The 121,896-nt window shown below is 50.6% G+C and overlaps 4 protein-coding genes across 12 annotated transcripts in view; 3 read left to right on the forward strand and 1 right to left on the reverse strand.

Moving 5' to 3' along the window:
- The window catches only part of Dnajc27 (DnaJ heat shock protein family (Hsp40) member C27), a 21,984-nt gene extending 16,886 nt beyond the window's left edge, over positions 1 to 5,098 (forward strand). The window contains exons 6-7 of the mRNA XM_036170806.1: positions 1,452 to 1,612; positions 4,438 to 5,098. Coding sequence (XP_036026699.1) covers positions 1,452 to 1,612; positions 4,438 to 4,570 — 294 coding nt within the window. The 3' untranslated portion in view covers positions 4,571 to 5,098. The remainder of the gene's footprint in view (positions 1 to 1,451; positions 1,613 to 4,437) is intronic.
- Positions 5,099 to 32,679: 27,581 nt separating this feature from the next.
- Adcy3 (adenylate cyclase 3) lies at positions 32,680 to 105,705 on the forward strand. Of its 7 annotated transcripts, none has more exons than XM_036170354.1 (22): positions 32,680 to 33,418; positions 33,853 to 34,702; positions 64,300 to 64,449; positions 85,272 to 85,402; positions 85,938 to 86,049; positions 86,207 to 86,334; positions 87,951 to 88,109; positions 89,576 to 89,750; positions 91,146 to 91,274; positions 93,029 to 93,171; positions 93,304 to 93,465; positions 96,049 to 96,136; positions 96,851 to 96,967; positions 98,661 to 98,920; positions 99,167 to 99,232; positions 100,365 to 100,446; positions 101,100 to 101,258; positions 102,274 to 102,420; positions 102,896 to 103,015; positions 103,635 to 103,758; positions 104,198 to 104,322; positions 104,756 to 104,938. In XM_036170354.1, the coding sequence occupies exons 2-22, from the start codon at positions 34,028 to 34,030 to the stop codon at positions 104,936 to 104,938; spliced, it is 3,435 nt and encodes a 1,144-aa protein (XP_036026247.1). In that variant the 5' UTR covers positions 32,680 to 33,418; positions 33,853 to 34,027. The 7 variants fall into 7 exon arrangements, with proteins under 7 accessions (XP_036026247.1, XP_036026245.1, XP_036026246.1 ...); XM_036170352.1 differs by having other exon boundaries at positions 32,681 to 33,418; positions 100,362 to 100,446; XM_036170353.1 differs by having other exon boundaries at positions 32,683 to 33,418; positions 99,164 to 99,232; positions 104,756 to 105,705.
- Cenpo (centromere protein O) lies at positions 105,663 to 119,043 on the reverse strand. 3 transcript variants are annotated; one of them, XM_036170358.1, is made up of 7 exons: positions 118,738 to 119,043; positions 118,249 to 118,375; positions 115,803 to 115,969; positions 110,297 to 110,414; positions 109,032 to 109,291; positions 107,476 to 107,647; positions 105,663 to 106,809 (listed from the first exon to the last, which is right to left on the reverse strand). In XM_036170358.1, the coding sequence occupies exons 2-7, from the start codon at positions 118,292 to 118,294 to the stop codon at positions 106,673 to 106,675; spliced, it is 900 nt and encodes a 299-aa protein (XP_036026251.1). In that variant the 5' UTR covers positions 118,295 to 118,375; positions 118,738 to 119,043; the 3' UTR covers positions 105,663 to 106,672. The 3 variants fall into 3 exon arrangements, with proteins under 3 accessions (XP_036026251.1, XP_036026249.1, XP_036026250.1); XM_036170356.1 differs by having other exon boundaries at positions 118,504 to 119,043; XM_036170357.1 differs by having other exon boundaries at positions 118,481 to 119,043.
- Positions 118,729 to 121,658, forward strand: Ptrhd1 (peptidyl-tRNA hydrolase domain containing 1). Its single transcript, XM_036170359.1, has 2 exons — positions 118,729 to 118,997; positions 121,045 to 121,658. Exons 1-2 carry the CDS (start codon positions 118,746 to 118,748, stop codon positions 121,213 to 121,215), a joined length of 423 nt encoding a protein of 140 aa, XP_036026252.1. The 5' UTR covers positions 118,729 to 118,745; the 3' UTR covers positions 121,216 to 121,658.
- Positions 121,659 to 121,896: the final 238 nt, after the last annotated feature.

Consider the following 121,896-nt stretch of genomic DNA (forward strand, 5'->3'; position numbering starts at 1 on the left):
GAGGGGGAGGAGGGAGGAGAGGAGAAAGAAGGGAGGGGGAGGAGGGAGGAAGGAGAGGGAGGAGAGAGACTCACTCTACTTACAATTACAGAAAGGAGGCTCAGAGGTTAAGAGCACATGTTGTTCTTGCAGAAAACTCAGGTTGAGTTCACCCAGGAACACACTGCAGAGCTGCACTGGTAATGCACACCTGCCATCCCAGCACTAAGAGGCAGAGACAGGAGATCATGAGTTCACACCCTCTGCTGTGTAGCTAGATCAGGGCTTGCCTGGGCAGTGTGAGAGAGACCCTGTCTCCAAAACCAAAACCAAAACCAAAAAAACCAAAACGATTCAATACTGTCTGCAGTGACCGAAAGGCTTAAAATAACAGGCCAGTCCAGGAATAGGGAATTAAATAAATTAAATAAACAGCCACGTAATAGGATACTGGAGTCACTCAGACTTAAAATAACAGGCTAGTCCAGGAATAGGGAATTAAATAAATTAAATAAATAGCCACATAATAGGATACTGGAGTCACTAGAGAGCAAAGAGGGTCTGTAAATGTAGGACGTTTCCAAGGCAGATCTAGGGATTGAACCCAGGTCCTTGCTCAGGCTAAGCAGTCACACTGCCACTGAGCTGATCCCAAGTCTCCTTTTCACTTTTTGTTTTGAGACTGGGTCTCATGAAGTCACTGAGGCTGGCCTTGAGCCCACTCTGTAGGTCGGGTAGACCTTGACCTCCTGCTTCTCCTACCTTAGCTTCCCAAGTAGCCAGGATGACAGGCGTGCATCACCAGGCCCGCACAGGGTGTATCATGTGGGGAACTGCAAGCTGCTAAGCATCGTTCCGTGTGAATGTTTGTGTATTTGTGTACCACATCTGCTGGTAGGAGACCTTTCTGTAGGGATACTAAAGTATGCTAATGTGCCTGCATCAGGGAGAAAGTTTTGAGATTACTGTTGGATTTTTAACAGTGGTCATCTATTACCAACTTCAAATGTGCTTCTCTGAGGGTAGAATTATGAATCATTCTAATTTTTTAAATTAAACTAATAAATTTTAAGTTAGCTTTTCCATTGTAAAAATATGTAGTTGGGGGTTGGGTAGTGTACTAAGGCCCTGGGGTCTATCCCTCAGCGCCAAGGGAATGGATATAAATATAGTTCAGTCATGTGAGAAAAATCTTCCAAGTGAAGTGTATTACTCCTGACTTTGAAGAGTTAATGAAGTGGGTCAGGCGGTGGTGGCGCACGCCTGTAATCCCAGCACTCGGGAGGCAGAGGCAGGCGGATCTCTGTGAGTTCAAGGCCAGCCTGGGCTACAGAGTGAGTTCCGGGACTGCCAGGGCTTTTTCACAGAGAAACCCTGTCTTGAACAAACAAACAAACGAAAGAAAAGTTACTGGCTGTGTGAGAGGGGCTCTTAGTTCTCAGAACCACTTCTCTGGGATGTCTCCCCTGCAGACCTTTTATGTGGCCATAGTTGACCTGTGTGAGAATGGCGGGAAACGCCCTGCTGCCAATAACAACGCTAGTTTCACCAAAGAACAAGCAGATGCCATTCGCAGAATTCGAAATAGCAAGGACAGCTGGGACATGCTGGGAGTCAGACCCGGGGCCTCCAGGTAAGCAGGGCTTTAGGGTGCTTAGGGCGGCGTTCTGGAAGAGCCGAGGCTCTGTTGCCTAAAGTGCTACGCCATCTTTCTTCTTCTGACTGACTGGAAACTCGAGCTTGTGTGGAAATGAGTCTCATGGGGACTCTGCCCCACTAACAACACAGAAACCAAACAGAAGGCACTTCGCCTGCTGAGTGAGCTGTGCCGTGTTTGCGTAAACACTTGACGAAGTGGCTTGCTCCACCTTCGACTGTTGAGCAAGAATCTTCTTCAACCTTAGAAAACTTCACAAGAGCTGGGAATTTAGCTCAGTGGTAGAGCACTTGCCTAACAAGCGCAAGGCCCTGGGTTCGGTCCTCAGCTCTGGAAAAAAAAATTCGCACACGAAAACTTCACAAGAAACAATTCATAAATCACAGACTTTTAGAAGAAGAACAATTTTTTCAACGTGCTCTCATTTGCCTGGGGAAACTGGTGTTCAGTGAGGGATCACTGAGGCCCCGGCAGACAGTGGTGCCTCTCAGCCCCGGAACACTGTCGGCCCAACTGCCTTTCTCATGAACACTGCTCGGTCCCAGCTGTGATTGGGTAATGTGTAGTTACTGTTTTATTCGGAAGATTTATTTAGGAAGAGCTGGGCATGGCGGTGGAAGAAGAAGATGGTTGGCTCTTTATTGATTTTGGTTATCTAGACTACCACAGCTCTGGTATATTCCAGAGCCGCTGTGATTTCTGTTTCCTTAACCCATATAAACACAGTTTATCTCTACAACTGTGTCTATCAAATGGCATTGGCGCATTTGGGACAAATCCTTGAACATTAGAGTGTTCAGTTCTAGAGAATTCTGGTACTTGCTTGGGGCCAAGTGCGCTTACAGTTCTTGAACTTACCATCTGTAGGTGACACACTGTTGACACACAACCTGCACCAATCTTGTTTCTCTGGAACTTTCCCTTGAGAGTCTTTTCTGTGCCTGTAAATCTGGAAAGGCTCTCAGTGCAGGGGCCAGGCGTAACACTGAGCCCATGTAGACATGCTCCCCAAATCAGTGGCTCCCTTGGCTCTGCCCCAGACTCCATCTTGGAGAAGGAGGGGATGTGTACTCACCTCAAGGACACAGGGTCTTTGGATAAATACAAACTCTGGCCATTCTAATTCCTTCCACGAAGGAGAATGCCTTTGATAAGCAGTACCAAGATTGCATATGTAGGGGCTGGGAAGATGGCTCAGTGGATGAAGTGCTTGCTACGTAAGAGTGAGGACCCGAGTTGGCACTCCAGCACCCATACAAAAGCCAGGCATGTCAGCGTATGTGAATCCTAGTTTGGGGAGGGTGGAAATGGGTGAATCCTGGAGCTTCCCAGCCACCCAGTGTAGCCAAAGCAGCCATGTTGAGACTTAACAGACCTGACTTAAAGAATAAGGTGGGGAGGGATGGAAGACAGCTGGCATTGACCTCTGGCCTCTAGGTATTCAGACACCACACAAACACATGGCATAGAAAAGACTACACATTGCATGTGTAGAATATAAGATGCAGCCAGGTGGTGGTGGGAGGCAGAGTCAGGCGGATCTCTGTGAGTTCGAGGCCAGCCTGGTCTACAGAGCGAGTTCCAGGATAGGCTCCAAAGCTACACAGAGAAACCCTGTCTCGAAAAACCAAAAAAGAAAAGAAAAAAAAAGAATGTAACATGCAAAACTAGAACCAGACAATTCGGAAGGACTCATCCAGCAACAGGTGGAGCTCTGGCATGTATGCCTAAGACACGGGACTTATTGCTATGACCCCAGACCTTAGTCTCTCCGGATGGACACCAGACTTTCTGCCATCTCCACGCCAGCAAGGGGCATCTCGGTAACGGGGAGAGTGCCGTGAGAAGTCCTTCCAACAGAAACAGGAGGGTGAAGCACCATGCCATGCTGACGGGATCGCAGGACTCTGATGACAGAAGCTTGGGAAGTGAAGCCATGTGGTGGGTGGGGACAGAGGCTGACGTGACAGGACCCTGCAGGAGCCTGACACCTGAGGGTGGCTAGGAGTGGGGATGGCGAAGGATCTCCAGCCGTCTCCAGCCCGCCCATCCCTCAGCTCCTCCTCTATCTTCTCTGTGGGTGTTGGGCACATCAGCTGCTCCCACCGACTGCTTCCCGTTGTATGTGCTCCCTCCCCTTGGCTGTTCTCACAGACGCCTCCATCTGAACTTGCTCTGTGGTAATCTGCCTGCCTCTCAACTTTGAGAAACAGCTTTCTCGCGCCTGTTGCCACAGAATGCCTACGATTGTACTGTCAATCAAACCCAGTGTTTTCCATGTTTTGCTTTGGAGGCCACACATCTGCTCTCTGCTCCAATCTCTCCGCCAGTTCCTCCCGGCATTCCGAATCCCCCACCCTGTGCTCATTACAAGCCCCTCTTCTTCCAGAAGCTTCTCCCGAGGGATTTTCCCTGGTGCCCAGGCTCTCATCCCTTCAGTTAGAGAAGGCTTGCTCTTGCCCCTTCAGTATCTAGAGCTGCCTGGCAGTGGCTGGCACTTCCTGGACTGACTTCTAGACTAACTCACAACTGTGTTTTTGTTTTTTGTTGTTGTTTTGTTTTGTTTTGTTTTCTGGAGCTGAGGATCGAACCCAGGGCCTTGGGCTTGCTAGGCAAGCGCTCTACCACTGAGCCAAAACCCCAACCCCCAACTATGTTTTTCTACTTGTAGAGGGCCTATGTTTGTTTGTTGTTTTCTAGTCTTTTATCCTACCTTTGAGAAAAGGAAATGGCTACATGGGAGCTGGGATGCAGGATTGGGGCCAGCCTGGTTACTGACAGAGCTCGGCTGCTTTTTGCAGGGAGGAAGTCAATAAGGCCTACCGGAAGCTGGCTGTGCTGCTTCACCCAGACAAATGTGTAGCGCCTGGCAGTGAAGACGCCTTCAAAGCGGTTGTGAATGCCCGGACAGCCCTCCTGAAAAACATCAAGTAGAAGGCAGAGGAAGCGACAGGCGGCCTCAAGTGCAGACTCCCCTGAGGTGAAATAACCAACGTGGATTTTTCCTTCCCAGATGCTCACCGTTCGGTTCCCTCATGTGCTGTCATTTGTAAGTTAATAGTGTGGGTGCCTGTACCATGTTGTGGGCCTTTCGCAGCGAGATGACCTGCTTTTGTGTGAGGGAGAGCCCCACGTCTCCTATGCACTGCATTTCATTCCTTATTGCCAGGTAACTCGGTGTTCGTAATTGTAGCATCACTTAGGCATTGGCTTCTGAAAGTCCATGAGGTTTTCTCTAGAGACGGGGAGGGCAGCAGGACGCTTTGGCTCACCTGCCTCTCCTCCCACCCCGGCCCATCCATCCATGTACCATCATAGAGAAGGGAATAAAATCAGAAAGGAGAAGGACAGCAGAGAGTGGACAGCACCCCGCCCCGGGGGCTTAGCATCCCCGTTTCTCGGCTATAGTTAAGAGTCAGGCATGGTGGCACGTGCCTATCATCCCAGCAGCACTCAGGAGGCCGAGGCAGGATGATTGAGAGTCTGAGGCCAGTCTGGATTATGTGCGAGACTCTCTCTCAGAGAAGAAAAGGGGAAAGCAAAGCACCCTTGAAGAAGACTGTAAAGTGAGTTGACACTGTTCTGTCGGCCTGCCCTTCTAGGACATTCGTTCACTCTGTTCCTTCTTCAGCCAGCAGGGGGAGAAACAAGCCAGCGCTGAGAGAGAAAGGTAGTGAGTGCCCTTAGAAGCTGGGGACCCTGAAGCCTGCTCTGGATCTTAGGTCTTTGCTCTGCCCTAGTAGCAAGCAGCAAGGAGTGCTGTGCCCCTGGGAACGAGGGACCAGAGGCCAAGACAGAACCACTGAGAAGGCGTGCTGTAGATGACTCGGGAGTATGCACTCAGCCACACCACACAGGGAAAGGCCAGCTGAGCTGTGTTGGGCACCAGGAGGGTCCCTCAATAATCCTTCTGGATTATTCCCTCCACCTTGTCCCTCTCCTTGTTCCTCACCACAGGTGGTGGGAGAGGCAGGCAGATACTCTTGCATACGCAGGTCTCTTTCTTGGGCACCAGTGTTAATCCGTTTCTCTTCTCGCCCAACTCTATTGTTATACCCCACATCTGCCATTACCTCTCTCCTTGAATCCCTGGCGCTGCCCTAGGCTCAGCTGACTTGAAATAAGTATGACCTTTTTGGGGCACAGTGGGACATCTTGGGCCTGGGTAGGGCAGAATCTCTACAGTTTCTGCTTGGGCTCCAAATTTCTGAAGAGACTGTTAAACTATGAGCATGAGAACTCGTTTTGCGTAGAGATGCATTCCTCATGCCATTGCCTGGTCCACAGGATGGGGCTGGATGGAGCCCTGCATTCCTCACAGCGTGGGGGAGCTGGCTCGCTGCTTGCCCTCACTCCTGTGTCTCTCAGAGTTTTAGCTGCAGCCACCTGTGCTAACTGGAGTTCTGAAGGACATAAAACCATTACTAGACTGTGATCTTTAAACACCTGTCCCATAATGGTTGCCAGATAATCTCTTTCTTACCCAAGAAGACAAGCCACGGCAGTCTTCTGAATTATTCCCCTCCACCATAGCAGCCTCACTTTGTATGGCTGTGCTCAGCTATACTGAGCTTAAAAGTGTTGTCCTTCATGGATTCAGATATGTGGCTTTATGATTTCTTCTGGTCCGAGAACTCCACTCAAGGTTCTATGGGCCTCAGTTCTGCTTGAGGCTTCCCGCATGCCTCATGCACCCCACTACCCAACCGCTCTTGGACAAGGTGGGGTCACGTGGATAAGGGATCATGCTTGGGGCTGTCAGCCCGAGCGTGGGCCCCAGTCTTTGATACGGTTGTTAAAGACACCTATTCAACAACACGGGCAGATGAACAGTCACAGCAGAGCACTTCAGTGTTCCCTTTCCTGTCCCTCAGAGTGATGTGTTGAAATGTAGCCTGGGCTTGACTCTTAGCTCTTGAGGCTCTGTTTCTAAGACCTTATTAACATTTAGGGTGGCTGTATTCTACTTTATATATGTCGATAAAATGAGAAGGTTGAGCCTCAGGGTCCCAGGGTTTCTGGTTTCTACAATCCAGCAGCAGGGCTTTAGAACCATCAAAGCATGCCTCAAAACGAACCTTAGCTTCTTGAAACCCGCACAGACCCCTGCGTTCATTTAAATTCTTGGTGCAGGTGTGTGCTTTTTCCTTCATGCTCTTTAAAAACTCCTTACCCAGTTAAGATCTCAGAATATCAGCAGGAGTCGCAACTCAGCCACTTCAGCGGCTGAGAACTTTTGTAAAGGACCTCGTGTCCCCCAAAAGGCATAAAACATTTGACCAGCTGTTATTAGAGAAAAGCCATGTCTTGTGCATCTGAGTCATCAGCAAGGCTCACTCCTCACCTTGCTGGAAGTCCTGGGTGCATCTCCGAGTCCCTCCTCCAACCATCTCCAGCCTTTAGAACATACTCTTGCCGTGTGTCCGAGACGCCTCTCCTTGGTGCCTCCCTCAGAAGGGCCGTTCCCCACTCTTCTCTTACGTAAGCACTGCCACTTTATTCCCATTTCAGTGTGTCCGTGGTCTTACCAGCCTGTCAACTTAAGAGTCCAGATGTTGAGGATAAAATCGCTGGCATCCTATAAACTATACACCATTCTGTAAGGCTTGTATTTACCTCAGGAAACTTATTCTAGTACATTCTCACTGATTGAAATCTCAAGTGATAAATACTTCTTTATAACTGCAAACTAGTACCCAGTTCTTAGTTCAGTGAGCCATAGGTTGGGCAGCTAGATGGTCAGTGAGCCATAGGTTGGGCAGCTGGGTGGCTGGGCAGCTGAAAGCTCATCAGAGTAAAGCAAGGAATGCCTGGCAGCTCTGGATCAGGGACAAGTGGCTATTCCACCTAGAGTGGCAGCTGCCCGGGAGGATGAGGGGATTGCCTTTGGCAGGGACAGTGCCCTCCTCTAGGCCCGGAATGACACTTCCCTCACACTGCAGGCCATAGAGCGAAGTCCCCCAGCATTTCTGGAAAACTTTTGAAAGTTAATTTAGTTGTAAAATCAAGCTAAGCAATTTCCACTGCAGGCCGCACAAGCAAGAAGCTGTTCCTCCTCCTCCTCCTCCTCCTGGTGCTGAGCACAGTTTTAGACATGGGTAGTGCCCCTGGACGTTGGTTGTGCTGTTAACTGCCTCTGGGGAGGATGACTGTGTTCACTTGTGGTGTGGGCGGACAGTGGCTGTGTCTGTCACACAGTGCAGTGCTGAACTGTCTGGTAAAGAAAGGCTCTTGGTGGAAGGTCTGTGACTGGGAAGTTGGGCAGCTTGGGTTAGTTCCCTGCACCGATTGCTCTCTGCACATTCTTTCCCTTGACTGTGAATGCTCCTAAAAAGTAATTTACATATTTGCTTTCTTTTGAAATAACTGAAAGTGTTCAATCTACCAGTTGTTTATGTCTTGTATACAGAGTGTCATATGGATTTAAGTTATGTATTTTTATAAAGTAAAAGTCAAATAGCAAACCCTGGTCTGCTGGCTGCCTTGATTTGTCGAGACCCTGATCTTTGGTGTAAACTAGACTAAACAGGAGTCCAGTTCCTCATCAGCGAGACATGCTGCTCACCATAATCCCAGCACTCAGGAGGCTGAGGCAGGAAGATCATGAGTTTGAAGCCAACCTTGGTCACAAAGAGGACCCTCTCTCAGAAACATGAGCCATGTATAGTGATATGTGCCTATAGTCTACCCCAGCACTCAGGACAAGGGGACCATGGAGATCCTAGTCTGTGTCGCCTGTTCCAGGACAACCAGCCTCTACAGTGAGACCCCACCTCAAAAAACAAAGCAAAGAAAAGCAGAGAAAGACCTCTCAGTTAGGACTCCAATGAGAAAAATGCAGAGAATTGTATTTGTTGGACCCTTAGGCCAGTCTGACTCAATTAGTGTGGCTTTGTAGCTCACATGAGACTATTAACTCATTTTGAAATAGTACAGACCAAGCTAAAGGTGCAGTTCAGTGGGAAAGTCTGTGCTTAGACTAAATGATGCCCTGGGTTCAATGCCCAGCATCACTCCCATCCCCCCACCTCCCAAAAGTAGTGCTGAATAACTTACTAGTGTAGTGAATAAATGAACCAAACCCTTAAGCTGAAGGATGGCATCACTGCAGTTGGAGAGTCTTGGAGGACCAATCTGGAAGAAGCGGCCTGTTTCTGAAGGCTGCAAAGCAGAACTTTGCTTTTCGTTCTCATGTAGACTCTGGTCTGCCTAGCATTCCAAGACCCCAGAAAAGGGCCCTCCTCACTCTCAGAACTGCACATCTTGCACACATGTTCCAAGTGCCTCACTTCTTACAGGGCCCGTCTGTCCTCCCTGGCCACAGAGATAAATCCAGGGGACAGGAATGTAACTCTCAGCTCAGCTAGTCAGCACACTATGTTGTTATCTACATTGTGTGTGTGTGTGTGTGTGTGTGTGTGTGTGTGTGTGTGTGTGTGTATGGGCCTATGGTGTACATGTGGGCACAAGTATGCTGAGGCTGAAGGTCATTGCCAGGTGTCTCTCTTTATCACTTTATCTTTTGAGACAGGCTCTGTCACTGAACCTGGAGCTCACAGATTGGGCTGCACTGGCTAGCCAGCAAGCTACACGGAGTCTCCCATCTCCCAGTACTAGGATTACAGGCATGTACTACTACACCATGCTCCCCTGCTCCCCAAGCCCCCCAGTATGGGTCCTGGGAATTGAACTCAGCTTTTATGAGCAAACACTTTACTCCCTGGGGCATCCCCTCAGCCCTACTACCTGCACTTGACAGATGAGAAACTGACTCAGAGGTTGAGTTCCCAAGGCCATGTAGAAAGCCATTCAAACCCAAGGCGACTGGGTTCCAGAATCCACACTCTAAATCTGTACCTACAGACTCCTCAAATTACAAGAGTATATTCTGATTTTTAAGAATACCTTAAACTGGCTGGGGAGATGGCTCACGGGTAAAATGTTTGGTATATAAACATAAAGACCCAAATTCAAATTGCCAGAACCCACGTGTGTTCTTGAATAAGAATAGCCTCCATTGTCAGGTGGTGGTGGCGCATGCCTTTAGTACCAGCACTTGGGAGGCAGAGGCAGGTGGATCTCTGTGAGTTCGAGGCCAGTCTGGTCTACAGAGGGCTACACAGAGAAACCCTGTCTCAAAAAACAGCAACAGAAGAAGAGTCCCTAGAGGCTCATATACTTGCTTGGTCATCAGGGAGTGGCACTACTTGAAAGGGATTAGGAGATGTGGCCTTGTTGGAGGAGGTGTGGCCTTGTTGGAGGAGGTGTGTCACTGGGGTGGGCTTCCAGGTTTCAGAAATTCAAGCTTGGTCCAATATCCCTCTCTTCCCACTGCCTTTGGATCAGGATGTAGCTCTCAGTTTTTTTTTCCAGCACCATGTCTGCCTGCATGCCACCATGCTCCCCGCAGTGATGACAATGAACTAAACCTCTGACCTGTAAGCCAGCCCCAGTTAAATGCTTTCCTTTATAAGAGTTGCTGTGGTCATGGTGTAGAACACTGACTAAGACACCAAGTTAAAGCTGGATATACAGAAGTGCAAATGTTCTGTTACTGTGAAGAGACACCATGACCATGTCAACTCTCATAAAGGAAAACATTTAATTGGGGCTGGCTTACAGTTCAGAGGTTTAGTCCATTATCATCATGGTGGGGAGCATGGCAGCGTACAGGCAGATGTGGTGCTGGAGAAAGATCTGAGAGTCTACATCTGGATCTGCAGGCAGCAGGAAGTAAACTGCCACACTGGGCGTAACTTGGGCATATATGAGACCTCAGAGCCCACCTCCATGGTAACACACTTCCTCCAACAAGGCCACACTTCATAATAGTGCCACTCCCTATGGGCCAAGCATTCAAACACATGAGTCTTTGGGGGCCATTCCTGTTCAAACAACCACAGTAAGTGTCCAATCCATGGTCTCCTACAGTGAGATGGGAGGTGGAGATAGGAGAGTCTCCAGAAGTTTGTGGGTGTGTGGCCTGACAGATAGCAGCAGACAGACCCTGCCTCAGGACTAGATGAGGCCTGTCATCTGGGCCTGTCCTCTGACCTGCACACGTGCATCATGGGTGTACCCATCCTCCCACTCCATGAACAGGCATGTTCATACACACAAAATATCCTGAATCAAACACACCTAACTTGTGGACCACATCCCACAGTCAGGATTGGTCTGCCTGTGATCACAGGTTGGTAATGGGCTGCATTCCCAGCTGCCTCCTAGCACACGAGAGGATGGGGCAGCGTGGCTCCAGCCTAGGGCAGGTTCAAAATGGAAAATTTGATGAAGTCCTCCACTTCTATTGAATGTGTCTAATTTTTGCACCATCAGGATGCGTGGAATCACAAACCAATCTTCAGCAGAGGACTGTGTGTGTTCTGAATCAGTAAGTAACATTCTGTTTGTCTAGGTAACAAACTACTGTAGAAGGATGCCTGTACTTTTCTTTTTTAATTCAGCACTGAGACCAATAGTTTTTTCTTTTCAGTAATGGTCTAAATTCAGATCCTTCATGGACACAGAACAATGACATCATCTTGTACTGAATAAGGCTCTTCAGCTTCCACATCACATGCCGTGCCCATCACCAAAACCAGTTATGGAAGATCGGCGGCTTTATTCATGAGCCTCCAGGCTTGTGGAGACAGGAGAGCTGTCTCAGCCCCCTGCTCTAGTGCTGTGTTCAGGGGTAGTTATAGACTGAGGTGTGGGGGAAGATAATTGGAGCAACCGCTGTTACCATGGGAACCCTTGGGCGGAGGGGTTACCTATAGCTAACCCAGAGCAGGTGACTTAAGAGTAGGTGGCACGTGTTAAGTATGGAGAAGCAGGTGACGCAGCAGAGGAAATCCTGGGAGGTTTGTCAGGCTCCTGAACTAAGTGGAGTCCTTATAAACGTTTTCCTTCAGCTCAAAAAAGAAAAAAAAAAAAAAAAAAACGTGTGTGATATACCCGAGACAAAATGGAGTCCATGTGATGGCCTTCAGTGAACTGTGTTAACATGCAGACCATGAGGGCTGGAGAGGTGGCTCAGCCATTAAAGGCTAGGCTACCAACCAAAACTACAGACCACAAAACATTGTCCCTCTTCTCTCTCTCTCTCTCTCTCTCTCTCTCTGTGTGTGTGTGTGTGTGTGTGTGTGTGTGTGTGTATGTGTGTGTGTGTGTATGAAATCTTGAAGAAGGCTACAGGGCCTCCGAAGCTTCCCAGATGACTCAGTCACATCTTCCAGGTTGTCTAAGTCGGACATGATTCTCATGTCCCCAGTGTGTCCTTTTGTCACAGTTAGAACCTAAGACTCTGTAAAAGGGTGGTTCCCCTCCCCACCTCCTCCCCCAGAGCCAGGCCTGGCACTCTGTGTTAGAAACAACTAGCACTTCATACATGAGGAAGGTGTGGCCGATGATCGATGATCGCTAACCTGAACCTTCAGGAGCGTGGTTTAGGCGGATGGGGGGTAGGGTAGGGGTGTTGTTTTCTTTGCCCTCTGCTTGACTATTCTGTTTGAATTTTCTCCATGAAGGTGGATTCCTTAATCCTCTAAAAAGCCACGAGAAACCAAAAACTAAACAGAATACCACTTTTGGTTTTTTTTTTTTAAAGGCTGTCTGTGGGACCTGAGGCATTCAGTGGCTCCAGGCTGTAATTAAATCTTGCATCTTTGCACAGGAGGAAACTTCAGACTAGAGAGGAAGAGGCTTTTAGCCACTTAGATTTTTTTTTTTTTTAAACCCTAACAGCTATCAATGCTCTGTGGCTGGAATTTCAAGTCCGCTTAATGCAATTAGAATCCACAAACTCTCGGGTAATGCAGAAGTAGGAAGACTGAAATGGAAGGTCTGGTGTCTTCTCTCCTGCTAATAATAGTGGTCCTGGGCAGGCTGGAGGGAGCTCCCTCTGTCTGACAGGCTGTCTGGTTTGATAACACTGGAGGTCCTTTGTAATGCTGGACCTGGTGCTGCAGGCCAGACCTCTGTGCCCTACTCCAAAGGCTAAATCAAGAGGATCTCAAGATCAAGGCCTTACTTGGACCGTTTAGTGAGACCCTATCTTGAAAAAAAAAAAAAATGTGGTGCACGCCTTTAATCTCAGCACTCAGGAGGCAGAAGCAGACAGATCTCTGTGAGTTTGAGGCCAGCCTGGTCCACCTAGTGAGTTCCAGGACAGCCAGGGCTACATAGTGAGACCCTGTATCAAAAAACCCTAAAAATTATAATAGAAAAGATAAATTTATTTGTTTGTTTGTTTGTTTGTTTATTTTTGAGATAAGGTTTCTCTGTGTAGCCCTGGCTGTCTGGAACTGGTTCTTTAGACCAGGCTGGCCTCGAACTCACAGAGATCTGCCTGCCTCACTTTCTCCCACCACTCCCAGTGCTGGGATTAAAGGTGTACCACCACCACCTGGCAAGAAAGCTTTATTTTAATAAAATAGTGAACTAGGCTTCTCTGGCAGTTAGGAATAGCAGGCATTGCCGATGCCCTGTTCCTTGTCTTCATTACATAAAACCCTTAAGCTCCCTACATGTAACTAATTCCAACATCTGGTTTTACAGAGGCCTGTGATGACTAGGCTGAACTTCCTGGTAGCCAGTGCAGCAGACTGAGGTGTCGGAACAGGGTTTCTGTAATTCAGGAGTTATCACGACTCCTGTGCTCATGATTTCCCCAGGACAGCAAAGTGAAAATCTGTCGCTCCAGCTTTAACCGTGGTAGATGGAAGATTAAGATGCAGTCAGGACAAGATCCCCGCCCATCTTCCCGTCTTTGCCCTTCCCCAGGCATGCAGGAATTGGGACTGGTGCTGACCTCCTGACTTGGAGAAGAATCTGTGTCTTGTTCCCTGCCCTAGACTCTCCAACTGTCTTTGAGGTCCATGGCCCCTGGCCCTCCTCAGTTGTTAGTGCTCTCAGGCCACATCAGATCAGGTCTATGCCAGGATTTCTTTGGAGTGGCACCTCCCATGTTCTCTGGAGAAGCCCAGAATACGTCATCTGCCAGGCCCTGGGAGTCACTGTGTACCAACAATCCTGAGAGAATGAGGAGTCAGCGTTTGAGACAGGGTCTCTCACTGAGCCTGGAACTCACTGATTTGGCTGTCTGGTCGGCAAACCCCAGGGTTCCTTCTGTTTCTGCCTTCTCAGCATTGGGGTTTTAGGTGTATTGAGTATTGATAATGATGCTCATAACGTTTCCCATTTCACAGCATTTCAACGTAGCCCTTCTGATTATGTTCAGCCTATAGTTTGTCACAGTGATCCAGCAAAGAAGCATAGCCCTGGAGCTTTTGGAAGGATGGGGCCTGGCCTGCAGCTGGCTTCCAGGGTCTGGGGGTCACCTTGCTGTCAGAGGCTGGAGGAGCCCTGCGTTCTCTGTCCTTGCTCTGAACATTTTCATCTTCCCTATAGTCTGAACACTGTGAACTTAGTGTTCCCTGCCCACACGTGCTGCTCGTGGCCTTGATCCTCCATAGCTACCTCCTTCTCTCTCTTACTTGGCAAATTACTGGATTCCCCCCACCCCTTTTTTTTTTAGCTTTTCTGATCCAGGGTTTCTCTATGTAGCTCTGACTGTCCTAGATCTCGCTCTGTAGCCCAGGCTGGCCTCGATCTCACAGAGATCCGCCTGCCTCTGCCTCCCGAGTGCTGGGATTAAAGGCGTGTGCCACCACTGCCCAGCTAGTTTAGTGTATTTTTTATGCTAGCTTGACAACTCCTCCCGATGAAACTTCTTAGACTTGGCTTTGCTGCCTGGGCACCTACAGCTGACTTCCTTCTTAGCAGGGCCAGAGCTTTCCTTCCAGAACCTTCTTGGCAGAGCATCATCTCATCTTTTCCTCTTTGTAACCAAAGTGTGTGGTGAGGGCATAGTGAGGACTTGATGATTGATTGAACAACCCTGTTGCTGAGCTGTGAGATGCACTGTGGGTCGCTCAACAGCGTAGTTCCCCATCCAAGATGAAAGAAGTTAGAGAATACAACCGCGCATGTTCCTAAAAGGAGCCTGAGACAGATAAAATACATGGTTACCCTTAGCACTTAAATACCATGCTCACTAGCCAGACAAACTGCAGTGTCCTGTTCTCAATGAAGTTTGCCTGGTGTTTTCTGAGTTTATAAAGTCTCCTAAGGGAGCTGGCTTCATCCTGGAGTCCTGCCCAGCCGCTGAGGAGTGCCAGAGCCACACTGTCAACAGCTTGTTCAAGAGCCCTTCCTCTGGCTTCCTTGCACAGCCCAGGAGCCGATCGACCATGAATGATGGAAGCCATCCATGCTTATTCCTGTTCTGTCGTCAGGGTTTGGTTTGGGAATGGGCATCTGGCCCCGCCCCTGCAGAAAAGGTATGAATGGAGTCTCCCAGGCAGTTCCCAGAAAAGAACTCTGTACTCCTGGACAGGAGACAGAGAAAGTGTTTCTCCTCTCCTGCCAAATAATGTCCTATCTTTGTATAACACTCTTACAGCCATGAAGAGTGAGGGCCCACGTTGCTGAAGCCAGGTGTCTGAAGGTGTCAGGGTAGAGAATGCGAAGCACTTGGATTTTATTTGTTTAGTTATTTCTCACTTTTAAATTGTATTATTTTGTCTGCACGTGTGATAGTGTGTGTGTGTGTGTGTGTGTGTGTGCAGGTATGTGCATGCAGGTGTGTGGGTGCACAGGTGTGTGGATGTGCAGGTGTGTGTGCAGGTGGGTATGTGTGCAGATGTGCACATGGAGGTCAGATCAGTGGACAGCTTTCAGGAATTAGTTCTCTTCTTTCACCGTGGAGTTGAGGAATCAAGCTCAGGGCATCAGGTTTTCATGTTGAGCACCTTTACCTGCTGAGCCATCTTGCAAGCCTGTGATGTTTTTTGGGGACAGTGGTGTGCCTCAGCAGTAGAGCACATGCAAGGGCTGATCGCCATTACTTTTTTTTTTTTTTTTTTGCCGGAGCTGAGGACCGAACCCAGGGCCTTGCGCTTGCTAGGCAAGCGCTCTACCACTGAGCTAAATCCCCAACCCCTACTTTTTTTTTTTTTTTTAAGGCAGCTGTTTTAAAGCCTTGGGAACAGCCAGCCTGAGCCTCCCGGCTTCTTTTACGGGTTACATTTTCTTCTCCACTATATAAATCGCCAAAGTAACACTTGAGAGTGTATTTGTGGCTTCCTCCCTCCTTGAACTTACTCAGTCCTTTTTCTGTGCCAGTCACTCTGCTGAACTCCCAGGAAGGAAGGGAAAAAATAAAGGGAAGTGTGAGTATGAATTTATATAGCTAGCATTGAATTTCTCCTTCATACCACTCTCGGAAGTTATTTAAATGTGATTATTTTCGGTTTCAAGACATGTTTGAATTTAGACACAGCTTGTAAAAAATGTAACATCTCCCTCTCAAACTTCCTCAATGGAAAACTGTGAAGAAGCTTTCTGTCGGGGAGGGAGGCTTTTCCATAAAGAAAAACATGCACTTGGGGACTCCTGGAAACCGGTCCCAGGCCTGTGTAAGGATAAAGAGGGGGATACAGACCCTGGCCTGGTCAGGGATGGGGTAGGGTTGGAGCCAGTTGTTTCTACTGGAAAAAAACACAGGTGAGAAGAAGCAGGCAGAGGGTGTCTAGCCAGTGGAAAGACAGACTGAACCTAACAGCTGCTAAAATTAACAGAGCTTCCCTCTGCAAACGGACCTAACGCTGTGGGAAGTGTGGGGTCCGGGGCGGAGGCTGCAGATGAATGGAAGCATGGACCGGGGAGCCCTGCACTGTGTGCTGGATCGCAGCCCGTCTGTGAGTCAGGGCACCCCACTCCCCGTGGGCAGGAGTTGGCTGCCTGCGGAGCTTATAGCTCCGAGAGGAACCGGCGAGACACAAGATTCCTGCAGTTCACTCCGAGTCCTCTGCACTGGATGAAATTGGAATAGGAAAAAAAGAAAAAATCTCTCTCTCTCTCTCTCTCTCTCTCTCTCTCTCTCTCTCTCTCTCTCACACACACACACACACACACACACACACACACCCCTTTCTGAGGTCTGGCTTTGCAAATGCTAAGCACATACTTCATTGAGTCTTAACACTTTCCGAAATGGGCCGCCATGCTGCAGCATCCCTGCGCGACACAGCTGGATGGGGACAGAGGTGGCTGAGAGGGAGAACGTTCATCTTCCCCTTCACCCTGTGCAGCACACACTGTCTTTTTCTTTGTCAGAGCGAGTGATTTCACAGTTGCTGAAGTTGCTCTCTGCAGAATCAGGGATCTGCTCAACCAAACCCTGAACGTGCCTCACGTGAAAGTCCACCTGTCGTCTGCTATGGGAAGCCTGAGGACTCTGGGGTGGGAAAATCCTAGGGCACATTACCTCTGGACTCCTGTCTTCCGGTGGATGGTACCTTGCTTCCCCTCCTGAGTCTCTCCCTGGCCAAACCGTCCTGTATCCCTAGTGGATCCTCTGAGAAGATGTAGTGAGCAGGACAGGTCATTTGCTCAAAAGAATCTTTGATAGCTGCTGTAAAATCCATGAGACATTTAAGCTCAGCATTCAAGACCTTCTGTGATGTGGCTCTTTGCTCTCATTCTTCTGTGTGTGAGTGTGTGCAGGTGTGCATACACGTGTGTACATGTGGAGGCCGCAGGGCAGCCTTGGGTGTTACTCCTCAGATACCATCTTCCGCCTTGTTTTGAGATAAGGACTCTCACTGGACTCCCAGGGAGCCCCGGAGACCTGCCTGTCTCTGCCTCCCCTTTACAGACTCCCACTCCCACTTTTTCCGTTCTACCGTTCTACATTCCCAGGCAGGCGCTGCACTCCCAGACATGTGTCTGGCCACCCCACGTGCTGGTGGCTGGGGACAGAACTGATGTCCAGAGCGAGTGTTAGTTATCAAAGCCTATGCACGTTTGCGCCCCCCCCCCCCCCCCCCCCCCCGCCAGTTCCACTTTCTGTCTGTGTAGAGCTAATGGGTTGTGCCTACCTCTCCAGTTCCTGGACACACTTCTTCAGTGGTTTAGAGACAGCAGTAGAGACTGAATTGTGACCAGATCTCAGTAGTAACATGCAGGCACGCTCACACACACACACACACACACACACACACACACACACACACACACACACCACTGAGTCGGCAATATGTAAATCAGGCTGGTTTGAGCCCTCCAGGCCAGGCTTGGGTGTTGCACTGCTGTGGCTCAGCTTTCCAAGTCTCCACCTTCCAACTGGGCCACTTTCCCTGCACCACGGTAGGAAGGATGAGTGGATTTATGCAGACAGGCAGCTAACTAAGGTAAGGGCCCTGCCAACTAGCCGTTCCTGCCAAGTCCTCTGCTTGGATTTTCCCATGACCCCCAGGTTCAGAGCCATCTTGGTCCCTGCCCAAGCATCTGGGATGGCATGGGTCCCTCATTCTTCCAGCAATGGTTGATGATGCTGAGCAGGTCAGAGGTCTGAGTGCCAGACCCTGGAGTAGATGCATGGGTGGAACTTGGGCGTTGTCCTTTACTGGCTGCAAGACTTTGGGTGAATGCAAAATCCAGCCTTAGTTTTTTCCATCTGGAAAGTGGCCATGGTCATGGCACTTACCACCTAGAATTGCTGTGAAGATTATGTGAGGTAAGAAGAAAGGGAGCTAACCAAGGAACCATCTGGATACCGAAGCCTTTAGAGCATAACCTGTAGGCAATATGAAAACTGTCAACATTTTGGAGAAAAGGAATCATCCTGAACGATGCTTCAGGGAAACAATTCATAGCAGCTAAAAGAACTTTGGAGGAATGTAACAGTCAGGGCTCTGTAGGGTAGAAAGAGTGTGTGCGCCCTCACACACACACACACACACACACACACACACACACACAAAATAAGATTTATTAGATCAGATCACATAATACATTTTAAGTAGCTCTCACCCGGGAGGGCTGAGAACCTGGTGGCTGCCCAGTCCATGACGCTGGGCATCTCACCCGTCCTAATCTGGTACTGGAGACCTGGAGGATCCCTGGAGAGCCACTAGTGTGTAGTCAACATCAGAAGCCAGAAGAGGCTGGGTTCTGATGCCAGCAAAGGAACGCAGCCACAGAATAGATAGATGGACGTGCCACCAAGAGTGAAGGAAAGGGCCTGGAGAAATGGCTGCAAGGGACCTGCTTTGGCCCTACCACCCACATGGTGGGTTACAACCATTTGCAACTCCAGGTTCAGGGTATCCGACACGGTCTGATTTCCCTGGCCACCAGGCATGCACACAGGTGGTGCATATACATACATGCGGGCAAAACACTCGCACATAAAACAAATCTTAATTAAAAAAGAAAGAAAACCAAGGCAAGCAAGCAAAAAGCAAGGCTTGCTTCTGTCTCCGGTTGTCTGGGCTGCCACCAGAAGGAGCCGTCCACACTAGGGCGATGGAGAAAATTCTTCCTCACAGGAGTGCCCCACTGCTTGCCTTCTAGTTGCTTCCGGATCCAGTCACGTTGACAACCAAGGTTTGCCATCACAGAGGAGTCTCACAGTCTCGGGCATCCATTCCGCTGTTGGCTTTCTGCGGCCTCTTGCTCCCAAGCAGCCTTTGCGGAATAAAGTATACATCATCGGGATGCAGATTAAGGACACCAGAAGAGGGCGTGGGAAAGAGCTCTCAGGTGTGTTCCTTCCGGTGTTCTCCTGTCCTGGACGCTTTACAGGGCCTTCTCTCTCACGAGATGCCTCTCTCTGCACAGATAGGAGTGTTGTGGGCTGCTCACCAGAGAAGACTGTGAGGATGCGGGTCTAAGCCAATAGAAAGTCTTTATTAGCCAGCCCCCAAGCGCACTGGGTGCTCAGGATCCCAGTGTAGCCCCGAGCCTTTCTCAGGGTGAGTGTTTAAGCATAAAAACCATGTTCTGGGTTGACACACTTCACTTAACAAGCACAGTTAGCCAGAATTGGTATGACGGAAGCTGAAAGGCAAGGTTAGTACCTTTAGAGACTTTCCCAGAACTATGGACTTGGATGGATTGGGCTTTTGTTTTAGTTTTGGCAGGTGGTACTGTCCACGTACTGAGTTTTACAGCCTGAATGGAACTTCCATCATGGAGTCAGTTGTGCTAAGGTCTAGGGGCCCACTACAGTGAGCACCCATATTTTACAGCATAGAATTGAGACACGGGGAAGCTTTATATCACTGTATGTATGAGCTTGATGTGTGTGGACACACGTGTCATGGCATGCGTGTGGAGGTTGGAGGGCAATCAGGGAGTCTGTTCTTTCCTTCCACCTTTATGTGGGTTCTGGGAATTGAACTTAGGCCACCAGGTTCATGTGGCAAGCATCTTTACCTTCTGAGTCATTTCCTGGCCCCAGGGAAGATTTTAACGGGAAGAACTAAGATGGGTCTTATCTCTCGTAAGTACTAATCAGATGTCCTATGATGAGCTGACTGTACTAGGCAGAATAACGCCACCGCCCCAGTGTCCTCACCCTGGTCTCCAGACACTGCGATGCCGCTGCCTTACATGGCAAAGGGACTCTGTCAGTGTGACTGGGCTAAGGACCCTGAGGTACCTAGGAAAATGTCAGGGTCCAGTGTAATCACCGGGAACCTTCAGCTTGCCTGTTTTATTTGAGCCAAGGTCATATATATATATATAGCCAAGGTTGGCCTTGAACTCCTGATTCTCCTGCCTCTACCCAGGAAGAGCTGCAATTACAGGCATGTGATAACAAACTCAGTTTTCCATGAGTCCTTAGAGCGGGAGACCTTCCCTTGCTGTGTCTAAGGGAGACCGGACTACTGAAGGAACTTGAGGACCCCCAGAAGCCAAGGGAAGGCAAGGGCAGCCCCCTGAGCCACCTGAAAAGAAGGCAGCCCTGACTACCTTAATGCTGGCTGCTGGCTCGGGGTGTCCCGTTCAGGCTCCACCCTCCAGGAATGGTAAGAAAAGTCATGTGTTGAGGCAGCTGTGGAAAAATGGATGCACTTCCCAGGTGCCAGTTTCCACCTTGGAGAACTCACCCCGCAAGGGAGACAGAGGAGAGGACTCTTCCTCACATAGGGGAGCCTAAGGGGCCACATTGGCTGGGGGTTAATGCTGCCTGGGGATCAGGGAGGCACAGAGCTGGTGAGCTAGGGTGCGTCTTTAGGATAATGGAAGGTTTTTTTGTTTGTTTGTTTCAGGTGGGGAAAGGGGGTAGGAAATCTAGGCTGAGGGGACAGTATGCGAACACACAGGGATAAGAGGGGTGCAGTGTGTTCCCAGCTACAGCTGTGAGACAGTGGAGCCAGGGAATGTGGAGAGGCAGTGTGTGTGTGTGTGTGTGTGTGTGTGTGTGTGTGTGTCCTTGGAGTGAGTAGAAGGTGGGTATCTCCAGGCTTTCTGAAGAGAAGGTTCCTGGGGGGGGGTGAGTTCTGGTCACCAGAAGCTCCCTCCTGTCTCTCTTCTTGGAGTCTTGTTTTGTGCCTTAGACATGGACACGAAGGGTCTGGGGAATCGATTCAGTCAGTAGAATACTTGCCACAGGAGTTGGGACCCGAACTCAGGTCCCCAGAACTCACACAGAAAGTGAGGCACAGCAACGCGCCCCTGCAACTCCTGTGCTCTCTGTGTGCGATAGGTGTATGCCTAGCTAGATGGAGGTGCTTCTGGGTTCAGTCAGAGGTCCTGTCTCAGAAACTAAAGGTAGAGAGGGATGGAGGACACTGACGTTGACCTCTGACCTCTACATACATGTAGTTAAGATTACAATTGCTATGATGAAACACCTTGACCACGGCTTACAGAAGAAAGTGTTTTAGTTGGGGGCTTGTTATAGCTTCAGAAGGTTTTAGTCTGTGACCATCACAGTGGGGAGCATGGTGGTCAGGCAGGCAGGCATGGCACTGGAGCAGTAGCTGAGAGCTTATATCCTGATCCGCAGGCAGAGAGAGAAAGACTGAGTCTGATAGGAGTTTTTGAAGCCTCAAAGCCTACCTCTTCCAACAAGGCCACACCTCCTAATCCTCCCTAAACAGTTCCACCAACTGGGAACCAAAGATTCAAATACATGAGCCTATAAGGGCCACTCTTATATAAACACAGACACACACACAAATACACCACACATACACAGAATTTTTAAAAAGTGGATATATATTTGTGCCTTCTAGTCTGCAATTAATCCTTGATGGTTTCAGAATAAAAATAGTAATCTGAGGCTGGAGAGATGGCTTGGCCATTAAGAGCACTGGCTGCTCTTGCAGAGGACCCAGGTTTGGTTCCTAGCAGCCACAAGGCAGGTCACAACCACATGCCCCAGGATACCCTATGGGTATTTAAGTCTGAATTGGAAAAGAGAGCTGACAAAGTTTAACCCTTTTTCCTGTGTGTGTGTGTGTGTGTGTGTGTGTGTGTGGTGTCTTTCTCCATTGCTCTCCACTTTATTTTTTGAGACAGGTTGTCTCATTGAACATGGAGCTCCTTGATTGGCTGGACTGTCTGGCCAACAAACCCCGGACCCACCTGTCTTCACCCTCCTTTCAGTGTTGGAGTCATGGACACACGTTACCATGACTGGTTTTTCACATGGTGTCCGGGGAGCCAAGCTCAGGTCCCCATGCTTGCACACACAACTATCTTCCCAACCCTTAATTTAAAAAATACTTTTGTGTGTATGGATGTGTTCATATGAGTGTGCGTGCGTGCGTGCGTGCGTGTGCGCGTGCATGTGTGTGCGTGTGCGTGCGTGCGTGTGCGTGTGTATGTGCGCGCGCGCGTGTGTGTGCGCGTGCGTGCGTGCGTGCGTGCGTGTGTGCATGTGTGTGTGTGAACTTTGCGGAGCAGGCTTGGCTATACTAGCTGTCAAGCTCTAGGGCTGCCCCATCCCACCCTCTCTGGGATTGCAAGTTCTCACCTCCCTGCCTGGCTTTTTATTTGGGTTCTGGAGCTCTGAACTCAGGTCCCCAATGCCTCTGAGGCAGGGTTTTTTGTTTGTTTGTTTGTTTGTTTGTTTTTTACCAGCCTGGCCCCTTAAAGATTAAAAAAAAAAATTAACAAAGCATTGTTGAGTGTTTATCATGGTCGTCACTCCATGTAAAAAAAGAAAATCAAAATCTTGTTCCTGGGCTTCGTCTTGGAGTGGGGTGAAAACCATTACAGTTATAACAGACTCCAGCATGTGTGAATACAGGTGTGAACAATGTGCAAGGACCCTGCCTGGGTCTCCCGTGGCTGTCATAACAAGTTAGTGCAAACAGGGTGGAGTCAGATTAGAATGTTTCTTGCCTTCACGTCTCCAGCGGCTAGCAGTCTGAACTCTGAGTACCAGCAGAACTGTTACTATCTAAGGGTCTTAATCGAGTTTGTTTTCTCTGCCAGTTAAAGAATTAAGAGGCTGGAGAAATCTTGACAGCAACAGGTAGCGGCGGAGAAATCTCAGACACCATAAACAGGTGCAGACAGAACCAGCGATTGAAGAAAGACTTTTTATTGGGGTGAGGAAACACATACACGCAGCAGATTCACAGGGAAGAGACCCCTGTAAAGCAGAGGGGTGACCCGGGAAGCCGGAAAAGCCAGTGTCTTCTCGAGGGCTGGGATTTTTAAGAGTTTTCCTCTCCTAATTCAGGGTTGGTCAGTTTGAAGAAAGATGGATGGTTGATTGGTCCACAACTGTTGTGTAACATGTCCTGATCCCATGGCCTCAAACTTGCTGAGCCAGTCCATCACTGATGGGAGAGGAAGCCTGCAAGGCCTTTGTTTTAAGGTCTTTTATCTTGGGTCAGGAGGGTGAGGAAGAAGCTGGCCATCCCGGAAGTTCACCCCCTTTATCACTTATCCATGGCCCCTCCCTCTCCCTGTCCGTCTGCCTCACCGGAAGTCTCCTAATTCTTAGCCACTCCAAACCTCATTTCCGTGGGAGGGCTTGAGGGGAAAAAGCCTTCTTGCCCCCCACTCCCGAGTCTGGTGGCTCCCAGAATTCCTGGCTTGGAGCTCATCCCTCCAGTCTTGTCCTCTGTCACAGGCACAGGCCCCCCTCCTTTGTAAGGACTTGGGGCCTTCTCCAGTCATCCAGGGTGATCTGATTTCCACATCCTTTACTCAGTTACACCTGCAAAGACCCTTTCCTCAAAGTGGTTCATCCACAGGTTCCTGGGGTTTGGATGTTTATCTATTTGGGTGCGGGTACCATTCAAACTACTACATATACCTGTGTGCACACTGCACCCTGACACACGAACATGTACATGCATTCACATACAAGATTAAAAATATAAGAAAGTAAAGTGACTAAGGTACTTGAGGCCAGCGGCAAAGTGAAGGTGACATATGACTGTTCTATATAACCCTTAGAACATGAACCGGGGAGAAGGCTCCATCACAGAGCTTGCAAGCATGGAGCCCTAAATTCAGCCCCTAGAACGCACACACAAAAAGCCTGACAGGGTGACATGCATTTGTAATCCCTGGGGCTTCTGGCCAGTCAGCTCGCCCAACTGGTGAACCTCAGGCCAGTGAGAAATCCTATCGCAAAAAACAAGGATAGCCTGCCATGGAGGCATGTGACATTGGTCCCAGCCCACAGAAGACAGAAGCAGGCAGATCTCAGGAGTTCAAGGCCAGCATGTTCTACATAGTGAGTTCCAGCCCAGCCAGGGCTACATAGACAGGCCCTGCCTAAAACAAACAAACAAACAAACAAACAAACAAACAAACAGAGGATGGTTTCTCAGGAACAACACATGAACTTGACCTCTAGTCTCCATATACCTGTGTGCATGCTGCACCCACACACATGAACATATGTGTATGTCCACATAGAAAACTTAAAAAATGAATTACAAATCTAAAAAGATTCTTATAGTACCTAGCAAGGCGGGTGGGCTAACAAATATTTAAATGAGGTAGTGTCACGATCAGGCATAAACTTGGAAGGATCATCTTTGCTGGGATGTAGAGAATGGGCAGAGAAAGGAGATGAAGTTCTGGGTGAAGGATGGTTCTTGATTCCTCAGATGAGACAGGATGGCTCTGTTTGTGTGTGTAACTGCTAGGATGGTAGATTTTTTTTTTTTAAATATTATGTATGTGTGTATGCTCTATTAGTGTGCCTGGTACCCACAGAGGTCAGAAGAGGTTGTAGAATCTCCTGGAACTACAGATGGTTGTGGGTAGCCATGTTGGTGCTGGGAATCGAACTTGGGTCCTTTGGAAGAGCAGCCAGTTTTTTTGTTTGTTTGGTTCTTTTGAAGACCCAGAGGTCTTCAGCTTCCTCCCTCAGCCCCACCTTGTGGGCATGACCAAAGCCTCAATGGGGGTTGGAATTTCCAGGCCAAGGCTGGGATGGCTACCCACTATACAACTCGCAGATGACCCCTAGGGTGACCCTTCATCTGCTCCCAGCTAAGGCATTTCCAGCCGCTTCTTGCTGTTCTAGACTCTTCACCTGCTCTCCCCTATCCCCAGAAGGCCTGCAAAGGCTTGTTAGTATGAAGTCCTATGGAGCCTCTTCCCAAGGGCCCTGGCTTGAGCTCTTTGGGAACCCATGACATTCCCACGGAGGCCTTGGGATGACTCAGCATTCACAGTGGTTGTGCTCCTGGGCCGAATTTCACCTCTCTGGTCCCCGTCCGGGTCACAGCAGAACGGTGTCTGGAGTCTCCTTTGGCTCCTGCATCCAGGAGTCTCCAGCTTCCGCTGTCAGGGAGAAGAGGGGTCTGAGGCCTCAGTTACACAGGGGCAGGTAACCAGGGAGGCTTCGCTAGCACTCCTGCTCTGCTGTGGGGTCTGGAGCAAGTTATTGCCAGTCTCTGAGTGGGGTTTCTTTACCTGTAAAACAGGGGCCTTAGCAGTACTATCCCATGTGGTGAGAGAACACATCAGACAGATGCCTGGGAGGCTGGAGCCACATGGGGGACGGCACCAGTGTGAGAGCTGATTGTTTCAAGAGCAGCCGTGGAATAGCCGCTCTGTTCAGAGCCTTAGCTTGACAGCAGAGGACCTTGGCCCCCACTGCTGACGCGGCGAGCTAAGACAAGCTGACTGTGAATCACCAGTACATGTATGTCTTGGCTGTACACCAACTACATTTGCTTTGCCCAGTGAGTGGCCTGGAGGCTGTGGCTGTGGTTAAGGATCAGACAAGCCAGAGCAGGATGAGGAACAGGAGAGACTTCCAGGAAAATGCCAGTCGGCACACACACACATGGCCGCTCACACACATGCTCACTCATGCTTCACACACGTGCTCAGCCACACTCATACAGTCTGACTCGCACATACTTAAAGTGTTCACAGATATGCCCTCCCACACATGCAGGTACCATGCTCCACCATATGCTTTCTCTCTCTGTCACACACACACACACACACACACACACGCACACACACACGCACACACGCATGTACATGCATGCACACACTGAATCATACATGCTTTCTCATACCTAAGCTCTTACATATGCTGACTCACGCATGCATGCTCATCATGTTTACTCACATATGCTCTCTCATACTCACATGCTTACACGTTCTCACATAATTCACACTTAGTCATTCATGCCTCTTATATGGTCTCACACACACACATGCTTTCATGTGTGCTCACTCACATATAACTCACCCTCAGTGACTCATAGTCTCGCCTGCTGGCACACATACTCACATGCTCACACACACACACACACACACACACACACACACACACACACACAGCCTCTCATTCTCACACATAATTTGTTTACCCTTATTCTCTCACATAATGCTCTCTCTCACACACACATGCTCTCACTTAAGCTCACACGTGCCGCATACATGCTTACTCATGCCCTCTAACACATATCGGACATATACTTATTCACATACACTGACCCATATACGTGCTCACACATGCGCACTCACCTAGACATTCACACAAACGCTCATAGACACCTATTCATAGATGAACACACACACACACACACACACACACACACACACACACACACACACTCCCTCTTCTCTTATTCTCCCACGTTCTTGCACCCACCTGTATCCATAGTGGCTCCAGAATCAATACAGAAGCAGAAGTACGGAGACACAGAGGCAGACAGAGAGACAAAGAACCGAGGACATACGGACAGCAGGCCAGTGCGGCCAGAGAGAAATTGTAATAGAACCAAGAGATACAGCTGAAGGACCGAGGAAGAGGCCTTGCACACGCCATGGGTGCCAGAGCTGCTCACTATCTAGGAGGTGGACAGGCTCCGCCAACATGTTCTGTATAGGTTTGCTAACCATTTTGTGCACTACCCCCACCCAACATTCTGTTATGGTCTTGCTCTGAGCCCATGGCCCCGATCTCCTGGGCTCAAGCTCTCCTGCCTTGCCTTCCATGAGCAGAGGGCATGAGTTACCAAGCATGCCAGCGATCTGGTTTCACATTTTCCCTTCTACCATGATCATGTCTGGGGATCAGTGCTCTGGTGGTGCTGGCTGGTTTTATGTCAGCTTGACACAAACCAGAGTCATTTTGGAAGAGGGAACCTCAGTGATGCCCTCACAAACTGGCCTGTGATTCATTTTCTTGATTGATTAGTGATGCAAGTGGGCCTGGCTCTCTGTGGGTGGCGCGATCCCTGGGCAAGTGGTCCTGGATGGTATAAGAAGGCATGCTGAGCAAGTCAGTAAGCAGCACTCCTCCATGGCCTCTGCATCAGCTCCTGCCTCCAGGTTCCTGCCCTGTGTGAGTTCCTGTCCTGACTTCCTTCAGCAATAGAGCATGACAACCTGAGAGTTGTAAGCTAAAACGCTCTCCCCATCCATTGCTCCATCTCCTGGTGTATTATCACAGCAATAAAAACCCTAAGATGCCCACCTTGTGCCACAGGAACACTGAGGCACAGGAGGCCGAGGAGTCCCAAGTCCCCAGATAGCCTGGAAGCTAGTGTAAAGGCCAGTGCTTCTGTCCTCCAGGTAACAGGACCCAGACCTCTGAGCTGCTGGCAGCTAGGCAGGGGTCTGAGCCTTACAGGGGGAGCTCTGGGGTCTGCCCCAGCTTTTCCGCCCACTGCCCTGCTCTGGTCATCCCAGCACATGCACCTGCTGGATACCTGCATTGGACTCTTTTGGTTCCTGCCTGGGCACCACTGCTCAGTCTCTCGCACAAGCCTGGAAGAACTAGGAAGGACACCTCCCCATCCCCCACTGCCTCACCCCCCCCCCACAAGCACCCTGTAACTCCTAGCATAGGGCAGTGGATGGAGGACTACCCTCTAGTGATGTCTCCAGCAGGATGGAGCCCCCCTCCCCACTTTCCCCTGCTCTACAAACCCTAGAAATCACTATTTTCCTAGTGCCCTCTCACTCTTTCCCCCTAGAATGGCGTCTCTAATTAAACCACCTGGCAGTCTCCGGCTCGCTCTGCTTTCAGGGCCCTCCTGGTACCCGGTCCCAGGGGGATTCATGATCTTCTCTCCTCTCTCCACCCCCTACCCATGGGACAACAGAGCTCTGCTCTGGCCTATTGTTTGCAGCATTCAGGAGCCACCATATCCCCTGGGGGGGCGGGGCAAATCACTCTTGTTTATCCAATAACAATTACTTCTCAGCAATCATCCCAGTTCTGAACCAGGCCAACAAAATAGGAGACCTTCAACAAAGTCTACTCCATAGACCTTCAGCAAAGTCTGCCCCATAGATGTTCAACAAAGACTACCCCATAGACCTTCAACAAAGACTACCCATAGACCTTCAACAAAGACTACTCCATAGACCTTCAGCAAAGACTACCTCATAGACCTTCAGCAAAGACTACCTCATAGACCTTCAGCAAAGACTACCCCATAGACCTTCAGCAAAGACTACCCCATAGACCTTCAGCAAAGACTACTCCATAGACCTTCAGCAAAGACTATCCCATAGACCTTCAGCAAAGACTATCCCATAGACCTTCAGCAAAGACTACCTCATAGACCTTCAGCAAAGTCTACTCCATAGACCTTCAATAAAGTCTACCCATAGACCTTCAACAAAGACTACCCCATAGGGCCTAGGTTAGGATGGTGTAGGTGTCAGGACTCCCTCCTGGCTTCAGCCCACACCCACAGTTCTGGTTTTCCTCAAGGATATGTGTGAAGGACAAGTCACACAGGCATTTTAAAGTCAAATTTACAGCTTTTGGTGATGGAATTGAAACATGTTGTTCAGGTCCTGACCAGGCACAATGGACTGCCGAGAAACATCACCCCACAAGCCCATACTTCTCTTGACCTGTTGGTAGTGGGGATAGAACTTGGGGCCTCACTCATGCTGCATGTTAGGTGAGTGCTGTAGCACAGGCTACCCCCAGCCCTCAAGGGCAGTTATGTTATAGAGATAGCATCTCATGTTGTCCATGCTGGCCTCCAACTTGATTTGTAGCTGAGGACAACATTGAGCTTCTGCTCCTCTGTCTCCGGAGTGCTGGGATTACAGGTGTGTGCCACCCTCTCTGGTTTATGCAATGTTGGGATTCGAACCTAGAGCCTCATACATTCTGAGCAAGCACTCTGCCCACTTAGTTCAATGAATTATATTCCCAGACCTGAGAGCAGTTAGTTTTAAATGTCCTTCGACCTGAATGTTTGCAGTACCAGGGGAGAAGGCCAGATGATTGCCTCAGGGGCAGCCAGCATCCTTAGACAGTACCATCTCAGCTGGGTAGTGGTGGCCTATTAAAGGCCTATGCCTTTAATCCCAGCACTTGGGAGGCAGAGGCAGGCAGATCTCTGTGAGTTCAAGGCCAGCCAGAGCTGTTACACAGATAAACCCTGTCTCGAAAAACAAACAGCAAACAAAAATGTACCATCTCTTTTAGGGAGTCATCCATTCATTCTGCTTAAGTATTGATTATGCTAGTGCCAGGGACTCTGGGAGGCATTGCGAATCACACTGGTGAGTTCCTGCACGGGTGAGCTGGGGTGGTGAGTAGCTCCTCTGAGTTTAAATGTTCACTCCATGTGTCTAGCTGCCAGGGAGGCCTCAGCTGATCTACAACTGTCTTCCAGCATCCACAGGAAAGAGCACACCCCTGACTGGGAATGCAGAGCAGGCTGGGGGCTATGCTGCGGACTTTCCTGTTGCCAGGCATTGGCAGGGTGGCTCTAGACACCTCCAATGTGTCGCTTTCAGGCCCAATCACATCCTCTCTTCCCAACCTGACAGGCTCCTGTCCAATTGTAAAGTAATCAGCAACAGTGAACTGTGTCTACCTGAGCGGCTGCCTTGTTGGTAGATGTGGTACCCAGCAGTAGGCAGAGGATGAGGTCGGGTCTTCTGCTCTTCATGTCCCCCTGGCTCTTAGAAGATGCCAGTAAACAGGTTCCTATAGCAGGGAGTAAGATTAGGGAAGGACACTGAGTGAGCAGCAAAGCTGAGGTCAGGAGTGTCTCCGAGGGGAGCCTTCTCATGTCTCACTTCAACATTCAGGTCGAAGGACATTTAAAACTAACCACTCTCGGGTCTGGGGATATAGTTCACTGAACTAAGCGGGCAGAGTGCTTGCTCAGCATGTATGAGGCTCTAGGTTCGAATCCCAACAGGCAGGAGAGATGGCTCAATGGTTAAGAGCACCGGCTGCTCTTGCAGAAGACCCAGGTTTGGGTCCCAGCACCCACATAATGACTCACATCAATTCCAGTCCAAGGGGATCTGATGCCCTCTTCTGGTTTCTTTGAGCATTGGGCATGCACACAGTGGACATACATACACAGGGGCAGAATACTCATACAAAGAAAATAAAAGAAACAGGATTGTAAAGGGGATGGGAGTCTGGAACACAAGTAGTGGTAGAATCCCTGTTGAGGAACCTCAGGGCAGGACCCAGGCATATGGCATGGCCTTGCCACAAGAGGGAGCATGAGGACCCCAAGAATTGGGGGGAACTTGTAATTGAGTGAGTGTCCCTGTGACAAAATAAACCCTGCCAGGTGCTGGGGTGCATTCCTTTAACCCCAGCACGTGGGAGGCAGAGCCAGGAGGATGTCCAAGTTCAAGGTCAGCCCGATCTACAAATAGAGTTCCAGGACAGCCAGGGCTACACGGAGAAACTCTAACAAAATAAACAACAAGGGGTTGGGGATTTAGCTTAGTGGTAGAGTGCTTTCCTAGCAAGCACAAGGCCCTGGGTTCGATCCTCAGCTCCAGAAAATAAATAGATAGATAGATAGATAGATAGATAGATAGATAGATAGATAATGAACAAATGAACAAACAACAAAACAAAAACCAATGTATTCATGGGCATTTAAAGTTATTTTTATTTTTTAAAAGATTTATTTATTTATTATGTATACAGCATGTATGACCAACCAGAAGAGGGCACCAGACCTTTATTACAGATGTTTGTGAGCCACCATGTGGTTGCTGGGAATTGAACTCAGGACCTCTGGAAGAGCAGTCAGTGCTCTTAACCTCTGAGCCATCTCTCCAGCCCCCTATTTTTTATTTTATCTTTTTTTTTTTTTTTGAGCTGAGGATCGAACACAGGGCCTTGTGCTTGCTAGGCAAACGCTCTACCACTGAGCTAAATCACCGTCCCTATTTTTTATTTTATGTGTGAATTGTTGCCTGCATGTATGTATGTGCTCTGTATATGTGCCTGGTGTCCATGGTGGCCACAAGAGGGCGCCAAATTCCATTGAACTGGAGTCACTGAAGGTTTTTTTAGACACCAGGTAGATGCTGGGGACTGAACCCCAGTCCTCTGCAAGAATAGTAAGTGCACTTAACCACCAAGCCACCTCTCCAGCCCCTAGACTTTGTTTTGTTTTGTTTTTTGAGACAGGGTTTCTCTGTGTAGCTTTGTGCCTTTCCTGGAACTCGCTGTGGAGACCAGGCTGTCCTCAAACTCAGAGATCCGCCTGGCTCTGCCTCCCGAGTGCTGGGATTAAAGGCATGCGCCACCACTGCCAGGCCCCTAGACTTTTTTTTTTTTAAATTATTTTATTTATTATGAGTCTTTTTCCGTTTGCTTGTGTGTTTGTATACGTCTTGAGTGCCTGGTTGCCATCAGAGGCCTGGAGAGGGCGCCAGATCCCCCGGAATTGAAGTTACAGATTGTTGTGAACCTCTCAAGGCAGGTGCTGGAAACCAAACCTGGATCCTCTGCAGGAACAGCAAGTGCTCTTAACTACTGTCCTTACGAGGCCTGAACCAAGGACCTTGTTCAAGGACATACTAGGCATGTCCTCTACCACAGAGCGGTATCCCCAGCAGTTCAGGCACACCTCATCTTTATGTTTTCATGAGACCAGGAAGGTCTCACATAGCGTAGGCTGACTTCAGGCTTGATATGCAGCTAAGGGTGACCTTGAACTTCTGATCGTGCTGGGATTCCAGGCATTTATCACTTTTGCGGACTGAATCTCAGGCCTTGTTCATGCTAGCCAGGCACTCTATCAACCGACTCTGCCCGCAGCATATTTTTTCCTTTCTCCCTTCCTTCCTCTCCCCCCCCCCCCCCCTTCCTCAACACATTCCTTTGTTGAAGGTAAAAAGCCATGTCCGTTACCATCAAGAAACAAGTTAAAACACATTTCTGGACCCCAAACAACTTAAAACAAGGGGGGTGACGCTTCATTCAGACCACCCTCCTTCTATATTCAAAGTTATCACACCCTGCCTTTCTAATCAAAGCTCTGGGGAGTGTGGGCTGAGGCAGGGTGGGGTCTCCAGACAAGATGGGGGCCACTCATACATACAGCAGCAACGGCAGATCATGGACCTATGCCCTGGGTGCTGGGAATGTATGCCTTAAGTTCTAAACAGGCACCCACCCAAACATGACAAGGCATCCCTAGCCAGCACCTACCCCCTCCCCCCCACCTGATCCACCTGATCCCTTAATGCTGAGGGCTGCCCTCTGTCCCTCAGCACATTTTCTTCCAACAAGGCGTTCTGGCAAATTCAAGGAAAATAAAATTGATACTTCGGTTTAGGAGACCGATAGATTCAAAAGGAGCATTTGCGTCGTAGGAGGTGCACCGGAGACCTTCGTGAAGCAAGGCCACTTCCAGCTCCACGTGCCAGGCACCAACCGAAGCTACTCCAGTCCGCTTTTATCACCAGGTTAGGCTGCCTTATCTCCTCTCTGAGAGATCAAGCCCCACGCTTGAGGCCTGGGCTGCCAGGGTGGGCGGGGACACTGAGACGGGGCGCGCCCACTCGGGGAGCGGCCCCCAAACCTCAGCCCAGGCCTCTCCTGGCCCCGGAAGGAAGCCAGGGTTGAAGAAGGGGGTGCCCCCGAGCACGCCTCACCTGCAGGGAGTGCACATCCCGGGCTTTGATCCTCCGTAACACAGGCCTGCCCGAGGCAAGGTGTGGATTCGCCTCGTTCCTTCCTTTCTGCCACCCACCCGGTGTTTCCACGCAGCTCTCGCCGGGCGCTGGGACGTGGGGGTGAGGGGGGACACTGGGGACAGCGAGGGGCCCCTCCACCCCGCGCCTTGGAGGCGGCGACAAGGCGGGGAGGGGCCGCCCGCCTCCCGGGGCCTGCGGCGCGCGTGGATCAGTGTGCAGAGCGCGGCGCACGGACTCGGCTGGCTCGCCCTGCGTGCGGGAAGAGGATGCTGGCAGGCTGCCCCGGCCTGGGCCCGCCATCCGCAGCGTGCGCCGCCGCCGTCCCCCGCGCCCGCGGATGCTGAGCCGCAGCCCCGCGCCTCTCCCGGCCCGACCCGGGGCCTGACGGCCAGGGGAGCCGCGCTCCAGCTCCGGGAGGACGAACTGGCGCGGCGGCGCGGCGGGGAGCAGCCTGCGGCTCGCTGAAGCCCGCCTGGCCCGGCCCCGCAACCCCGACCAGCCCCGGCCGGCCCCGGAGCGCGCGGCTCCCGAGTTCTCGTACAGGTCAGCGCCAAGCCAGGATCCAGGGCTGGGCTTCCGCGAAGCTGCAGAGCCCGAGGTTGGGAAGGGGCTGCTGGATGGAGTCTCCCAGGGTTGGGTGGGGGAAAGGAAGTAAACAGAAGGAAGATGCGGGAATCCCCAGGACCGCCCCTGCGCCTTCCAGGCACGTTTTATTTTCAGCTTTGCAGGGATTGGGCCTGGAGGGACTTTTAGGTGTGGAAGTCAGGGACAGAGCCGGGCAGGCGAGGGATGGAGAGGTGGCTAGGCCCCTCCAGAAGCCAGAGGCAGGAAACCGGGTGTCTGGTGTGGACAGGACTGAGTGTGTGTGGGCGTGCTTGGGAGACTGGGGTTGGAGGCTTATGTAGCCAGGGATCTGTGTGAGGGGTGGGGTGGGTGGCGAGGGAAGAGGCGCTTCTACTTAGCCATGTCCTCTTAAGTTGCAGATGATTGGTGCCACCTGTGTCCTGAGAACCTACTTAGCACTCCTGTCCCAGGTGATCTCCCTTCATCCACAGCCAAGAGGGGCCTCCCCACCTTCCCCGGTTAGGAAGCCCTGGTGAACAGCCTGACCCGGACTCCTCCCTCGTTCCTTCGAAGCCGCCACCAGCCAAGATGCCGAGGAACCAGGGCTTCTCCGATCCCGAGTACTCGGCAGAGTACTCAGCTGAGTACTCGGTCAGCCTGCCCTCTGACCCCGACCGCGGGGTCGGCCGGACCCATGAAATTTCTGTGCGGAACTCGGGGTCCTGCCTGTGCCTGCCTCGCTTTATGCGGCTGACCTTCGTGCCTGAGTCCTTGGAGAACCTCTACCAGACCTACTTCAAAAGGCAGCGCCATGAGACACTGCTGGTGCTGGTGGTCTTCGCCGCTCTCTTCGACTGCTACGTGGTGGTGATGTGCGCGGTGGTCTTCTCCAGCGACAAGCTGGCGCCCCTCATGGTGGCTGGCATTGGTCTGGTGTTGGACATCATCCTCTTTGTGCTCTGCAAAAAGGGCCTGCTCCCGGACCGAGTGAGCCGCAAAGTGGTACCCTACCTGCTGTGGTTGCTCATCACGGCCCAGATCTTCTCCTACCTGGGCCTGAACTTTGCACGTGCCCACGCAGCCAGCGACACGGTGGGTTGGCAGGCCTTCTTCGTCTTCTCCTTCTTCATTACGCTGCCCCTCAGCCTCAGCCCCATCGTCATCATCTCCGTGGTCTCCTGTGTTGTGCACACGCTCGTCTTGGGGGTCACTGTGGCCCAGCAGCAGCAGGAGGAGCTGCAGGGGTTACAGCTTCTGAGGGAGGTGAGTGCCACGCGCCACGCTCCTCCCGTCCATCCTGTGCCTTCCCCTTCCACCCAGGTCTCACCCAGGTGGGATTGCTTTCAACACCCCCCCTGATGGACCCCCCCCCCCCTCCCCGTGCCATCTGATGCAGAACATTGGGCCTCAGGGCTACTCAGCCACCTGTGCTGGGTAGAGCAAGTGACAGCCCCTTGGGGTCTTGGTGTGGAGAAAGTCTTGGCCTGCCATTCCCGTCAGTGACCCCAGTCACTTCTTGTGGCAAATCCTGATCTCTAGCTGTCTTTGCTTAACTCGAGATGGGACTTGACTTGGGCGAGCTCAGTGCTCTCCGTCGAGTGGGGATACTGCCTGCCCCGCACACAGAAATGGCTGTTACTGAGATCCAAGGGAACGTGGGTGCCAGCCTGTTGTTGGGTTATGTGAAGAGCTGTAAGGAGCGGAGACGTGATTATCGGAGATCCCGCTCCAGCCCGAGTGTCCCCAGCAGATAGGTGGTAGAAGGAAGGGTGGTCTCCCCGTAAAAGTCAGGGTGTGGGGACACAGCTGGGGACAGTTGCCTTAGCCACTGTGGTGTGGGGCATGCTGGTCCTAGTGGGCTATTTCTGCTCGAAGGGATAGGACATTTGGCTACAGCTTTAACTAGTTTGTGTCCCCACCAAGTGCTGAGAGAGACAGACATCCCAAGCCTGCAAGAAGATGGGCTGTGACTCTGGCCTGAGTTTGTCTGGTTACCCCTGAAGGGCTCCCCAGAGGTGTGAGTCACTGAATTCCGCCTTACAGCGTGTCTTCCACATTTTGACCTGAGAGCTGGGAAGTGACCAGGTATCGTCTATGCACTTCCAGAGTTCTTTTCCCACCATCTCACCGTTTAGTCTTACCAAAGCCTTGGCATTGTCTGCTTGGGGTTGGGGGCATCGACTACAGTGACCCCAGTGGTACATCTGGTGGCTGATGAGAGAACTTTTGGGGGGCTGTTCCATTGCCTCCCATCTGTTTAGAGGAAAACATGGCTTCTGCTGGGCTTTTTTTTTTTTTTTTTTTTTTTTTTTTTTTTTTTTACGTCTTGGTCCAATGTTCTTTCTGTTTTCCTGTTCTAGGTCAGGTAGGAACCTATTTCAGAGATACTTATTTATTTAGAGGTGGAGTCTCATGTAGCCCCAAATGGTCTTGTTGCAGCTGAGGATGACTTTGAACACCTGACCCTTCTTGCCTCTAACTGCCAAGTGTTAGGATTACAGATGTGGGCAACCATGCTCAGCTAATTTCACAGAAGTTTTCTCCACGGCTCAGCACTGGGCCTGTAGGGATTTGTGGGCACACCACCATGTTTTTGTTTGTTTGCTTGCTTCCTGGTATTGGGTGTTTTCTTATAAACACCTGTCCTTACTGGTGTGGCTTTCTGAGTTGGTCGCTTCAGCTTGTGTCCCTGCCTGTGGACAGTTCTGTTGGGGGAGGATACTCAGAGTTATTGCTCCTGGGGATTGGTCAGGACAGGTCCGTCTGGCAGCATCGGGGGCTTGGGGACATATTCTGAACCATCACCTTCCAATAAATAAGCGTTTCTTCCTTCTTCCTCTTGCCAGGGGCCCTGGGCCTTGGGTATATCTCCCCAGTGTGTTGTTCATTGAGGGAACATGTCAGAAGAGCGCAGAGCAACCCCACTTCTGACCACACCTAAATTGGCTTGTTGGCCGGAGACATTTGGGGTCCAGAAGTGTCTTCTGGTGAAATTGAGCAGTCCAACCCTAAGCCTGGGGATGGGCACACAGGGGCCCTGCCATGACAGAGATTCTAGGTTTAGCAGGGAGCAGACTTGAGTGATTGTAGATACTGTGTCCCCAGGGGGCCAGCAAACCACTGACCGGATTATAAGGGGGAGCTGTTTCCCAGGGTGTGGTCTAGGAAGACTGTCCTGTGGGCTCTTTGGTTGGTGGAGCGGACCTGATTGCTGCATCAGCTCTGTGTGGTAGAGGATGGGGCTGGTGGCCAGCCTCAGGAGATGACCAGCGGGGGGGCCAGGAGAGAAATTCAGACAGAAGCTACTGCTGGCCTATGGAAACGAGCCAGCACTGAACCATGCCTAGATACTCAGCTCTTCTGCCAAAGTCTCTCCTTGGGCCTTCTGATTTGTTCTAGAAATGGTCGGATGGTGTTAGCCCAGGTGAGAGCCTGGGAGAGCATCTAGTCCAGAGCCCCCAGGTCATAGGGAAGGAATCACAGATAAGCAGCTACTACTCACTGGCAGCAGAAATGAAGGACGAGCCCAGGGGTGCTGACTCCTGGGCCAGGGCTCCCACGTGGCGATGGGAATGTGTCCCTTTAGCCCGAGAGCAAGATCCTAGCTTCTCTTGTCTACTGGCGACAAGTACTCTGCCTGTTTGTTTTCACCCAAATCTCTGTAGAAGGCACAGCTTGTAGAGACCCTGGGTCTCAGTTCATCAAGTAGATGGAAACACCGACCTCTCAGTTTTGAACCCGGACTTAGCTAGTCTGAGGCCCCTTGCCTCGGAGCTTTGTGTCAGGCCGTGTCACTCTGGGCCTGGCCTTCTCCAGTCAGCAAGAAACTTAACTCGGAGGCTCCCGGAGGAGAAGGACCTGGATCCAGACAAAGTATAGCCACAGGGCGGGAGGGTCCTGGGTCACACAGCTGTAGCCTAGGTCCCTGCAGATGAGTTTTGAACTCAGGATTACTGGTCTTAAAAGAGACCAGGACTTTGAAGAAGAGCGAGCCCTGCTTAGGATGGGGAAAAGGTAAAATTAGTAACTCAAGAGTAAAGATATTCGAGGCTGGGAGCACAGCTCAGTGGTGGAGTGCTTGCCTAGCACGCACCAGGCTCTCCAAATTGGGAACTCCAGCGCCCCACCGCAATAATATAAAAATACGTATTTATAAAATAAAAAAATGTATAATAAGATTTTTGCATCCCAGGGGAACATGATCTTGACATGAAACCGTGCCTGGAACTTGGCTTTGGGAATGGGAGAAAAGGGACCCTCCCTAGGTTAAATTAGGAGCCTGAGATAAGAAGCTGGAGGCCCAGCTTACAGTATATGTTCCAGAAGTTTCTGAGCCACTTCTTTGGGACCAATGTGACTTTCTTTTTTGATTTTTAATGACTTGTTTATTTTTATTTTATGGGCATTGGTGTTTTTCCTGCATGTATGTCTGTGTGAGGGTGTCGGATCCCCTGGAACTGGAGTTACAGACAATTGTTAGCTGCCATGTGGGTGCTGGGAATTGAACCCGGGTCCTCTGGAAGAGCAGTCAGTGCTCTTAACCACTGAGCCATCTCTCCAGTCCCACGATGTGACTTTTCATATGGTGCCTCGTTTCCCAGGCCCACTCAGCAAAGCCTTCCTTCACTTAGCGCTTTCTTGCATCCCATCTCTGAGTACTGTGGAAACCGAGGTCCGTGCAGCGTTGCTGTGGGAACAGATGCCTAGGACCCGTGTCCCCTGGGCGTGGAGAAAAGCGTCATTTCTTTTACCCGAGTTTACTCCTCCAGCCTGTGGGATGGGAACTCCCTCGAGAATGAGCAGGGGAGGGGGTAGAGGGCCAAGGATTCAGGTCCTCCATCAGGCAAACTCCCCAAAGTTTCCTCCGCCCACCTGGGCTCACTTCCTCCCTCCCTCCATTCCTGCCCATGTGTTCCTCCTTCTCTTCTCCTTGCTTGTTGACTCTGGCTAGGTTCTCCTGGGTCATGGAGGTGGGCGTCATTTCATAGAGGACACCTGTGGTTCTGGGTGGGTCTCGTGGTTTTGGTTACAGCGACTGTGAGTAGCACCAAGGAAGTGGTTCCTGTGCTAGACTGGTCCCAGAATCTTCTGCAGCACCCCCCCCCCCATGTCTGTACTTTGGCTCTGTCGGGGAAGGACTAGAGGGCGACTTGGGATTTGTGGCAACCTGACATCTTGTCCTGGATTCTTCTCAAGGGACCAGCAGGTGGGGTTCCAGTGAGGAGACCGTGTGCAGGTGGACGGATGGGATTAGGGTGGTGTTGGGGCCTTGTGGATGAGGGAATGACAGGATATCACAGAGTGCGGCCTTTGGGTCTGGGGCAGAGAGGGGCAGCCATGGGATTATTAGCCGTGGGGTTGTCAGGCTAGGCCTAAGGCTGACTGGCAAGGAAGGGTGAGTCAGGAGGAGCTACAGGCTCCCTCCTCTGGGTTCTGACAGCTATGCCTCTTACAGCACACCCTGCCCCCGGCTGCCTTAAGTGCCCCTGAGATGAGGTGAGGAAGCCACACAGGCAGGACCTGGAGCAGCTGATGGTTGGGGGGCAGGGTGGAGGGTGGAAGACATGGCCAAGATGGCGGCAAGCATGTCTCTGGTCAGTCACTGCCTCGGAGACCCCTGCACACACTCACGAGCGGCTGTTAGCTTCTGCTGCTCAGAAATGAGGGCCTAGGAATCCCTGACAAATCTGTAGACTGACTCCACAGCAGGAAGGCTATTGGGGAGCAAAGGTCTCTAGTGGAATGAGCAGCCTGCTGAGGTCTTTATTTGCAGAGTGAACCGGGATGAGGCTGTGGATGGGACCTTCTCATGCTTGCGAATGAGACACTTCAGGAAGGGATGGAGGGAGGGCCCTGGAGAGTTTCAGCAAAGAGGATGGGTGAGGGAATAAGGCCTTGCCCACAGCGGGAGCCAAATGTGTATACATACACACTGTCCCCGTGCATTCTAGAGGTCAGCTCCATTTCACAGATGAGGACACTGAGGCTTGTTAAGGCCAAAGGAGGCAGGGAGGGGAGGGCCGGATTGGTGGAGAGTCACCTGTAAGTGGTGCGGAGGGGCTTTGGAATGAAGCATCTGGGCTGCCCCAATGCCCTTGTCAAAGAACACCGTCAAAGAACAGTGCCCAAGAGATGAGAGGCCCTGGAAGCACTCCCCTCTACTCCTGGGAAGTGGGTGCAGCGAGGGTGGAAGCCTGTAACAAAGTTCTTTGTGAAGCCATAGTCAGGTGGATGTGAGATGATGTGGAGAGGATGAGGGGGAGCCAGGGCCGGGGGGCGGGCGGGGGAAGGAGGGCAGCGGGGCTGGGCTCAGGCCCGGGCACCTTAGCAAAGAGGAAGCTGCGTGTGGGAGAGGTGCTGGAGACAGACCCAGGAGGAGTCCTACTCAGCCTCAGTTTTGCCCCTGGGCCCTGGGCTCTGCCATTGTCCCAGAGAGGGAGACTGGCAGCTCTCTGATGCTCTTTGAACAGCGTACAGCCGGGCGTCTAAGGAGGGACCTGGGTCCTGAGGAGATGAAAGGGAGGAGAGGTGGGGCCATGGAATCCCCGACTTTGTGATTGAAGGAGCATGATTGACTGAACACAGAAATGGTTTGCAGAAACCCCTCTCTCAGGCCCCTCCGCCTGGTCACATTTCTCTGTGGGCTTTTCTGATCTGTATCTCTGTGTAAACAGAGCCTTCCTAGTGTGTCCTGATGGTTCACAAGCAATTTAGGGCCTACCTCTCACCCAGATTATTTCATTGACATTTTGTGGTTAGCTTTGGTCTCCTCATGTTTGTGATGGTTTTGGTCAGCATTTCATAGACAGCCAGGATTTTTTTTTTTTTTAAGGAAAACTGAAGCTCAAGGCTGAGCCAGCTGTGGGGACTGAGGCTGTTGTGTATGAACACATGTGTGCACACACCAGCACACATGAGCCCATGCTCGCTCCCCAGGGCTTGGTAAATTCTCCACTGAGAATCACTAGGATTCCAAGTTTCTTGTTCTTCAATCTCCCATCCAAGGACTGAACCAGGCCAGACCCTGCTCAGCTTCCGAGACGAAATGAGATTGGGTGTTCAAAGTGGTATGGCCGTAGCCTTCCAGTGTGTGTATAACCACAGATCTCGCCCAGGTGGTCCAGCCTAGAATAATCATTCTGTCATTTCCCACCTGTCCCCTCACCAGGTGACGCACCCTTAGCCACAGTTTAGACGTGCATGCCTTAACAGCACTCAGGATGAGACCCTGCCTGTGTGTGTGCAAGGTGACCGGGTGGCCACAATGACCGATGCTGGTCTCAGTGCCAAGCTGTCAGGGTACCAACAACACTCAGCCCTTGGCCACTGATGTCCGTAACAGTGATGTCTGTAATCGGACTGTATCATGCCCTTCACTGTAATCTAAAGACATTCTGGAAACGTGTGATACCTCAGAGATAAACATGTTTGGACAGATAATTCACTTGAGACTGTGGAAGAACGTCACTAATGTGGGATGGCCCGTTCAGTAGTTTGTTGTTTCTCGAAGTCCTCTGGGTTGGCTCTGTTCTGATGGTAGTTTTAAGATTTATGTGGCACTCACTGTGTGGGGTCATTGTCTCTGGCTGCTGGGCCTGTTTCATTCAGAAATCCATGTTTGGCTGATCGCTCTCTTGGCGGGCTCTCAGAACGCCTTGCCCTGCTTCAGGAGCCTTGATATCCCTGCAGCGTCTCCATGTAGCTCCTCTTCCGGCTCCTCACAGCACACAACCTCTGGGAGAAAATGGCAGTGCCCAGTTTTTAAAGACCGTTGTCTCGGTAGTATTGGTCAAAGCAATATGAGGTTGACTCAGGTGCAAGAGGAAATTGATTGTACTCCTTAATGTGTGGGTGACATGGTACGAGGCAGGGATGGAGTCGTGACAGCCATCATCCGGGAGGTGTATAAAATAACCCTGGGGAGAAGGGGGCTTAATTTTATTTTGTTTTAAGTTGAATTCTTACTTTGTTAATGTCATTGTGTATATGCATGTGCATTGTGTGTTTTATGAGTGAGGGTGGTCCCAGGTGTACATGCTATGGTCAGAGGACAACCTTTAGAAGTGGGTTCTCGCTGCTGTGCATTCTGGGGCTGGAACTCAGGTCACCTGGCTTGTGTGGCAATCACTTTTGCTTGCTGAGCTGGGCCGTTTTACTGGCCTGGGACTCAGTTTTGAATCTGCCGGTCGGCATGGGATACAGGATGTCCCATGGCTGTGGGATGCTTAAGAAGTTGGACGTGCAGTCCAGAACAGGGCCTTGTTTGCCTTCGTTAGGCTTTTGGTTCTCAGCTGGGGCTGGTGGTGCACACACCTGTGATCCTGGACCTTGGAGGCCTTGGAGGTCAGTCGGAGCTACATACTGAAGACTCTGTCCCAACACTCCCACCCCCCAAGATCTCCACCAGATCCTCTGTGCAGTTGCTCAGTTTTTCAAAAAGTTTCTGATACTGCTTTATGCTTAGCATGAAGATGGCTGGCCAGCTCTTCTGCCTGGGCTGTTTTCCCTTCCATACATGGGAAGAATTTGTTTTCCTGACCCCTCCACCCCAAAAAATGTTTTTGAGACAGAGTTCACATTGCCCAACCTGGCTTCAAGGGTGAGGCTGGCCTTGAACTTTTGATTCTCCTGCTTCCCCCTCCTGACACTGGGATTACAGGTGCATGCTCCCATGCCCACCTTCCCTGCCTTTTCAAACATGAGGTAGATCTTATGCCCAGGACATTGTGCCAGGTCACAGGAAGCCATCCCTACCTCAAGAGATGCCACCTAGCTACACCCTGGTGCCAGTCTGGCCTTGCTCTGCACACAGCAGATCCGACATCCGTGTTTCTTCCCAGGAGGCAGGGTTTGCTTATGTGCCACGTACTCCAAGGGGGAGAAAGACATGTTGTGGAGTCCCTGAACGTCCCTGGCATGGCCTTGGTTGCATCTGTTGGTCAATGCCTGACGAATGTTCTTTTCCTTCTTCATCTCTTACTGAGGCTGAGGAAATGTTTCTGGTGTTGATCTTGGTGGCTTGAGAGTGATTTTTTTGTTTTTAAAGCAAGATTTCACTAGCTCTTTTAAAGGTTTATTTATTTTTATTTTATGTGTCTGAGTGTTTTGTTGCCTACATGCATGTATGTGCACTGTATACATGCCTGGTTACCCTGGAGTCCAGAAAAGGGTGTTGGGTCCTTGTGGGGGACCCACCCCCGCCTTTACCTGGGTACTCTTGAGGAGTGAGGGATAAGAGATTTAGATAGAAATATAGAGGGGAGAGAAACAGAAACACAAGATAGCCTTGGGAGGGGCTGGATCCTTATCTACCGGCCCAGAACTTTAATCAAAAGGGCTTTTATAACAATGCCAAGGGGCGAGACAAAAGACCTCCCCCTTGCTACATACAACCAAGTGTAGACCCTTCCAAACACCTGGTACCCAGGCCCGTGGTCCAGTCGTCCCTCTTATGCAATCCTGCTGGGTAAAGCAAGCTCAGATCTCACCAGGAAACCTCTGTGGGCTCCCACAGGTCCCCTAGAACAGGAGTTATGTGTGGTTGTGAGCCGCCATGTGGGTGCTGAAAACCAAACCCAGGTCCTCTGCAAGAGTGACAATGCTCCTAACCACCGAGTCACCCCTCCAGCCCCCACGGTTTCTTTAACCCTTAGAGTGCTGGCATTCCTCCTTCGTCACTTGGCGACAAATCTCTTTCCTGGCCCAAGCAAAAACCAGCAACAAAGGCGGTGATTTTTAGGAGTCTGGAAAATGAGTCATTGACATTCTCCTGGCCTAGTTTTAATCTAGTCCTCGGGCACAAGTGACTTGCATAAGATCGCTCAGAAGATCCCCTGGGCAGAGTTGGAACAGTGGCTATCTCAGTCCCTTGTTCTTCCTGTCCTGGGGGAAAAATTTCCATTCCTTTTGCCGATTACCAGACATTTTGTCAGAGCGGCAAATGTTCAGGGAGGGGAGTATACAATGGGTGATCCCATCGCCTGTGCTCACAGAGCCCAGAGGCTGTGGAACGGGTCCCGTCTGCAGAAGGGGACCTGTCTAGGGAGACCCAGGAAGAAGCTTCTGAGCCACTTTTGAGTCGGGTCCTGAGGGATCAAGAGGAATTTTCCAGGTGGAGCATTGGAAACAGAGCCATAAGAGGTTCACAATTGCTTGGGGCTGATGAGGATCAATCACCATGTTCCCAAGAACATGACTGGGTGGTGGGAACTGGAGAGGGAGGAACATAGCCCGGTAGTGGAAGGACTTTAGTCTCTGTCTGTCTCTGTTTCTGTCTCTCTAGCTCTGGGATAGGAATCCAGGGCCTTGCCCATTCTTGGGAGGTCCTCTACCACTGAGCTGCAGCCTGCACCCTGTTTTTCCTTTGAAAATTTTTGTTTGGAGACAAGTGCTCACGTAACCCAGGCTAGCTAGCCTCGACTTCTCTGTGTAACTGAGAATAACCAAACTTCGCTTCCTGTCTCTACCTCCCAAGTGCTGGGATTCCCAGCATGCACCATGTTGCCTGGTTTACATGGTGCTGGGGCTTCATCCATGGGAGCGACATCCCCACTAAGCAAGGGCTTTCTTCTTACGATGATGGAATGGTACCGAAGGAGTTCAGGCAGAGGTTGGACAGGATCTGGTTTGCACGCACATGGATCATGCTGGTGGGCTCAAGGAAATTCAAGGGCGCCTAGGAGCCCGTTGCAGTAAGCCGAGGAGGATGCCAGGGGGGCCTGCCAGCGTGATGTACTTAGTGCCTCTGTGGATTAGCTAACCAGATTAGTCCGTGGGTAGTTAACTGAATACCTTCTGTACACCATGTCATGAGACCTTCACACATCAAGTTGTAATCACCCAACATTTAAGGGGACCCAAGACAGTGGGATGAGAAGGGAGAGAGGGGGTAGGATCAGGAGAGAAGATGGCTTGAGACCCGGTTCTGGGAAGCAGCCATTGTGTAGAGTCCTCAGTGACAAGGGTCCCAACCCACCTCTGTGCCCGCTGGGGGCCTGCATGGCATAGTGGCCTGTGACAACCGTTAATGTCTGATAACATTCTGTACCTTGACAAACAAGGACAGGTGGTACTCTGTTCCTGGTGGAGGCAGGGGATGATGACGTGGTATACCTTATAAACTGCAGAGCATCATATAGATGCCTGCTCCCTCCCCTTCCCACCACCATCCCGCCTCTCTCTCCCTCTCCCCCCATCCCTCCCTCCCTCCTTCTCTCTCTCCCCCTCCCTCCCTCCCTCCTTCTCTCTCTCCCCTTTCCTCCCTCTCCCTCTCTCCCTCCCTCTTTCTCTCCCTCCCTCCCTCCATCCCTTGACCTTAGCCCAAGCTGGCCTCCAGCTCATCAATCTCCTGCCTCAAACACTTGAGGGCTGAGGTTACAGGCTTGTGCCACCATGCCTGGCTAAATGATTTCTCTATTCCATTTCGTCTTGGTAGCCATGTCTCACATTTGATCTATAAATGAATCAGGCCAAGTTTATTCCTCCTTTTTCTAACCACTTCTCCTCCAGAAGAATTATTAAAAAAATGTTTCAGGGTTGGGGCTTTAGCTCAGTGGTAGAGTGCTTGCCTAGCAAGCGCAAGACCCTGGGTTCGATCCTCAGCTCCAAAAAAAAAAAAAGTTTTGCTCTATAAACTTCTGAGTTGATACAGCAGAATATGACCATGGGGCCCGTGTTTGCTCATTAATTTCATTAATCATTCCTGTCTTTTTTCTCGTGATTGTGGTTTATATATTCCAGCCGCTGTCTGTTGCTTCTCTCCCCCCCCCCCAATTTTCTGTCTTGATACCTTTTTCTCCTTGGGATCACGTTTTCAGCTTTTTCTTTTCTCCTCATGGTTCCTAAGGAAGGCATTTTAATGAGAAGTGAAACATTTCTGTCCTTCCCCTTCCGAAGAACGCTTTCCTGTAAAATAGAGACGTAAAGGGCACGTGTGAGAAGGGCCCCCCCCCACCCCCCCCCCCCTTACCTCTGTTTAAAACCCCGGGTGAAGTAGATTGGACTTGAACGTCAAGATCTCTGTGTCTGTGGTTTGCTGTCGACATGTCACTGCAAGATTGGTTCTCGAGATACTCAGTGCAGTGCCAGCTGAGTCAGACTGTGGCAGCCACCACTGGCAGCTTTGTGATTGGATCTAGGTGGGCCCCTGGCTTGTCCTTGAGGCCTGACTTTAACCCAGGAGAGCCAGGCCAAGTTCCTAAACGACTGGCAGGTTGGCTTGGTAGCTGTTTGAATCTGTTTTCCATTCCTACAACAAAACATCTAAGCTCTGGTCATTTATAAAAAAACAAACCAGAGGTATTAATAGCTCGGGAGTCTAGAGACTGGGAAGTTTAAGAACATGGTGTCTGATCAGCTTCTAGTGAGGCCCTTGTGTGGCTTCAACTCTTGCCAGAAAGCCAGACACTAACCCAAGTTGATCATAATCTGCTCTTGAGAGAACCAACCGAATCCCACAAGAAAGCGTTGACTTCTTAAGGAGCTGGTTACGTTTTAAAGGCCATACTGTCCTGGTTAGGTTTCTACTGCTGTGGTAAACACCAAGGTTAAAAGCAATCTCCGGAGGAAAGATTTTATTGGGGCAGGAACCTGGAGACAGGAAAAGGCTCTGAGGGAAGGCTGCTCACTGGTTTGGGCCTCAGGGCTTGCTCAGCTCAGATGGTTTTCTTATACAACCCAGGACCACCTGCCCAGGGGTGGTACCACTCACTGGTATGCTGGGCCCTCCCGCACCATTAATCAAGAAAATGCCCCCCAGACTGGACTGCAGGCCAATCTGATAGAAGCATTTTCTCCACTGTTGTCCTTTCTTACCAAATGACCCTGGCTTATGTCAAGTGGATAAAAACAAACAAACAAAAAAACCACAAAAACAGAACCAACCAACCAGCCCGCTCACCCAGCACCTGTCTCCACCATAATATTTGGAATCAGAAGTTCAAGTTTCAATATGAATTTGAAGGAATGAAACTATATTGAAACTATAGCAGCTGCCAACCTGGTCATGGTGGGGGGGAGGGACCCTCTTGGAAGGCAGTGGGGTGGAGGCATACCTCCCTGGGCGCGGGGGGGGGGGGGGGGGGGACTTGCTTGTTCCCCACCAGTCTGTCTCAGTCCCCAGCTGTTGGATTGGATCCTCATTCCCTGTTGAGTAAATATCCACATTTACCTTTTCTAGCTATCTTGTCTATTTTGTGTTGAGACCAGGTCTCCTGTAGCCCAGGCTGGCCTTGAAGTGGCTTTAAGGATGTAGCCAAGGATGACCTTGAATTTATGGTCTTCCTTCTTCCACTTCCTGAGTGCTGAGATTACAGATGTACAGCACTATACCTGATTCTGAATGGTCTTTAAAAACAAACAAACGGGGCTGGAGAGATGGCTCAGTGGTTAGGAGCGCTGGCTGCTCTTCAAGAGGTCCCAGGTTCAATTCCCAGCACCCACATGGCAGCTTACAACTGTCTAACTCCAATTCCAGGGGATCCAACACCCTCACACAGACATACGTGCAGGCAAAACACCAATGCACATAAAATACAAATAAATAAATTAAAAACAAACAATAACAAAACACCAAAGAACAACAGGGCTGGAGAGGTTGCCCAGCAGGCAAGAATATCTGCTGTGCAAGCGTGAGGACCTGAGTTCAGGTTAGGCATGGTCTTGACCAGGACCGTAAGGCCAGCTCTGTGGGGATGGGGATGGGGACAGAGAGAGGGATGCTGGGGCTTGCTGGCCTCCAGCCTAGCTATAGGTTCAGTTAGAGACGCCGCCTCGAGGGAATAAGGTCGCTTGTGATAAGTAGGACGCCTGGCATCCTCCTCTGGCCTCTGTGTGCACGGGTGTGCACACCCCTCCCCAATACGCATTCACCCCACTCATACAAAAGTATAAATAAAACAAAGTAATAGAAACAATAACAGAGCACCCTCAGAATAGGCAGCTTCACAATTATTGAACATTCCCCATTAGTACTTCAGAAAAACCAAACTCTAGCTGGAGTGACCGCGGCTTTGTTTGCTAGGCGTGGCTTCTGAGGATTGCCTCTAACCATCGAGGGGAAACCCTCAGCAAACAGGAGGGGGACCAGGAGGCAAAGGAGAGACACTTTGGAGGCAGCTGCCATATTGTTGTGGTTGCCAGAGGAGGGAGGAGGCTCTTTCTGGCAAAGCTGTCCTCGGGGACGGAGGATAACATATTTCTGATGCAGCCCCTCCCCCCCATCCTCCACATTTTGTTATGGCAGTGGTCTTTCACTCTTTTTACCTTGCTTTGGGGCAGGGGAATAGGAGGAGGCCTAGTAAAGGTCTCAGGTTGATGTGAAGTAAAAGTGGTCTGGCTGCAAACAGAGAGCATCCTTGGGCATGCAGGCTGGGGAACATTCCCACGGGCTCCCTCTGGTTCTTGACTATCATCCCGCCTCCCTGGGAATTTGTAATGCGCCGCTCAGGAAGCTTATCATTGGTCTTTGCTTCTTGTGTGTCTAGGGACTCACTGGCCTTCCTCACAGCCTGCATCTCTGAAAAAAAAAAAAAATCTCTAAACTACTCCGGAATCACGGTTACCATGTAAACCAGGCTAGCTGGCCTCAAAGGCAGATCCCACCTGCCTCTCAGCCTCTCAAGCGCAGAGATTAAATGTGTGTGCCACTGTGCCCAGCTCACACTTACATAAGCCTTTAAAGTATGGTCTTCCTAGAGTGTGTCCATTCATCCTCCTACCTCTGTGAGGTGCTTGTCCTTGTCCATGGCATTTTATGGCCAAGGAGGTGGAGGTGGACAGTGCCAGGGAGCGCTGTGCCCACGCTCACAGAGAATCAAGGTGTGTCTGGCCTCAAGGCCAAGTTTTGTAGATTAAAATGCATCCCAAAAGGCTAATTCCCCGAGGATGCGTAACTTGATGACTGTGAAATTTTGAATTATTGAGGCAGTAGTTACTTATAGAGCTGTGTGTCAGAGCATATTGCCACCATATTTTTAAAAAAAGCAATAACAAGGTAAACGTAGGTGACAATGGATGATGATGTCAGTGTGGTATGGAGAGAGCCACAGTACCTTTGTGGAACTTGGGGAAGTTGGCTGCGTGGGGACACAGTGGAACTCTCGTGGCCACAGCAGAGTTTGGTGTATGTTTTTATTGGGAACATAGTCACATAGCATCCCACAGCTATCAACATCTGTCAGAGTGTACACTTAAAATGGCTGTAGTCCAAGGCTCAGTACATTTGATGAAAAGGCGGTAAAATCCAGGAGACACAAAAAAAAGTATTTGTGTACACACACACACACACACACACACACACACACACACACACACACACACGAGTGTGTGTGTGGAGGCCAGAGGTGTTGGCATCAAGATGTCTTCTTCAATCACTGTGTGTGTTAGTTTTTGGATAGGGTCTCTCACTGAACCCAGAACTCACCGATTTGGCCGGAGTGGCCGGCCATGAGCCACTTTTGTCTCCAAAACAAACCCTGTCTCTGCAGTGCTCAGCTGCAGACTTGTTCCACCCTAGCTGGCTTCTCCGACTCTTTTTTCCAACCCTGAGTATGCTGTATCTGTACACTCTGATGGGTGTTGGCACTGTGAGATGCTACGTGACTATCTTCCAATAAAAAACCATACAGAGAACTCATCTATCACCACACGTGTCCTACTGTGCCCCACACACCCCGAGTTCTGGCCATGTGTGCTCGGAATCTGAATTTAGGTCCTCAATTATAACACTTCAGTCACTGAGTGAGCTATAGCACGAAGGTACTTTAATTTTGTCCAATATTTTAACTAATTTTTGCATGGAAAAATGTCACACTGTGTGACATTTTTCTCTTTGTGGTATCGTGGGTGACTCAAAGGTTTCAGGCTTGGGGCATTTTGGATGTTTCGACTAGAGAAGCTCAGTCCTATACTGTAGCTGGTTGTGTGGCTGTCTTTTGCATCTAGGATGTGTTAGCTGTAATTCCTAATTTCCATCAAATTAAGTCACTTAGGGCTGGAGAGTTGGCTCAGTTGTTTAAGAACATGCGTTCTTACAGAGGACCAGAGTTCAAATCCCAGAACCCCAATGACAGCACTCAACAGTCTGCGACTGCAGTCCCAGGAGATCTGATGCCCTCTTCTGGCCTCTCAGGGCACTAGGCATGCATGTGATGCCCAGACATACATGCGGGCAAAACACGCATAGGCATAAAATGATAAATCTAAAAAAAATTACTTTTTTCAGAACCGGGTCTCTCTCTGTATCCTTGGCTGTCCTGGAACTTGATATGGAGAACAGGCTGGTCTCAGACTCACAGAGATCCACCTGCCTCTGCCTCCCAAGTGCTGGGTTTAAAGGTGTGTGCCACTACCACCTGGTTTAAAAATGTTTTTTAAAGAATTAAATCATTTGCAAATAATCAGGGTAGGAAAACCTCCTTAGATGTTTGTGATATTCCTTTCTTATTTTTGATAAATTTCTTCTGTTATTGTTCACCTCCAACTCACTAGCATTTTCTTTCAGCTATTCATAGTTATTGGACATTTCTAAAATCCTTAGAAATAACAACCATCTTTTGTATTTTGTCTGTTTAGCTTCTATTTTATTATAAAAACATAATGCCCTCAACAACTTGCATATGTATAGATTTGCTAGTGAACAGAACCGCCTCTTAGGAAACACTTGAAGAGTCGGGGCAAAAGCCAACACGTGCATTCTAGAGAGGCGCCTGTGGACTCATGACCAGGTCGTGTGGAGGTGACCCATCTTGACCTGTCTGGTGTACTGCTCCTTCAGCAGTGGCCTGGGTCCCTGCCTTTTTACCGAACCCCCTTCTCTTCCCTCTAGCTCCGATTCCTGGCCTAGATGAGCCACGGGACGTAGCACGTTCGCCTGCCTCCTGTTTTCTACCCAGTGCTGAGTTCAGCCATCTTTACCTGCTTTAAAGGCCTCTTCCTGCCTGTGTCAATCTTGGAGTGATAGATTGAAGGTGAAGGGGTGCTTCCCACTCCTGGAAGGCAGGCTCAGACAAAGGAATGATTGTCTGCAGAGAAGGTTCTGTGAGCCGCTTGTCTCTGTGGAGGCTGTTGCTTCTCTGTCCCCATCTTCCTGTGAGGACAACAAGGGTTGGATGATTTGGTGCTTCACACGTCCCTTTTCCAGCTCCCTCTTCTGTTAGAGAGACGCTGTGGCTGATGTTAAATTTAGAACATGTAATTTCATCTGTATGCCTTGGGATGGACATTGACTTTTCTATTTGCTTATGGGTCTTTTTCTTCTGTCGAACTCGTGTGCCTCTGGATACAGGTGCCTCTTCTGGCTGTAGGCACCACGGAGAGCTGAGTCCCTGCCCGCCAGGGAAGCCCTGCATCCTGATATGACTTTAAAGTTTCTTGTGGCTGGGGGTGCCACAAACTTCTCAGTTTGAAGAGTGCTTGCCTAGCATGAGGCCACCGGTTCAATCCTCAGCACCATATAAACTGGACGACGTGGTAGTGCATGCCTGTAATCCGGAGTTGCAGGCAGAAGTTCAAGGCCATCCTCAGCTATATAGTGAGTTGGAATCCAGCCTGGACTCAATGAGACCTTGCCTCTAAAAGAAAAGTTTGTGGTTGTCTGAAGACTGGCTTTGGTACAGTAAAATCACCCTCTAAATAATTGGTTAAATATCAAATTATTAGATTGGCTTACAATGAAACTTATCAATATCCGATCACTTTCAATCTGTCAAAGCTGCAGACTTACTTTGTGTGATTCGGTCTGGTATAGAGAAAATATGGAAAGCCTGGAAAATCCTATACAAGATGGAAAAATATTACCCATAATATTATCCTTCAAGGGTAGCTGTTAGTATTGGACTCTCTGGTAGTAATAGGAATGCTTATTTTCTTCTCTATTATGCACGTGCTTATAGTAAGAAAGTAATTCAACCTAGGCAAAGGTATAAAGAATAAAAACAAAATTTCTCCTGCTCTCTCCCAACTCTCTGGAGAAAGGACCCTGGCCTGCTCCGACCTGAGCCTCCCCAGGGAAGTGACGTAATTTATAGTACTAAGTGTACAGGAGCAAAGTTCAACCAAGAGCAGCAACCAGCAAGGACTTGCAGGCTAACACCCCTCCCTTCCTGTCTCCGCCATGGCTCCCCCAGGAGAGAGCTACAGGGCTCTCGTGAACAGGCCCTGACAACACGCACAGCATCCTGAATCCTGAACCTGTCCTGGGCCCCTGCCCCACCCAACAGGCTGGCACCCTGCAATAGTCTTTAGCTCCCTGACTGATCGAAGGGATTAGATTGGGAATATTTGGGCTTCTGACGCTATCTGACCTACCTCAGGGAAGTCACTTCTCTGGTTCTGCTCTCTAGAGAGCTCAGCGGGGGTTGCAGAGACCCCCGATCTCACTTCTCAGGCCAGTTCTCCAGGATGTAACAGCAATAGACACACAATCCCTTCTGGCAGCTGGAGAACCCCAGCCCCTCCTGAGAGCAAATCCACTCGGATAAAATGCAATGTAGTTCATTCCAGTAGAAATACATTTGTGGCCAGGGTCAGGGGTGCACACCTTTAATCCCAGCACTTGGGAGGCAGAGCCAGGCAGATCTCTGTGAGTTCGAGGCCAGCCTGGTCTACAAAGTGAGATCCAGGACCGGCACCAAAGCTACACAGAGAAATCCTGTCTCGAAAAACAAACAAAAAAGTTGGAGAAGTCACAAGTTATAAATAAACATAAAATGATCATGAGGATAATGCTGGCATTTGAGTGAGGGTGTCTGGCTTACAAGAAACCTTTATTCCTTGGCATTACACAGTCTTTACCACAATCCTTGGAGATCTGACACTGTCGTCATCGTCACATCGGACTTAGGGCCGGCACTGTCACTGTTTGACCTCAGAGCTTAGAGATGAATCTGAGGACAGAGACTTACGCAGCTTAGCCAAGATCACAACACTGGTAATGGCAGGTCTAGCTTTGGAGGCAGATGGTTCAGCCGGTTACTCAGATGCTCCATGTTCCTCTCCCCTTCATTGTGAAGATGGGGTTGCAAGCTCAGCAAGGTCAAATGGTTTATCCAGGACTCTGGCGCCCACAGAGGGGCAGAGTGTAAATTCAGCTCCCTTTCCCTGACAAAAACAGCTAAGAAACAGTTTAAAAAAAATCTGGTCAGGTAGTGGTGGCGCACGCCATTATTCCCAGTACTTAGGAAGCAGAGGCAGGTGGATCTCTGAGTTCGAGGCCAGCCTGATCTAGAGAGCTAGTTCTAGGACAGCCAGGACTGCTACACAGAGAAACCTGGTCTTGAAAAAAAACAAAAAAACAAAAAAACAAAAAAACAAAAACCAAACAAATAAAATCAAATGTTGCTGAAGGAAAGGGGATGTAATAATGGTGAGATGACATAGGAGAATAATTCATATTGGCAACACATCAATTTTCCAAGTTGCAGATTGAATTCAATCCAAGTCCATTAAACATTCTCATAGAAATCAGTTAGATGATTATAATGTATATGGATACATGAATTAGAAAGGTCAAAACATTTTTTAAAGGACTTACAATTCTTCCTTTCAAGATTAATATAAAGTTAATGAAGACAGTGCTTCCTGAATATAGACACTCATATCAAGGACTTTGGAGAAGGTCCAGAAATCACCCCACACTTATATGCTCAGCTCATTTGCAATGGTAGTACATGGTAAGTCAGTGGGGGAAGAGTAGTTTCTTCAAAAACCATGTTAGAACAATCCGTATCCACATACAAAATAAAACATCTACCCACTCCCAAATAAAGTAACTTGAAGTGATGCCTAGTGTCAGAGTTAAGATGTTGGCATCTAGACATCTGTGGCTCTGGCTTCCTCACTCCCCAATCTTCATGTGAGGAGGTTTAAAGGAGCTGGAGGGCACTTTAGGGAGGGGGGCGAGTTTGGCTCAGAAACCACCTCTCATTCCTCGGCATCACACTGCCTCCTGTTGTAGGCCAGAGAAAGACTTGTGTAGGAATGGTCTGTTGGTTAATCCGTGTCTGTACCCATCAGGCAGCCAACATGGGCTGTGACATGGGCATGTGGCTCCAGTAGCTGACAGCCCTGTCATGAGGGGCTTCCTGGTGTAAGATGGGCTCAGGGACAGGACAGGAACAGAGGCAGGCTCCCGGGTCTGGGGTTGAGAAGTGTTGGAGTCTTGACATCCAGCCAGTGCATAGTGGATACCTGTAGAGTTATAATTGCACCTGCAAGGCTATGGATAAGGGGGGGCGGATGGGGCCAGGGAACAGCTGAGAGTCCTTGGGAGAAGACCCTGAGGCATTAGTCAGGTCAGCCTTACCAGTCAAGGCTAAGGCCACAGAACCTCATTTAAGTGAATCAAGACAAGCCGTGGAGGTGTGTACCTATAATCCCAGCTCTTGAGAGGTGGAGGGGGACGATCAGAAGGTGAAGACCAGCCTGGGCTACAAGAGACCCTCTCTCAAAAAACAAAACAATGGTCAGGTGGTGGTGGCGCACGCCTTTACTCTCAGCACTTGAGAAGCAGAGGCAGGTGGATCTCTGTGAGTTCGAGGCCAGCTTGGTCAACAGAGCGAGATCCAGGACAGGCACCAAAGCTACACAGAGAAACCCTGTCTTGAAAAACCAAAACCAAACAAACAAAATAAAAAAACCCAAAACAACAACAAAACCCCAAAGAACAACAACAAAAAAATCAGACACACATAAATATAAGGTCAATGAGATGGCTCGGTGGTGATCCCTGGGACCCACATAGTGGAAGAAGAGACTCCTGTAGGTTAATTTCTGCACACATGCGTGTGTGCACACACACTAAATAGATGTATGTAAAATTATAAATGCACACCGGGCGGTGGTGGCACACGCCTTTAATCCCAGCACTTGGGAGGCAGAGCCAGGCAGATCTCTGTGAGTTCAAAGCTAGCCTGGACTACCAAGTGAGTTCCAGGACAGGCACCAAAACTACACAGAGAAACCCTGTCTCAAAAAACATATATATATATATATATATGCACAAATAAGTAAACAAATAGTAAGTAGGTAGCAGTGTCAGCAAGGCCACACTCGAGTACAGTGGTTCCCTGCAGGACTGACTGTAGCACAGCTGTCCAAGGATTGCTTAGATCCTGTGTGCTGAGCTAGACCATAGCACCTTTGGTTTGGAAACCATTACCAGGAACCGCTTTAGGTGAGGGGATGATACCAGGAACCGCTTTAGGTGAGGGGATGATGCTGATGCACTCAAGGAGATAGAAACACTGGGAAATGCTAGGTGGGCCCAGGAATCATCTTGGGAATTGGTGTATAATATACTGGTGGCCAGTGGCCGCTGGGCTTTGTGTCCAGCACAGTCCTATGCTGTGCGCTGTTAGCACAGCCTGGTGATGAGCTCTGACTGCCTTGCTCCGAAGTGGGTTCTGTGGTTATTCATGTTTCACACAGGAGGGAGCAAGCTTAAAGGGTGGTGACTGGCGGCCACAGCCAGTGGGTGGTGGGGCTGGGATTCTTCTCCAGCCTAAGTTTGGAGCCAAGCCTCTCACTGTAGGGTTACGCAGTCCCAACTGGGGTTCAGAAGGGACGGATGCTAGGCCATGTGGTACCTCCAGGAGTTCTGGCTGTGGGATGCTGTTGATGTGGCTAAATCCTTCTCTTGCCTACGGACAGGAACCAACATTTCTAGAGCATGATGATTGCACGTTCTATGTGGTGACATCAATAAGTACACACGTTAGACTTATCTCCAAAAGAATGTATTTTTAGAATATTGGGAACCCTGGGAGATCCAAAGCCTGGTTTTGGAAATCTTCAGAAGGTCCCTGTGTGAATTCCCAAGCTGAGAAAATCCTGCAGTGTGGTCGCCGATATGGGCAGGGCAGGAACAATGGAGGCTCATGGGTAGGTGGGAAAAAATGAGAGAGGAAAAAAGTGGTTAAAGAAGCAGCCACACAGCGCCGTTGGTGAGGGACCATTGCGGTACTGATGGTGACAGAGCCCTCGACGCTCTAGGCCATGTATAGCAACCCCAGGGAACCAGGAGGCATCAATGGCGGCTGCTTTGCCAGCTGGCCACACACTTATTTCTCCCTAGAGGAGGGCTCATCAGAATGGTGACAATGATGATTCTTTGGGGATATACCTAAATCTGCTCCTCTTAAAAAAAGAAAAAGAAAGAAAGAAATGTATTATTTTGAATGTTTCTGAGTGTGTGTATGTTGTATGTACATGTGAGTGCAGGTACCCTTGGAAGCCAGGGGCATTGGGTATCCCCCTGGAGCTGGAGTTGTATGTGGTTGTGAGCCGCCCAACGTGGGATGTTGGGAACCAAACTTGGATCCTCTACAAGAGCCGTACATTTAACTACAAATTGTCCCTTAATTTTTGTTTAAACACATGTGTGGGCCTGTGTGTCGTAGTGTATGCGCAGAGGACTGGCAAGGGTCACTTCTTTCCTCCCATGGTGTGTGTTCTAGGGGTCAGGGGTCAGGCTTGGTAGCAAGTGCATTTACCCACTGGGCCACCTCACCAGCAACCTCTTTATAAGAAAAACTAATAACTTTTATTCCTACAATAATAATCTTGTACATGTATGTTGACCCGTCTTCACACACGAACCTTTAGAACTTCCTTAGTTTTCCCCTCGATTCTAGGGTCTCCAACTACACGTCAATGAAGCATGTCCCACACTGGGTGAGACGTGTGTCTTCTGAGCGGAAAATGAGGACATGGCTGATTCTAGGTCTAGTTGAAGAAAGCTGCTTGGTGATAGGGAGGAGGAAACAGCCGGAGGGAGGCATCTGGAAGGGTCCCAACTGAACCAGGCCATGAGGAGAAGAGAGAAAATAGCAGAGGTGGGGGTGCGGGGGGGGGGGGGTTTAGGGTAGGAGGAGGGGCATGTCAGCCAGCGTGACGCCATCACAGGTACTTGTGAGTAAGGACTGAGGTAGCCTGGAAGCTAGCCACGCAGATCGGCACCACAGGCATAGGCTAATGGAAGACATGTGGAGGAGCCGCGGTATGTCCCTTTTGCCAGAGATAAGGAGGATGACTCCTTTTAGCAAGTAGGAACTATCTTAGGTCCCACGAGGGGACGGTGACTTTTATTTCAATGCCAGACTTTGGGAAAAGGGATTTCTTGAGACCTATGGTTTGCTGGATATTTTATAACCACGGGGCTAGCATACCCTTCCCTCTTTTTTTTTTTTTTTTTTTTAAGATTTATTTATTATGTATACAGTATTCTGCCTGCATGTGCCCCTGCAGACCAGAAGAGGGCACCAGATCTCATTACAGATGGTTGTGAGCCACCATGTGGTTGCTGGGAATTGAACTCAGGACCTCTGGAAGAGCAGTCGGTGCTCTTAACCACTGAAACATCTCTCCAGCCCCACTTCCCTCTTTAACTCCTGTGCCCATTAATCATCCTTCTACCCACTGGCTGTGTCGGATGTTTGCCCAGCACTGGGAAGACAGGACTGGGCAGATATCCCCTGCCTTAGTGAGCTAACTGTGAAAGACAGAGTCTTCAACTAGAGATCTACTCAAAGGACAGAAAGACAGACAGACAGTTCAGCTAGAGGGCAAACACGGCAAAACATTTGAAAACAGTAATGCGAACATCATGGGTTTTATGGAACAGAACGCAGCCTCTACGCGTATCACGAAGTGAGATGAGAGGTGCCCTCCCCAGATAGCTTGTTGGAAAAGTTTGAGAAATCTTGGAGTATGGCTGTTAACATGTAGAGACTAAGGGTTCTGGCAGGGAGTAGGGCACGTGAAGCTTAGCCCAGGCAGACAGTATACATGGGGGAATTAAGATATTTAGGGAGAATCATAGAGCCCAAAGTCTGTAGGACCTTGCATGTCAGAACAAAGACTTAGAACTTTTGGTTAGTGGGCAACTATTGGGATGCTCTGGGCTGGGGGTGGTGTCTTGGTCAGGGTTCTATTACTATGGAGAGACACCACGGCCGCAGCAACTCTTATAAAGAAAAGCATTTCGCTGGGGCCTGCTTACAGTTTTAGAGGTGTCGTTCACTGTCACCATGGTGGGGTACATAGCGGCATGCAGGCGGACTTGATGAAGTAGCTGAGGGTTCTACATCGGGATCCACAGGCAGCAGGAAGAGCGTCGCGCTAAAGCCCACCCCCAGAGAAACACTTCCTCCAAGGCCACGCCCACTCCCCAAAGGCCGGCCCTCCTAATCCTTCTCAAGTAGGATGACTAACCACTCAAATATCTGAGTCTATTGGGGGCCATTCTACCCCACAGGTGAGACTTGGGAGAGGGTAATTTTGGGGGATTAATATGTGTGAAATCAGATGTGGATCAGCAGGACTGGAGAGGAGCCAGAGAGACCAGTGTTTTCCAAGCCTTGTGGCAGGAAAAAGTTTGGCGTACATGTTGACTGGAGGGGAAGCAGAGACCTGGAGACCCTGACCTAGCAAGACCAGGTGGTATGAACGGGCACACTCAGCACTAGGGCATTAAGCAGCCTTGGTGAGAGGCAGGGGAGCAAGCCACACCAGCTCAGGTGCTCAGGCAGAGTTTACTGAGGCTTGGTTGTGTTGGGTGCTGTGTCTAGTGAGGTGGGGTGGTCACTTAGAGCTGTATTACCATTCTTCAGTTGACAGAAATGGCATCTCAGATTGGCACTGCTCGAGGACGCTCTGGCTTCGAACACTTGGGTATTTACATTGGTTTCAAGTAGTGTTTTCTACCCCGAAGTGCACCCTGCAGGCTGCTGCGGTGTTGGCTGCAGGCTGCAGGCTGCGGCAGTGATGGCTGCAGGCTGTTGCAGTGTTGGATGCAGAATGCTACAGTGATGGCTGCAGGTTGCTGCAGTGATGGATGCGGGTTGCTGCAGTGGTGGTTGCGGGCTGCTGCAGTGGTAGATGCGGGCTGCTACAGTGTTGGATGCAGGCTGCTGCGGTGTTGGATGCAGGTTGCTGCAGTGGTAGATGCAGGTTGCTACAGTGTTGGATGCAGGCTGCTACAGTGATGGATGCAGGATTTAGGCTGCTCTAGAGAGAGGTGAGCAAATTCTGAGAAGGAAGTGCCCAGACTCCCAGCTCTCAAGGCCTCATTTTGAGAAAGCCGTTTGTCACAGTGACTCAATCCAATTCGGATCCCCACTGGGGCTCAATTTTTTCCTGAAGGCTGTGCGTACACAAGTGTGTGTGCACACACGCGCGTGCACACACACACACACACACACACACACACACACGCGCGCGCGCGCGCGCGCGCACACGCACGCCTCTAGTTCTCAAATTATAATTAGAGGCAGAGCTGACAGAGGTGTCTCAGGGCCTACATACTCACCATCATGTCCTTGCGCAGGGCCACACCTGCCTGGCCTTCTCCTACCTGACAGTGGTCCTGGGAGACAGGGACTCATAATGGTCACCTGACCATTTGCTGACTCACTGTCAGAGTGAACGTTACTTTTTCCCCAAGTGTGTTTTGGGGGACATACCCATTGTCCCTAAGCAAGACACTCCTCCATTGTAGATATGAAAGAGGCAACCTTTGAGTTTCACACCTTAGGAGACAGCGATGGGGTTGGGGATTTAGCTCAGTGGTAGAGCGCAGCAAGCACAAGGCCCTAGGTTCTGTCCTCAGCTCCAAAAAAAAAAGGAGACATTGACTCCTGCTGTGATTGGAACTGTGGGACATCTTCAGATGTATGTCTTTGGACTTAAATGTATGCAGCCCGTAAGTGAGGGCGCAGTACAGACACCACCGAAATGGCTGCTCCACAATTTGATGGGGGGAAGGTTGTAATTGTAGATAAGGGAGAGGACATCCAGAGACATCCGGAAGAGTCCAGAGCAGAGAGAAAAAGAAGTGGTGGGCGTGGCCAGGAGTATCTGCAAGAGAAGCGAGAATAGCAGAGGATAGCAAGAGAATAGTAGAATAGAGGCAGGTGTGTGTGTGTGTGTGTGTGTGTGTGTGTGTGTGTGTGTGTGTGTGTGTGTGACCGAGAGCCTTGCAGCCACAGGGGGAACAAAAGGGTATTTTGATTGGCAGAAACTTGTGAGCTACAACAGCCTGGGAGCTAGGGTAGTGGAGGAAGGTCGGGGAGGTCAGAAGGGCCGGGAGGGTAGACGACTTTGGAATCTATAACAGGTACTTGTGAATAGGGACTGAATGAGCCTGGAGGCCGGCATGGGCTTTGATATGCAGCTCCAGGTGTGTGCCAAGGGAAGTGGCCCTTTCCAGCAGGCAGAAACTCCTTTCACGGGTTTCTGAAAAATGCTGGCTGGAGGCTTTTAACAATCTTTCTTTCTTTCTTTCTTTTTGAGCTGGGGATCGAACCCAGGGCCTTGCGCTTGCTTGCTAGGCAAGCGCTCTACCACTGAGCTAAATCCCCAACCCAGCAATCTTTCTATAGTTCAGCTTGAGCTGAGCCAAGACTGTCATTTCCGGACATACGCCCTCCGTTTTGGATTTTGGGGGTTGGGGTTCCCTTTGGACTTGACACACCCTTAGGGCTGATACCTTTGTGACAGTTTTAAAGAGATGTCTAGTGTCCTTCCCGGGGAAAGATGGGGTTCTACAGGTAAGCAAGCTGAGTGCTTCAGGGCGGCGTCTCAAAGCCAGAGTAAGCCTCGCGTGTGAGGGGAGTCAGTGTGTTTTGGTTTGGGGACATTGCCTTGTTGTGTTTCTTCCTGTATGCAAGAGAGGGCGGTCAAGAAACATCCGACAGAACCCCTCTAGGATATGGTTAAGGTTTTTATTGTAGGTATGAGAGAAAGCAGAGAGAGAAAGAAACAGAAGGAACATGGCCAGGGCTAGGAAAGTGGGGGGAGCCGCTCGAGAGAATAGTGGAGAAAGCAAGAGATAGAGAATAGAACACATGACACGTGGGCGCATGTGCACACACATGTGCATGCACACGAGAGAGAGAGAGAGAGAGAGAGAGAGAGAGAGAGAGACAGACAGAGACAGAGACAGAGAGACAGAGAGAGAGAGACAGACAGACAGACATAGTAAGAGAATGAGTGGACAGCAAGAGGTAGAACAGAATAGTAAGCGCAGAGAACAGTGAGAATAGCTGGGTTATAGGGAGCAGCTGGGAGGAGGGAAGCCCCTGAGCTAGAGAGTTTAGGGTGGGGAGGAGGTGAGAAGCACTGGGATGTCAGCATGGACTCTGAAATGTATAACAGGGACTTGTGATGCTGAGGGCACCTGGAGGCTGGCATGGGCTCTGACAGGCTGATAGGTGCCAGAGGAGGAAGGGAGATGACTCCTTCTGGCAGGCGGGAAGCAGTTTGACACGTTCCTGAGGAATGCTGGCTTCTATCCACCTGCCAGAAATCCTATAGTTCAGCGTGAGCTCATTTCTGGAGATATGGACTGCCTTTTGGAGTTTGGGGAATTGGCGTTTCCTTTGGACAAACACTTTCTCCTAAAAATTAGAACAATGTCCGGGTCACCTCAGCAGTGACTGGAAATGAAAAGAGGCCCAGAAAGTGTGTCCCTGTGTCTCGGAGTAGATGTACTATTGACATGATGAGGAAAACTGAGGCCCTGCTGCCCTGGCCTGCTCACTCAGCACACCTCCTGGGTCCTCTGAGGAACCATGTAGTGGTGTCCCGGGGAAACCTTCTTCACCTGTGCACGCTTGAACCTTCCTCCCCCAGGGCCAGCTTCTGCTTCCCTGGATTATCGAGGTTTCCTTGGCTTGGCCGTGTTGGCCTGCTGGATTCGTGCCCTGGATATGTGTGTATGTGTGTCTGTGTGTGTGTGTGTGTGTGTGTGTGTGTGTGTGTGTGTGTGTGGTGGGGGTGCTGAGTTGGCCTCTGTGTGAGACCTTGGCTGAGCCTCCAAGCACTCATCACTTGGGGCAGAGGCTGCCAAGCTCCTGTCAGGCCCTGTAGCCATAACAAGGGAGGGAACGAGGGTGGGTTAGAACAGGTGGGTTTAGGCAAGTGAAGAGGGCTGGAGTTTTAAGGAACTCAAAGCCTGGCCTCTAGAATTGTTAGAAGTAGGTGGATTCACGGGGCGTAGGGAGTGGCATTTCCTGGCATCCCCAGGCCCTGCAAACCCATTTCCCTACAGAGAGCCTTTTTGGAGCTCATGAGCTTCAAATACTGATTGAGAAAAGGATGAGGCAGCTGAGGATGGAGCGCTTGGGGGTCAGAGACTGACAGCCTGAGAACCACCCACCTCTCCTTACTGGACGTCATAGGCCAAACCTTCCCCGGTCCTAACTTCTGCCTTTGGAAGTGAGACTCATGAAGACCAGGCAGTGTCAATCAAGGCTGGGCTCAGGACAGATCGAACAGCCTCAGAGGCCACCTGGCTGGTGAGGGTGGGACATAAGCCTAGGGTGGTCCTGAGGTTGTGTGCCTACTGTGTATGCCTTCATTTTAGAATATATGCAGATCATTGAGATGCACTGTCCTGAAAAAGTGCCACCAGGCCTAAGCCTGCATCTATATTCCTTGAGTTGTTAGTGGTAATAGTTTTGTTTTCTTGGGCCACCACCCCTGGGGGTAACTGTGTCTTTCTCATCTGTCCCTATGAGATGGCCAGGCAGGGAAGCAGGGCCTACCCATGTGCAGGGAACAGGATAATGTTGAGTCTTAGCTCCAGTCCAGGCTAGTTAGCCAGGGACAGATGTATACATGCCTTCTCTGGTGTCAAGCCTGTGGCTGTAGGGTATCCTTCCCTGGTTGAGCCCTCTCTTTGGGGGTACTGAGGCTCACAGTGTCGACCTAGTTGTATGAGTCCCAGTTGGATGCGACTGCCACGTGCAGCGTCTTTTCTTGCAAGCCTGGCACACAGATGAAGCATAGGGTGCCAGCCTGGCTCTGTCATCCAGTCTTGTCAATTTGTGGCTCTGTGAGCTTGGAGGTGTGGGCACATGCCAAGGGCATTTGGTCCTGCAGGAGGATGGCCTTTGGGCGGGTCGAGTTTCTTGGGCATCATGCTAGACTGACTCTGAGACCCAATGGTGTCCATATGATTGACTTCATTCACTGGACCCAACTCCAGAGATTTTCAGATGATCAGGCTGTTGTCCCACCAAGTCTGGCCACTTAGGTGGAGGGTCTATCAAGAAAGCAGACAGTGTAGGGATGTCACTAAAGACATTGACCCCAGCTGTGGCTGCCTAGGCCCAAGATTAACACAGATCTTAGATGGTAGAGCCAGCCACCCAGGAGCTTAGGGATTTATCTACAGTGACTTCTGACTAGCCCGGACACACAGTCCGCCTCCTAAATCATGATTCAGCAGCCCTATGGTGGCGCTTCCCATGGACCCAGCATTGCCAACCAACCACCTGTAACCCTCCACAGGAACACTCTGTAGGGTGTGGCCGTAGTGAGTCCCTAGGGTGTTGGTGATCAGTCCTGATTAAATGAAAAACAGCTCAGAGGGGGTGTGGCATAACCAGAAGAACCCAGAAAATGAATCGGAATCTTCCCCTTATCTGTTCACTGAAGCATCCATGTAAAATCCTAGCTGACTTCACCATAGCTTTACCTGACCCCAGACTCGACCATGCACACCATTGGGCCAATCTTCTCCTCTTGTAGGGTCAGAAGTTCAGTTCCTAATAATTTTCTGTGCATCCTGCTTTTCAACTCCAATCTTGTGTGAGGGATATCTGCACTACCTCTGTGGGTGGTGACTGTTGTTCTGTCCTGTCTCCCTCCCCCGTCCCCCCACCCTTCTTCCCTGCAGGACCTCAGGAACTAGGGCAGGGAAGGAAGGACAGTTTCAAGAAGGCGTGTGGGGGTGGGGTGGGGAGGGGCCAGAGAGAGCTCACTGGGTAAGAATACTGACTCCTCTTGAAGAGGACCTAAGTTCAATCCGCAGCATCCACAAGGCAGCTCACAACTGTCTGGAACTCCAGTTCCAGGGGATCAGATGCCCTCTTCTGGCATCCTTGGGCACCAAGCATGCACATGATGCACAGACATATATGTAGGCAAAACACTCATACACATAGTATAAAAAATTAATAATAATAAAACTTAAAGTGTGGCACGGGCCCCAGAGAAACAGGTTGAGCTGGGCCAGGAGCAGCGTTGCCTGAGAAGCCTCATTCAGGCCCGTGGAATTAATACCTGGCCTAGTACCTGGCCCCACAATTTCTGACCAAAGCACAGAGCCAGCAGCTGCTAACACCAGGAGCCATGTATGATGGGAATGTCCAGGTCCATACCCCAGCAGGCTCCCTCCAGCAGGAAACCACTGGCTCTGCAAATCCAGCAGCCTTTTAGGCATGACAAGGGACCAGGTCACCTGGGAGAGTCTGCAGGGTGCAAGACAGAGCAGACTCTTGCCAGCTAAGGTCTTGCATTGACGCTGGGCATGCGGGCAGTGGGCTGGCACTGATAGGACCTAGTAAGCTGAGCTCCATACATGATGATTTAACAACTGAGTAGCCAGCTGGGCGGTGGTGGCACACGCCTTTAATCCCAGCACTCGGGAGGCAGAGCCAGGTGGATCTCTGTGAGTTCGAGGCCAGCCTGGGCTACCAAGTGAGTTCCAGGAAAGGCGCAAAACTACACAGAGAAACCCTGTCTCGAAAAACCAAACCAACCAACCAACCAAACAACAACAACAACAACAACAAACTGAGTAGCCAAGGATTTCTCCACCTCTCTGGGAGGGGCTTGATTGTGGTGTGATGTAGGAGAGGAACAGCCATCGTTCACCAGGCCTTGTAAACTTGCATCCAAGTCTCGTGGCCTGTACACGTTCCTGGCCTGGAGCCATATCTTGCTGATTGTGATGTGTAGGGTAGGGTCCACTCAGGGGCCTCTCACATTGATCCCTGCCAGCCCCACCTCCCTGCCCCTGTTTTCCTGAAGATATATATTCACCGGCCCTGTTCTTTCTCCTCCTTGGCATGTAGATCCTGGCCAATGTCTTCCTCTACCTGTGCGCCATCATCGTGGGCATCATGTCCTACTACATGGCCGACCGCAAGCACCGGAAGGCTTTCCTGGAGGCCCGCCAGTCACTGGAGGTGAAGATGAACCTGGAGGAGCAGAGTCAGCAGCAGGTGTGACTCAGGGCCTGTGGGAGGACCCTGCGGGAACTGGGAGGGTCTTGGGCCTGGCGCTTGTGCTAAGAGATGGACTGCCTATGGAGAGGGGCCTGCTGGGGCTGTGGGCTTGTACAGGGCAGGAGTTCATGCTGCCCATGCCACCTCCCCGCTTCTCCCCCTAGCTCCTTCTAAGTCACTTAGGCAGAAGCAGCAGCAGCATCGGCCTGGTCCCTGGGGCCCCTCCTGTTTATCTCTCTCCATCTGGAGGAGGGCCTGCTTGTCCCTGCTCTCTGTTTACTGGCCGAGCTCCAGCCTAATCCACACAGAACGGTCCTCCTGCTTCCCATGTGACTCAGCCTTCTAAATGGGTTTCGGTCTGGATTCATCACAAACATCATCAAGGTCTCTAGAAATGACACCCGCCAATTTCCTGTAGGTTTATCTCCCTTCCTCGAAGCTGAGGCCGACTCTCCACCCTGGACAGCATGTCATTTTGTGCAGGTGGGGTGGGGTGGGTTTGGGGCGGGGTGTCACAGCTTTACAGAAGCTTCTAGACTCTGCCATTGAGGCTGATGGCCCTTTGGTTTTAGGGCTTGCTAGACGAATGTCTGCCCTCAGCCTCATCACATTCTCTAGACCAGCGGGTCGGGACCCCTTTGGGCTCGCATGTCAGATATTTACATTGCCATTCATAACAGTAGCAAAATGACAGTTATGAAGTAGCAATGAAAATAATTTCATGGTTGGGAGTCACCGCAACATGAGGAAGTATATTAAAAAGTTGCAGTATTAGAATAGTTGAGAACCACTGCTCTAGAGAGTGGTATGAAGGCACAGGTAGTCACTTAGCCGATGAGTCCTAGTTTTCTCTCTCCTGTTTACCAGTGAGATCTACAAGCTTCCAAGTTAGGCCTCTTTTCCAGAAAGCAGGGCTGATGGGGCAATTCCCCTTGCCTCTGGTGTCAAAGGTCCATGAATCGTGGCCCGTGGTGTTCTTGGGGACCTGCTGCGGCCTGTGTGTATTTATAGTTTCCTCTTCTGGCTTTATAAAGATGCTCTGTGTCTGGTCTCTTATGCCATGGTGGCCTTCCAGAGTTACCACTGAGCTCGCCCGGGAGTTCTTTCATCTCTCAGAGACCCACTGTCCTCATACTCAGAGCACAGATGCAGTGTTTGCCTTGCAGGATGTCCAGAGGGTCGGTGGAGAAGCACTCTGTGAAGAAGTGCTTTGTAACCTGTGAACTCAGGGCCGGCCACGGCACCTTTAGGTTCTTATCTCCAGATCCACATGTCACCTCTGGGCAGGGTCAGCTCAGAGAGCCTGGGAACTAGCAGCAAGGGCCTTCTTGGTGGCCCAGAAATCGGGGACATTGTAGAGCAGCCTGCTGTGTGTGAGCTGGCACTCCCCTCTGTTCCCTGCCTACTTATGCCAGCACGGGGGACCTCGGCCCTTACAGGTGAGGTAGACAGGAGGTGCAGGGGGCCGCGGCATTCACTGAGCACACGGCATGTATCTGTGAGTGTCCGTTAAGTGGGATAAGTTTAGCCTGGCTGTATGCTGAATGGACATTAGCCTCTTTTTATTCATCTTTAATTTTACATTCTTGGGTGTTTTGTCTACACGTATGTCTGTGTGCCATGTGCATGCAGCACCCACAGAGGCCAGAAGGGGGTGTTGGGTTCCCTTGAACTGGAGTTACCGATGGTCGTGAGCCTCCATGTGGGTGCTGGGAGTAACTTGGGTCCTCTGCAGGAGCAGCTGGTGCTCTTAACGGCAGAGCCACCTCTGTGGCTCCATTCCTTAGCTTCCTGAGGCCTCAGTTTCTCTCTATGCAGAGCCCTCCTTGAGAGATTTGTTTTAGAGGTAACGGATGGTCTGGTGAACGCTGCAAAAGGGCTCAATGCACTTTGAACAGGAAGGCGGGGGTTCTGCCGCCCATGGGAGTTTCAGTGAGATCTGCTGCTCTGCTGACAATGGGGTAGGTCCGCCATCTTACTTCATATCTGTGTCCCCTCTCCCTGCCGCCTGGCACAGTCAGTGTGCGGTCTGCACAGTGCCTAGATGTCCAGAGTTCACCCGGGGAGCTCTGGGCACTAGGAGGTGAGAAGAATCAGCTTTGTCCCAAGAGAACTGGTGTTCAGGGTTTATATTGGACTGTGGTTGGTTTTTGTTTTTGATAACTTTTGAAGAGCCCCCTCTGGAAACTTGTTCATTTTGTCTTAAATTTTCCAGTTGTTGACACATGCTCATTTCTTTTGACTGCCTATTGTCTGTGAGATTTATACTGATTTTTTTTTTATTGTTGATAATTTGTGCCTTCATCTTTTTCTTCTTCCCCTTCGTTTGTCTTGCTAAGGTAATAGTCTCAGGTTTAGTCTGAGCAGTGAGCCACCTTATAATTTTTTGATGCACTTTGTACCTTTCTTGTCTATAATTAATTTATGCTTTTTAAAAACTTTATCTGCTGGGCAGTGGTGGCGCATGCCTTTAATCGCAGCACTTGGAAGGCAGAGGCAGGTGGATCTCTGTGAGTTCGAGGCCAGCCTGGTCTACACAGTGAGTTCCAGGACAGCCAGGGCTACACAGAGAAACCCTGTCTTGAAAAACCAAAACAAAACAAAACACAAAAACTACCAACAAACTCCTTTATAATTTTCTTCTTTTCCTTTTGATGCCCTTGTTATCTTCTAGGTATATAGCCTAGAAGAATGAGCTTTGACATGTTTTGCTAAAATGTACTTTTAATATGTTTGTTTTTTTGAGACACGGTCTCTACATAGACCTGGATATTTTGGGATTCACTATGTGGACCAGGCTGGTCTCGAACTCACAGAGATCTGCCTGCCTCTGCCTCCTGAGTACTGGAATTAAAGGTATCATATCAGGCTGTCAAATATGTATTTAATGTGATAGGTTTTCCTGCTTTCGCTTATGTTTTTTGTTTGTTTTTTTGAGACAGGATTTCTCTGTGTAACAGCCTCCTGAGTGCTGGGATTAAAGGCATATGCCCCCAACCCACCTCAAACCCAGCCTTTATCCTATGTTTTAAAAAAGATATATGTGTATATGTATGTGAGTGCCTGGTGCCTGAGGAGCCAGAAGAGGGTGCCAGCTCTCCTGGAACTAGAGTTCCAGGCAGTTGTGAGCTGCTGGATGAAATGCTGGGAGCCGAACTTGCGCCTTGTGTGGCTTCCAAACTGGTGCCAGGGATCCAAACACAGGTCCTCACATTTGCACAGCCAGGACATCACTCAGAAGTCTCTGTTTTCTGTTTTTTTTTTTTTTTTTTTAATTAATGTATGTGTATGGGTGTTTTGTCTGCATGTATGCCGTGTGCCTGCCTGGTGTCCAGGGAGGCCACCAGAGGGTGTCCTATCCCCTGAAACTAGAGTTACAGATGGTTGGTGAGTTGCTACGTGGATGCTGGGAACTGAACCTGGATTGTCTTACTTAGCCATTGAGCCATCTTTCTAGCCCTTTTCTTTTTGGAAGGTGGGGTGGGGTCGAGACAGGGTTTCTCAGTGTAGCCCTGGCTGTCCTGGAACTCTCTCTGTAGACCAGGCTGGCTTTGAACTCACAGAGATCCACCTGCTTCTGCCTCCCGAGTGCTGGGAATAAAGGTGTGTGCCCCCCACCCCCACTCCTACCCCCCATCTTTCCTTTCTTTAATTACAGAGCCTCACTGTGTAGCTCAGGCTGGCCTAGAACTAGTCACAATCCTGCCTCTGCTCCCCCAACACTGGGATTACAGGGATGTGCTACCTGTCACTCCTGACTTCCCCCCTGCCCTGACTCTTCCTCATCTCCGCCCCCCCCCCATGTTTCACACAGAGTATTTGTGCTGACCTCATGCCCAGTTTTTGGATCTTTTCTTCTCTGCCTTGCCAGAGAATCTGCAAACCCTTGCACTCACGTAGAAGACGTGATTTGGTAGCATGTCACCAAAAATACCAGAAGCAATAATAGTATTTATAACTCCTCTAAGGAATGTTACTTCATGAGACATTAAGGCACAAATTCTTGGTTTTATAGCTCTTAAAAGAGTCATAGAAGACGTGATGCAGGCTCTTCAGTGTGAGCATACGGGGAAGTAGAAGTAGACAGTGGGGCCTTAGATGGCGGTGACCCAGTTCCGCAGCCTAGCTTAGGTCCCCGAAGCCACATAATTTATACAGTCAAACTTAAACATTTACAGATAAAAGCAGCCTTGCTCCTGCCCCTGAGACAAACATCTCTTAATACATACAGCTTTCAGGACTCAATTTTGATGGTTTGAAGTATTACGTGTTTGGTTTTTGAGATCGAGTCTCTCATAGCCCAGGCTAGCCTTGAACTTCTGATCCTCCTGCCTTTGCCTCCCAAGTGCTGGGATTATAGGCGTGTGCTATCATACTCTTTTGGTACTGGCCTTTCTTGAAGACATTTTTCACTGTATCGCTCTCTCTTAACACTAGCTAAGTCCCTGGCAGTCCACAGAAACCTCACCCGTTGTTGACTTCATCTGGGATCTGGCTGGGAATTTGTTAAGTGCTCATGTCTTTTTGCTCAGGTCTTGGTATCTTTGCTTTCCCCCGACCTCTGCATTTTTCATAAAGTTATTTTGTGTAAGAGCTGGACTTTTAGTGAATGTGTGTGTGTGTGTGTGTGTGTGTGTGTGTGTGTGTGTGTGTGTGTGTGTGTGTGTGTTGTATGGATGGATGGATGGGTGCCTGTACATGTGTACATAGCTCTTAGGAGGCGGGTCCTCCTCTTAGGGGGTGGAACTTGAGCTTCCTAGCTGGAGAAACTGCTGCTGCAGACATGGTCTTCTGTCTGGGTCCTCTTTTCTAGCAGCTTCTGTTTGGATGTTGTGGTTCCTCCCCCAAACCCCACTTCCGGAACACAATACCGGAAGTCAGGCATGTGCTCTGCTCTCCAGCATCTCAGCCCCATGGCTCTGTCTAGAGTCTTTGTTATCTCCAGCCCTTGGGATGTTCTCACCACTGCTCTCTGTTCCTGGCCTCAAGGGAAAGATGGCAGAGGGTACTAGCTTCCCCTAAACGTGTTTCTCTTCCCTCTGAGGCTTTGGCTTCTCACATCTTAGCAACTTTGGTGTTTCTTATTGCTTCTAGAGAGCTAGAATTTATGTGTGTGCAGTGTGTGTGTGTGTGTGTGTGTGTGTGTGTGTGTGTGTGTGTTGGAGAAAAAACCCTCAAGTGTTGTCTGTCATCATGCCCATCCTCACCTCCATGCTTTTTAAAAACAGCATTTCTTACTGCCCAGAGCTTGAAATTTGGCCAGGCTGGGCTAGACTGGGCTAGGTCGGGCTATGTAGGTTGCTCAGGAAGCCTCAGGGATCTGTCTGTCTCAGCCTCCTCAGTGTTGGGCTTACAAGTATGTCCCACCATGTGTGGCTTTTTCATGTGGGCTGTGGGGGTGGAACTCAGACCATCACGCTGGCAAGGTGAGCCATCTTCTCAGCCCCACCCCACTTCTGGTCATTTTTAAGGGTGCAGTTCAGTAGCACCGAGTCCATTTAATGTTGTTGCGAATTGTATCACCCCAAACAGAAAGGAACTCAGCCGGTCAACACTGACTCCTCATCCCCGCTCCCCTCTCAGCCTCTGGGGTTGACTCTGAAGCTGCCTATTGTAGGTATCGCAGAAGTAGAATCATAGAGCAACCATCCTCTTGCCTTCGGCTTGTTTCATGAATTAGCATAAAGTCTTCAAGGAGCGTCTGTGTGTAGCATGTGCAGAACTTCCTTCTTTTCCGGGCAGCATGATACTGCCGTACACCACAGTGAAATCATCAGGACCTGCCCTGCGATGGTGGCGCACGCCTTTAATCTTAGCAGAGGCAGAGGCAATCGGATCTCTGTGAGTTCTAAGCCAGCCTGGGCTACAGAGTGAGTTCCAGGAAAGGCTCCAAAGCTACACAAAGAAACCCTGTCTCGAAAAACAAAAACAAACAAACAAACAAACAAAATCATCAGGACCTTTGGCTGGTGTACTGTTGAGCATCCTCTGGGTTTTCCTTCTGTCTGGTGAATAATGCCACTATGTGCACTGGGGTCCGAGTGTCCATTCCAGTCTTTGCTTCACGCCTTATGGATGCCCACCCGGAAGTGGGATTGCCAGGTACCACTATGTTTAACTTTTGGAGGCACCAGCCTTGTGTCTTTTTAGTGTTGATAAATATTGCCAAATTGACTCATATACAGGCTCAAATAATTTATACTCCCCTTAGTGGTGAATGAGAGTGTTCTTAGGCACTTACTCCCCTTGTTTATCTAGAAAATACCTCTCTGCTCGTGGAGCCCTGATGCCCTCGGGACTGTCCTTGCTCGTGAGGTCAGCAGACCCAGGTCCTTGCACACTCCACCCTCATGTCACCTCCTTGTGACTGACAGCAGAGTCTGTGTCCCAGGGGGCCAGCCCCACCCCTGTCCCTATGTTGGTGACGTCAGATCTCTATCCAGTATTGCACCAGCTTTCTCGGGGACAGCAGGGTCTGGCACTCCCCTATGTGACATTGGGGCTGTGCTTCCCTGTCTTTGTTTAGCCTTCTGAAAAACTGGGCTTAAAAATATATATATTTCGGGTTGGGGATTTAGCTCAGTGGTAGGCAAGCGAAAGGCCCTGGGTTCGGCCCCTGGGGACACACTGGCCGAAGGGACACTGAGGAGGAAGGTGGCAGCTGGTTGAGAGAACACCCTTCTCTCCTCTGTTCCAGTCAGGACAGAGGTCATTCCCTCCCTGGACCTCAGGGCTGACTGGACACAGGAGCCTCAGCCTGTGGGACGTCACAGGTCTCCATGTGCTTTCCTCTGTTAAAGCTGGTACAGATGGAAATGAGATGACAGACAGGGACACTTGGGACAGACGGCTGCAGAAGCAGACAGAAGGTGGTCTGGACGCCTGTCTCCCATTAAGGTGCTACTTGAAGCCACGCTAAACGGCCTGTGCAATCCTCGTGTAAATGTTCAAGCATCTTCTTTTTCTCTTTCTTTTTAAGATTTATTTATTATTATGTATACATAAGAGAGTGCCAGATCTCATTACAGATGGTTGTGAGCCACCATGTGAGTGCTGGGAATTGAACTCAGGACCTCTGGAAGAGCAATCGGTGCTCTTAACCTCTGAGCCATCTCTCCAGCCCGGTTCAAGCATTTTCGGTTCCAGTTCTGAAGCCAGGCGAGGCTCTTCCCAGAATGCCGCACTCAGGCCGGGTGCCTCACTTTATGGCGTTAAGTGTTTTCTGAACTGCTTTCAGCTGAAGATGCTCCGCCCCTCAGCCAGTCTCCTCTTTCCCTCATCTGCATCCTCCGACACCACAGGGACCCTGCCCAGGCTTCTCTAGTTCCCATGACCCTTGGCTTCTGTCTTCATGGAGGTGACTGGCTTCTTACTTGGGATAAAGGTGGGACAGAGAGTTCCGGCTCCCAGAAAGGGGTGACATAGCCCAGTCCTTTCCCACACAGAGATTCCTTTTCACGTTTTCTCAAGGGAGGCATGGCTTGGGTGACAGATGGGTGGAGACAGAAGGTATGATTAAGAGGATCAATGACTCCTTGCAGAGCAGAATTGTGTCTGGCTACCACCAAAGCCTTATTGATGTGTCTGAGCGTGATCCTGGCATGAAAAGGAGGCTGGTCTAGCATCTTTGTTCTCTAGGACACAGGCGGTCCAGTAGAGCTACCTGAGTGAGCTTGGGGCCTCGTCCAGCCTCCCCACAGCTCCATGGGCGTGTTAGTGTGGAGCCTGATTGCTTGTTGTGAGTCCCCTGTGACCTCGCTTTGGGGATTAATTTGGGACCTTGAGAGTTGCTAAGCACCCCAGCTGGCACCTGGCAATGGCAGGCACCCAGAACATCACACCTGTTGCCAGGTACAAACTTCAGAACGAAGTGAGGTGTTTGAATCACGCTCCCACCCCAGAAGCACTTCCCAGGCAGCGAGATGATGTGAAGGAGGAGTGAGGGGGATGGAGATGTGACAGGGGAAGTGGCCAGCACAGGCTTGCACTCCCTCAGGCCACACCCTATCCTTCAGCCTCCACCCTCCACTAGTGAGGAAGCTGTAGCCAGGCCCCAGAGGGGGATACTAAGTGTACAGGGCTCTTAAGAAAGTCATCCACTGTCTAGGTGTGTGCCCTGGTGTAGGTGAAGTTTCTCCTATGTCCCAGCAGTCACTCTCAAATAACCACACAGAGACTTATTATTAATTATAAATGCTTGGCCGCTAGCTTAGGCTTGTCTCCAGCCAGCTCTTACAAGTTAAATTAACCCATTTCTATTCATCTGTGTGCTGCCCTGAGTCTTGTTTACCTCATCTGTGAACTTCCATGTTGCTTCTTCCAAGTCTGGCTCATGACCCTTCAGACCGCCCTTCTTCCCAGCCTATACCCTGAAAATCCTGCCTAGCTATCAGCCAATCAGCTTTTTATTAACAACGAGAGCAACCCATGTTCACAGTGTACAGAAGGATTACTCCACAGCACCCTGGGAAGCATGGCTTAGGGGACACTACTTCTGTGATGCCCATTCAGGTGAACAGGTACTTGTAACCTGCTTCCTCTCCTGCCTCTGCCTGGGTCATGGCCCTCCCTTTGAGGTTTGCTGTTACCGAGCAAGGCCTTTACCTGTGGGAAAAGCTCCCCATATGCCACGTGAGTGGGTTTCTCTCCTGGCACTGTTTTATAAGCTCTGTGTCTGAATGTCCTTGTGCTCCAACCTCTGCTCAAAACCTGCTTTACTGTTTGTCCCAAGTCCTTCGGCTGTGAGTCACCTTGACCTTGAGTCCCGGCCATGGGGGAGGGGAGAATCAGGTTTCTAGTGCCCATCTCCGAAGTTGTCCTGGCAACAGTGAGGTGGGGGTGATGGACCTGCTTCCTTGGGAAGCTGCTCAGTGGGGAAAGAAGAGGTTGGTGCAAGCAGAAAGTAGGGTACCTCCCCTCTCCACAGAGGCGTGGCCTCTTCCTCTAGGTACTAGTCCTCAGTATGGAAAGTGGGTGGGTCACCTGAGAGGACCATAGACACCCCATCTTGAGCATCAGTCTGAAAATAGACTTCCATTTCAGCTTCTAAACAGAAACACTCTTGGGTACATCTAATATTCTTACTGTTTGTTTTTGCTTTGAAAGACATTTAATGTGAGAAAAGCCAGAAGGAGCCTTCCCTATGTTGCGAGGTAAATATCTTTCTCCCTGTTGCTTCCAATTTCCACCGTTTGGACTTCACAGAATGTTCTTCATGCCAGTGTTGCAGAACTAGCAAGGCGCGTCCCTATTTCAGGCGGTTCGGGCGAGGGGGGGCCTCTGGTGACAGTGGTAGGGACTCTGCTGTGTTGTGAGGTCTCCAAGCAGCAGTGGTGAGGTCAGCAGAGCTGAGCCCTCTCCCCAACCCAAGACCTCCCCAGCCCCCTTCCCACCGCCCCCAGACTACTGAGTACCTTCCGAGCTTCTGCAGGTCTCCAGCCTTCCCCACTGCTGCTGGTAGCATAGTCTTCCTCAGCCACTGGGCATCTGTGGCCTGCGGCCAGGGATGGGAAGGAGCATCCCCTCCTGGCTGAGGGAATGAAGCTGTGGCTAATAGTACAGTAGTTTATTAAATGCCTACTTAAGAAATGTCTACACCCTCTACAGCGCTCCGGGCTTTTAACTGCCTTGCAGCATCTCTGTACGTTGTTTCTGTACAGTGTCACTCTGCTGGCCAGCCTGGCCTTGAACTCATGGCCAAGGCCTTCCAAGTATTGGGATTACAGGTGTGAAGGAGCCACCGTGCTGGGCTGCAGAGTGAGACTTCCATTCCCATTCTAACTGAACCACTTGTCACTTGGCCTTGAGTAGGTACCCGTGCCCTCCGAGCCCCAGCTTGTCTGTGAAGTGGGCACAGAGAACGGGATGTGATGTCTGTAAGAGAGGCTGGAGAAAGGCCTCGGCGGCCAAGAGCACGTGCTACTACTGCAGACCTGAGTTCATGTTCTCAGTACCCATGTCAGGCGGCCCACAACTGCCTATAACTCCAGATCCAGGGGATCCAATGCCCTCTTCTGGTCTCTACAGGCTCCTGCACGCACATACCCACACCAACACACACACACACACACAAGTAAAAATTAGGGCTGGAGAGATGGCTCAGAGGTTAAGAACACTGGCTGTTCTTCCAGAGGTCCTGAGTTCAATTCCCAGCACGTACATGGTGGCTCAAAACCATCTGTAATGAGATCTGGTGCCCTCTTCTGGCCTGCAGAAAAATACATGCAAACAGAACATTGTATACATAATAAATAAATAAATCTTTTTTAAACAAGTAAAAATTAAATTTATCTTTAAAAAAATAGAAGTCAGTAAGAGTACATTCAGATGACAAGTATTCAGGGCCTTCTTCCATGAGGAGATGGTCCTGAGCACAATAATAGGTTCTGTGGGGGTGGTTGGCAGAAAAGACATGGGTATATATAATGGAGCAGGGAAAGGGATTTACTGAGAACCATGGGTAGAGGGAGGTTGGTATTGAATATCTGGGGCCAGGAAACACTTTCTCAGGGTAGATTGGAGTGAAGCCCTGAAGGGTGCTAAGCAGCGAGCCGTGGAGGGGAGGCAGCATGGGAGAGAACCGGCGGTGTGTCCACAGGACATGAGGGACACAGTACTGTGTACAGAAAGGAAGGGGAAGAGAGGCAGAGGGGTCCTGTGAGCCACAGCCTGGAGCCTGCAGCCCTCTTGAGGGCCTTGACTTTGTGCTGAAGGGAGCTAGGGTGAGCCATCCCAGGGTCTTGGAATTCAAACAGGTAAGTGTAGCTGGTGATGGGGAAGCAGGGAGAGGAGCGAGACATGGCGGTCCAGCTCGGGATGGTGGTTATGGTAGAGTGCCGAGTACCAGGAGGAGTCTAGGGAGAAGGCAGAACTAGCGGCCTTTTTGGCTAGATGGAACAGACAGTGCGGAGTTGAGGCTAGAGAGGGGCTTGCTGGGATGGGGTAGGCTGTGGCTGAGTTTGAGGTGCCTCTGGACAGTCATCATGGAGGAGTGAACTCACACAGGGAGTTTCAGTGAGTAGAGCTCATTCTGTGAATTAACCACCCAGCCAGCAGGGTTGAGGGCTGGGACCCACATTTGCATGGTCCCCGCTGGCCTAAGAGGCTAGGACAAGGTCTCCTAGTGTGCTGGTGGGTTCAGCGAAAGCTGTTGACCATGCAGCTCCTGGGAAGCCATGATTGCTTCTCCTGGGATCTTAGGACAGTTTCCCCTCAGAAGTACCGTATGTGGGCTTTAGGCCTGTCTCCGGTCATCTCTCTGGCCCAGGGTCACTGGGGCTTAGCAGAAGCTAGCCCAAAGGGTGCAGCCATGGCCTTACCATTCTGGTCAGGGGTCCCATTGTGTCCTGGCCTGCCTGGCTTGGAACATGTGGTGATAGATTCAAATTCATCAAAGAGGCCTGAAGTATAAAGAACTCAGATCTGGATGGGGTCACCCCTGGGATGAACACGGTTAGATACACACCAAAAGGGAAGAGGTAAGAACACAAAATTAAGTGCATGGCTCAGGGTAAAGGCGGAGAGTCCAGGAAAGGTGGGAGGGATGAGGGAATCAGCAAGTGACTAGGGAAACACTCAGAAGTGTTTGAAATTGGTCTTTAAACACGATTCTTGGGGCTGGAGAGGTGGCTCAGCAGTTAGGAGCACTTACTGTTCTTGGAAAAGGGCTGGATTCCCTTCCCAGCACCTATCATCTGTAACTATAGTTACAAGGGCTCTGATGCCCTCTTCTGGCCTGCATGGGCACTGCACACATGTGGTGCACATACATACAGGCAAGACACTCACACATATTAAACATTTATAAAGAACATGATTCTTCTGGAGCTTTTCAAGAAGTGAGAGGCTAGTGAATAAGTGTGGCAGAAAGGAGTCCATCTGGGTCATAGAGTAGTGGTGTATGTGGGCATGTGTTTTCTCTGTGTATGTGCGGGTGTGGGTACACATGTGCTTATCTTCCAGTTATGCACAAATGTATATGTATATGCATGTTTGCTTCTGTTTCCATTTTATGCGTATTTATGCACCTATGCATGTGTGTGTGCGTGCGCGCGCGTGTGTGTGCATAAGTGTGTGTGTATATGTGTGTGCGCGTGCGCACGTTTGGAAGGCATGCAGTGAGGTTAGCTCCTTCTTGAGGAGGTGGCCCAGGGAGGGAGTGAAGCCGTGGGTCACCCTGTCCAAGTGGAATTACATCTGCATCATTTGCTTGGGGCCATCATTCCCAGCATGGCGTTGAGCTGTCTGCCTTAGGTCAGTGACACTGTGACAGAGCAGGTGGTGTGAGCTGCTAGGTCAGACTCTGTTCACACTCTCCCCAACCACAAGTAGATGCGACCGCCACATTCCTGTCACCACAGGGCCCAGGCTGGACTTTTAGTTTTCCATCGTGTTTTTGTTGTTGTTGTTGTTTTAAGCTGAGGATCGAACCCAGGGCCATGCGCTTGCTAGGCAAGCGCTCTACCACTGAGCTAAATCCCCAACCCTTCCATAGTGTTTTAAAGCTATCTGTCTAGTACAGAAGCCACTAGCCATGTGTAGCTATTTAAACGTTACTACTTTCAACTAAAAGTCAGTCCCTCAAGTTGGATTTTTTTTTTTTTTTTTTTTTTTGAGCTGAGGATCGAACCCAGGGCCTTGTGCTTGCTAGGCGAGCGCTCTACCACTGAGCTAAATCCCCAACCCAAGTTGGATTTTTAAAATCATCAGGGTCTCATGTAGAGACCTCAGACTTGCCATACCCACTTATGTGGTGCGCAGGATTGAACTCAGAGTTTTGTGCAAGGCACGTACTCTGCCAACTGAGCCATGTCTCCTACCCCAGTTATTGTTTTATTGCCCATGGGCTCAATACCTGCACATGGCTAGTGGCTACCACATTGGCTGAATACACCGATTCAGAGGACTTCTGTGACTCAGCAAGTTCTGTTAGAGATGTTCTAGAGGGTGACAGATTGTCCCTTGGGCCATGTCTCCTACTTGATGGTTCATTAACTCATCAAACCTCCGAGGAACACCTGCTCTGTGCCAGATTGGCACGGTGAGGACGCCAGGTGCCACACACGTGGCCATCTTTGGACCCAACAGTCTGTCTCCTGAGACTGTAGTCATCTTGGCCTGTAACTGCTTCCTTGTCCCTAGAGACTGTTAGGGGCTCACGCTAGTGACCAGAAGTCCTGCATGAAGAAAGTAACACATTCCTGCCATGAGGTACCAGCCCTTCCTGGGTATGATGCTTACCTTCCTGCATGCCCAAGGATGACCAGTGACTAGTCACTGAATGGCTGAGTTTGGGACCACGTCATTTGGAGTGAACAATGGCCAGCAGTTTCCAGATTTCCCCCGCAATGGTCCTTGGACCTCTTCTTGGGAGGAGCTGAGCTATTTGTGCCCTGACCTCACTTCCTGCCTTCCACAGCCTCCTCTACCCAGAGGGCCAGGCCAGAATGGGTACGTGGAGGATCCATGTCCTTCTAGCTTCTGAACAGCCTAGAAGCTCTAAGAATTTGGGTATTTGAATAAACTGGAGACAGGACCAGGATATGTTTGCTAAGTAGTTGCAGGCTTGCTTATAGTGAAACGTATGTGGGTAGGCCGGTATAAAAGTATACAGAGCACATAGGTGGGATGCATGGGCATAAGTGTGGTCATACCCATCCTTCAGACAAGTAGACTTCACCCATCTCACAGAGACACTGTATACTCACCATACATACCACCAGGGCCTACACACGTATACACACACACACACACACACACACACACACACACACACACACACCACCTCTGCTGTCTTTTCTTACTTGGTCTCTCTTCTCTTGCAAGGCTGCTGTAGGTACCCAGCCTCTCACCAGCAGAGTTCATTTATCCAAATCCCTCCTGGCTCCCTTGCTGTAATTAACTCCTGAATGCCTCATCAGAGCGTCAACTCTAACAACTCAGGGCCCCTGGGACACTGCTGGCCTCCTTCCCCCATCCCAGTCCTGAGCCAGCACGCTGACTCACTGCCGAGGAGGATTTGACTGGTTCCTTCTGAGCTTGCTGGAGGCCATCCTGACTGACAGACATCCCCTCTGAGTAGCCTGGCACCTGCCTAGGGAAGTAATCCTGGCCCGTGTCAGGAGGTGAGGACTCTGCCTTTTCACCCAGGGACAGGTCCCGCTGCTGCCTCCACCCTTGCCAGCCCAGTACTCTCCAGTGTGTGTGTGTGTGTGTGTGTGTGTGTGTGTGTGTGTGTGTGTGTGTGTTTGCACACTGCCTAGGACGAGCCTGGGAGGGTGCTTCTCCCGCAAACCTGAGAGGTTTTGTTGTTCTGCCCTGAAGGCCTACCAGACTTCCAAGTCTTTCTGCACACTTTGGTCTTTCCCCACCAGATAGGGCCAGGCCCTTGACTTTTTTCCCCTCACACATGACCCTCAGGGCGGAACTGAGGAGAAACTTTAAAACAAATGACCTGTTGTCTTGTCAGTGCTGAGCACAGTCTCAGTGCCCCTCAGCACCCAAGGCCTCACTCACAAGGTCTGGTTAGTCCCTGTTCCTTGGGGCTAGCCTCCACCTCCAGCTTGACACCTGACTTGGGGACTGGGAGTTCACCCGCTACCGGGCCAGCACATTCTTTGCAGCGTGACAAGAATATCCTTCCCCTGTCAGAGGACATCTGTCTCTTTATGAACCTTCCTTTGAGAGGCCCCCAGAGCAACTCTCTTCTCTACACAGCACCTTTGCTCAGACTCAAGGGGAGGGGGTGCTTTGTGATCCCCATCCTACCAAGCCCCCTCCCTTCCTGGCTGAATCGCAGCCCTCAGCCCCAGCTCAAGCTCTTTCCACTCCTGTTCACTTCCTGCTGGAAACTTAGGCCTTCCTCCTGCTGTAGGAGGCAGGTGGGCTAAGGGTGGTAAGGGCGAGCTGAGGAGCAGGCCCAGGCCCAAGATGCATGTTTCGGTGGCCGCTCCATGTTGGGAAGTCATTCAAACTCCACCAGCGTGGCAGACGTCAGACATTTCCCCTCCAAGATCAGTGTGCTGCCTGCGCTCTCCCTTTCCGTTCCTCCACAATCGGGGTGGGGATGCAAATGGACCTTCTAACATGGATGCCATCTGAATGGTACTCCATCCCTTTCGCCAGGTCACGCTGGACCTGCAAGATCTGTATCAACCACAGTCCTGGTGACAAAGCTCAGTCTTTTCTGACTCTTGGGAAGCTTTCCTTTGGAAGGTTTTATACTTTGAACACTGGAAAGAGCCTGAGAGGGTTCCCAGGGTATAGGAGAAAGGCTAAGAGGAGGTGCCTGCCCAAGGTGAGAGGCCGTGGCAGCCTAACCCCTGTCAGGGAATTCTGACCTCTCGAGTCATCTGTGTGTGTGTGTGTGTGTGTGTGTGTGTGTGTGTGTGTGTGTGTGTGTGTCTGTCTGTCTGTCTCTGTCACACTCTTGTATGGAGGCCAGAGGCTATACCTCAGGTGTTATCCTTAGGAATGGAATGCTGTCTGTCTCTTTCCATGCAGGGTTCCTTATTAGCTGACGCTTCCCAATTAGGCCCCCAGGGACCTCTGTCATGCTGGGCCTGCACTCGTGTGCCACTGCACCCAGCATCTTCATGTAGCTGCGGGGATTGAACTCAGCACTTGATGGACTGAACCATCTCCCCAGCCCAAACAAGATTATTCTTGTTTTTACAATGCATTCTCTCTTCAGCAAAGATGGCCTAGTCATCACTGTCTTCTCCTCAGCCTCCAGCAGACGCAGCTTCTCTGCTTCACACCATCAGATAAAAAGTAGCTTCAGGGAGCTGGAGAGATGGCTCCGCGGTTAAGAACACTGGCTGCTCTTCTAGGGGACCCAGGTTCAATTCCCAGCACCCACATGGCAGCTCACAACTGCCTGTAACTCCAGTTCCAGGGAAATCTGACACCTTCACACAGACAGCCAAAACACAAATGTCCTGTCCTCCAGAGAAATTCTCTGCTGGCCAACTAAAGTTGAAATACCACATGCCACGTCAGGACACACGGAAGAGAAAGCCATCCCGGAAGTGTGGCTGCTCAATGTCCACAGGTGCCTCTAGAGGAGAGACAGAGGGACCCAGAGTCTGAAGTTGTTCATAAAAATTTAAGTGGTGACGAGTATTATTATTCAGTTCTATATTCCATTATTCAGTTGATATGTGTTTGCTACATAGATCCAATTCATGAATCGGGGTATAAGATCAGTGTCTGTCAATGGTGATGTTCAGTGGTTGTGACTCATAGCATTAGAATTCAAAATACCCAGTTTAATGAAATGAGGTGATCATTTTTATGGAGTCTTGAAGATCATATTAAAAAACCATTTTGAAAATGAAGAGATTCATGGAAACGAAAGAATAACTAACAATGAATTACTGCAGAGCCCCCCTTCCTTCCCTGGTTAGTTCCTGACAAACACAGTTCAAAATTAGAGACTGTGTCATGGTTTTTATCAACCTGATACAAAGCTGGACATACCCGAGAAGAGGGATCTCAATTGAGGAATTGCTTTCAACATTGGTTTGTGGGAATGTCCCTGTTTTTTGTTTTTGTTTTGTTTTGTTTTTCTCTTTATTCCTTTCTTTCTTCTCCTCCTCCTCCTCTTCCTCTTCTTCTTCCTCCTCCTCTTTTTTTTTTTTTTTTTTTTTGGACAGGTCTCCTCCCTATATAGCCTTGGCTGTTCTGGAACTAACTATGCAGACCAAACTGGTCTCAAACTCACAGAGATTTGCTGCCTCTGTTCCTGGGTTCTGGGTTCAAAGGCGTGCAGTACCACGCCCAGCTGTGGGGTACGCAGGGCATTCTTGAATGTTGATTGACATGGGAGGGCCCAGCCCACTCTGGGTGGTGCCATCCTGGGCAGATGGGCCCTGCCTGACTGTGTAAGAAACATAGCTGGGCAAGCCAGGGGCAGAAGGCCTTTTGAGGCTGAGATCTCCACAGCTACACAAGTAAATTAATGGCCTTCATTTACAGCCACAGCCCTTCTCTTATCTTTAAGATTTGTATTAGGGCTGGGCGGTGCATGCCTGTAATCCCAGCACTCAGGAGGCAGAGGCAGGTGGATCTCTGTGACTTCAAGGCCAGCCTGGTCTACAAAGGGAGTACCAGGACAGGCTCCAAAGCTACAGAGAAACCCTGTCTCAAAAAACAAACAAACAAACAAAAATTGGTATTCGGGGCTGGAGATGGCTCAGAGGTTAAGAGCACTGCTTGCTCTTCCAGAGGTCCTGAGTTCAATTCCCAGCAACATGGTGGCTCACAACCATCTGTAATGAGATCTGGTGCCCTCTTCTGGCCTGCAGGCAGACATGCAGGCAGAACACTGTATACATAATAAATAAATAAATAAATCTTTAAAAAAAAAAAAAAAACAAGATTGGTATTCATAGGCTGGACGGTGGTGGCGCACACCTTTATTCTCAGCACTCGGGAGGCAGAGGGAGGCGGATCTCTGTGAGTTTGAGGCCAGCCTGGGCTACAGAGTTCCAGGACAGCTAGAGCTGTGCATAGAAACCCTGTCTCCTAAAATAGAAATAAAAGATGGGTATTTGTGTATGACCTTCTGTATCATTCTTCAACATTGTTATAGAAATACATACTACAAAAGCAAAAGGAAGAAAGGAAAGGGCCAACGTCCCCAACCTTCCCATCCCAGAAGAACCCAGCTGCGTCCACTGAGAAGGGATTTCTGAGGCTCTTGTGTTTGGTCTCCAGAGCCACCATCATCCTGTGTCCCTGCTGCCATGGTCACACTGACCACTGAGGGTCCAGACCCAGCTAGGAGGAGGCAGTGTTTAAAAGGGGGTGTGGGGGTTACGATGTGATCAGGGACATACAGCTCTTCCCAGGGCTGGGTTGGACTCCGGTGTCCATGGGATTCTAAGGGGGCTTTTTCTGTGTCCCCAGAGCTGTGAGGTGGCCGGAGAAGGACAGATGGTCTGAGTGGACTGAGGCAGCACCAGGCTAGCACGATTAACTCGGGGCTCTGACTATCATAAACCCGAGTTCTGTGTACCTGCTTACACAGTGGACAGGCTGCCAGGACCCGGGACCATCTTCACTTGCCCCCCCTATGAGCATATATGTCAGGGCGAGGTGGTGGAGGGGGTCAGGAGAGTCCTGGAGGATGTGACTTGAATAGGAGTCTTCTATTCATGTCCCACCTGCTCAAGAGAACTCCTGCAGCCTGGCTGAGGGACCTGAAGGTGTTCCACTGACGGTAGGCTGTTGAGGGAACTCGGTGTATAACTCCGTGGCCACCCTGGAAGCCTACGGGAAGACCAGGCCACACCTTGTTGAGGTCTCCCTCGGCCACACTTTGCAGACTTCGGATACAGTGAGCACTTCCTGGGGGCCAGGCACTGTTCTAAGTGCTTTACGCTAATAAGCCTCATAATCCCAGTTCGCCACCTAGGAAACAAGGCTCCGGGGAGCTTTGGTGACTTGTCTGATGGCGCATTGGGAACATGGAGGCATGTTCTTCACCCTGCCGGCTCCCACCCCTGCGGATTTTGGTTTATGAGCGCAATATACGTATATATCCCACTCAGGGTAGACGGGGACCTTGAGATGACCAGTCCAAAGTCCCAGCCCCCACCCCCTCACTGCTGCCTATCACCCACCAACTTCAGAATTCTGCTTCTGCCACTCAGGACTCCAGCGACCTTCTCAGGGCTGCCCTAGCGGCTACCAGGACCCAGGCTCTGCTTTTGGAGCCTGTCCTGGAACTCACTCTGTTGACGAGGCTGGCCTCGAACTCACAGAGAGCCACCTGCCTCTGCCTCCCGAGTGCTGGGACTAAAGGCGTGCGCACCACCACCGCCCGGCACTTCTCTCGTTTTCTAGGTGTGGAACAGGTTCTGGGACAGGTCCCCAGGTCCCACCAGACACCACCCACCCTCACCATTTTTATATCAGACTTCCTTTGACTCCGCCCCACTGGCAAGAGGTTGAGGATGCCAGGTACCAGGGTCACCTGAGTCTTACTTGCTCGCTGGGCTGCAGGGCCCCGGGGGACTCTGCTGCTCCATGGGCTCTGGTGGAGCTTGGGCCAGGGCGCCGCACTGGGGTTATTTTGGCTTCTCATTCCTGCACAGTAATGATGCCATCGCGAGGTTCTTGACGCTGGAAAAGGCTGCCGTGGAAATGGAAAAACATTGTGAAAGGCTGTGAGCACTTGAGGCTCGAGCCAGGCACCGGCCATCCCAGAACTAGGTGGCTCACGTGAGGCAGCCTGAGCCACCCTGCTGCCCTTCAGCAGCTGAGCTCATGGTGCGCTCCTGGCCGGGTCTCCAGGATCTGCTCTGTCACTGGGGCTCTGCCACAGGCCTGTAGCTTTGTCACAGCTCCACCCTTCTCTGTGGCCCCCCACTTCTCCCAGACCGGCCTGGCCCCCTCTCCATCCTCCATGGTTCTCTTGCCTTTGACCGCCATGGTTTCCATCTTAGCATGTGGCTCTTCCCCACTGTCCGACATCAGACACTGCCGCCCCCTTCTTCCCTCAGGGATGAAGGGACAGCATGGGTGGTTGGTTTGTATTTCTCTGACCACCCCCTCCTCCGCCTCATTCTGTCGACTGTGTCCTCTTCTTTTCCGACCCATGTCTTGCCACGCCGCCAATACCCTGGCCATGATTTCTAGAGCTTCTGGTGTGGGCCCTAGGCCTCTTCCTAAGCACCCCCTGCGGAGTGTTCCCAAGTGGAGGCCTTGCAGGCCTCCTCAGCCCCACACGTGTACGGCCACGCTCCTGACTTTCCCCTGACATCTGGTTTTCCTCTCTGGTTCCGTATTCTGAGCGCTGGCGCCATCCCCTCAGATGTCCAAGCCACAGATTTTTTTTTTTTCTTTTTTCTGGAAAGAGAGTGCAAATATTTCCAGCTCTGCCAGCCATATGGTCTTTGTCACAACTGCTCAACTCTTGTTGGCGTGTGAAAAACAGAAACAATGTGTAAACAAGTGAGCCTGGCCGGGTGCCAATAAAACTTTAGGAAAGCAGACAGCAAACGCATTTGGCCCACAGGCCAGTGTGCTGACTCTTGTCTCCACCTAGTCCTTGAGTGGTAGTGCTGTTTCTACTGCTACTAAAGTAACCCCACCCTCACCCCCGGTCCTTGAGCCCTGGAGGACTCTCCCTGTGGGCCTGCTTTGGATTTGTGGCTCTCTCTCAGGAAGGCCTTGGTTTTACCGGACTAAGTTCTGTCTCACTTCTGGGAAGGTTGCTTGGTACCCTTGGTGGGTTTTGACCCCTTCCTCACAGGGTTCTCTGCTCCCTGCTTCAGTGGGCTCCGCTGTCTCCATTCTCAAGCTGGCTGGCCATACGTGTCGCACTGCATTGCAGTGGACCTTCTGGCCTGTGTCCTCAGGAGACCCCAGGCTCAGGTAGAATTCTTGCGGGCTTTGGGATCATCAGTATCTGATGGGTTGTAGGTCTTCGGTCAGGTTGGTGATTGTTCTGTGACGGCGTAGTGGGTGACATGAAAAGGACTCGCCTGTGCGGGAGTGGTGTAGTGGCGGACACGGGAATGGTCACCGTTCTTGTGGAAAGAGGAACATGATGAGCTAAGTCCTGTGCGCCATTTCCTATGCCTCTCAGTGATCTGCCGGGCGGTCATGATGCTGAGCCTCGTCAGGGTCAGAAGCTGCCCAGCCTGGCCTTTGGCTGCTGCCGAATGGGTGTTGGGGTCTCTGTGCAGGGCTGTGTAGTTCCTGGCTGACGTCCCTCACCAGCATCGGGGTTCTTCCCAGAGGTGTCGCTACTTGGCCCCACAGGAGGTGTGCAGACCGTTTCCCTTCCAACCCTGTACCTCTCCTCACAGGAGAACCTCATGCTTTCCATCCTGCCGAAGCACGTGGCTGACGAGATGTTGAAGGATATGAAGAAGGACGAGAGCCAGAAGGACCAGCAGCAGTTCAACACCATGTACATGTACCGCCATGAGAACGTCAGGTACGGTGGCGTGGAGGCCCCGACGGCAGGATGGGCCAGGCAGCCACACCGCGTCACAGGATCTACTGAGGTCTATGGGGTCCGGTTTTCCCAAGGACTAGCAGCAAGGCCACCCCACAGTGTGCGTCTTGGCTCCCCTAAGCTCAGCCCCATGGGAGGGGCCCTACCAGTAGACGGCAGAGTGAAACATGTGCATTGTCCCACCTGCTCCAACCTGTCATTGGGTAAACGTCACCCGGAAAAGGGGCTCCTGTGAGGTCGGTCACCTACCCATCCAGGACCAGCTCTGAGGCTAGAACCAGGACCTCTGATTCTAGAAAGCTCTGCAGCCAGGGGCAGGAGGGAGGTGTGGTGGTGGTCACCAGGCCGGCGCCAGGGGTGGGGGGTCCTTGCAGAGGCTAAGCTTCAGTGTCTACGCTGTGCCAGGGTCTCACTGCACTAGAGTTGAGTAAGACCTTTCGCTGCAGGTGGGCAGGAGTGGGTGGTGGAGTCACTGTCGGGAGCCTTAACACCTGTACCCCCCCCCTTTTTGCAGCATCCTGTTTGCAGATATCGTGGGCTTTACCCAGCTGTCCTCCGCCTGCAGCGCCCAGGAGCTCGTGAAGCTCCTCAATGAACTCTTTGCCCGCTTCGACAAGCTGGCGGCCGTAAGTGCCAACTGTGCCCCCTCCTCTCCTGTCGTGGTCTTCAACCCTCAGCCCTGACTGTGGCTCCTAGACCTTCCTTACCTGGCCGTCGTCCACCCGCTGGGCCTTTCCTCCATGGCCAGGGGCCCGGAGCACAGGCCACGCTCTGTCCTTTCAGAAATACCACCAGCTGAGAATCAAGATCCTGGGGGACTGTTACTACTGCATCTGCGGCCTGCCTGACTACCGGGAGGATCATGCTGTGTGCTCCATCCTTATGGGGCTCGCCATGGTGGAGGCCATCTCGTAAGTGGGCGCCTCTGGGCGGGTGGGGTGGCCAGACGTCCGGCACCATGGAGGATCTATTTGAGATATGGAATAAGGCCGAGTCCAGGTCCTGCTTGCCAGCTGTGGCTTCCCTTCCCTTCCTCGGAGCTGAGGGAAACAGCCAGACTCCACAGCCTCTGGGACATGTCTCTTCAGCCTTTGCTTCTGGCTTTTTTTTTTTTTTTTTTTCCCTTTCTGGTAGCTGGAGTTGGGAAATTCATCAAGGTGCCCCCCGCACCCCCCAGTTGCTGGAGGAGACCCTTCTCTGGTGCATGTTCCCATCTTTTTCCTTCCATTTTGTCATTATGATCCCCCCCACCCCCAACAGATCAGTACAGAGTCTGTCCTCCATGTTGTAATTAAGGGACTTCTGAGGTGACAGGCTATGAGGGTGGCAGCAGGTCCTGTGGGAACCTAGCCTCTGCTCTAGCCCAGGCTCTGCTTCCCCCTGTGGGCTTGGGGCTGGTGACCGCTCTTCCCTCTCGCTCCTGTACCTTGTCGCTGCGCCACATGGTCCTGGAGAGGCCTGGAAAGGCAGCCCTCAGGTAGACTTTGATGTGGGGGGGGGGTGGGGGGGCGTCCCTCAAGCACATGGTAAGAAAGGATGCATCAGGCGGCTTCTCCCCTCAGGGTCAGAGCCTGGGACATCCACACATTCTGTCTCTGGGCAGCTGTGAATTCTTACCCTCTCCCAGGTTGAAGCCTCTCTCAAGTCCCCTGCCTTCCTCAACAGTCAGTAGATTAAGATTAGAGAGTTCAGCCTCCCTAGACAACCCAATCCAGCAGGGGAATACAAAGTGAGGACCTGGTTGCTCCAAGGATGGTTGAGGAGGTTTGTATTGTAGACATGAGGGAGAGAACAGCCAGAGGCATCTGGAAGAGTCTAGGGCAGGGAGAGAAAGTAGTGTATGGTACCTGGCCAGCAGATTGGACTTAGCCATGGGTGGGGGGAGATGAGAGAGAGGCAGGGGCCGGGGGGAGGAGAGAGAGAACCAACAGAGAGGGGCCGAGAGATCTCATGGCCAAAACAACGCCTGGGTATATAGGAATGAGAAACTGGGGAAGCCCGTGAGCTGGAGGAGTTTAGGATGCCAGCACGGACTCTGTAACAGATATTCTCAGTGCTGAGAGAGTACACAAGCCAGCATGTGCTTTGGTATATGAATATGCACCACAGTTAGCCCTTTGTCCGGAGTTTCTTTTTGGACCTGACAACAAATATCTGGATTTTGTGTTTGTTGTTCCTGGAGTTCTCAGGCAAGGAGCTAGCTACAGTTTCCACTCAGCTCTGCATCGGCAGCGTGTAGAATGCACCAGATGCACACTCAGGGAAACACGGACTGCATGAACGAATAAGGGGTGGAAGAGAAAAATGGGAGGTCCCCTGGGGGAAGTTGCTGTATCCTCCAGCCTGCCGTCACCGAATCTGGGCTCTGGCCTGTGTTTACCCCATGCAGGCCACTTAGCTCAGGCAAAAAGCCAGAGAGGGGACATGCTAAGTCCTCTCAGCCCAGATGATCGCCTGCCAGGGCAAAGGCTGCTGGGCACCTTGTGATGCTCTGCCCTACCCAATGCCACCTCTCTGTGCCTGGCAGGTATGTGCGAGAGAAGACCAAGACTGGAGTGGACATGCGTGTGGGGGTGCACACAGGCACCGTGCTAGGTGGGGTCCTAGGCCAGAAGCGTTGGCAGTATGATGTGTGGTCTACCGATGTCACTGTGGCTAACAAGATGGAGGCTGGTGGCATCCCAGGGTGAGTGCTCCTTTCAAGGGGGTAAGGACCAGGGGAGGGGAACCATCCTATCTATTCTCAGGGCTATGGCCCTAATGAGGGACAAGGGGGCTCAAAACCCCATCCCTCCCAAGAGTAGTGTTGCTACCTTCTGTTCTGGTGATAAAACTCTCTGCCCAAAAGCCACCTGCAGAAGAAAGGATTTATTTGGCTTGTACTTCCAGTTTATCATTAAGGGAAATCAGAGTGGGAAGTGAAGCAGAAGCCGGGGAAGTTTATGGATTCAATCTCTGCCTCAACTCTCAGCTGCCTTAGGGATGGTGCTGCCCACAGTGGGCTAGACCCTTCCACGTCAATCATCAGTCAAGATCATTTCTTGCAGACGTAGTCAGAGATCAGTCTGATCTGGGCAGTTCCTCAGTTGAAATTCCCTATCACCTAGGGAATCCCTAGGTGACTCTAGGTTGTGTGAAGCTGACCAAAAGTATCTAACCATACAGCCAGCCTCTGGCCCTCTGGCTGCAACACTACCCTCAGGTACCTGTCTCTGGGCAAGCTTCAGGAGGGCCTGGCCCACCTTCCTGCCCTTGGGGCCTCAGTGGAGGCAATGTCTGTTCTCTCCTCAGAGACTATGTGGCTTTTAGTCCCCTTGGCAGCAGGGGAGCAAGGTAGAAAGAATCCAATTCTTTTTTTTTTTGGTTTTTCAAGACAAGGTTTCTCTGTATAGTTTTGGTGCCTGTCCTGGATCTTCCTCTGTAGACCAGGCTGGCCTCGAACTCACAGAGATCCATCTGGCTCCCAAGTGCTGGGATTAAAGCAGTGTGCCACTGCTGCCTGGCCAGAATCCAATTCTTTTTTTTTTTTTTTTTCCTGAGCTGAGGATCGAACCCAGGGCCTTGCGCTTCCTAGGCAAGCGCTCTACCACTGAGCTAAATCCCCAACCCTGAGAATCCAATCCTTGAAGTTAGAGTTCAGAGCTGGTATTGAAATTTGGTATAGAATTTGATACTTAAAAGACTTATTTTTATTATTTCTATTTATATGTAGGTGTATGTGTCTGTGGGTGTGCATGTATGATATGCAGATACCTGCAGAGACCAGAGGTATTGGATCCTCTGGAGCTGGAGTTTGAGACCAGTGTGAACTGCCTGATGTAGGTGCTGGGAACCAAAGTTGGGTCCTCTGGGAAAGTGCTCTTAATGGCAGAGCCATCTCTCTGGCCCCTTTTCTGATACTCTAAACAACCAGGAGAGAAAACTACATTCCTGTTCTAAGTATTCAACCACCTCTGGGATGGAAGCTCAGAGCAGCAGGCACCATGCTGCCCACACAGCTGGTTAGCAGCAGGTCCACTCCCTGGTCCCTGGCACATTTACCCTGGAGTCAGTGGTCTCAGCATCAATCAGGGCTCTATGGTCTGCAGTCTGTCTCTGGGTGGGGAGGGGCAGGCAATTGGTGCATGCACAGGGTCTCTCACTGTACTGCAGGCGTGTGCACATCTCCCAGAGCACCATGGACTGCCTGAAAGGGGAGTTTGACGTAGAGCCTGGTGATGGGGGCAGTCGCTGTGACTACCTAGATGAGAAGGGCATCGAGACCTACCTCATCATTGCCTCCAAGCCAGAGGTGAAGAAAACAGCTCAAAATGGCCTCAATGGCTCGGTGAGTCCCCGTCACATCCCAAGAGCAGAGAGCAGGAAAGAAAGATTTGGAAGAGAGCAATTAGTCAGGTAGGGTGGTAGGCACCTGCAATCCCAACAAACAGGAGGCTGAGGGCAGGGGTTCAAAGCCAGCTTGGGCTGCACAGCAAGTTCAGGACCTGCTTGGGCTACATAAGCAAGTTCAAGGCCAGCCTGGGCTGAATAGCAAGATCCCGTCTCAAAAATAAAAATATACTATAACAGTGGCTATAGAAAGGTTGGTTGGTGGTTGGCCATACCAGGAGGTAGAGTGGTATGAAATGTGAATCTGGGTCCCACGTCACCAGACCTGGTGGTAGCTTCTTTCAGAAACTGGTTCTGAGGGGGAAAGAGTGTCATGTGTGGCGAGTTGGGAGTTAAGAATACGACCCATGTAGTATGTCCCGTGACAGTGTCCAGAAGGGAGAGGCCACTGGAAGTGTGGAAATGGTTAGAGCTCCAGTGGGCACCAGGGGAGAGTGAGTGTGGCTGGCCGCAAAGGAAGAGGGGACCAAGGCCAGGTAAGCTGTTCCAGTGGAAATGAAGAAGGCACAGGACAGAAACGGCAGAGCCGTCCTTGAGCCTGCCTTGGATCTGGTCCAGCATGGTGTCTGCCACACTCTCTCTTCTGCTTACCCTGTTCCAGCAGTGATGGCCAGTTGGCTGTCTCACATCCTTGGGCACAGCCTGCCACTAGCCATTCCATTTTCCTGTAATTCCCCCGCTCTTTTTTTGGTTTCTCCGTGTAGTTTTTGGTGCCTGTCCAGGATCTCGCTCTGTAGACCAGGCTGGTCTCGAACTCACAGAGATCCGCCTGGCTCTGCCTCCCGAGTGCTGGGATCAAAGGCATGGACCACCGCCCGGCTCCCCTCCATTTTCTTATGACTGCTTATTTCTCTTACCTAGTTTGCTATTTTCTGCTTTTCCTCCTGAGGATGTGGGTTCCAGGAAGTCAGGACTCAACAAATGCTTATTAATTGGGCGAGCACGCTGCTCCCACTTTACAGTGTTTGACTCACTCTGTCAAGGACCAACACTAATCCAAAGTTGGTGGAGGTTATGTGGACTTGACATGACCCTCACCAAGAGAGAGACCTCAGGGCACTGCCATGGAGTTAGTGTCTTAGAAATAGGGAGTTGCCACAATCGGGTCTTTACTTGGTTTAGAAAACTGTTCCTAGCAGCGGATATTCAAACGTGACAGCCTTTTAAAAAAAATGAATGTTGTACAGGACGAAATCAGTGGTGAAATTTCTAGGTCAGCAAGACTTGTATAAATGTAGGAGGAAGTTTCTGGAACAATAAAAGAACAGGCACAGGCAGGGGTAGGGAATAGGCAGTGTTTCATGGCCCTGATGAGCACTCTTTTCTGTGACAGGCCCTGCCAAATGGAGCCCCGGCGTCCTCCAAACCCAGCTCCCCTGCCCTTATTGAGACCAAGGAGCCCAATGGGAGTGCCCGTGCCAGCGGCTCCGCGTCAGAGGAGGCTGAAGAGCAAGAGGCCCAGGTGGGTGTAGGGCAGGGCAGGGGTGGGAGCAGCAGGCTGCTGTAGTGGGAACCTGTGTGGGGAGGAGGGTCTTGGCCGCTAGCCTAGGGTCTGGTCCTTTCCAGTGTAAATACAATTACAGAGAGAAGGGAGAAAAATGGACCGGAAGGCACTCCCCTCAAGTATCGGCTAGTTGGAGTAGCTGTCTTGTAGGGTCTGTGAGGATTCTGCCAAATGGGAGCCTGTTTGGGAGTGAGAGTTTGTATCTAGACACCCCCCACCATCAGTCAGTCACACCCCAGGAGTTCTATGTCCCGAAACCCTGGATGGGCTGGCATGTGGCTCCAAAGGACAAGGAGACAACTCCAAATCTCCCATTACTGAGAAACCTGTCAAACGTGCCCAGGGACAAAGGTGATCTCTGCCTTAAAGGTCTGGTGGCTGCAAGCTGGTGGCCCCACTGCCAGTGTCCCTGGGGAAAGGAAGTGAGAGTTGTCCCCAAGGTTTTAGCTGCTGTAGAAGGTAGACAGAGTTTCAGACAAGCTGGCGTTTCCTTGAGCATCCATCCTGCTGCATCTCCTTAGGATAATTTTCTTGGGGCTGGAGAGATGGCTCAGTGGTTAAGAGGCCCTGGGTTTGCTTCCCAGCACCCACATGGCAGCTCATACCTGTCTGTAACTCCAGTTCCAGGAGATCTGACACGCTCCCACAGACATATATGCAGGCAAAACACCAGTGCACATAAAATAAAAATAAATTATATTTTAAAAAAAAGAAGCTCGGGTTGGGGATTTAGCTCAGTGGTAGAGTGCTTGCCTAGCAAGTGCAAGGCCTGGGGTTCGATCCTCAGCTCAAAAAAAAAAAAAAAAAAAGAAGCTCATTTATATATGTATGAATAGATATGAGTATGTATATATGAATGTTATATATATGTGTATATATATATACATATATATATGTGTGTGTATATATATATATATATATATATATATATATATGAACAATTTTCTTGATAGGAAGAGGACTCAAACTTTGTGTAGCTTGGCTCTGACATGGCTTAGGAAGCCCGTGACACTTCAGGCCCTAACCATTAGTGGGGTGTCACTCATGTCTAGCTTATGCTCCATGGAAAGAAACGCTCAGCGCCAGAGCAGAGCACCCACAGCATTTCACAGGGGAGGGAAACGGCCTGGACCAGGCAGCCAGTAGGAGTGCTGAGCTTCAAACCAGGAGGCTTGGCTCTGTCTCCAAACATGTTTTCAGACTCTTACAGCTCCGAGAGGTCTGGGCAGTGACCACTCAGGCTGGTGGGGGTTGTGTGACTCAACCCCGGCTTCCGTTTCGGAATTGTCCCGCTCTTTCTGATGGGGAGCACAGCGGTAATGGCTGCCCCAGCTCTGACAGCCCTTTCTCATTAGATCACTAGTGACTGACCCCCAGAGTCCTAGGGCTGGGGTTCTACATGACCCCAAACTCGGCCATATGTAAGGATTCTTGTTGAGACACAGCCCCATCCAACAGCAAGATGTCCCAGCCCAGGCCCCGCCTTATATTCGGAGTCAGCCCCAGAGCCGGGCTGCTGTTCCCCAAGGCACGGCCATCAGTGGACAGCGACTGTAGACCTTCTATTAGGGGCCCAAGGAGACAATGGCAGGGTGGAAGCTGGGCAAGGGTTTGGTCCTCGGGAGTGCGGCCCCCTCCTCTTCACAAGTCTTTCTCACACCCTCCCCCATGTGTCCCTTGTGTCCCACTGACTCTGCCTCCCTGGCTTACAGGCCGACAACCCCTCGTTCCCAAACCCCCGCCGCAGGCTGCGCCTCCAGGACCTGGCGGACCGAGTGGTGGATGCCTCTGAGGATGAGCACGAACTGAACCAGCTGCTCAACGAGGCCCTGCTGGAGCGGGAGTCTGCTCAGGTGTAAGTGGCCACTGCTGAGGCGCCCACTGCCCCCCTCAAGGGCCCTTTCGGGTCATCCCCAACAGGGCCCCCACCCCAGCAATCATGGCAGGTGGGACATGCGGGTCACAGGGCTCGTTTCCACGGCGGCAGGGTCAAGAAGAGAAACACGTTCCTCCTAACTATGCGGTTCATGGACCCGGAGATGGAGACACGCTACTCGGTGGAGAAGGAGAAGCAGAGCGGAGCCGCCTTCAGCTGCTCCTGCATGGTCCTTTTCTGCACGGCCATGGTGGAGATACTCATTGATCCCTGGTGAGGATCCAGGCTGAGGTTGACGGGCCGGGAGAGGGAGCTGGGCAAGGAAGGGGTGGGGACAGTGTAAGAGGCAGCTACCTGTTTCTGCTCCTATAGCAGCAGCCAGCTCCAGGATGGGATCTCAGCAGGACCAGGAAAGCTGGTGACCACCCCCTCCAGGAGGAGGGAGAACATGGCTAGACAGTTACTAGGGACAGGAGTGTGGATGTCACCTCAGCGTTAGTCACAGCCACACGGACTTTCCTTTCTTTTTTTCCTTTTCATTTTTTAAAGATGTATTTATTTATTTATTTATTTATTCTGTATACAGTGTTCTGTCTGCACATATCCCCGTAGGGCAGAAGAGGGCACCTATTTCATTACAGATGGTTGTGAGCCACCATGTGGTTGCTGGGAATTGAACTCAGGACCTTTGGAAGAGCAAGCAGTGCTCTTAACCTCTGAGCCATCTCTCCAGCCCTGACTTTCCTTTCTTGGCTCATCTTCGCAAAACTAGACTTTAGGCTCTAGACGCAAACTGACATCAGCAGCCGGCCCTCTGGGGGTGAGGCAGGGGTATTCCAAAGTCAGCTCAGCTGTGGAAGCCTTGCCTGAAGGTTCATTATCACCTTCCTGGCCTCAGGGGACAAGTGAGCATCTCCCTTCAGCAGGGCGTCCTCCAGCAGCCGCCTGCGGGCGGGCGCCCTGCTTGGGTTATAGTTTGAGGGGCTGTCGAAACCCCGGGGACTTGCTGCCACATCCAGGGTTTTGTAGGGCAGGACAGTGGCAGATCCCGGAAGGCATGCTGAACACCAGTTTGCTTGTCTGCCCAGGGAGGAGATCCCCCCTGAATGGCTCTCGAGACTGTTGTGAGGTTAGAGACATTGGGTTTAGAAATGCTGTGTGTGCCTGGGGAAGGAGCGAGAACAAGCTCCTGGGAAGCTTATGTCTCACGGGGACGGGGTGGGAACCGGCATGAACATTTAAACATGAAAATGCATGTACAGTAGGTGAGGATAGGGTCTGGCAGGGAGCTTGGTTTGTAGGGTTTTATTTTTGTTGTTGTTTGTTTGTTTTTTGGTTGGTTTGGTTTTTCGAGACAGGGTTTCTCTGTGTAGTTTTGGTGCCTGTCCTGGATCTCACTCTGTAGCCCAGGCTGGCCCGGAACTCCCAGAGATCCACCTGCCTCTGCCTCCACGTGCTGGGATTAAAGGCGTGCGCCACCGCCACCCAGCGGTTCATAGGCTTTTGTAGGGTGGTCGCAGCGGACCTCACTTGACAAGGTAGTATTTCAGCGGCATCCTGAAGGGCTGTGGTGTGAGCCTTGTGCTATCTGGGGATACTTCGGCAGGCACAGAGACAGCAGTGGGCCAGGCCTCTCAAGGCACCGTGAGGGCACCGTGCTGGTAGCAGGGGTGCTGTGGGCCGGTGATAGGGGTTAGAGGTTAGGGTAGAGAGCTGGGCACAGGTCATACTCTTGGGCACAGAGGCTGCTGCAAAGATCCATGTGGGCACAGAAGAAGGGGACCTTCTGGATGTGTCAGAACAGGCTAGTATGCAAGAGTGGAGCCTGAGACCAGGCTAAGAGATGATGGTGACTGAGATACCAATGGTGAATTGGGCCAGGCGGAGTGAGAGGTGAGGATGACGGATCAGAGGCTGAATTTTACTGATGGATGGCTGGATTCTGGAGTTGCTGGCAGATTTGTTGTGGCGTGTAAACGGACAGAGTAGGACATCTCCAGGGCTTTTTTTTTTTTTTTTTCATTTGAGCAATGGACAGGACACAGTTTTCATTAATCAAGGTTGAGACTATAGGAGGAGGAACACTGGAGCCGCAGAGATCTGGAGTCTGAGTTGCCTGTGTGGTACTGCCCGCCAGGCAGCTGGGTTCCTTAGTCTGGGGCTCAGGGAGAAAGCTGGTGGTTCAAACCTGAGAGCTACCTACACAGAGCACACAGGATGAGTGAGTGGCAGGGAAAAGTCAGTTCAGGGCCTGGGGGTGTGGGGGAGGGGAGAGACAGATCACAGGCACTGAAGAGATCCCCAAATCAAGTGAGGAAACCTAAGAGGTGACCCTGGGTTGGATCCTGGATTAGCAACCTGAGGGGTGGGGGGAGCTGGGGCTCTTGTTCTCCATGGAGGAGCGAAAAGAGAATGGATGAGAAGGCTCTGGAGCGGGCAGATTTCCCTGAGGACAGGGAGAATGGATGTGGAAAGACCTCGTTCTCTGGGCTCCGTGCAGTCAGAGGTCACATTAGCGGCCTCAGCATGCACGACATGTGGTCTATTCTTGACTGTTTTCATCCCAGCTACCAGGCCGATGCTCATTCCTAAGACTCCCTTCCCAGGCTATTCCCGGGCTATTTTCAGGGCATCTGTGACCCTCCTCACCTCCGGAAAAGTCCCGGTGGACCGTTAGCGGCTAAAGGGTGGCACATTCCCAGGCGCTGCCCTCCGCTGGTATTCCTCTCTGCCCGGGTTTCTCCTCTTGTTGCTAAGCCAGCAACAGCAACTCCCTGGTGCCACAAAGAAGCTGCCAGTCACAGGCTTGTACTCAGCTGGCCCCTGTCCTCCCCGGCCACCTTCTCTCTGTCCCAGGCTGATGACAAACTACGTGACCTTCGTGGTTGGGGAGGTTCTGCTTTTGATCCTGACCATCTGCTCACTGGCTGCCATCTTTCCCAGGGTAAGAGACACTCTTCAGTTGAGTTCAGAACCTTCTAGTCTCTATAACAGAGTGGTGCTCTGTGTAAATAATGGAGCTGGGCTTCCAGTCCAATCTCGACAGATTTGTGGGGGTCATTCAGGCATTTATCCATTCATCAATCCACCACCTCCAATACCTCCGCCATCCATTCTATAGCCTGGGATCGATCTTGTGGGCCATGATTAGCAGTGAAGGGAAGCAGGTGGAAGGTGAGTTGGCTTCAGCTATGAAGGACCTTAAAATCCAGCTAAAGAGACTGAGACGTCTGCAGGGACTCATGTGCCAGGCAGATTTTGGTCAGAATGACTAGGGAAAGCAATGTTTTGGGAAAATCAGTCTAACGGGCTGCTTGTCAGGTAACCTGGGGAGTTAGATCTACTGACCCGGAAAAGCAAGAGGGAGGTAGCTAGGCAGGTGGCTAGCCCTACATGCTGCCGCCTACCCTGGCCTTGCCTCTGGTGCGGCCCACCCATTCTGGCTGTGTCTGTCTAGCCAGGAGCCTAGGGCTGGAGGCCTGGGGCTGTACACATACCTCAAGGATTTGCCCCCTTAAATTCTCTCCCTCTCAGTTTTGGGGACTCACAAGCAAAGCACGGCCTTTTAGGTTTCTAGGACGAGAGTCAGAGGAGCAGCCAATCATGTATTCAGGACATACGGGTGAAGGCTCAAGCCCTGGAACCCCATTTCTTCTAGGCCTTTCCTAAGAAGCTTGTGGCCTTCTCATCTTGGATCGACCGGACCCGCTGGGCCAGGAACACCTGGGCCATGCTAGCCATCTTCATCCTGGTCATGGCCAATGTTGTGGACATGGTGAGCTTTGGCGTCCTTGTCGAAGGGGGCCTAAACCCAGGGGTGCCAGCCGGTTCCTCCGCATCATACATTTCGGTGGATGAGTCTGACCCTGAACATCCCAGCCAGGCGGCGAGGGTCTTCCCGTGGGTCTCCGGAGAACCTTCCGAGCCTGACCTAGTTCCTTGTCGCCTTCTCCTGGTCCAGTGTTCCCAGCCCTCGGCTGGGTGCATCGCCAGCTCCAGCTGCAGTTTCACACGAAGGAAGTAAAAGTTCAGAGAGCTCTGTTCCTTTGTTCTGTGTGACAGAGTCAAAAATGGAAGCCGTTCTAGAGACTGGGAGAGAGCTCGGTTGGTAAATTGCTAGGGAACGGAGTTTGATCCCCAGAACGTGTGTGGAAAAAACAAAACAAAACAAAAAACAGGCACAGTGTGAGCTTAAGAGTCCCCAGTCGTGGGAAGGTGAAGACAGGTGGATCTCTGGGGCTCACTGGCTAGGCAGCTTAGTTCTTGAGTTGTACCAGGCCAGCGGGAGACCCTGTGTGGATGGTACCTGAGGTGAGGCAATGGCTTCTAGAAACACATGGCATCATGTGTACGTACACGGGCACACATACACACACCAGGCCTGAGATGTCTTCCATCACCACAGGGATTGAGGGGTACAGTGTGAGCACTCCTGGGGGTGTGTTCCTTGAAGTATAGCCAGCATTGGGTATCCACTGGGCTGAGGAGGTGAGCGTATTTCATCAGGTAGCCCGCTTACATCCCTCGAGGTGGCTGACAGGAACAGCCTCACAGAGCCCATGTGGCTCTGGGGAGACAAGATCATCTGTTCTCCTCAGTTCATGGACAGCTAAGGTCCTGTGAGAGGGAAGCCAGATGCCTTGTGAGGGACGGGGCCAGCAGCCGTCACTGTTGGCACAGTCGTTATGGATAGCTCCCATCTGGGTAATACCACATGCACTCTTGTAAGTTCTTGAGAATGTTGTGTAGTACTTGCTATGATTTAACAGTGTAAGCAGGAGTAACACACAGGAGTAAAATCGGCCCAGAGACTTCCTCTGGAAGTAACAGAAGTGAGAAGCTGGAGGTCTGCAACCAGACACCTACCTGGTTGAGGACAGCAAGTCTCTGGGTTGCATGGTGTCCACCCTGCAGGACGAAGCCCCTGATCCCTCTTATCAGGAGACATGTGACATAGACCCCCAGGTCTGAGGTCCCGTTGGAAGGGTGCACAGGGATCCTGCACATCCAAGCACTACATGCCAAGACCTTACCCAAGGTCAAGTGAGCTGCAGGCTACACAGAGAGGCTTAGCTAGCTTACGGGAACATTTCCTGTTGACTGTGGTGGACCAGTAGGGTAAGGGAGTGAACAGGCTCTCCTGTGGAAGAATAGCTGTCACCACAGAGACGCTGACTGGCCAACCGTGATGGGAAAAGCATGCTGGGCCAGGAGCCTGGAGAGCTGGCTCCTGGGGCCTCCTTTCACCCCTTGCAAATGGTCCGAGGGATTTCTGTACAGTAGGTACAGTGCTCACAACACACACTTTCCCTGAACATCAGTGAGATCATGGTGAGGCTCTTGGTAGCGGGCGTTAACATGTACATGCTTACTCTCTGGTAGACTTCCCACCTCCCCGAGGGTATTGTACTGCCATTACGGGGCCCTCTGACCCGCCAACTGCCCTTCCCTCCCACCCCGGCCTCCAGCTTAGCTGCCTCCAGTACTACATGGGACCTTACAATGTGACAACCGGGATGGAGCTGGATGGCGGCTGTATGGAGAACCCCAAGTACTACAACTACGTGGCCGTGCTGTCCCTCATCGCCACCATCATGCTGGTGCAGGTCAGCCACATGGTGAAGCTGACCCTCATGCTGCTCGTCACAGGCGCGGTGACCGCCATCAACCTGTACGCCTGGTGTCCCGTCTTCGATGAATACGACCATAAGCGCTTTCGGGAACAGGAGTAAGATGAAGGCTCCTGGAGGGTCTGCGTGGTCTCCTTCCTCTCCCCGCCCCCAGCCTGCCCGTTTCAAGGTCATGGGCCTGTGTTGAGGTGGCTTTCTACCTCAGGGATTCAGGGCTTCGCACAGACATGTACTGGTAGTGGGGAGTGGTCCTTTCCACCTCAGTGAGATTTGGGACACTAGATGTTTGGGGTGTCAGCCTCCCACATCCAGATGTGGCCTGAATGTTGTTATCTGCTCAGCAGCTCTCCTGTGGTGGCCTTAGAGAAGATGCAGGTGTTGTCCACCCCTGGGCTCAATGGCACGGACAGGTAAGGCTCACTGCATTTCCTCCTTGTCTGCGTGAGGCCCCTCTTATAGACAGCAGACAGAACAGGATGGCACCCCAGCACCTCACTCTTCCAAAGGCACGTGGTCTCGGGGAGTCAGAGGAGTTGGCCATCGGGGTCTCCCTTGCATGGGAGACAGGTTTGGAGATCGGGAGCTGTGTGGGTGTAAGGTAGGGCACAGAGGGTGGAGCTGAGGAAGACTGTGGAGTGGTTGGCAGCTGACAGGGAGATGAGGAAGGGGGCTCGGCTGGAATTAGGACCTCAGGCGCAGATCAGCTTTCCTGAGTCTGCCTTACCTTCTGAGAACATCAGATTGCCCGAAGATGCATCTTAAAGTTTTAGGCTTTTGTGGTTCAGTGAGTTGAACAGATAGATCCTAAGGTGAGATTTTTTTTTTTTAAGATTTATTATGTATAGTGTTCTGCCTGCAGGCCAGAAGAGGGCGCCAGATGGTTGTGAGCCTTGGGGTCTGCATAAATTGGAAGTGGTGGTGCAGACTTGTAATCTTAAGTAGAGGCAGGATGTCAGGAGTTCAACGCCAGCCTAGGACACATGAGACCCTGTCTCAAGCAAAACCACCCCCAAAACCTATGGCCCAGAAACTCCACTTCTACATACATGTAGAAAAATTCACACACACACACACACACACACACACACACACACACACCCCAAGGTACATGTGAGAATGCCCCCAGTGCGAACAGATAAAATTGTCTTTTCATATAACAAGGTTGTATACAGTGATGGGAGTTAACTAACTCCACACAGAACTACGACCAGTTAGAAAAACACCGGAGAGAGACTGTACCCTGGTCCCATTGCTCTCCGTGGCGTCTCTCTCCAAAACCCCACACGGTAGTGAAGTCGCCACGCTGTGGATGTGTCGGGTGCCGCAGCATCCCAGGGGCAGCCTAATGGGAGCGGCCTGTAGCCAGGGGGAGCGGGGGCTGCTGCCGATTCCAAGTCCGACAGCCCGCTCACGTACTGGGGAGGGTCCTGGACTATGAGAGGAACCGAGGTGGAGGGGACGATTCCCACAGGGACAGCAGAAGCACAGAGCCTGGTGGAGGGTGGCAGAGGCCCTCTTCACGTGTTCCTGTCTGTCCAGCAGGCCACCCCTGGTGCCCTCCAAGTACTCAATGACTGTGATGATGTTCATCATGATGTTGAGTTTCTACTATTTCTCGCGTCACGTGAGTGCCATGCGCCCTTTCCCCGTGCTCAAGGCCTCCCAACAAGCTGTCCCAGGACCCAGAAGCCATCCATCCATCCCTCCATCTACCACGCCACACGGGCAGCCCAGGCTCCGCTGTGTCCTGGCTTCTTCCTCACCCTCCTCCAGGATGGGCAGATGTTCCGTAGGCGGGGCCCGTGGCCTCTGCACTCACCCTGACAAGGGGGTCACTGATGCCCTAACCAGAAGAGAAAGGGGAAAGGCGCTAATGAGCTTTTGTTAGTAAAGACGAAGTAGCCCTGCAAGGATGGCTAGCTTGGGTGCCCCCCAGTGGTTTACTGGGGAAATACAGCCTCCCCAAGCCACATCAGAATCGGAGCTGCTGGAGCTGGGAATTTTTGTTCTGCTGAGAGCCCTCTCTGGCCCTCCCCCAGATCTGCAACTTAGTCTCAGGAGAACCCTGCAATATGGAAGGCCTCTGGGTCTCCGCTGTACCAAGAGGCCCTGGTCCTCACGGCAGCTGTGGGATGCCATTTTGATGAGGTGACTCCTCTCTGCCGTCATCTAGCTATCTTCTTCCCAATTTACCATGTGCAGCATTCAAACCCTGTCCTAAGTCTTTCCATTGGACGGCTGGCTTTCGAGTCCACCTCACCTAACCTGTGTCTGCAGGTAGAAAAACTGGCGCGGACACTCTTCTTGTGGAAGATCGAGGTCCATGACCAGAAAGAACGTGTCTACGAGATGCGGCGATGGAATGAGGCCTTGGTCACCAACATGTTGCCCGAGCATGTCGCGCGCCATTTCCTGGGGTCCAAGAAGAGAGACGAGGTAAGAGGGTGCCGCATGGAGCCCATTCTTTCTGCCACGGAGCACCTGTGGGTCCAGGGCCTTTATTAACTGGGGTTGGAAGTCCACCTGTGGACCTCACAAGAGACCTCCCAGGGTCTCGTCTGAAGGGCTCTGCTGCATCTCTGGGACCCCATTTCAGAACCAGAGTGCCCCTGTTGTCAGTAAGACCTCAAGCCAAGGTGGACAACCATTCCCTGACCTTCCCTGGAGGTTTCTGTTATTGGGATGAAACACCATGAGCAACTTGGGGAGGGAAGGATTTATTTCAGCTTACACGTCCAGGCAAACAGCCCATCACCAAGGGAAGTCGGGGCAGGAACTGAGGCAAAGGCCTTGGAGGAGTGCTCCCCCTGCTCACCCTTTCTTATAGCCCCCAAGACCGCCTACCTGGGGCGGCCCAGTCCACAGGGAGCTGGGACGTCCTAAATGACCCACAGGCCAATCGGGTGAGGGGAATTTTTTTTTTTCCAGTTGACAGTTCTGTTTCCCAAATGACTCAAGCTGTGTCAAGTTGAGCTCAAACTGGCCAGCGCTGGGCTGTTACGAGAGCTAGGAACTTTTTTTGGTTGGTTTGCTTTTGTTTCCCCGTGGAGGTAGTGAACTTTTATTCTGAAGCACTAGTTTAACAGCCCTAGCTGTCCCGGAACTCACTCTGCAGACCAGGCTGGCCCTGAACTCAGAGATCCGCCTGCCTCTGCCTCCCTAGTGCAGGGATTAAAGGCGTGCGCCGCCACCGCCCGGCAGGAAATAGTGGGAATGAGCTTTTTTGATCCAACAAGTTGAGTGCGTGCGCGGGCCATCTTTGCATGTGTGTGGTATGCAGGCCTGTGTTCGGATGGAGGCTTCCGCGGCGGCCATCTTCCTCTACATATGGACGGAGGGGCTCTTGCTGAACCAAGGCTCACTGTCCTGATTTGCCAGCTTGCCCCTAACCCTGGTTCCTCACGGTGGTGTAGCAAGCACCTTACCCTAGCCTGGCTTGGCCTCTTTCTAGGAGCTCTACAGCCAGTCTTATGATGAGATCGGCGTCATGTTTGCCTCCTTGCCCAACTTTGCGGACTTCTACACGGAGGAGAGCATCAACAACGGAGGCATCGAGTGCCTCCGCTTCCTCAATGAGATCATCTCTGATTTTGACTCGGTCAGTGTCCTCCACCATAGAGCTAACACCTTTTATATCACACCCCATGACATTCTGCACCAGTCAGAGCTGCAAGGTGTGCTAGGCTGGCCTCATTTCCCCTCAGAGTTTCATGGTAATTGGACTTGTGCAGCCATCCAGAACTGGTGAGTCTTAGGCGGGGTCCCAGGACTGCCCTGGCAAGTTCATGGGATTAAGGACTTCATTCCTCCTACTCTTCAGCCCATATTAAACACTGACTGGGTACCTTTCCTGAGGTGCTCCACCACCTGAGAAGACTAGCCACGGACACTAAGAGAAACACCTCAGTGTTAAGGTTAAGGGAAATGGGGCTGAGCATCACGTGACAAGGTAGCAAGGAATGACTAAAGCCGTAAATAGGAAAGTGACTTTTAGATGCATTGTTGGTCCTTGTAAACAGGCGAGTCTGATGGTGAACTCCCTCATCTTCCCTTGCTTCTGACTCTATCCTCAGCTCCTGGACAACCCCAAATTCCGGGTCATCACCAAGATCAAAACCATCGGCAGCACCTACATGGCGGCTTCGGGAGTCACCCCCGACGTCAACACCAACGGCTTCACGAGCTCCAGCAAGGTGAGTCCAGCAAGGCCACGCGGCCTCGAAGGACAGAGGCAGCCAGCCTCAGCCCACGGCACAGGAGGATCAGACGAAAAGTTAGTGAAGTCTCTTGTGCAAAGGGCTCATCCCCACAGTGCCCCCATACTGTGTAAGAACTGTGTCAGTTCGGGAGCCCTGGAACCTCCCGGCTGCCGATGAATGGCCTCAATTACCACGCTCGAGTGATCCCCCAGGCCAGAAAGGAACTATGGGGATCTTGGGACCACATACTGTTCCTAAACCACCTGGTTTTCCTTTCCACCTCCACTTCCTGAATGAGCTAAGTACAGCCAGCTGAAGGTGGCCCAGCAAGGGCTTCTGATCTTGAGGCACCCAGAGAGGAGCAGACTCAAATAGAGCTCTGCCTTGTAACCAGTCAGCCACATGGCCCAGAGGAAGCAAGTGAGACGGGGCATCTTTCCCACCTTCTCGGCCCAGCCTCTGCCTTCCACAGATGCATGAATTCTGCAGTGGTGACATGCCGATCCGAAGGGTGTTAGCAGCTGCGCCCTTGCATCTGGCCTGCAGCAGCTACGCTTAGCTGCTCCGGTCATGGCCGAGATGGTTCTGACAGTCACCCCACTTTTCCACACAGGAGGAGAAGTCAGACAAAGAGCGCTGGCAGCACCTGGCCGACCTGGCCGACTTTGCATTAGCCATGAAGGATACGCTCACCAACATCAACAACCAGTCATTCAACAACTTCATGCTGCGGATAGGTAAAGGCCTTCAGTGCTAGGGTGCTCAGCGGGCCAGACTTAGGAGGTGAAGACAGGTGGGTAGGGAAGAGCACACTAACAGAACTAGAGGGGACCCAGATGATCTTTAAGGAAAATTCCTAATGTTTGCAAGGGCAGTCCAGCCTCCCTTCAGTCAGGCACCGCGAGAAGGCTGTTAGGAGGAGCAGCTCTGCTGCTTTTGGGAGTTGACGAAAGATTGAAGTATTAGGAAGGTTACAGAGAAGCTGGCCGCTCTAGTCCTGAATATATCACAACAGAGAGCTCTGTCAGACTTAGCAACTTTTAACAAGGAATATAGGTGTTACATGAGCAGGAGCCCGGTGGGGGTCAGGTGATCACCTATGAAAGAGAGATTGGTAGCTTCTCAGGGGCTAATGCAAGCTTGGCTTGTGGCCACGCTCCACTCTCTCTACCCCAGGCATGAACAAAGGAGGGGTTCTGGCTGGAGTCATCGGAGCCCGGAAACCACACTATGACATCTGGGGCAACACCGTCAATGTGGCCAGCAGGATGGAATCCACAGGGGTCATGGGCAACATCCAGGTATGTTCAGCACCAGCACTGGGCATGCGCTGAATGCAGGAAGTACTACAATAAAAGGGGAAGAAGCCTGAGTGCTTTGCCAGGGAGCCATAGGTCAAAGTTGGCAGGGCCGAGCGTAAGTGTACTGAGGCCTCCAGAGCCTTAACAGACAGAAGATTGGACTTAGGTCCATTTCCAACATTTAAGTAGTTGTGAGTGAATAAAAGCCTGCCCTTGTACAAAGGTGGCATCTTGTGCTAACAGCAACTGAGGTAACTCTGACATGGGAATGTCTTGTGGCTGGTCCACGGTTCCCATCCCATGTGGGCTGGGGTAGAGAGTTCTATACGCTCCGTATCCGCACACTACTGAAGCAGCGGGACCACCTGGATCCGTGAGCCCTAACCACTCTACCCCCCAGTCTTCTCTAAACGTGTCTGTTCTCCCCGTGCAGGTGGTAGAAGAAACGCAGGTCATCCTTCGCGAGTACGGCTTCCGCTTTGTGCGGCGAGGCCCCATCTTTGTGAAAGGGAAAGGGGAGCTCCTGACCTTCTTCTTGAAGGGCCGGGACAGGCCAGCCGCCTTCCCCAACGGCTCCTCGGTTACACTGCCCCACCAAGTGGTGGACAACCCCTGAACGGCCTCTGGCCCCACCGTGGTCCACAGCGGGAGGCAGAGTTTTTCCGCAAGTGAAGAAAGGCTTTTGGGAAAGGGCCAGTGACCGAGTCCTGGTGTTCCCAAGTCGTTGAAGTGCACATTCCCATAGACTTTAGGTTTCAGATTTCCTCAGCCTTCCTTCCTGTGTGGATGTGAGCTGAGGGCGGCCATTCCTCCTCCTCCTCCTCGGTGTGCCGTAGCTTCCCCAGAGTAGGGGTCTTAGGCATAGTACGTACGTACGGAACAGCCCTCCATCCCGAGAGGCCATGGCCACTGTGAGCAGGACGGCAGCAGGGGTGGAATGAAGCCACCTGTGCCGCGGGGCTCTGCTGAGCGCGCTCAGGGTGGAGAACGCTCCCGCCTGGCTGGAATCCTCAGCAGGGCTTTTCACTGGATGAGGAGAGCTGGCGGGCAGGGGGGCTGCCTCCTCGTGTCCAGTTCGGTCAGTGGCCCTTACCCCGACGTTCCTGATAATCTTGAATGGTTCTTCTGGAACCCATGTCACCTTAGTCACGAGAGCAGAAAGTGCAATATTTCCTGTCACCTGGGAGGGGGAGGGGGGGCGATTTCTGAAAGAAAACTATATAAACAGATCTTCTACATTTATATTTTTAACCTGTGTAAGGACAACCTTCCGATGTTGCCTTGTCTTCTGAGCTCTTGCTACAGTTGCCTTGCTATTGCTTCAACAGAGAGTCTGCAGGTGTTGGTCAAGAACAGGACTGTTTTATTAAAAGCTTTACTCAACTTGATGGCACCGTGTGGCAATTCTGTTACCGCGACATCTCCCCCACCACCTACCTAGAGGGCAGAAACTTGGCTGAACCTTTTATTCTAAGCCTCCGTAGGGTGACCCATGCGGGCTTATCCCCCTAGTCTTCCTGGAGTTTGCTGGAGCTTCCATACATGGAGATTTCCAGGAAGCAGCTAGTTCCGAGTGAGGCCCAAATGCTGGGCCTGTGGAGTATCAAGGTCTTCCTTGGAACTAGCAGAGGAGAAACAGGAATTGTAACAGGAGAACGTGACCGGCAGATAGGTCTAAACAGATGTTAAGTTCTATCAAGGAACAATGCATGCTGCACACCCAACAGCCATGGTTAGAAGGAAAAGGGACATTAGAGCACTCAGGAACGGAAAGAGGATGGGACAGACAGCCATGTCTGGAGCGTGCAGGAGACGACAGGGGAGGGTCCACTGACTGCTGTGCAGATTTCTAACAATGCTTCCTCAGAGTGACTTCATGCCTTCAGCTCTTGACCAAGATAATTTAGGAAACAATATTAAATACAAAGAACCCCTAATTACCAAAAGGACTTTTCCCCATCAAACAGTGACCTAGAACATACTACTCCAAAGAAGGGTTAAACACTTTCCCTTCTGAACTACATGCCCTATCACAGGTTTATAGCTCTGCCCACAAAAGGTCTTCAGTTACCCCCAGTTGAGCTGATTCTCAGCAAGAATAAATCAACCGGTACTTAGAGAGGAAGAGATGCTCTGGAGTACTGTACCAAGTGACCAGGCAATCGAGGAGAACTGTCCCAGTCGCCCAGTGTCCACACACAGGAACTCAACAAGCGACGAAGTGGATGTCTAGTCTCATGGAAAGGGTGGGGTCCAGGCAAGCACTCGCTCTCCACAACTTTGCTGACAGGTCCTCACTGCAGGCAGCATGGATGGATTCACTTCGGATGTGTCCCCAGGAGCGGGTTTTTCAGGAGACTAGGCTCAAATCCAGCCTTTCAACTTGTTTGGAAAATGAGGCGAACACCTGGTGCAGGGGCTTGGTACGGAAGAGCATCTCATGGGACGTTCTGTGCTTTTCCCAGTGAGCGGATGATGCTTCTGCCACTAAAGGAAACGGTTCTGTCAAGCTCATTAATCCAACCAGAGGAATCAGAACCAGGTCACTGGTCACTACTCTGCGAGACCTATGTGACTTTTTAGTTTTAGGGTTTTTTTTGTTTTTTGTTTAGCTCTGGAGAGGTTGCTCCTTACCAGAACAAGGCCATTTTGAGAATAGGAACTTAGAAAAAACAGAGACTAGAACAATCTAAAACCCGTGGGTGTGAAACTTGTAGCATCACCAGAGGACTGCTTTTTAAAAAAGGTTACTGCCCATGTCAGATTATTCTGGTACCTCTACACAAGTGAAAACAGTCTCCTGGCTAACCTGAAAAACCACCACTTACAGAATATACTCTAGAGGGCTAAGTGTCTGCTAACTTCATCATAGACAACCCCAGGATTCTGCTTGAGTGGTCTATCTTGGGGGTGGGGGGCACACGCCCATGAAAACAGAATTCTGGCTAATCTGGGAAAGGCAAGGAATGTGGAAAACTAAGATAATGATGCTTGGCATTTACAAAGAAAAACTGTAGAACAAATTCTCTTTGTATCTTAGAACATTTCTAGCATGTGAGAAGAAGGGGCTTTACCCTGATGTTACTCTACATAGTTCCCTCCATTTGCTTAAACTAGAGGATGCAGTTTCTTCAGAGACATCACTCCTCATACCTGGACATGTCACGGTGACGTCTGTGGGGAGAGTTGCTGTGAGGTCCTCATACAGCAATCTGGCACTAAAGGAGGAGGTCTGGCACCCCTGATCCACCTTATAGGTAAATGACAGCAAGTTGCACAGGGCGTTTCTCTGCAAAGGTCCAGTGAGGAAGGCACTGAAGTCAGTCTGGCAGGGCACACAGAGAGGGGGTGACAATGATTGCTCCAGAGGCAAGTGTGGTATGGGGTGACCTCTCCAGCCTGACACACACAAAATCTTGTCTCAGAAGGACAGAAGACCATCGAGAGTCTGGGGGGAAGAACTTCGATGAATGGTGAGGGAACAGGAGGAGGAGCTGCTATTTCTGCCAAGTGTCACCGAGACTGTCTTCTAGGGAAAGACATTTTCTTTAACTGATACCTGCGCAGAGGTGGAACTGCCCAGCTACAGCGGTCACCTCCTTCCTTTGCATTTATTTCCTGCCTCTGGTTCCCACCCTTAGAAGTCAGGCTAGCGTTCAGGAGAAGACAATCAGCGGTCCTCTATGGTACTGGACACCTGCACTTAGGGTCAGCACAACACTGAGCAGAACATCGGAGCTCAAAATCCTTGCTGAATTAACAGCATGGCAACTCCGTCTAGTGATAAAAATGTGAGGGTCACCATTAGAAATGGGGTCCTGTAACCAGACCTGTCCCATCACTGAGAGTTGCAAAGGGGTGTGAAATAAGGAGGGACCTTGCTTGAAGGGAAGAAACAAGTATTAGAAAACCAGTACACAAGCCAGTGTGGTACATGCCTGTAATCGACACTGAAGCTGAGGCGGAGGGATTGCTCTTGAGGATGAGGGTGGCCTGGCCTTCATAGTAAGTTCCAGACCAGCCTGGACTACAGAGTGAACCCCTATTTCAAACCAACCAACCAACCAAATACAGAGTAAAGGGAACGGACAAACTTCTGGCTCAGCGTTAGGAAACGTAAGGACTAGGGGTGTGGCTTAGTGGCAGAGTACTTTCCATTAGGCACAAGGCCTCCAGCCTTGCACAAAGTAAATTTACATATAAATAATTAAAAACAAAATCAGCTGTGCCGGCACACGCTTGTAATCCCAGCATTTAGGAGGCAGAGATCAGTATATTGGTCCAAGTTCAAAACCAGCCTGGGAAGAATATCCAGCTAGGACTGGAGAACTCTGTCTCAAAAATAACACACCTCCCCATCCTCCACACCCCGAGCTGAGGACTGAACCCAGGTCCTTGTGCTTGCTAGGCAAGCACTCTACCACTGAGCTAAAGCCCCAACCCCTCAAAAATAAATCTTTAAGAAAGCATGCTCTTAGCCAAGTGGTGGTGGTGCACACCTTTAATCCCTGCACTCAGAGGCAGAGGCAGAGGCAGGCGAACTCTGTGAGTTCGAGGTCAGCCTGTCTACAAGGAGAGTTCCAGGACAGCCAGAGCTGTTACACAGAGAAACCCTGTCTTGAAAAGAAAAGACAAAGAAAGCACACTCCGTCTTCCTTTGAAGTCTGCCATGGGCAATAAAATTGGACACAAAATCCCTACATGATTACCTCCAGTTGGTCTGTCTGGTGCTTCCTCCCTGCGTAGGCATTCAGGTGCTCGCAGAGACTAAACAGGAAGCGCTGGATATCAGTCTGTAGGTATGCCGCGGCTATCTTTTCTAGAGGGATGAAGGCTGGGATGGAATGGTGGTGAATCCGGAGTGGTTTCCCTATGACGAGGTCGACAAAGTACGACTCCAGTAGGTTCCCTTCGAAGGCAGTGCTGATGCACACACAGACTCCACGGCTGGTCAGCTTCCCGCTGAGCCCTGGGAGACAGTGAGACAACACCTCTCAGATGCCCATCCAAGGTTGTGGGCTGCTGGCTGGGCATTCTAGCAGCCTGCAGAAGGCCTGGTATATCGACACACAATGTGCACAGTGACAGCCAATTGAAAAAAATCAGATCCCCCACCCCTCCATGATTGTTCACATGAGCCCAAGTTGTTAAAATTATGGGAAGATGGGGAAATGAGGAGACACCCTAATATCAAAGACTGAGGGAAAAATTAGAGGATTTTATTCTATGTATTCTTGACAGTCCCTGGCTTCTAGTTTATGATGATAGTCCTCAGTCTATTTTTCCCATAGTCCTCTGTGGCATAGATGAAGAACAAACTCCTATTTATGATGTAACAGATTGGAAGCCCAAACCACTCCCGTAACACAGGCAAGTGGGAAACCTTCCTAACGCGGCAGCCCTTTATGACAGATCCTCATGTGTGGTGACCCCAGCCATAATGTTATTTTCACTACTACATCATAACTGTAGTTTTGCTACTGTTTTGAATCACAATGTAAATATCTGACATGCAGCCCCTGTGAAAGGGTTGTTCAACCTCCCCTCCCCCTAAAAGGGGGCACAACTCACAGGTTGAGTACTATAGTAGAGGGTGTCTAGCAAACGAATATCATGAAAGAGTTTCAGCCAGCCACCAATCTTTTACTGTCTAGAGAGGCTGATCTTACAGGTAGACAGGCCTACAAAGCAGCATGCCAGCTTGTGTATGTATGGCGGGGTGTGCAAGTAAGTTCTCGGGAACCAAGTCTGACCTAATACATATAGCTAGCCAACTAAGAACGAGTCAAGCCGGGCAGTGGTGACGCACGCCTTTAATCCCAGCACTCAGGAGGCAGAGCTAGGCGGGATCTCTGTGAGTTCCAGGCCAGCCTGGTCTACAGAGCGAGATCCAGGACAGCCTCCAAAACAACATGGAGAAAGCCTGCCTTGAAAAAAACCAAAAAGAACGAGTGAGATCAGAACGAAGACCTACCTGTAAAACGGTAGGCCTGCAGAATGGCTTTCACGTTTCCCCATTGCCTTTCCAGAACCTCCTGCTCACTGATCTCCACTGTTCGGTTTAAGTCTTCATTGGCCGGAGACGCTTTAACCTACAGGATACGCAGCAGAGCTGACTGGTTACAACAGGGTACCACAAGGTCTCGGCCACCATTTGCCTGTATAGAAACAGGGCAGCTTCTCTATGCTGTAAGGCATCCGTGACCACTCAGTTGGTGCCGTGACCGATAGCAGAGGGGGAGGATGGAGGTCAGGACGTGAGGAATGGCAGCAGAAACTGCCAGCTAATGAACCAGGGTTTTGACGGCAATGGAGAAGACTGTAGGGGAGCAAGAAAACGATGTGAACAAAATCTAGGATGAGCGCAGGGTGGACAAGACAGATGTCAAGGCAAAGCTGGGAAAGCTGGTCTGGGCCAGACTGGAGGGTTTTGGGGCCAGGACGCAGACTCGAACTCGCAGCTACCCTTTTCCTCAGAGGTAAGTGTGCAAGCAGATGAGCTACACCAGCAAACAGAAAATGGCCTGAAGGTATTCGAGAAACCCTAACAGGACTGGGAAGATAAACACCACCAACCAAGTGCTTTTGAAGAAGCTGGCTCTCCCACAGTCAAGCCCCTCTTCCCTCAGAGCATGTGCTGATCTGCATTTCAAGGTGTACTTTCACTGTGTGGGGGACAACAGAAGACCAACGCAAAACCAGGGTAGCCATGACCCCTCTGGGAAGGGAACCCACGTCCGCACACCCATCTGCCCTGGCACTTGCCAAGTCCAGGCCCGCACGTGTGTGGCTGGGGTCTAAGAAATGCCACAAAGAGAACTTGCTAATGGTTATAAGGCGAAGCAGAAGACAGACCCGTCCCCAACACACTTTCAAACTTGTGGCTGGGGAAGGGCCGCACCCTAGGACAAGAGTTAGCCGCCTGCTGGGAAGCCAAAACTCAAGTCCCTGGAGGAGGGTAACCTAACTCAGAACCCTTCTTATGTCTTCTCATACATCACTGGAAAAAGTGACCAAGCATACTACACTGCTTGGTGGTTCTGTCCATTTGACAATCTAGAGCACCAGTTCTCAGCCTGTGGGTCGTGACCCCTCTGGGAGTCAAATGACCCTCTCACAGGGGTCACCTACGACAGATACTTACATTCCGATTCATAACAGTAGTCAAATTACAGTCATGAAGTAGCAACAGAATAAGTTTATGGTTGGGATCCCCACACCATGAGGAAGTGTATGAAAGGGTCGCAGTTTTGGGAAGGTTGAGAACCACTGCTATAATGGAAGGGAAAAGGGCCCATGGGTTCCTACACCTTCCTAAGGATCATACAATGGCAGATCGGGGAGGGAGAGACGTCGGGTGCACATACTCTTGGAAACAAACCTTACTCATACCCTTAGAAGCAACCCAATGAAAGCCACTGGGTCACTCCCTGAAAAATAAAAAACAAAAAACCATGAAGTAGAAGGGGATTAGGTTAGGAAAGGGCCTGGGGGTGGGGGTGGGGGTGGGGACAAAGGGAGTACTACATACACACATGAAAATGTCAGAATGAAACCCAGTATGTGTAGTTAATAGATGCTAGAAAAAAACATCAACAAAGAGACGATATTAAGAAAATGTGATTAAGGTGGGTGGCGATGGTGCACATTTTTAATCAGAGCTAGGCGGATCTCTGTGATTTCAAGGCCAGCCTGGTCTACAGAGCGAGATCCAGGACAGGCATAAAAATACAGAGAAATCCTGTCTTGAAAAACAAAAAAACAAACAAAACAAAAAAGCCGGGAGGTGGTGGCACACACCTTTAATCCCAGCACTCGGGAGACAGAGCCAGGTGAATCTCTGCGAGTTCGAGGCCAGCCTGGGCTACCAAGTAAGTTCCAGGAAAGGCACAGAGCTACACAGAGAAACCCTGTCTCGAAGAAGAAAAAAAAAAAAAAAGGTGGTTAAATGAAACGGGTATTTTTTTATATTTATTAAAACAAGCATGAAAGCAAAAGTAAGATCAGAAAATCAGTACAGATCTGTTATAGGAAAACACACGTACAAACTAAAACAAAACAAAACAAAAAACCACTATTCCTGGGAATCCCAGAAATATAGCGAAGAATGCCACTGATGCATTACTTGAAATGAAATAATATGGTCACATTTTTCAATAAATGAAAATTTTCAAGTATGAATTTAAGCATCACCAAACCAAATAAAGAACATCATACCTGACCTCATTATAACATAAAACTCTCAAACACCAAAGACAGAGAATATATAAAGCTGAAGGGAAAAAAAGAAAGAAAAAGAAACCAAATGCAAACAAGAACATCACCTAATAAGATTAATGCTTAATCTTGAAAACGTGGGTCTGAGATCTAGATGACATCCTTTTTTTTTTTTTTTTTTTTTTTTTTTTTTTTCCGAGACAGGGTTTCTCTGTAGCTTTGGAGCCTGTCCTAGACTAGCTCTGTAGACCAGGTTGGCCTCAAACTCAGAGATCCACCTGCCTCTACCTCAAGAGTGCTGGGTTTAAAGGTGTGCACCATACCCTACAATACCTGACCTTCAAATGTATACAACAAAACACTCAGGAAAACATCTAAAGGACAAAACCACACACTTCAGGGGTTACCAAACTACAAACAGCCTGTGTCACGATAGCCAGGCTGGTCCAGGACTCCAGATCTTTCTCTCTTTATCTCTCAAGTGTTGGTGTTACAAGGCCTGTGCCACCATGCCCAGCAGGGTGCTTTTGTAAAATTAGGTTTTGGGCTGGAGAGATGGCTCAGAGGTTAAGAGCACTGACTGCTCTTCCAGAGGTTCTGAGTTCAATTCCCAGCAACCACATGGTGGCTCACAGCCATCTGTAATGAGATCTGGCGCCCTCTTCTGGTCTGCAGGGACACATGCAGACAGAATACTATATATACAATAAGTAAATAAATCTTTAAAATTAGACTTAACCAGCTCACACCATGCCCATTTTACACACCTTTCATACAAACAGAGCGGAGCTACGTAGCTGCTACAGACATCACAGCCTAAAATACCTGCTCTTCCAAATACAAGGCCAGCTGTTAGACTGATGGACCCACAGAATCGAGACAGGATCAACTAGACTACCGTAACATGAGACGAGTGATCTTGTCATGATGTTCTGCTTGGAGCCATGCTGGCAGACGGTGGAGGTGAGCATGAACTATCCCTGAAAGGTGAGACAAAGCATAAAATAACAGATCCCCACCATCACCGTGTCAGAAGAAGACTTACGAAACAAAAACTCAAATCACAGAGCTAAACTTCAAAACTCATCTCCACTTACAGAGCGTGGGGGACAAACCATAGTCTAGAGGACTCAAAGCCAAAACACACGAAGAAAAAGAAAACCCTAGCTGATGACATTTATGTATTTACTTCAAAGGCTGTAAGAAGAATGCTTGGAAGACTCAGGACTCTCACTCACACAGGCATAGCACAGTGCTGAAGACAGAGTGATTCCAGGATCCACTGCGGGTACCCACGTCTATGGATGCTCAAGTCCCCTGCCTAAAAAAGGCCAGAGTATTTAAATGCATATAACCTCCACTCCTTGTCTCCTTGTACACTTCACCTCTAGATTATCAGCAACACTTAATAGTGTGTAAATATGCAATGTTATAAAAACATTCGCATTTTGCTCTTTACAGAATGACAAGAAAGCAGTCAAATGCTGAGTAAGTCCATAATAAGGTACTATTACACTCCCACCATGACGACAGACCTTTAAAACCGACAATGCCACATGCTGGTAAAGCGCTCTCCCTTCAGCACCCCCACATTGGTCATTACAATCCTAGAGCATAGCTGTTCAGCCCACACACAGCATGTCCCGTCCCAGCGGTCAAACTCAAGTTTGCCACAAGGCCACCTCTTCATAACTGGGTTTAAACAGCTGGGTTTGGGGACACAAGGACAGATCTCTCCACTCTCTCCCGAATGGGGCCACTGTGATCTCACATGCTATTTTGTTTGTTTTCTGGTTTTCCAGACAGGGTTTCTCTGTGTAGTTTTGGTGCCTGTCCTGGAACTCGCTCTGTAGACCAGGCTGGCCTTGAACTCACAGAGATCCGCCTGGCTCTGCCTCCCGAGTGCTGGGATTAAAGGCGTGCGCCACCACCGCCTTGTGGAAAGCATTGTTTTTAATGCAACAAAAGCGACAAGAATGTCACAGCAGCAATGTTTAGAAGGACCCACGTGGAACAGGTAAACCCTAACAGTCAGGAAACAGAACTGCCTCGCAGCGGTGATGGTCTGAATCAGTCCCACAGACTGTACCGCTCAGCAAAACGGGCAAGACAGGAGAGCTTATGTTCTACAGATGTCCTGAGTTCAGGTGTGGCGGCCCTGAAAGGCTGAGCCAGGAAGACTGCATGGCCTAGTGTGGCCTGGGTCAGAGTGAATTCAAGCCTGTTTAAGTAGCAAGATCTAAAACACTGTTCAAAATCAGGTACCCCCCCCCTTTTTTTAAAGGTTTATTTATTATGTATACAGTGTTCTGTCTGCATGTACGCCTGCAGGACAGAAGAGGGCACCTGATCTCAGTCCAGATGGTTGTGAGCCACCATGTGGTTGCTGGGAATTGAACTCATGACCTCTGGAAGAGCAGTCTTAACTTCTGAGCCATCTCTCCTGCCTTCTGGTAAAACCATTCTCGGTAACAGAAACTGGATCGGTGGTTACACCAAAAGGCATGATTAACAACTGGAGGCAAAAGGCTAATTCTGGGGTACCAGTTCTATCCTAAGTTTTCACTTCCTGCAGAAAGCTGGCTGGATTCCCTTAAGGTGCTCACCGGCCTCTCCACATCCCATGTACTTTACTTCAATAAAAAGCAAACTAAAGAGAAGGAGGAAGAGTGGGAAGGGAGGGAGGCAGGGTACCGGAGGGAAGGCTAGCTCTTGGGTAATGATGGGCATCACGTGAGTGGTTACTGACCGGATTTGGGCAGGGGACGAATGTGACATTTTGTAACATTTTCTTGGCCCTGCAGGATTTAGTGGGAAAAAGGAACTATTAAGAGACCCCTGAACTACTGTAATTATCCTAGGATCCAACCCACCTGGTAAGTGGGTTTACCACATGTGTTGATGATACTTCATGAATGGCAGAGAAGTGTAAGGACAGCAGAGGGGACCCTTGAAAGATCCGCTGACCAGGCCTCAGCTAGAGTGGAAACCAGAAAGAAAGGATGGCCAACGTTCACCGGGGAATTCTGAGACCGGGGGACAGAACATTGGCACCAATGGCAAAATGGTCAACGACTTAGATCTGCTGAGGTCGAGGTACCAGGTCAAGTGTCTGGGAGAAGGCAGAGGGGGCTGTTACAAAGAGCTCGCCTGCCTCTTCATCGCCACCTGACAATTGTTAGTCAACAGGCCTAGCTGACTGTTTGAAGAGAATCAAAGACTTGATCACACCCCCCGGAGACGTACGAGGCCTTTCTACTCACTCTGGCTTGCCGTCGCCTCACTTCAGCCCTCAGCTGATCTCGCTGTCTCCGCAGTTCCTGAATCCTGGCTCTAAGAGAACTTTTCTTTGTGGGATCTGCTGGCTCTTCAGACTTTCTATTTGAACTGTTCGTTTGAGCCTCTAATCTTTCCAGGTGAGCTAAAACACCTAAGAAAATGAAAAAGAACCATCGGACAAAGGTTTAACTGGCAAAACGCACACGCCAAGAAGTAACGGTTTGCTGTGCTCAACGCTGACCAAAAGCAGCAAGTTCGGGAGTAAAGCGCTACTTCATCTAACAGGTTACATCCTTCATGGAGAGGAGTCATAGAAACCGACAGCAGGTACTGTTGGAGGAACACTTGCTCAGTTTGCTTTCTTATTAGACAACCAGAACCATCTGCCCGGGGCTGACAGGAACTCAGGGTGGGAACTGAGGCAGAGACCATGGAGGAACACACTTCCTGACTTGCTTTCTTCTGCTCAGTTAGCTGTCATACACAACCCAGGACCACCTGCCCAGGGGCGTTCCACTTACAGTGGGGTAGGCCCTTCTCCATTTATTAGCAATCAAAAAAAAAAAAAAAATGTCCTAAAGAAATGCCCACGGACCAATCTGATGAGGTAATACCTCAGTTGAGGTTCCCTCTTCATAGGCATATCAAGTTGACGACCAAAAAATAGTCACCACAATAGACGTCTCATTTAACTAGGATTTGGGAGCCAGCTACATTGTTAAATAAATTGAGGGCAAATATCTTATTTATTGAGACAGGACCTCTCCTATATGGCTGGCCTTGAACTCACAGAGATCCACCTGCCTCTACCAGAGTGCTGGGATTAAGGGCGTGCGCCACCGCACCTGCCATAAATTTACAAAACCAGAGGGCCGGACAAGCAAACCGGAGACCATCAACCTCTCTGTTGAAGACTGATGTAAAGCACTCCCTAATCAGGACACTAATTTAAAGAGAACAGGAGACTCTGGTCTGTCTGTCTGCTGCTTGCTTTGTGGGGAGCAACAGCACTTCTTCTGAGCCTGTTGATCACAGAAACACATGTCCAGGGTGGAAAAGGATTAGCCTTCCTGGCTTTACCACAAACAGATGAAATCTCCCTTAGAAGTCTTTTGCTTCTAACATTAAGACCGTGTAACTAGGTTCCTAAAGCAGATCCAGTATCTACTTTGCAGGGCTCACAAGAACACACAGACACAAAAATCTGTTCACTTGCCTTGGGACACCCCACACTTCGCTCATTCACCTGTGAGCTAAATCAAGGCTAGACATCAATTACTAATGTCTACCTCATTAAAGGAAAAAAAAAAAACAAAAACAAAACTTGCACCAGATCAAAAGACCCACAATATGCAGCAGCACCACACCTCACTTGCTTTTCTTAACGGTTATTTGCTGACTCCTGACTAGTTCCCCAGGCACCTCGGCACAGGCGTTACTCAGCACTTTTCTCTGCTGTGTCCCGTGCCTCTCCAGGCTCATACAACTAACAGCCGCAATGACCAGGCAGAGGGAGAAAAAAAACCCACATGGCACTGGCCAAATGTTTCCATCCTTTGGATGGAAGAGTTGACAAGCAGACTGTGAGAACAAGCGACCAGGCTGGGTCTGCTCATCGTTCACAGACTTTCACTTGTGTTAGACAGGTGTGGTAGCTCCCAGAAGTGAGGTGGAGGATCACTGTAGAGTTCCAGGCCAACTTAGGATACACAGTCACTTAGTTCTAGACCACTGCTTTTCAACCTTCCTGATGCTTCGAACTTTTAATACAGTTCCTCATGTTGGGATGACACCCCCCACCCCCACAATCATAAAATTATTTTCGTTGCTACTTCATAGCTGTAATTTTGCTACTGTTATGAATCGGAATGTAAATACTTTTGACGACGGAGGTTTGTCACGGGAGTCGTGACCCACAGGTGAGAACCATCATCCAGAGTATGGATCCCATGGGACCGCAGCACAGTTTTAACTTATGAAGCCATCAAACTTACTAAGTTTTCTGGTAACAATTTCAACCCACGTGTCGTTTATTACCTCACATTAAAAATTTAAAAATAAAAGAAGGGAGGGAGGGAAGAAGAAACTGAAGCAGAACTATAAAGTAACGTGCCCAAATCAAAGTATTTATAAAGGCAGAGCCCTTTATAATCAAACCCATATCTAGGGCTGGAGAGATGGTTCAGAGGTTAAGAGCACCGACCGCTCTTTCAGAGGACCTGGGTTCAATTCCCAGCACCCACATGGTGGCTCACAACCATCTGCAATGAGATCTGGCGCCCTCCTCTGTATACATAATAAATAAATCTTTAAAAAAAGAAAAAAAAACATATCTAATCAACAAAGGTAAAGGCCCACGGCGGCCCCAACTCTGTAATAAGGTCTGGTAATAGCTCACTGCGGAACAGGGAAGGCCAACCCTCTCAATACCTCCTTTGCACTCTCCGCCTTGACACAAAGTATTCGCAGGCTCCATCTCCTCTTTCGCTGCTCAAGTGCTTTTTCCTACGAAGCTGGCCGGACAGGGCAAGTTCAACCTGGGCCCAAACGCCCTTCCCTGTAAACGGGGAGAGACAAATCATCATCGATCTATTGCCACTCGGGAAACCCGGGCGGCCCCGGGATAAACAAGGTGTCCCCGCCCGCCTCCCTTGCCATGCACCTGTCAGATGTGTCCACGCCTACCTCACCGCCGAGGCCACTCCGGTGCAGCCGGGCTTCCCCCGAACACCGAAGGAGCTGTGCAGGACGGCTACTCCGTCTACCGCAGAGTCTTGCTTTCTCTTCAGAGTATCCTCCTTCAGGATCCAGTTTAAGACTTCCCGCCCAGGGCGTCTTCAAAAACTCAACCCACCGACCCCAGCATGCTTTGCGTTTTCCGCCGTACAAAAACATGGCGGCGCCCACGGCTCCACCCACCTCCCAGCATGCACCGCAGAGTAGGTACGGCCATTCAGAGTGTCAGGAAGATGGCAGGCTCTGGGGCGGAGCCGCAGATCCTTGTACAGTACTTAGTGTTACGAAAGGACCTAGCGCAGGCTCCTTTCTCCTGGCCCACGGGCGCACTGGTAGCGCAAGCCTGTCACGCCGCCACCGCAGCCTTGCATCTTCACCGAGACCATCCGCACACGGTAGCGTACCTCCGGGAGCTGGGGCGCATGCGCAAGGTGGTTCTCGAGGTGAGTCGTCGCAGCGTAACTGGAAGGAAGTTAAGGGGTGGGTGTGCAGAGGCCGGAAGTAGGTCTACCCGGGCCCAAACCTTGACTTCCGGGGGTCGGTACGGCAAGATGGTTGGAGGGAGTTCAGGGAGTGGGCTGCGGCTTGAGCGGCTGCGCAGTGAACCTTCCCGGCAAGGGCGTGACTGTGAAGCGCGGACGTGGATCCCGCTGTCGCAGGCGTCTCTGCACTGTTGGTTCACCAGAACCGGGTTGTTCCCTGGGAGGGCGGAGCTGGAGGAGCGCGGTCCTTTCTTTCTACCCGTGCACCAGCAATGCCCCTTCTAAAGCTGTGTCTAAAAGTACCGCTGCCTTAATAAACATGGTTAGTAAGGGAAACAGAGGCCGTTTGTTAAGAAGGAGAGAGACAGTGAGCTGGGAAGAGGCCTGTATTTTTCAGAAGCTCTGAGCCTCCGGTCTCACGACCCTGCCATTTACAAAGCGCCTGCTTCTCTAGAGAGACAGTTGTGCAAGAAGACACTTGTCAGGGCGTGAGAATGGAGGAACAATGGCCAAAGGGACCATCGTGCCAACCTGCCTGTTTATATCTGCATTCAGCTTTCTGAGGGGTGCTGTCCCATCCAGGTGCCTTGCACGCCTATTGGATCAACTTGAAATTTTTTTAAAAGATAATTAAAATGTGTGTGTCTTTGTCTGGGTATATGCACATGAGTGCAAGTATGCTTGGAAGACAGAAGAGGGTGTAGGATCATCTGGAGCTGTAGTTACAGGCTGGAGAGCAACCCATTGTGGGTTCTGGGAAGCAAACTCGGGTCGTCTGTTAGAGCGGTCGTTCCTGGAGACTGAGCCATCTCTTCAGCTCCTGGGCTAACACTTAAGCAGTATATTTACCAGAAACCCTCCTGCTAGATCAAGGAGACATCCACCCCCACTCTCTCTCCCCAACCAGCCCCACACAGTGGAGACTTCTTCCTCTGGATTAGGCACAAACCACACCCAAACACCTGTTTCACAGAGAGATCCTTTATTAAGTAGGGAAGACAAGTTAAAGTGGAAAAAACAGTAGCAAATGACCTTGCAGGTGTAATTTTCTTCTTTTTTCCTTCCTTCCTTCCTTCCTTCCTTTTTTTTTTTTTTTTTTTTTTTTTTTTTGAGACAGGGTTTCTCTGAGTAGCCTTGGCTGTCCTAGGACTAACTGTAGACCAGGCTGGCCTCGAACTCACAGAGATCTGCCTGGCTCTGCCTCCCAGGTGCTGGGATAAAGGTGTGCTCCACCATCGCCAGGCCTCAGGTTTAATTTTTAAGAAGAGGCAAAAGGGGAGGTCTGTGTTAAAATGGGCTAGGATGCAGTGGTCTATTTTGATTGGGCATGATAATTAGGTGAACCAAAGGGGGGTTTTGATTGCTGGACCTTAATACTTTGATAGCTGGACCTCAGTAGTCAGCCTTGGGAGGAGGAAGTGGTCAAATAAGGGAATGGACCTTGGTGGCTAGCTTCAGGAATGTAATATAAAGGTTTTTAGCAAGGCAGAGGGAATTGGGGAGAAGGGCACGGCCTGCGGGCACCACATGCTTGAGTGGGCTAGTGCCCCTTCACTAGTTCTTCCTGAGATTTTAGAAAGTTGTTTCCATCCAGGTCAAGGGTCAGGCCATAGACCGTATTCTGACCAAAAAGCATATAATGGAGTAGATTAAAAAGAATTAAAGGAGAGCCAGGCGGTGGTGGCACATGCCTTTAATCCCAGCACTCGGGAGGCAGAGTCAGGCAGATCTCTTGAGTTTGAGGCCAGCCTGGTCTACAGAGTGAGATCCAGGACAAGCACCAAAACTACACAGAGAAACCCTGGCTCAGAAAACAAGCAAGCAAACAAACAAAAAACAAGATCTTTAAAGAGGAGTGGGAAGAGCAAACCAGGGGATGGAACTGTTGCTATATAATTTTTCACTGGAGGCACATCTCCAGTTTCAGAGCCCCCTGCACCCTTTTGCGACCTTCTGACACTTCCTAACTGGGTCATTCAATCTGGAGTTTCTGTTCTGCAACTTGTAGGCTGCTGATGAGACCACTTTGAAGGAGCTGGCTGAGGCCCTGCAGCAGAAGGACATTGACCACATGCTGTGGCTGGAGCAGCCAGAGAACATTGCCACGTGCATCGCCCTCAGGCCATACCCCAAGGAAGAAGTGAGCCAGTACTTGAAGAAGTTCCGATTGTTCAAGTGACTACTGTTCCGGTAGAACTGGATGCCAGCTGGGTCCGGGAGCCAAATGCTCTCTGTCCTGAAGCCCTGTGGACCCCTTTCAATGTTGATGTGCTCTTCCCCTCCAGTTATGATGGTTTCTTAAGAGCCAGCTGAGATTCAGATTAAAGCCATCATTAACAAGTACTTCCTATTATCTTAATTATTGCCTCCAAGTTCAAGCGAGGGAAGCTGGTAAGCAGCAATATTATCTGTGGGGCATTGATTAAACAGAAGATATATATATATATATGGGTTTGGAATAATAGACCTCTTCTAATCACCCAGGTTTAACATGTTGTCTTTGAGTTCGGTATCTAGCCCATCCCCTCCTGCTTCCCAATCACTGGCCTCCAGTCTCTAGTGCAGTACCAGAATGTTCCTGTTCTTCCCCTCTTTGCTGCTTCATAAATTCAGTTAAACATACTTGCCTTCATAGTCTTTTTTTTTTTTAAAAATTTTTTTGGTTCTTTTTTGAGACAGGGTTTCTCTGTGTAGTTCTGGTGCTTGTCCTGGAACTCACACTGTAGACCAAGCTGGCCTTGAACCTGGCTCTGCCTCCCGAGTGCTGGGATTAAAGGTGTGCGCCACCACTGCCCAGCTTCCTTCACAGTCTTACCAGCCAAAAATTGTTCCCTTCTCTAAACATGTGAACATGACAGTA

This window comes from Onychomys torridus, chromosome 21 (assembly GCF_903995425.1).
Source record: "Onychomys torridus chromosome 21, mOncTor1.1, whole genome shotgun sequence".
In the NCBI taxonomy this organism is placed as follows: domain Eukaryota; kingdom Metazoa; phylum Chordata; class Mammalia; order Rodentia; family Cricetidae; genus Onychomys; species Onychomys torridus.

What these genes read in the sequence shown, in the direction of transcription:
- Adcy3 (XM_036170348.1), top strand. Translation starts at nt 34,028, where the DNA reads ATGCCGAGGAACCAGGGCTTCTCCGATCCCGAGTACTCGGCAGAGTAC. An exon ending in GGTTACAGCTTCTGAGGGAG is followed by an intron (nt 34,703 to 64,299) that starts GTGAGTGCCACG and finishes CTTGGCATGTAG; the next exon opens with ATCCTGGCCAATGTCTTCCT. An exon ending in GCTTCGACAAGCTGGCGGCC is followed by an intron (nt 86,050 to 86,206) that starts GTAAGTGCCAAC and finishes CTGTCCTTTCAG; the next exon opens with AAATACCACCAGCTGAGAAT.
- Cenpo (XM_036170358.1), bottom strand. Translation starts at nt 118,294, where the DNA reads ATGGAGCCTGCGAATACTTTGTGTCAAGGCGGAGAGTGCAAAGGAG. An exon ending in AGGCGGAGAGTGCAAAGGAG is followed by an intron (nt 115,970 to 118,248) that starts GTATTGAGAGGG and finishes TCATTTTCTTAG; the next exon opens with GTGTTTTAGCTCACCTGGAA. An exon ending in GCAGGCCTACCGTTTTACAG is followed by an intron (nt 109,292 to 110,296) that starts GTAGGTCTTCGT and finishes ACTGTCTCCCAG; the next exon opens with GGCTCAGCGGGAAGCTGACC.
- Ptrhd1 (XM_036170359.1), top strand. Translation starts at nt 118,746, where the DNA reads ATGCACCGCAGAGTAGGTACGGCCATTCAGAGTGTCAGGAAGATGGCA. An exon ending in TGCGCAAGGTGGTTCTCGAG is followed by an intron (nt 118,998 to 121,044) that starts GTGAGTCGTCGC and finishes TGCAACTTGTAG; the next exon opens with GCTGCTGATGAGACCACTTT.